Source organism: Camelus ferus, chromosome 25 (genome assembly GCF_009834535.1).
Source record: "Camelus ferus isolate YT-003-E chromosome 25, BCGSAC_Cfer_1.0, whole genome shotgun sequence".
NCBI lineage: Eukaryota > Metazoa > Chordata > Mammalia > Artiodactyla > Camelidae > Camelus > Camelus ferus.
Window position 1 is genome coordinate 2,245,770 of NC_045720.1, and position 137,202 is coordinate 2,382,971.

Sequence of the window (137,202 nt, forward strand, 5' to 3'; positions counted from 1 at the left end):
GTCAGAGGACTGGGGCCCATTCTGGGGGCTCCCCCCGTCACAGGTGCCGTGAGGCTCCAGGCCAAGACCTCAATGGCCAAAGAGACCATCAGGCCTGGGTCCTGAAGCAGGACACACGGCCTCCCCTTCTACTAGGACAACTCTTAACCCCACAGGTGATCAGGCACCCATCACTTCAGTCCACAGATGACGAGGCTGGAACTCAGGGAGCTTGTCCCCACCCAGGAAAATCACTGGGAACATGGACATTGGAACCAGGAACCTGATGGGTCACTCTGCCCAGCCAGGGTGTGAGTCTCCCCAGCTGGAAAATGCAGAATGATGGGACAGCCTGGTCTGGGGCTGGGACTCTCGGCAGTGTGCCCTGTCCCCCACTGTCACACCTCTCTTCTGGGAACCACATGAGCCCAGGAGATGCTTCAACATCAGAATACCCCGTAACCCTCCAACCCCTACCCTCCTGGGCAGAAGGTGTCCCAAGCCACTGTTGCGGAAAAATGTATTACGGCTCGGTGTTACAGCTCAGCTATAACAGCAACCTGGAACCGAACGCAAAACCAAGCAACACTCCGAGAACTGGAGAACACAAGTTTACTACGCCAATGAACCTAGAGCAATTAACACCTCAACTTCGATACAGGGTTACACAGGCCTTTTATAGGCTGCCACTTTTACACTTGGCAACAGCATATGCAAATAAAGTACAACAGAAGTAGACCAACCAGGAACAAGCTTTGTAGAAATAGGCCAATCAGGAGTGAGCTCCATGCAAATGAAGTACTACAAATGGACCAATCAGAAGTTAGGGGAGTGGACCAATCAGAAGTGAGACTAATAACCAATCAGAAATGAGAGCAATAACCAATCAGAAGTGAGAGTAACAACCAATCAGGAGTGAAGGAAAGTGAGCTCAGGGAACCAATAGAATTCTAGGTGTGAGTTAGCCTCTTTAAAGGCAAAAAGTGAGCTAGAGCCTCTGGGCCAGGGAATTGGCCGGTGCTAAAAGGAGAGCAGCGGCCCTGCCTAGAGGTCGTGCCGGTCTTTTTATGGGGCTTCCCACCTCACCACCCCTTCAGGGCCCCACCTACCCCCAAGGTTCCCGTCGTCTCTCCCGTGGTGGGGAGGGAGGGGGTGCCTGGGCCGCCAGCTCCTCTTAACTGAATTTCAGGGCTTGTTGGTGCTCCATAGCTAAAGGCCACGGGAGCACTTCCCACCCCAGCAACAGCCCGGCACTGGGGCCTCAAGTGGGCCTCAGCAGCTCCTGCTGGCGACAGTCCCCTCCCCACAGAGGAGAATCAGCCTTGGGGCCAAGCGTCAGCGTGCCCATTTCACAGATAAGCCCGAGGGCCTGGTGAGCAAGGGGCTCCAAGTGCACCTCTCCTGGGCCATTCGTGCATCTCGGCCACCACAGACAAGTCCTCCTTCCTCACTGAGCCTGTGTCCCCAACACGCCCACCTGTCTGCAGGCCTCCACTGGGCTGAGCCTGCCCCTGCCCCAACCCTGGGGTTCTCCTGCTCCCCCGACTGCCTCCTCCGCAGCCTCCCCATGGTGGGGGATGGAAACCCCGTTCCTCCCGCAGCTCTAACGCCAGCCTCGAGCCTCCCTGAGTCCTCGCCTCTCTGTTCACGCTGACCTTCAGGAAACCACACCGGCCCCGCCCGCTTCCGCTCCGTCTCCAGCGCGCCTCACCTGGATTATCACAACGGCCTGTCTGGGGCCCCACCTCCACTCGATCCTGCCCCCGAATCTATTTTCAACCCACGGCAGGAAAGCGTTCCTTCTAGGCCAGTGTTCCTCAGTTTTCTTGCAGTATCTCCCCCTCAACACCTAAGGAGCCTTTTTAGGCATGTTTTCCTGATTTGCCCTCCGCGAAATTTTAAGACCACAGATGAACTGTCATCTGTGTGCGCTGTGTGTGTATCTGCGCTTCAGACAGAAGGACTAAGGTTTCCTCACCCCCCCACCAAGAGCCAGGTCCTTCCCTTGGGGTGAAATTGCCCTGGCTCGTGGATGCGTGTTTTACAGCATTAATGAGATCATGTCATTTCTCTGCTCCAAACCTACACATAGGACAAGCCAAAGTTCCATTAATCAGGCCCTGATCCTACGTGAGAAGCCAGCATCCTCCACTTCCGCCCACCTGGGCCCCAGTCCTACAGGCCCCAGGAATGACACCGCCATTCCATCCACCTGGGCCCCCCCCCCGGGGCCCGCCTCCCACCCCCAATTCCCCGAGGGCTCTGCTCAAATCGCCCCTCTCTGGTGGCCTCCCTCTTCCTGTTTGTCTGAGGGCAGGGGTTCCTGGCCTCCCGCCCTGTCGGGTCCCAGAGCAGAGAGCCCCTCTGAAATGCAGCAAGTGCTCAGTGACTCCTATGAAAGAAGGAGAAGGTGGGACGGGGGAAGGCAAGCCCTGTAGAAGGAAGGGGAAGGGGACCCCCCTGAACCTGCTTCCACGACACTGGCTCACAGCCTCCTCCATTTCATGATACAGATAAGGAAACTGAGGCCCAGAGAAAGGAAGCAACTCAACCAAAGGTACACTTCCCCGTCTGCAGAACTAGGAAGAAACCCAGGACTGTGGCAGGGCCGGCCGCTCCAGTGGGTGGCCTGGGCAGTCACACAGGGGCCCCCAAGCTGGTTTAACACTCTGCTGACACCATCCTGCAGTTCTTACTAGTTTTGAACATGGGCTCCTAGCATCATTTTGCACTGGGCCTGTGCACTCTGCAGCTGGTTCTGCCTGCAGGAGCCTGTATCACTCAGGAGAGGCTAGATTATGCTGCAGGAGGAACCAGCCCAAAATCTCAAGGGCTTGCCCTGGCAGTAAGTGCTCTGGTCCAGAAGCAACAGATGTTGTGATGACCACGACTCACTGGCCAGCACTAATCACCAACCCCACCCAACCACAAGGGGCCGGGAGAGCAGCCCTCCACCCGGGGAGGTGCAAGAGGCAGAAACAGGGCACATTTGGTGAACTACACTAGTGACTGCACAGAGCCGCTCTGGCCGCTCTGGCCATCCAGCGGCCCCAGTCCTGAGCCAGAGCCAGGGTGGAGGCCCTGAACTTGGCCTTGAGCTCTTCATCCAGGCAGCTGCCACCAGCCTCACCCGGCCCCACCCTCATTGTCATTCCAAGCTGAACCTGGGCTGCATCTTAGGGGGAGGAACGCAAAGTGGTCCTCGCAGCAACTCAATTAATCCTCCATCAGAAATTCTAACACAATCAATTTGGGGAACCGGTCAACATCATAACACAGTAATTAGGAACAACTTTCAACTCTCGGTTTCCTTTGAAGATTGTAATTGCAATTAATTAAACATCCTCGCTGCTCCTCAGAGTCTGTTCCCGAGGAACCTGGAGCAGAGCGAGGAGGGTGGGGGACCCTGACCCCTGTTCCCAGCAGCCCAAGGATCAAACAGGAGCCTTCTCCTTTGAATATGGAAGGGCATGAAGTCTCCGTCTCCTGGGAACGTTGTGTTGGCTGGGAGGTAGAGGGAAACCAGCCTGGGGTTCTGAGCCAACACCCTGACTTCTGCCCTCCCCCCGGGGATCCCCAAACCCCTCTGCTCAGCAAGACTATATCCTCTGGTTACATTTGCATATTCAGGGCCGCCACTGCTGCCGAGCAGGGTTCCAGGGGCAGGGGTCCCCAGTGAATGCTGACAGGTCACAGCCCTGCCCCACGTGCTGCTGTCCCGTGATGTCAGTCACCTGGCAGGCTGCTCATGCCCCGAGCACAGGGCGTGGAGAAAGGTGTGCTTGGGGCCAAGCAGCAAGCAGCCCAGGCTCCAGGCAGAGAAGCAGGAGCCAGGACAGAGGAGGGTGGACGCGCACTAGCTGCCGGGAGAGTGGGCGGTCCTGCGGAAACAGCTGCCTCTCTACCGGGCTCCCACCGGGAGCCAGGCCGGCCCAAGGGCTGGAGCAGCAGACCCCACACCTTCCCCCGGAGGCCCGCACGGAGGCGTTGTGGCAGCTTCCACCTACGGCTGAGGGCCCAAGCCTCTGGAAGCAGCCAGGCCAGTGGATGGAGGACCCCATGTTCTACCAGAAATTCGCTGTACCCCAGAGCCTGGGCTGTAGCCACTGCCCACCCCAGCCAGTACCGGGCCTGACGTCGAGCGCTTGGCCCCTGACACAACGGCCACAACATTTCAGTGCAGACCACCGGGCTTGGCTCTGAGAAGATGGCCGAATCTTCAGCAAGTCAGTGGGAGGAAGGCGGGGATGAAAGCTTGCTGCTTTTGTGACTTCTAAAAGAAGGTGCTTCCCTCCAATTTCCAAAAATAATTGGAAGCATCGTTCTTAAAATTCTAACCCCTGAGCAGCCCCAGAGAAGTTAACAAAGTCAGACGGGAGAGGCACGCTGCCCCAGAAAGGTCAGGCCTGAAGAATATTAGAGCAGTGGGGCACAGTGTATTCTAAGCATCCCAGCAGCCAGAGCGAAAAGGGCAAGAAGAGGCCCCTGGCTCTCTCCGTGATGGAGGGCAGGTGAGGGCCCTGGCTCTCCCCATGATGGAGGGCAGGAGAGGGCCCTGGCTCTCCCCACGATGGAGGGCAGGTGAGGGCCCTGGCTCTCTCCGTGATGGAGGGCAGGTGAGGGCCCTGGCTCTCCCCACGATGGAGGGCAGGTGAGGGCCCTGGCTCTCCCCACGATGGAGGGCAGCAGGGGAGCCTGAGTGCCAGGAGGGCCTGCCCAGACACTCATCCAAGGGGTAGCGAGCAGATGTCCTGATATCGCCAACCCCCAACCCGTGGGCTGCTTGATGCAGGAAGTCTCGCCTCCCTGGGCTCTCAACCCCAGCACTGGCCCCGGCCCTGAGTGGGGATCAGGAGACAAGTTAGATGATGACTCTGCTTCACACGAAAGGGCACAAGCCTCGCTGTGGCCACTTCTGATGGAGCTTCTCCCAGGGAGCAGCCTAACTATCTGGAGGAGAAAAATATGTGATTTGGCAGAAAAAGTCAGCCCCAGGGCCAAACCCCAGTGCTCACACCTCCTGGCTTCGATGGACATGGCAGTCATCTCCCCGCCATCCCCTCCATCCTCCCCAGCCTGGGTCACTGCAGTGTTCCTGGCCTTATCCGTACAGTCCAGTCAAGGCAAAGCCACCCTCTGACCACATGCCTGGGCCAATCCATACAGAGTCCTCGCTGGTTCAGGAGCGGGCACATGACCCTGCCAGACCAATGGGCCATCAGGGAGACTTCTCAGGGCTTGAGATGGGTTCATTCTTCCATGAGAGCTCCAGGAAGCCAGCAGCCTCTCTTTTTCAGTGGCCAGGGAGACTGAAAAGGCAGGAGATGCATAAGCCATGCCACCACCATTGAGAAACTAGTCTGAGGACAGACTGGATCAAACCTTACCTGAAGCTCAGTTTCTTTCTGCACTTTTCAGTCACATAAACCATTTTTGGACTTTTTGTGGTTTAAGCCTGTTGGAGGCAGGCCTCCTATGGCTGTAACATGGAGTTCTAATAACACACTGGCTTATACCGTTGGACAAGTCCCTTCCCCTCTCTTGGCCTCAGTGTCCTCATCCGTCCACTGATCTCGCGGGACTGGAGGGAGGCTGAGACGATGTGGTGGATGTAAAAGGGCTCTGGGACTCTAGAGCATTCCACGCCCATCAGGGGAGTGGCTGTTCATTGGACAGTGCGTCTCCCTTCTTGCTCACCGTGCTGTGGCCTCGTAGTCCCTGCATCCGGCCCTCTGACCCATGAGGCTTTTTTGTACTGTGCATCCTTTGCCTAGAACGCCCCCTCTGCCTGGACCACCCTCCCCCAGTGCTTACATGACTGGCTCCTCACTCTTCCAATCTGAAACACTACCTCCTCCAGGAGGCCCTCGTGACCACCCTGTTTGAAATGAGGTCTGCCCCTACTCATCTTCTTCATAGCACTCACTACTATTTTACTTTTGTTTAATCGTATCTGTCTGTTTCTTTAATAGCTTACTCATCTGGGGCCTTCCTCCCCTGGGCCAGCACCTCCCAGACGAGCGGTGGTGAAGGGCCACTTTCCCTTGCCCACCAGTCACGGACCAACACTCTCATAAACCACGTTAAAAATGTGTTTCTAGAAAAATTTTGACTTAAAAGAACATACTAAATATGAACCCCAAATTCTTATGATTACACTTTATAGTCATAAAACTACTCTGTCAACTTGTTGTAAAATGTCATACACAGTTACTCCCATTGCTGCTATTCTTCTGCGAGGCGCAAGCTTGGGCCCCCACAGGGCAAGGGGAGAAGCGACGAAGCGCCGGCTTCCCCACCCCTGGGGCGCGACGGCTTGCTGCGTGCCCCAGGCCGTCTCCCGGGGTCGCAGAGGGAACTCAGGTCGCCCACGGGGCTAACTTGCTGTGCATCACGCCCCTCACTGACTTCCTTCCCTCTCCGTCTCACTTCCTCAGCCCCCTACCTGTGTCTCCAAGTGTCTCCTCCCACATAAACTGCCTGCGCTCACATCCGCACTTAGGGACTGTTTCTGCGGAAACGCAAGCAATTGATACGCAGCATAAGCTGCGTAATCCCAGTGTCATTACTGCCGTTACCCTGTCGGGAGCCCGCCGCAGACACTGGGCATCTCTGCAAACCTGGAGAGACAAGTCCGCAGGTGGAAGGGAGCCTGGAGCAAGGCTGGGGTCTTATGGGACTTCTGGCGGGGGGGGGGGTGGCGTTGGGGAGCCCTTGTCCAGAGTCTGAGCCCCTCTCCTCTGGAGCTGAGCATTTCCTGCCACTGGTTCTCCAGAAAACCAAGCAAGACTCTGGAGAAACCATTTCTGCCCACAATCAGGAAGCTATAAATAAATCATGGATTAGAAGAAAGGGGAAAAAAGCTCTAATTCCATCTGCACTCAAATGAGAATGCACCCTCCCAGCCGGCCTGTCTCCCTGCACACCTGGGATCCAAACCCCCAACAAGAGGAAACCTGGGCCTTTGGCCTGTAGGTCAGAGAAGGAAGCCGCCGGGGCCATGCCTGCAGTGGCGCTGTGGCTGCCAGTCACCCACAGCGGACAGGCCTCTGCCAGGGCTTGACACCTGCAGGGGGAGGCACACTCAGGATGCAGGCCAGGCCACCAATGGCCGTTCTGCCTCATCCCCATATGGGTGGGGCCGAGGGGGCCAGAGTCACCTCCTCAGCAAAGCCAGCTCAGCAGGGCAGCAGGGGAGCAGGCGGTCTGGGGACTGCGCTGTGTGGTGTCCCTGCCCTGGCATCCCTTCCCCTGTCACCCCTTCCCCTGTCACATCCTCTCCCCCACGCACCCTGTACTCGCGACTCCTGCTGTCCCTTCCCCTCTGCTCTGCTACCAGCTGCCCTTCCCTGTGCCTCTCCTTTTGCCCCCTACCTGGATCCTAATTCCCCCCCTGTCCTGGAAAATGGGAACTTGGAGTCAAACACACCAGAACCAAATCCCAGCTGCTCCCGGAGGAGCTGGGACCCCGGGTCCTGACCTGCCTTCCAGATGGGGACACTATGCCCACCACAGGGCTGTGGCCGGCCCTGGCGGGCAGGCGCTGTGATGGAAGGCCAGTGCCCAGGGTGGCTATCCCCGGTCCTCTCCCTCCCGCGGCTGCTCGGCCTGGCCAGTCCGCGCCGGCTCCCATTCAGACCTCACTCCTTTCTCTATCCGCCTGCATCTAGGCAGATGTCCCGCACCACCGCTGACCAGGCCTAGCCTCCAGTGTGGCGCCAGGGGTCCGGCTGGCACCAGATGCCCTTCCAGGTGTGTCCGGCAAAGAGCCTCGGGGCAGGAGAAGCAGAAGCACTCTTTATTCACTTTGTCGAGTATCGAGGATCGGGCTAGCCCAGCCTGGGGGCGCCCCCGCCTGGGGACGCGGCCTCGGAGCCCCCGGGTCCCTGGAAGGCCTTGCTGGGGGCGGGGGCGGGCCCGAGCAGCACCAGGCTGGGCCGGGGCCCGGCGCCCGCGTGCGCGTAGCTCAGCGCCAGCTGCTCCAGGCGCCGCTTGCGCCCTGCTGCCTGCGCGGTGTCGTGCAGCGGCCGCAGCAGCGCGGGGGGCGGCGCGCCCGGGCCCCACAGCAGGAAGTCGAAGCCCGCGCGGTCGTGCGGGTCGTAGAAGAGCGGCCCGCGGGCAGGGTCGGGCCCCGGCGGCCAGGCGAACGGGAAGGGCAGCGTGAAGTCCTCGGTGAGCACGCGGATGGCGAAGTCGTCCTCCTTTCCCAGCGCGCGGTAGGCGCGCCCGATGCCACGGAAGTGCGCCTCCCAGAGCTGCGCATCCCCGCCATAGATGTCCGGGAACGGGGGCTCCGGGGGCGCGGCGGGACCTGCGGGAACTGGTCCCAAAACAGCGGGGGATCAGCGACCACCTGCAACCGGCGGGGCAGCCAGGAGAGGGACCCGAGAACCTGCCAGCCGGCTGAGCCATGAAAGCAGGCGAAGGAGGCCATGTGGAGGCTGAGAGGGAAGGAGGCTCACCCCTGAGGGGACAGCACCAACTGGGAGGTGTAGAAAGGCCCTGAAGGCTGTGGAAGAGTGTAGCCGATTAACACTATTGGGGCAGAAAGTTCCAGATGGGGAGGACTCAGGATAGCTTGGCAGGACCATGCAGGGCCTGCAGTGGATCTGGCCTCATCCCTTCAGTGGACTGGGGCAGGGGTGACGTGCTGGCTCTCAGCTGAAAGTTGCTCCTGGGTCATGCAGAGAACAGACTGTGGGGGCCCAACCCGGAGGTCAGGTCAGATCCAGGTAAGGATGATGTAAGAATGAAGGAAGGACGAGGACAGGAGGAGCTCTCAGCAGGGTGGACACTGAGGGGCCAGATGCCAGGCCTTGGAGATGGAGCTGGGGATGAGCCAAGGGGGAGGAGCCTAGCCAGGGCACAGTGACTCTGGGAACAGGGGGCAGAGCAGCTCCACGGGAAGGGGAGGGGGATGTCAGGCTGGAAGCTGGGCTGGTTCTGTGTCTATCGGATACCCTTCCCCCACCCACTACCCTACCCCCTTGGAGTACATCCCAGGAGAAATGGGGATCACTCTAGATCTCTGTGGCTCACCTGTGGATTCCCAGGAGGCAGGGCGTCTGGTGGAATTCAGGGGCCTGCTCTCAGAGTATCATGTGTCTGTGGACACAGCACTGTGCCCCTAGTTTGGGGTCCCTGTGCCCTTGAAGCCCATCCATGGCCCCAGGCAGTGGCTCAAGCCACTGCTCCATGCCCACACCCTGTCTGGGCTGCCAAGTCCAGCTCTGGGCCCCTCATTCAGGAGAGACCCTTTCTTTCCTTCCTTCCTTTCTTTCTTCCTTCCTTCCTTCCTTCCACAAACGTGCTTAGGTCTGGGGGCACTAAAGTGAGCACAGCCCAGGAAGGCATGTAGACAAGCCTCAGGGGACACAGGACAGACTGGGCAGCTCCCTAGGGACAGGAAGGATGGGGGGCCATGCTGGGATACAAGGACAGACTGGGCAGCCCCCTGGGGACAGGCAGGATGGGGGGCCATGCTGGGACACAAGGCTCTGACCGTGAATTCCCCTCCTCCCAACACTCCCACACGGGGGTGAAACACTCAGGCCATTTTAATGGTGAGGAGACAGACGCAGAGAAGCCACACACTGAAGCTGACTCAGGCTCCACTGTGCCACACCCTCCTGGTTCAGGAGCCTCTGGACAATGATTCTCCTCCTTTCACACAGGTACCCGTGGGGCATCTACTCAGGTTCCACCAGAGCTGTGAACAACACACACTCAGCTTCTCCTGTGGGCCAGGGCCAGGAGCCAGCAGACCTGGGCTGAGGATCCTACCTTCCACGTGGGAGAGCCTGGGCCAGTCTTTTAACTTCCCAGCACCTCAGTTTTCCCTTTTCAAAAAAAATGGGAACAATCAACCCTGTTCTGCCGTCCTCTCAGATGAGAAGGCAGTGACGAAATTCTTTGTCACTGGAAAAAGTTCTCCTAGCTCAGCCTGACAGACAACACCAAAGCAGCTGCTTCCAGAGCCACTGACACAGGCGGGAGAGGCTGTGGACCAGCTCTGAGTGGGGTGTGAGGCCAGAGGGACCGGCTTGGGGCCTGCTGCACTCAGCACCATGGACAGGTCCAAGGCAGCCCTGTAGGAGCCTCAGATTCTGGTGGGGAGAAGGGCAGTGCCTCCAACCTAGACAGACCATCCACCCCATCTAGCAGGACACCTCCTCCCTGAAGGCCTCCAGGGTCAGTGGCTGGAGGTACAGTCTACCTGGTGTCCAAGCCACTGGCCTGGTCTCATACTCAGTACCAGCAAGTGGACAGGCAGTTGGGATGGGCTGTGGGGTGCTGCTGTGAGTCGGGGGGGGGGGGTGAGAGAAAGCTGTGAAGAGGGGGGCTGTAAATGGGACCCCAGGGGAGGAGAGGGCCCCAGGGCACAGGAGGAGTGACACCCTCTGACTTGCATTTAACCAAGTGAGTCTAGTGGTTGAGTTGCAGACAGGTGAGAGGGGTAAGGGCAGCATTATGGAGATCATGAAGCAGCCAGGGTAGCGATCCAGGGGAGAGGGACTGGGGCTCGGCCAGGGTGACGGTGAGAAGTACTCAGTTTCTGAATGTATCTTGAGGGTAGAACCCACAGGATCTACATGTTGGAGGGGCTGGTAGGGGTGGGAGGTGGAGAAAAGGAAAGATACCGAGGTTTTGGCCACAGCGACTGGAGGAAAGGAGTTCCCATTTACTGAGAGAGGACCATTGGGGTGGGGAGTCAAGAGTCTAATTTTGGATAGGTGATGCCTTCAGATAGGCAGGGGAAGAGGTGCAGAGGACAGTTGGCTAGGAGTCTGGAGTTGGGTCGGGGGCTCCAGGCTGGAGATAGACCCCTGGGAGATGGTATTTAAAGCCACAGAACCAGAGAAGATCACCAAGGGCATAAGGATAGAAAGAACAGAGGCTTGAGAAGCCAGCCTGGGGCCCTCGACCCTCACCAGGCCAGAGGGAGGAGAGGGAGCCAGCAGTGGTGCAGGAGGAGACCCTGGGGTGTGAGGGTTCTGGGAGCCAAGTGAGGAGGAGGGGAGATCCTGAGCCCTGAGCTGTCAACAGATCCCGTCAAATGAGGCCTGAGAACTGACCACAGGTTTAGCAGCATGGAGGGCATCGGCGACTCCAACCAGAGCTGCCATAACGAAGTTCTGGAAACGAGGGGCCGTGTCCAGTGGGCTCAAGGGCACATGGAAGGGAAGGGTTGGGAGGCGGCAAGCGGCAACCGCCTTTTCTAGGGGTTCTGCTGTAAGCAGGGAGCAGAGAAATAGGGCGGTGGTGAAAGAGGAGTGGGGTCAGGAGACAGAAGAAATAACTGCATGCTTTGTGCTGATGGGAAAGATCTCATAAAGAAAGAAGATGTCAGGATACAGGAGAGGAGGGTGGAGAGGTGCTGGGTGATGGCCAAGCAGGAGGCCAGGATGGGACAAGCAGAGACCTGGCCTTGTCTGGGAGCAGAGGTTGTGCACAGGAGCTGGCAGGGGAGCACAGAGCCCGTCGCACAGGTGCAGGTGGCCCATGGTACCCAGCAGCTGTGGGAGTCTTCTGTCTCCAGGAAAGAGGGAGCAAGGCCAGCAGCTGAGTGTGAGGAGGGGGAGGAGGAGAGGGGGCTTGGGGAGGGAAGGTGCAAGGCTGTTGCTAGGAGAGAGGCGTGACTGCACGGGAGGAAGGATGCAGGGGACCCGCATCATGTCACAGAGTCCCCCTGCAGCTCGCAGTCAGGAATTTAAAGAGCATTAGTGTGGCTGAGTTTATCCCCAGCTCCACTCAGCTGTATGGGTGCTGGTGAGGAGTAGGTGGGGAGCGGAGGGGTTGCCAGGCTGGTACAATCAAACAAGAGGTGCCCAGGGAAGGGGGTGTGAGGGTGTGAGGATCAGGGCACAGCTGGATGAGCAGGGAAGGCAGGAGGGAAACTGGACAGGCGGGAGGAGGTGGGGAATATGCTAGAAACAGTGGACCTCAGTTCTGCCCACGGAGTACTGGAGTCACTCCAGATGGGGGTCAGAAGGGTGCAGTCTCGGTGCTGAGAGGGTCAAGGGCAGGACCAGGGTGTGGGTGGCTGGATGGGGGACATGTTTCTTGGAGAAGAGTCTGGGGGACTGCGGGGCGAGGGAGAGGGAAGAAAGCACCGATGTGATGACAGCAGAGATGGAGGGGGGTCAGTGGCCACAGCACAAAATTTAAGAAGTAAGGAAGAGAGACCTCCAGTGGGGGTGGATGATTGCCCCTCCCCAGTATGGGCAGTGGGTGTTTCCTTCTGAGGACCTAGGATCCAGCGCTGGGGTTTTAGGGAGGTGGTGGGGGAGGGGGTCCAGAGAATGATCTGGAAGGGGCCCTGAGGAGTGAGGAGGACCCTGGCCAACCTCCAGGCTCAGGGGTCCAAAGGCTGCAGGACAGCAGGAAGAAGAACTGTAGGGGCAGAGGTCGACGCCCCACCCCCAGCATGGCTGTCTGCTCTCCCGCATCCTCAGAGCCGCAGATGCCTCGGGCACCCTTCTCCCCCATCCCTTACCCCACCATGTGCCTCACCTGGCGTGGTTACCGGACCAGGGGGCAGACCTGCCGGGCTGGGGTCCTTGGAACAGGGGGAAGCCATGTCAGCAGGCTGGGGTCAGGCTTGTTTACCCAGCTGCCCTGGAAACTGAGGGTGGGGGGCCTTCTAGGGAGGAGAGAACCTTGCATTTAAAGGGGCCCCACCCGGAAGTGGGTTAGGGCTGGGTGGGGGAAGGTCAGCAGGCACAGGGACCCCTCTGCGTTCCTCAAGCTGTCAGGAGTGGGGACCACACCATCCCATCCCATTCACCTCCCTGGGTGGGCCCGCAGCACAGGCTCTCCTGCCCTCAAGAAGGCGGAGGTGCTCCCAGGCACGAGCCCCAGCCCCTAGCACCTGGGGAACCGCCTCCAGCCAAGAAGTCAGGGTCCTGAGTGCCACTGGGGTCTTGAGAAGCAGCACCCACACAGGGCTGATGCCCTGCCCCGCGCTCGCTGCCTCCCACCCGCCAGCACTTCTGGAGCCCCTGCCCCGGCAAGCCCTGAGCTGGGAGCATGGCCAGCCCTCGGGCCTCAGAAGCAGCCTTGGGCGCGTGGTGCCTATATCTCACATGACCTGATGTGCTTTCCATGGTCCCGTGCCCCAGCCACATGGGCCACCAGCTCTCGGGGCAGACGTCAGAGCCAGCTTAGCTCAGCCTGGCGAGCCCCGGGTGGCAGCTCGTTATCCGTGCGGCGGGGCTGAACCCTGTTACTGACGCGCTCCTTCTACAGGCCGTCACAGCACTGTGGACGGGCCGGGCCCACTAGTGCTCGCTCAGCCACGTGCAGTAGGCGGCATCTCAGCTGTGGTAGCAGAGCCCTCAGTACAGCAGCTTCAGCAAGGTGGAGCCTTGGTCTCCCTCCTGCAGCCGGCCAGCTCCCCAGGCTGGTCCAGGGCCCAGGCTCCTTTTGGCTGTAGCTCCGCCCCCAAGGGTGTGGTGTCACCCGCTGAAGCCCCCACCGCATCCCTTCCCAGGAGGAGAGGGGTGGGGGCAGCCACGGCCAGCAGTTTCCTTTACGAACAGGAGGGGAAGCTGTACACTTCACTTCTCAAATGCCAGGGTGGGTATTAAGTCAAGTGGTCACTCTTGGCTGCAAGGGAGGCTGGGGAATGCAGTCCACACCTGGGTGGCCAGGTGCTCACCACTTAGAGGGACAGCTTCCAGCCGCCACCATAATGAAGACAGATCCAGTTTGCGTCAGTTTGGGCCCCCCCCCGAAGCACCTTGCACTGTTTTCTAGGGCTGCTCTGCTGTAAGGAATCACCACACACTTGGTGGTTTAAAACAGCATCACTGGGATGCAGTCAGGATGCCAGTGGGAGCTGTGCTCCCCCAAAGGCTCCTGGGAGAATCTGTTCCTCCGTCTCCCTGCTTCTGGTGGCTGCCGGCATCCCTTGGCATCCCCGCCTCTGTGGTCACATGGCCTTCTCCTCTTCTGTCTGTGTCCTCATCCCTCTGCCGCCCTCCGGAAGGATGCGTGGGACTGCACTTGGGGAGCACCCAGATAATCCGGGGTAATCGCCCATCTGAAGATCCTTACCTTAATCACAGCCATAAAGCTCTTTTTTGCCGTGTAAAGTAGCAACAACAGGTCCCGGGACTGGAGCATGTGCACCTTTGGGAGGCTGCTGTTCAGCCTGGCCCCAGGCCCTCAGGCAATGATACGAGGACCAGAGGCCATGTGGGAACTGACCCCAGGGCACACCGCAGGGACGGAAGGAGACCGGTGATCAAGTGTGTTACTGAGTAAGTGGTTCCCTCTGGGAGCTACTGGGGCTCAGTCCCACTGGGCCATCCTGCCTGAGAGGTGAGGGGCCAAGCTAGTCACCCACCCACCCCACCAGTCATGGGTTAAGGAGAGTTGATCCCCTGGCACCTCTGGCCAGTGGCCAGAGAGCCCCTCAAAGAAACACAGGGGCCGGCACTGAACTAGAGAAATAGAAAGAGCCCAGGTGATGTGAGGTGAGGGGCTCGGGCACCTATGTTGTCTGCTCCCCAGCCCCCCTCCACGGCAAGGCACTTGCAGCCTAGCTGGAAAAATAGATAAAAGACAGGTTAATACAGTTAAAATACAGAAAAATAGATAAAAGACAGCTTAAACAGTTGATAAAAGAAACACCAATTGTGCTGAGGATGTGGGAGTGGCAGTGATGGGGAGACACCAAACCCCATTCCGTGGTCAAGGGCAGCCTCCAGGAAATGGCACTGCAGCTGAGGGCAAAGACAGGATGTCACAGGAAGGGAGGACGAGGGTCTGAGAACATGCATGTGCCAAGGCCCTGCGGCAGCCACAAGCACAGTACCCCGAGGAAAAAGAGACAGCTCAGGAGGCCAGATGGCCACTGAGCAGTGAGCAGAGGGAGTGAGGGCACCAAACCACAGTGGGGAGACGAGTGGGGGCCCTTCTCCAGCCGAGAGTCATGACCTAAACACTCCTTCCTCCTCCACCGCGTCACCTCCTTTCTGCATGCTCCCCTCCTGCCTCCCCCATCAGGAGAGGGAGACGCTTGTCTGCTCGAGGGGTGGGAGGGGGTTCCAGAAGGATAGCAGCAGTGTGGGCACAGGCTGGGGGCGGGCACCGAGGAGGAGGGGGTGGCAGGCCTGCGCAGCCCGCACTCCCCACATAATCCCCTGTTGGCGCCGCCACCGCCTCCTGGTTATTTTTAAAATCTCATTTTCAGAAAGTGGAGGAGAAAACTTCTTTCTCTGGCCTTTTTCCCCCTCTTTTTTCTGTGAAAGATTAGGAGAGGGGTATGGAGGGAGGAGGGAACCTGGAAGAGGAGGAGACGTCCCTGGGCAGTGCGTCTGCGTGGGGACCCGGGGAACTTTGCTGACTCAGCGCCTCCGTCCCATGGGCCCCAGAGACATGAGATGGGACCCCTCTTCAAAGAACCCCTTAGCTGCTGCTTCCCCCCCGCAGGTGGTTTGTGGGTACCCACTCCACGCTGGACGGCTCTGGGAGGGAGGGGCCATGGGTCTCCACCTTCATGGGGCACAAGGTGTAGCTGGGGAACAGGGGGAGCCCCAGGGCTGGGAGGTTGGGGGAGGGGCCAGGTGCAGGGCAGGGAGGGTTCCAGCAGATAGAGGACTACAAGCACGGGCTGAGCCACATGCATGAGCCTAGGTGGGTTGGCAGGACCGGGACTGGCCCCAGGGGCTAAAGACAGCGTGACCTGTCAGGCAGGTGCTCTCACTGCCACCCCACAGGAGGCTCAGAGATGGGAGTAACTCCCTGAGCCAGGGAGAGCGAGACCCATGGCCCAGAGGAAGAGAGCCAGCCGTGAAGTCCTGGAGCCCATGACTGGAATCCCAGCTCTGTTACTCAAGGCTGGGCGGGGTGTGCTCGGTGGTTTTCAGCATCGTGGGAGGGAGGATGTCAGGTGGCCCAATGGGCCACTGGGATCCTGGGGAAGATCCTCAGGAGGGAGCACTTGCTGCCTGGTGGTACCTCCTTTCAGTACCCCAGCCGCCCCACTCTGCCTCCCAGAGCTCAGAGAGTTCATGTTGAACCAACCTCAGCAGCAACAATAAATGCTATGGGAGCCCAGAGAAATCAGAGGCGCCATCACAGAGGAGGTGACCTTGGCTGGGGGTCTCCAAGGGTGAATAGGAGAGTGCAAGGAGTTTCTGCTTTCCTAGCAGGGATGTGTGGGGAGGGGCTGGCACTGGTTAAAGACAGTAGGGCAGACGTATTCAAGAGGGGTTATCGCTACAGGTGCAGGCACCACAGTGACGGGGTCGAGCAGGGGGAGAGACTGGCTCAGCTCTGAGTACAGTGAGGGCAGTGAGGATATACCACCAAGGAGCAGGATGGGGTGGGGCATGGGGGTCAATGGATGGAAAATTACGAAGAGGAAATATCAGGGGTAGGGGATTCTAGCTAAATCAACCCACCAGGATTCTCCCTGAAAGCAGACCAGGTGCTCACACCTGCCCCGGGGAGGATAGAGGATGAATCTGATTGCATGCAGGGGGTGGGGGTTCTTGGTGAAACTAATCTTTACAAGAAGGTGCACATTTGGGCCCCAGGAGAAATTTCTGGAGCCAGACTCAAGTTTGGTCAAGCAAGGAATCTTTGTCAACCGCACTCCAGGAGTAAGGCACTGCACAAAACTTCAGCGGCTGACCAGCTGTATCTGGGAAGAGGGGCGTGGAGACCGGGTCTGGGCAGTGCTCAGGGGCCGGGCGGCCGGGCCCTAGGTCAGGCAGGCGCCCTCTCCTCTGGGGGCAGTAACAGCAGCCCCTGTATGGCCCCCCGCAGGAGCTGGAGATGGAGGGAGCCCAGGACCGAGACCGGCCTGTGCAAAGGCGCTCTCCCATAGCTGCTGCCTTCCAGTGGGTAGCAGCGTCGCGCCCCCAGGTCTGCCGGGTGCCTGGGCGGTGGTATGCCAGGGCCCTTTCCCCTGGACCTGCTGTCCGGGGCGCGGGGCTCCGGAGGGCTGCGGGGTGGGGAGAGCGCATCACTGCAGGAACTCCGCGCCGCCCTCCACTCCGGTCCCTCCACCTCGGGTCCTGCCTGGGCCCGCAGCGCCATCTGCCGGCAGCTCTGGGAGGCGCCGGCGGGCGCGGCCTCGAGGCCCTCGCCGGCTCTGCTCTGAGGAGGGACTGGAATCCCCGGGAGGCGGGTGTGAGATGGTCCAGCCTCTTTCTCACCCTGGACTGAGGTTTGAGAACCCGAGTTTGAACTTGGCTCCACCACTGACTGCTGTGTGACCTCCAGCCAGTTCCTGACCCTCTCTGAGCGTCATCCCAATCCCAGAGTGGCTCCCAGGTTGCTGTGAAAAGCGGCCACCAGGCTGGGAGCCCACATCCAGCGGAGGCTGTGCCCCGGTGCTGACGATGCTCCCCAATTCCTGAGAGGTTCATAGTGGAAACAGGTGTGCGGCATGACCCAGCCAGGGGCCAACAACCCGGACATATCCCCATTTTCAAACGTGAGGAGGAGGGGGAGATGGATAAAGGACAGACCCCAGGTCTCAACAGGTGTCCCTCCCTGTGTCCCTGGGGTTTTGCCGTCAGTCCACAGAGGAGGCTCATCCACTCCCATCCTCACCCCCACCCCCATGTGATGCTCGAGTCCCCCCGACATCTAGCCTCCCTGGAGCCCTGCAGAGACAGGGGTATACTCCCTCTAAAGCAGCTCATTCACTGCCCAGCCAGGACTTGCTGGAAAGTTCTCCCATGGAAGCCAGGTTGCAGAAAACGAGCCTCACTGTCATTCCAATACGAAGTAGTCTAGGACATTCCAGGAGCCAGAAGGCCCTAAGGGACCCACAAAGCCCCCAGAGCTCGTCCCCCTTGGGGCCCAGACTCTGTGTCCCACTCTCTCTTCCCTTCTGCCTGGAACCCTAAAGAGGGGATGTTCAGCCCTAGGGCGCTTCACCCCCAACCCCAACACCTCACTCTTGGCCCCAGTTCCAAATTCCCAAGGTGGGGCGGGGCACTGATTGGCCCACCTTGCCAGTCAGCCTGGTAGATGTCTAACAATGATTCACAAAATTAAAAAAATTTTAAAAGGCCCTGACTTGCAGCGTTGCCCATCTCCCTCGTGTAAATACCCCTGCCGTGGCTGATCTCCCACCACCGCTGCGACGCCCGGCGCGCCGAGCCCTGCGGAGAGGCGCGGGACCCGCCCGTGTAAGGAGGGACACGCGGGTTATGAATAATCTCTAGGATGTAGGGGACAGTAACATAAAGTCAGGGGAGCAGGGAGTGACGAGTGTGGGGTACTTATTATCTCTGTCTTTAATATAGTCCTTGTAACTGCAAGCTTCTATGACTGTATTTAAACACCAGCTCTCCAAATGGCTGAGAATTTAAGCACCAGTCCCACAAGCCTGCTGGGCACCTCCGGAGCACCGCTGGCCGAGGCCACAGGCAAAGTGGCTGCAGCGGCATGGCCTTCGGAGGAGGGGCACCGCAAACGCCTGCTCTGGCAGCTTTGTGGAGTCCGGTCTCCCAGGGACCCTCCCTCAGGAATGGATGTATGACCCAGTTTTCAACAGTCCCCTTCATGGTGCTGGGAGGATGAGAGAGTGCAACCTGGGCTACGTGCAGACCACCCCCCATCTCAGAGAGACCCCAGCAAACAGCTTCCCTCTGTGGCTTGGAGAAAACCCCAGCACCCGCCCCTGCGCCTGGGGGGAGGTTGAAGGCACAAGGGGCCCCAGTGAGGCGTCATCAACATGCCGTCCTGCCTACTCCCACCTCGTGCCCAGCCTCGTTTCCTCCCCATCACAGGGTGGGAACCGTGCCGCCCACCTCCCTGGGATGTGGTGAAGTCAATCGCGTTCAGACCGGGAGAGGCCACCCATGAGCCAAGCAGTAGCGCTGCACTCGGCATCGGCTCAGCCCAGGCCCCTCTCAGGGAAGAGCGATTAAGTCTCGCAACAAGCTGGGGAGGGGGGCAGTGTCAGCCCCTGTTTGTAAGGGGGACACAGCCTTGGAAAGGTCATCTGGACAGCAGAACCAGAGCTGGGGTGTGAACTGGGGGTCAGCTCTACAGCCCTCGAAGCCTCGGCGGTAGGTGGTGGTCAGGGACCGCCCACCGTCTCTGGGGCTTCCCCTGCCGTGACCCTGGCCCCGCACCGTCCTGGCCGTGTCCAGGACGCAGGGGTGGCCTGAACACTGTGGCTGCAAGGACTCCGGGAGCCCAGGCCAGAGCTGGCCAGCCCAGCAGCAGGTCCAGGCCCCGACAGTCCATGGTCCCTGGAGCCTCCTCTCTCATAGCCCTTCCAGACACGAGCCCACCCCTAGGGCCTCCAGCAGCCAAGGATGATGACAAGGGTCCTATGCTGGCAGTCCCAGTCTGCCTTCTGGATCCGGCTGCACCTGCAGCCATGCAACTGGACCATGGCCCAGCGTGCTGGGAGGGCGTCCAGAATCCTCGCTCTCCACGTCTTCCCTGGCACAGAGCATGTGTTAGTTATCTATTGCTTTGTAACAAACTCCGGACTTAGTGACTTAAGACCACACACTTTCACTGCCTCACAGCTGCTTGGGTCGGGCAGCCAAGCATGGGTCAACTGGGTCCTGTGCCTCAGGGGGTCTCATAAGGTGCAGTCAAGGGGTCGGTTGGGGCCAGCTGCCCTCTGCAGGTGTCCGGTGGGAGACAACTGGGAACCAGAGTTAAGGGGCTGGGCCCAAGGCCACACTGTGGACATAAGTACACACGCACACACGTGCTGTGCCCAGAGCACGGTGTCTGCTTCTACAGCACTGTCCCTGGAAAGCTGGCTTGGGTGCTGGAACCATTGTGACCTCAGGGGTGAGGTCAGGGCTGGCTGGAGTGGGGGAGGGGTGACCAGCGATAGGGCTGACCCTCCAGGCATGAGGACAGAGCTGGCTGCATCTCCAAACCACACCCCAGCATGGATGGGCAGCATTCAGAAAAGCCACACAGCCATGCCATGGCTGACAGGACTTCCTCAGCCAGGTACCAGGACCCCAGGCCAGCCCAGGGCCAGGCAGAGGCCCATGGGAGCCCAGGAGGGGACCCCCCGATGCTGTCTCCCAGGAGAGCGCCTCCCTGCAGGGCAGCCAGGGCCTGACCCCCCAGGCCCTGAGCCAAGGAGGGAGGGGTCCTGGAGCCCGTAGCCACTTGGGGGGGGGGGCGGGATTGGGGTTGGGCTCCCACCCCCAGGCAGCCCTTGACTTGGTGGAAAGGAGGCGGGGGGACAGGGGGGGAAGGAGGGACCCGAATTCCAACGCCGCCTTTGCCATTGCACTACCATGTGGCTGTTGAGTGCTGGAGGGGACCAGAGGCATGTGAATGAGTGGACAGATGGACGGACGATGGACAGACTGCCCACCTGCTTCCCTGAACCTCTGCTTCTTTGTCTGCAAAGTGGAGAGGACACAGCAGCTGTGTCCTTGCAGATGCAAGGAACATGCACAAAGGAAGGTTCCTCTTGGCCTTCTGTCCTGTGTCCCCAGTGTCCCAGGTAGACGCAAGGGCAGCTCCCTCTCCTGTGTCCAGTGGCAGGTCAGGTCGGAGGCTGAACGGTGGGCTCCCCCCACTGCCTCCTCAGCCCCCTAGCCTTGGGTGCGCTCCACGGGGACTCGGGCTGGCCAGCTCTCAGGGCTGTCCCTGGGGTGTTCCAAGTCGGGTTCTGGCTTATGGGCCCATCGCTGTGCTGCTCCAGAGGGAGTGGTGCGCGCCTGCCTCTGAGCACAATTACTCCGTCTGCACTGGTTTCTGCCTGCCTGCCAGGCCTGTCTCCCCCTCTGGCGCACCTTGGATCACTTCTAAGGCAAGAAAACGCTCCCCTGCAGCTGTTTGCTAACTGTGTTCCTATCGTTTTTCTGTCTTTAAAAATACATTCAGTTTCGGTCGCCATGGGGCCAGGATGCAGACTCGGGGTGGGACACCGATCTCGGTTGAGGCTGTGACCAACACTGCCCAGCCCGAGTTCCCTCCTGGGCACAGAGGGAGGCCAGGCTCTCCAGGAGCAGCAGGGAAGTGGCTGGCTTTCTGAGAGGCCGTGGGAAGAGGGGGCCTTCCAGGAGGGGTCGAGTGTGCACTGAGCCCCAGCAGAGACCATCCCTGGGATGCAGGCTTTGGAGTCAGACGGATCTGAATGGGAGCTGTCCTGCAGAGGCTGTGTGTCCTGGGACAGGTCACTGAACCTCTCTGTGTCCCAATATCTCATGAGGTTGGCATGAGGACAGCGTGTCCAGGATCAACCTGCGAAGGGCTCAGGAAGCTGGGTCCTGGTGTGGAGGCTGCAGGGGGCAGACCACCAGGATCCTAGTGAGCTGGGAGGGCTGGCCCAGGGCTATATGCAGAAGATCAGGGTGGGGCTGAGGCCTGCTTTGGACACATAGCTCTGCCTTTCATTCCACACACACTTGTCGAGCACCTGCTAAGTGCACCAGGCACTGTTCCAGGCGTCAGGGACACAGCTGGAAATGAGATGAAGAGCCCTGCCTCCTAGCTAACATTCCAGTGGGGGAGACAGCCAATATACAACAGACATCGCAAAGTAAATTATATGTTACAAGGTGAAAAAAAGGATTTAAAAAGTGGACAGGTTTAGGGGGGTGGAGAGTGCAGGGAGAGGGTCAGGTTGTGATTTTTAAAGAAGTTCATCAAGAAAGAAACAATTGAGCAAAGACTGGAAGGAAGCAAAGGACTAAGCCAAGCAGCTCACTGGAGGAAGGATGTTCCCCAGACCAAAGGAACAGCCTGTGCAAAGGTCCTGAGGTAGAGTGCGCCTGGTGCCCTGAGGAGCAGCAGGAGCTTGCTACAGCTAGGGTGGTGTAAGAAAGTGCAGAAGGAAGTGAGACTGAGTTGGGGAGGCTCATTTTTGTTCATATTTCTTTTGGTCTTATTTTTTAGTTACAGTATTTCTTTTTTATTTACCTACAGTAACATTCACTCTGTTTAGCAAGTTTTGACAAACTTATACAGTCATGTATCCACTACCATAAACAAGATACGGAACAACTCCATCTCCCGCCAAATGCCCCATGCCCTTTTTGTAGGCAACCCTCCAGCCACCCCCAACCCCAGAAAGCACTGATCTGTTTGCTGTCTGTAGAGTTTCACCTTTTCAGAGTGTCGTAAAACTGGGGCAATACAGGACGTGGCTTTGGGGGGCTGGTTTCTTTTGGGGCACATAATACAGTTAAGAACCCTCCACCCGCTCAGTTGATCAGTCATTCATTTCCTGTTGCTACTGAGTACTAGCTCTGTGGCTGTAACACAGCTTGTTTCTGCATTCCCCAGTCAGACATTCGGACTTCTTTCTGTTTGGGGCTATTCTAAAGCCACTGTAAACATACGTGTACAGATTTTTGTGTGAAGTAAGTTGTCAGTAAACGCCCAGGAGTACAATAGCTGAGTCGGAAGGAGGAGGTGGGCTTAACTTTCTAAGAAAGTGACAGACTCCTCTCCACGCTGGCTGCACCAAGTACAATAGCTGAGTCGGAAGGAGGAGGTGGGCTTAACTTTCTAAGAAAGTGTCAGACTCCTCTCCACGCTGGCTGCACCATTCCCATCAGCAGTGACTGCAACGCAGCCACTCTGCAGTCTCCCCAGCGCTGCGCGTTTTCTGCTGCCTCTGATTGTACCCACCCTGGCAGACGTGTGCTGACATCCCACTGTGGTTTTAATTTGTTTCCCTCCTGGGAAACGATGTCGAGCCGTTTTTATGGGCTTGTTTGCCATCTGCTTTCCTCTTTTAGTGGAATGTCTGCTTGAATCCTTCGCCTGTATTTTGTTAGGTTGTTTGTGTTCTGTTTTGTTTTGTTTTGTTTTCTGCGTTATTTGTATATTACAGGAACCGTCCTTTAGCAGATGTGTGATATGCAAATTCTTCCTCCAAGTCCAGGGCTGATCTTTACATTTTTCATAGATGCCTTTCAAAAAGCAGAAGTTCTTAATTCTGATGAATTTATGCATCAAGTTTTTACTTTATAGATAGCGCTTTTGGTGTCACATCCAAGAAATCTTTGTCCAGCTCAACGTCGTGAAGATTCTCTCCTGTATTTTCTTCTACAAGTTTTAGAATTTTAAGTTTTACTTTAAGGCCCATGATCTATTTTGAGTTAATTTGTGTATATAGTGAGGTGTAACCTGGGGTTTATCTTTCCCATGTGTATCATTGCAGCACTGTTTGTTGAACAGACTATCCTTTCTTAATTGAATTGCTTTTGCACCTTTATCAAAAATCAATTGCCTTATATATGTGGGTCTTTTTCAGAACTCTGTTTTGTTCCATTTATTTGTATTTCTGTGCCTTCATCAGTATCACACGGTCTTTATTGCTATAGCTTTATGGGAAATCTTCATATCAATTGTGTCAGTCCCCCAATTTTGTTCTTCTTCAGAATTGTTTGGCTATCTTCATTTCTTTATTTTTCCATATAAATTTTAGAAATGACTTATTGGTTACTATTTTTTTAAAATCCCGCTGGGATTTTGATTGGAATTACGTTGAATATTTACATAAATCTAGAGAAAACAGACATCTTAACAATATCGAGTCTTCCAGTCTGTGAACGTGGTATGTCGCTCTGCTTATTGAAGTCCTGACTTCTTTCATCAATATTTTCTACTTCACATTATATGGGCCTTGCAATTATTTGATAGACTTATACCTAAATATCTCATGACCTTTCATGCTCTTATATATGTCAGCGTTTGTGTTTTAATTCTCAGTTGTTCATTGCTAGTATATAGAAACATGACTGATATTTGTATACTGACTTTAAATTTGCAAATTAGCTGAATTCACTTTTTTAGTTCTAGCAGGTTTTTTTTTTTTTTTTTTTTTTTTAGATTCTTTGGAATTTTCTATTTAGGTAATACTGCCCTCTACAAACATGATACTCCTTTCCAGTCTGTATGCTTTTAATTTATGTCCTTAGCTTTTTCTGTGGACTAAGCAAGCCCTCAGTACAATATCGCATAGGAGTGGTGAGAGCGGACATCTTTGCCTCATTCCCAGGCATGTGGAAGACATTGTCTTTCACCATTAAGTGTGATATTAGCTGCAAGATTTTTCTGCATGCTCTCTGTCAGATTAAGGAAGTTCCCTTAATTCCTGCTTTTATTGTCAATGGATGTTGAATTTTGTCAAATGCTTCTCTGCATCTATTGGGATGGTTGTATGATTTCCTTCTTTCATCTACCAACATGGTGGATTACATTTGCTGATTGATTTTCAAATGTTCAACCAGCCTCGTATTCCTCAGATAAGCCCCACTTGGTCATGATGGATGAACACCTCTGCATCTCTTGGGTTCTTATGTTAAGAAACTTTGTAATGTCTTTGAATGGTTCGGCTGTCAGCGTAATGTTCACCTTGCTGAATAAGCCTTCAGCTTTCTGGAAGATTTCTGTAGTATATATTTTCCTCCTTAAATGCTCTGTAGAGGCCAAGAGTGAAGCCTTCTGGGTCTAAAGTTTTCTTTGTGGGTAGATTTTCAACTACAAATTTGATTTTTATCATAAATGTAAGGCTAATCTGGTTATTTTTTCCTTCTAGTTTTTGAAAGATATAATTGACACACAGCACTGCATGAGTTGAAGATGAACAGCACAACGATTTGATAGACATATGTCTTGAAATGATTATAATAAGTTTAGTGAACATCCCTCACCTCATGTAGATACAAAATTAAAGAAATAGAAATCAATGTTTTTTTCCTTGTGATGAGAACTCTTAGAATTTACTCTTTAAACAAACTTTCATCTATGAAGGGCTATTCTGGTTATTTAATTCTTCTTGAGTGAATTTTGGTATTTTATGACTTTGAGAAATTAGAGGGGAGGGTATAGCTCAAATGGTAGAGCACTTGCCTGGCACGTATGAGGTCCTGGGTTCAATCCCCAGTACTTCCTCTAAACCTAATTACCTCCCCACTAAACAAATAAAACAAAACCAAAAAAAGAGAAGAAATTTGTTCATTCCCTCTAAGTTGTCAAATTTATTGCCATAAAGCTGTTCATACTAGTTCCTTATTATTCTTTTATTTTATTGAAGTATAGTCAGTTTATAAGTTGTGTCAATTTCTGGTGGACAGCATACTAGCTCAGTCATACATATACATACATATATTCATTTTCATATTCTTTTCCGTTACAGGTCACAAGATACTGAATATAGTTCCCTGTGCTCTGCAGTAAAAACTTGCTGCTCATCTATGTTATATACAGTAGTTAGTATCTGCACATCTCGAACTTCTTTTAACACCTGCAGGGCCTTTAGTGATGTACCTCCTCTTATTCCTGAGATTGTATCTTCTCTTTTTTCACCCAAATAAGTACTGCTAGAACTTAATCCAGTGTATTCACCTTTTCAAAGAACCAGCGTTTGGTTCCATTGATTTTTCTCTGTCATTTTTCTATTTTCTATTTCATTGACTTCTGTTTTACTTTTTATTATTTCCTTTCATTGGGTTTAATATGCTCTTCTTTTCCTAGCTTTTAAGGTGGAAGCTTAGGTCATTGATTTCAAACCTTTATTCTTTTCTAACACTATAAATTCTAATGTTATGAATTTCCCTCAAAGTACTGCTTTAGCTGCACTTTGATATGTTGTGTTTCCATTTTCCTTCAGTTCAAAATACTTTTTACTTTCTCTTTTGATTTCTTCTTGATCTAAGCATTATTTTAAAATGCGTTTCTTAAACTTCCACGTGCTTGGGGATTTCCACCTTTCTGTTGATTTCTAACTTAATTTCACTGTGTTCAGAGGGATACTTTGTTTTATCTGAATCCTTTTAAACTTACTGAGACTTTTTATGGCTCAGAATATGGTCATTCTTGGTAAATATTCCACGTGCACTTGAAAAGAATGTGTGCTCTTTTGTTGTTAGCTGGAGAGTTCCAAAAACGCCAGTTAGATTACATTGGTTAAGAGTGTTGATCAGGTCTTCTACAGCCTTACTAATTATCTGTCTACTTTATCAAATTTTGAGAGACAGATGTTGAAATCAAGTATGATTGTTGATGTCAGATATTTCTCCTTTTGGTTCTATCTCTTTTGCTTCATGTATTTTGAAGTTCTGTTACAAGGTTCATGAATATTAACAGTCATTTACTCATCTTGATGAATGACCCCTTTATCATTATGAACTGATTTTCTTTATCCCCAAGTTATATTATTTGCCCTAAGACACATTTTGTCTGATATTAATATAGCCATTCTGGGTTCCTTTACATTAATGTTAGCATGCTATATCTTTTCCCATTCTTTTTTTTTTTAATTTATGTCTATTATATTTCTAGTGTGTTTCTTATAGGCAGCATACAATTTGATCTTGCTTATTATTCAGTGTAACACTCTCTGCTATTTGATTGCAGTATTTAAATCATTTACATTTAATGTGATTATTGACATGACTTGGTTTTAATTTACCAACTTGTAATATGTTTTCTCTGCCTCTTCTTTGTTCTGTTTTTCCTTTGTTTTCATTTTCTGTTTTAAAATGTCGCTCCACTGTCACTTGGTTTGCATGGTTTCCGACAAGAACTAATTCTTATTCTTATAACTCTGTTTCTTATCTTTATACCTTTGTATAAAATGTGTCTTTTCTTCTCTGGCTGTTTTTAAGGTTTTCTCTTATCACTGGTTTTAAGCAAATTTATTTCAATGTGACTTTGTGTAGTTTTCTTCATTTTCTTTGGCTTGCGACTCACTGAGTTTCCAGAATCTGTGGATTTATAGTTTTCACTAACTTGGAAACTTCAGATATTATTTCTTCAAATATTTCTCCTGTGAGAACTCAAATTAAACATGCACTATGCCCTGTGAAGTTGTCCCACAGCTCGCTGACGCTCTGTTCCATTTTTTTTTCAGTCTTCCTTCTACTAGTGTTACATGTTTGTACAGTTCCTGTTGTGGCTTCAAGTTCACTTCTTTCTGCTTCCATGATGTCTACTCTGCTGTTAAACTCACCCTGTGTATTCTTATCTTAAACCCAGTATCTTGGGGGGAGCCAAGCTGGCAGAGTAGAGAGACCCACAGCTTGCTCTGTCCCACAGATACACCAGGGATTACATCTACAGCCTCACTGACTCACACAGAACACCTACGGAACTCTGGCAGAGGGCCTCATTTTGAAGTACAGGAGGGTTCTCACAAAGTCCAATAAACAACAAGTTTGTACTGTAGAGCACAGGGAACTATACTCAATATCTTGCAGCAACTCATGGTTAAAAAGAATATGAAAATGAATATATGTATGTTCCTATATGACTGAAGTCTTGTACTGTACACCAGACGTTGACACAACATTGTGAACTGACTATACTTCAGTAAAAATATATTATAAAAAACATTGTATTTTTTTCACCTTTTCTATATTTTACATGTCTTTCCTCAGTGTGCTTATGTTTTAATCTGCCATGTTGAACATACGGAATATGATTATAATACCTTCTCATGTCCTTGCCTACTGATTCTGTCATTTGTGTCATTTGCGTGTTGATTCTGACCCACTGATTTTTCTCCTCAAGGTGAGTCAGACTCTCTTGCTTCCTTTGCATGCCTGGTAAGTTTTGATGCAATGCTAGGCATCGCAAATCTTACCTTTTTGGGTTCTGGATATTGCCATACTTTTTAAATATTTTTGAGCTTTGTTCTGAGATGCAATTAAATTATTTAAAATCAGTTTGGGCCTCTTGAGGTGCGCCTTGGGCCTTTCCAGGGCAGGCCAAAGCACTCTTGCCTAGGGCTGAGTTACTTTTCCCCACTGCTGAGAGAATACCAGTCACAGTGCTCTGACCAATATCCTGTGGATTACGAGGTTTTCCGCTCTGACTGATGAAAACTGAACAATCGTCAGCCTGTGTGAGCTCCAAGGACTGTTCCCTCCTCTCCCTTTGGGCAGTTTCTTTTTGCACGTGCACTGATCAGCATGCAGATATAGGCTTGGGGGGCGGGGGCTCTGAAAAGCCTCCAGAACTTGCATTCCCTCCTGATGCAGCCCTCTCTTATCACTCTTCTGCAAACTCTGGCCATTTTGGCATCCCCAAACTTCCACCTCCATTTCCTTGACTCAAAGAGACCACTGGGTTTTCTTGGGTTCCCTCCTGCTGTGCTGCAAATTAGAAACTTTCCAGGCAGCAGGCGGCGGCAGTGGGAGCTGGCCTTGTTGGTTTCCATCTCTCAGGAGTCACTGTTTGCCCTGCTTGCCATCTAATGTCTGATATTCATGGTTTTGATGGGGGGGGGGGGGTGTTTGTTTCAATTTTCCAGTTATTTAAGGCAGGAGGGTGAATCTGGTCCTTGATACTCCATCTTGGATGGAAACACCAGCGTCATCTTCATCGTATTCAGGATTTGGGGTTCTTCTCTGAGTGCAGCAGGGAACCACAGGAGGATTCCATGTGGCATGATCTGACACACATCTCATATTCCAATGTTAAGAGAGCTCAGCTATTCCTGCTAAGACACCACCTTCTGCTGCACCACATAGTGCACCACGAAATTTGTTGACTCTTTGTTGTTTGTCTTACTCACTGTCACATCGCTAGCACCTAGAAAGAGCGTGCCTCCCCCATGAAAAGCGGGAACTGAGAGCAGACAAGCAAACGAAGTCATGAAGCAGGCAGAGCAAGAGCCCGCCCGCCACAGGGGCTGCGCTGGAGGGGGGTGTGGGAAGGCAGCACCCACATTTACCCCAAATAAAGGACGCCTCCTCTGGGGGCCCTTTATGGCAGTGCACACCATCTGAAGGAATCCTTTCCCCCAAACTAGCAGGAGAGGAGGAGGGAAAGAGGGCATAGGGAGGAAGGAGATGGAAACCAGTTTTAAGGGATCCTACATCCTTCCTTCCTGCCACACATTCCTTCTCAGTGTCTCTCTCACACGAGCATCTGAAGTACCAGGATAGTGGGGCCTGGGGCACAGATGGGGCGTGGTTCTGCACACCCAGCTTCATGGCTCCTGCTCCTGCAGCTCCCCGACCTCCCTTGAGGACCCCCAGCATGATATCTGGGTAGCCAGGGCAGTCTCATGTGTGTTCCTGAAAAGATTGGCTCCTCCAAGTCAATGTGAGAGCTGGAGCAGGGGATGGAACACCCTGAGCCCTCCACATCCCTCCAGCCACGTCTGTCCCACCAACACTTGATGGGAAACCAGGCCCATGGGTGATGCTGCCCACTAAGCAGGGCCCTGGGGCCTCCAGACCCCTGCCCCCTTCTGAGGATTCAGCCAGTCCCTTGAACAGAAGGGTGGGTGTATGGAAAGATGTTGCCAAGTCTCATCCAGACCAGGGTGACTGTCAGCGTCTACTACACCTGCATCAATGAACATACCCAAGGGCACCCAGGTGCATGCACTCAGAACCCCTTTTCCATTTCAGAATCTGCTCCCACGTCTCTGAATCCACGAAGAAGCAGTTTTTCATGAAGGTGCCTCAGGATTCTGCCCGCAAGGACAGAAAGACGCACCCCACCACTATCCTGCTCTGCAAGTCACAGAGCAGCCAGGCTGCCCTGGTGCCCCAGGAGCACAAGACATTCTTGGAGGAAGCATACAATGCAGGTGACCCCTGGCCCCAGGACTTAGGTGGGGCAGGGGCAGGTGGTCCAATTCCAGCCGATCCCATCATGTCCCTCCACCTGAAGGCGTCCTGGGGGTGGGGCCAGAGGAAGTCTACCCTCCGGGGCCTGGGGGGCGTCACCAGAGACTCCTGCCCATCTTCCTTGGCCTCTTCATGCCTCCTGAGGCAAAACCCAGAGCCAAACAGTTCTCTGCCGCAGCTCGCCCTCCGCGCTCCTCCAACATCTTTTCACACCTGAGAACCGCAGTTAAGGCCTGGCGCCCTCATCGGGATGCTTTTTCTTTCATTCAAAGGATGCCTTGCCCTCATAATTCCAGGAAAGGTTAAATTGCCACCTCCTCTGAGAAGCCAGTCCTGACTGTCCCTCCATCTTATTCAGGGTATATAGCCCCTCCCCTCTCTGTGTGCCCAGGGCCTTTTATGCAACCTTCTCACAGAACTAAAACCCACTGATACAGGCTGGAGGCTCCTTCAGAACAGAGCTGGGCCCTGACTCCCCTTTGAGCCTCCCACACAGCCCTGTGACCACACAGTGAATGGACATCATTAAGTGCTGGGTGGCTGGATGGAGGATGAAGGAATGAATAGACAGAGGGATAGAGTGATGGTTGATTAATTTACGAACAGATAGGTGGATGGATGGATGAATTTTAAAACAGATGAATAAGCAGCACTATTTACAATAGGCAAGACACGGAAGCAACCTAAATGCCCATCGATAGATAAATGGATAAAGAAGATGTGGTGTATATAGAATGGAATAGTATTCAGCCATTAAAGTGAATGAAATATTGCCATTTGCACAAACATGGATGGACCTAGAAATTATCATACTAAGTCAGAAAGAGAAAGAAATATATGATATCACTAATATGTGGAATCTAAAAAGTAATGAACTTATTTATAAGGCAGAAACAGGCTCACAGACATAGAAAACAAACTTATGGTTACCAAAGAGGTGGGGGGGGAATAAATTAAGAGTATGAGATAAACAGACACACACTACTATATACATAACAGATAAACATCAAGGATTTGCTGTACAGCACAGGGAACTATATTCAATATCTTGTAATAGCCTGTAACAGAAAAGAATCTGAAAAATATATGTGTATGACTGAATCACTTTGCTATATACCTGAAACTAACACAACTTTGTAATCAACTATAGTTCAGTTTCTTTAAATGGCTGAATAGTGGGTAGATGGATGGGTGGCTGGATGGATAAATTTATTACTGGATGGATTGATGGATGAGCCTAAGGATGGGCAGGCAGTTACATAGACAGATGGACTGATGGACAGACGGACATACGGGTGAACGTGTGGGTGGATGGACAAAGGAGCGATGGATAGGTGGATGACAGATGAATGGATAAACGTTCAGATGAAAAGGAGATTGAGTCAATGAGCGAGTGGAAACATGCACGAGTGAGCATGGATGTATTCCCTGCACGCATTCCCGCTTCTCATCCTCTCTGGAGCCCCACAAGGACCACCTGAGCAGCCAGGAGGCCCAGGATTTCTTAATGTGTTCAGGTCCGCAGTCCTCATTTTCAGATCACTCTTTCCCTTCCCAGCCCCACCCGTTCCTTGCCCACCCAGCCCGGCTGGCACAATGTGACCTTCCCACAGCACACCTACCTCACACTTCCTTGCCATCCGCTTTAGCCATCTGCTTCAAGATGCTCCGGGACCTGAACGGCTCAGACCCCCTCCGCCGGAAGTCCATCATCAAGAAAATCACGCACATGGCTCACGAGGCCCCCAGCCTGGTGCTGGGGACCATCCACGACTACTTTGTAGACAACCCGGAGGTGGGAGCTGCTTGGGCCATCGGGGCAGGCACGGGGGTTGGCGGGCTGGATTCCAAAGTGGGCTCCAATCTTGTTCCTCCAGGCAGCAGCTCTGTGCTTCGGGGCCAGTCAGTCTCCTCATAGGTCCAGTGAGCCAAGGGGGAGGGAGAAAAGTGGGCCAACACGTGTTGACCGTCCTCTGATGGCCTCATGATAAGATGTGACCCCAGAGATGAGGAAACCAAGGCTTAGGGAAGGGAAGTGATTGCTTCAAGTCACAGAGGGGTGGATGGTTGGGGGGATGACTGGGGGAAAGTGCTGTCTGGTTTTTTAATGAATGAGTGAGTGAATGAATGAATGAATGAACGAATGAACAGGTGGAATGCTTTTAAAATCCCATAGCAGTTCCCTGAAGATAGGGACAAAGTTTTATCCATCCATCTCTGCAAAACCTAGCTCAGGGCCTGCACATCGTAGGCGCTCACTACGTGGGCCTGCACATCGTAGGCGCTCACTACGTGGGCCTGCACGTCGTAGGTGCTCACTACGTGGGCCTGCACATTGTAGGTGTTCACTACATGGCTGTTGGGTGATGGCCAAATGCATCCACACTCCCCGCTGGCCCCCTCACTGTCCCCCACCGATGCTTCCCCTGGCAACTCCCCTTGTGGTTAGACGTGACAGATCCCTGAGCCTCTGTCCTCTGCCACCCACAGATCTCCACACGGCACAAGCTCCGGCTGCTCCACGTCCTGGAGAGCGTCATTGAAGCCAGCGACTTCATGGAGGAGACCTGGGAGACCACCTTCATGCAGCTGGCCCTGGAGAACATGACCAAGTCTACGGTGGGCCCCCCCGACCCCTACCCCCACCCCCTGCCCCAGCAAAGAGGCCGCTCCCCCAAGGGCTTCCGAGGACGCAGGCAGCCGCCCCACGGGACACAAATAACGCCAGGAGTGCCCAGCCTTCTGGTGGACCTAGCAATTCTGACCCTCTTCTCATTGTGTTATCATGAGCCCCTTCAGAGGGACAACCCCATGCACCCACTTTACAGATGAGAAAGGGGACGCTCAGAGAGCACATTGCTGGTCTAAGGCCGCAGAGCCTGTAGGTGGAAGAGGCAGCGTCGGCTGCATTCAGAGCCCTTTCCCACGCAAGTCCCTGCCTGGATGTGGGCTCTGGGTTCCCCCACCACCACCTTCCGCACCGTTCCCATGGCTGCATCCACACCCCGTGTGCGTCCCACCCCTCCCCTGACTGTCACTCAACCCCGGGCTGCCTGTCTCTGGGTCTCCACCTGATGGAGACCACAGGTTTGCCACTGAACCATATGTCCCCTGCCGCCCCTGCCCCTACAGCGGTCAAGGCTGCCAGGGGCCCAGCAACCGTCTAGGCTGACTTCTCCTCCAGGGACTCGAGGGCCAGCAGCCTTTATTTAGACAGAGTACCCAGGGATGCCCCTGGTGGACTCGGTAATAAACACGGGGCAAGTTGTGGTCGGAGAGCGGTGACTGTCACCAAGGTTATCACTGTGGAAGGAGCCCCAGCCACCACCCCCACAAAGCGGGAACAGGCATATTTAGCCCTCCCACCGGAGGTTCGTGACCCCCTTTTGAAGCTGGAGGGACCGAGGCTCCAGGACTTTAGGACACTTCCCTGCAGTAACTGCCCAGCTGGCCACCAGCAGCGGTGGCGAGCCCCCACGCTCCCCTCAAAGACATCGTGGGCCACTGCAGTGCGGGTAGCAGGGAAAAGCAGGGAACAAGGTCCATACGTGCCCTGCGTGTGTTCCTCCTAACGTTCTTTTTTTTTTTTTTAATTTTAAAAAGCTTTTCACTCACGGTTGTGAAACATAATCAGGCATACTTTAAAAGTACAAGGCATCTTCGTGGAGTTCACAGCCTACTAACCACACGGAGCTGTGGGCCAGGGACGGAAGGGACCCGAGCTGCCGGGGGCCACAGGTCAAGCAAAGGCCGCCAGTGTCTGGGTGACTTGGAGCCCCTCCGGGACAGCCTGCGGCAGGGCCGGGGCACACGGGGCACCGAGGCCAGGCTGCTCTGCACTCTCTGCTCCTAAACACACCACAGCGCACACCGGCTCTCCAGTGAGGGGCGGCAGGTCTTCTGTGGGTCGGTCCGGGCCTCACAGGAGAGAGCGGGTGCATCACCACCCAGATCAAGGCCGGCAAAGCACATCCTCCGGCATCTCAGGATCTGGAGGCCAGGCTGGGACCGCCATTGTCTCTTCCCTCCAGGGACCCCACCTCCTGCACCCAAGCCTTCCCCCTTCCTGATTTACTCTCTTGTGTTGAGACGCTGCCTCCAGTAGGTCCCTGGGAAAGCTTGCTTGGGAAGTACAGTCCTGAGACCGTGCCTTTCTGCAAATTCCTCCGTTCCGTTTCCCAGGGACTACGTGCCATTGATCGCTGTCATCTTGTCCTCCTTCCCCTGGTGACACCGCAGGGACTCCAGAGCAGCTCTGAATGCCGCTCCTTTACCCGCACCTGCCTTTGTGCCGGCGGCTCGCGGCACCGGCGTCCTGCGCTCTGTGATCCCCAGCGCCTGCCTGGCTCAGGGCTGCTTTAACCGCTGTGCGGGGTGGCGGTCCTGCAGCCTTGCAGTCCGGCTGCTTCGGTCCTTTCCTTCTGGGAAACGCTGACTTAACTCGCTGATAACATTGTCCCTGTGTTTCTCTGTCTTGGGCTCCGGGAAAGCCTGACACTCAGGTGAGGGACTTTCAACGGTTTCTAACATCATCTCGCCTCTCTCTCCTGTCTCTCCGCCCTTTGTTCACTCTCTGAAGATCTGTGATCTTCCAAACCTTCTACTGAGCTTTCCGTGCATGCCTGCGAGCCTTTTACTTTCAAGAGATCTTGATTTCTGTTCTTGGAACGTTCCCGTTTCATCCTGTTTGCAGCTTCACGGACGCAGTGCCTTATCTCTCAGGACGTTGAAAAGACTGTTTTCTTCAAGTTTCATCTCTCTGATGGGCCTCTTTCTTCCAAGTGCCTTTCTCTGGGTTTCACCAGGTTTGCGGCTTGGGGTGTGGTTTTAGCCCCTCCCAAGTCCGCGGCCTTCTCTGCGTGGCCGTGTGCCTGCGGTTAGGGTGAGTAAGGCGGTCTGAGCACACAGCCGGGTGATGGGTTGGGCGCCCGCTCTAGAGCTGTGGTCCCCACGCCGCCTCCCCCGTGTCTTTCCTCCTGGACCGTCCACATCTCCCAGAGAAGACCCTGATCCTGGGCCGGCCACAGGCAGCACCACGGAGGCCCTGGCCCCGGAAGTGTCTGCCCCCGTGCGTGCAAGCCTGGCCTCTCCAGGTGTGCAGAGTGGGGACACGTCCGAGCACCTGACTGCCTCCTAAGCCGCCTTCCCCTCAGCCCGCCTCCCCAGCTGCACACACCTGGGAGACGCGGCCCTCAGGGTCTCCAGCAAACAAAGGGAGAGTGTGCCGTGCAGGCGGACTGGTTCTCAGCTCGCCCCACTGCCCGCTTAGAGTTCTCCCCCTCCTGCTTTCCGGCTTCAGAACATGGTCGCTATTGTCCTTTTTAAAAATCTCCTAAAGATAGTGTAGTTGAGGTCTTTTTTTTTTTTTTTTTTTTTTTTTGGAAGAGCAAAATCAGATTCAATCCACCATCTTGATAAGAAGCCATCACATTCACCCTTTCAATACATTATAAATGATGTAAGGATTTCATTCGATGATTCAAACAGCATCCCAGGGCGCTTAGGGAGGGACCAGAGACCCCCTCACTTTTAGATGCCACCAAATGCAGGGCAGACGCCCAGCCTCAGCCCAGGCGCCTCCCTCACACCAACAGTTATAGAACTCACCTGTTGGCTCCCACTGAGAAACGGAGAACGGGGACTCAGAACCGCAGCAAGAGCAAAAGAAATTCCAGCACACCGGTTGAGGAAAGCGCTGCCTGTGGCAACACAGAGCCAGGCCCCCGAGGGCACCCTTCTCATAGCCGGCGGTGGCCTGGCCAGGGTCCAGGGAGGGTCGGGGGACTGGCCAGCTGGGCCTCTGCCCCCAAGCAGCTGACACTCTGACCCCTTAGGCCAGAGAACCTGGGACAGAAGCGTAGACTCTGGTTCTGAGTCTCTGCTGATTGAGACTCAAAGGACATGGCAGTGTCCTGAGCCACCAAGGGCTGAGGAAGAGCTGCCACCGGCTAGAGCCCTCAGGCCGCACCTCCTGAGTGCGGGCCTTGCAGTGAGCGTGGAAAGCGGGCTGGGATCTGGATAGACGGGTGAGAGAGACCCGTGTCAAGGCTCAGAAGCAGGAGGAATGACGGTGGGTTTCTGGAGCGGTCAGGGGACCAGGAATGCTGACAGTCAAGTGCAGTCCTGAGTCCTGAGGCTGAACCTGAGCTTCACCGGCCAGCTCTGTGTACCGGGCTTCCTCAGCCTCAGCTTTCTATCCAAAAACTGAGCTGACAGGAGCTGTCCTGCCCACCCAACTGGACCGCGTGTGAGACGCCAAGGCCCGGTGTGAACACCCACTCTTCCTTTCTGCCCCCTCCCAGGAGCTGGAGGAGGCGTACCAGGACGCGGCCAGCAACGTGCTGCTGGCCGTCTGCAAGCACTCGTGGCGGGTGGTGGCCCAGCACCTGGAGTCCGAGGTCCTGACGGGCATCTTCCCGCACCGCAGCCTCCTCTACGTGATGGGCATCCTGACCTCTAACGGTATGTCCTGCCCTTGGGGCTGGGTTTGGCCACCCTCTGGCCCCAGGCCAGCAGGGCAGGGTGGGGCCAGTCATAGAGAAAGACTTAGGGAGGGGCTCAGCAGGGCTGCTGCCCCGCAGGACACACACAGGACCGAGCATCGGCTGCATAGCAGCGAAGCATCTTCATGCCAGAGGCAATGGGCTGTGGCCCGAGCGTGCCCACAGCCCACCTCCCCTCGGCCGGCCTGGGCCATGTCGGGACCCCCAGGATAGGACACCAGCGGCCAGCTGTGCTGCAAGTCCCAGCTAGCCCATGCCCCTGCTGCCAGCACTTCAACGACAGGCCTGGACAGACCCAGGACAGAGCGAGAGGGTCCAGGAGGCAGTCCAGCACTGCCGCGTGGTCCTCCCCCTGGATCACCGGCAGACAGGGAGACCAAGCTCACAGAGGCCGTGTGACAGGCCCAGGTCACCTGGCAGCACATCACAGGCGTGCGGGGTCCTGGTCTCAGTGGCTCCTCAGTGGCTGCTGCCTCTGAGTCACTGAGAGGTCTGGACACCTGGGGTCTCTGAGGACCCTGAGGAAGGACTGATGGGGAGGGGTCCTGCCAGGAGGAGGGCTCACCTAATGCAAGACAATAAACACTAAGTGTTCAAAACATGCCTGGCCCTGCCATCCGGAGCCCACAGACTCGCCAGGGAGCCAAGGGCCAATTTGTGTTAGTTGCTCATTCATTCATTCATTCATTCACAAGCATGAGCTGAGCTCACTGCTGCCCAGCTGGGGAGGTACTGGGCTGCCCTGGTGGCCATCAAGGAGGGCTTCCTGGAGGAGGCAGCCAAGTCTGAGCCATGCCTTGACGGATAATAGGAGTTTGAGGAGGGAATGGTGGGTCTACACCTCGGGGCCTTGAGGAGGAGTTGGTAAGCAGCCCCTCCCTCTGAGACTGGGTTTCCAAAGTTCCATAAAAGCTTTCCAGCCTCCCCATGTTCCCCTCTCTGAGCCTCATTTTCCCACCCCTGAGGAGACCCCAGCACATCCCAAGTGACCATGACTAGAGGGAACCCTCCATTCACCATTGGTGAGCCTGAGGCCCAGATAGGGAACGTGGCCAGTCTGAAGTCACACACAGCAAAGGTGGCAGGCCACAAACTCCAGCCCAGCTCTCTGTACCCCAAGCCAAGTCCAGCCCACCATCCTCCAAGCCCACGTCCCCCATGGACCCAGGATGGGTAGAGGCAGGACAGCTTCACCCTGACTCAGTCCTGTCCCAGGGGTGGGGGAGACGGAGCCCAAGGCCCAGCCCTGGCCGTGGACATTGGGTCCGGCCTCCAGTGAGCCCCTGCCTCCCTTCCACAGAGGAACTATTCAAGGAGGGAGAGAAGGCATGCTGGGAAGAGCAGTTGGCCCGGGTAAGGAGAGAGCCTGGCCACCAGGGCCCTCTGCGGGGACCATGGGGGGCGACAGGGCAGCAGGCAGCAAGCCAACGTGGGAGGGCACCTGCGCAGCCCTGGGAGGTGGGAGGAGGGAGGAGGAGAGGGAGGGGGGAGGGAAGGGAGGGAGAGGCCCACTGTTACAGATAAGCAGACAGGCTTGGAGGGGAGACACTTGACCACAGTCATGAGACTGGTCCCTGCGGAGAGGTCTCTAGACACCTGGCACAGAACAACTGTCCAGCACACACAAGGCCCTTCCCCTCGCACTGAAGGCCCAGAGAGGTTGCAGAGGCCAGGTCTGAGAGCAGGGAAAGAAGAAGGACGCTGGCCTGCACTGAAGCCCCACGTGAAGGGCTTTCACGGCTGGGAGCAGGGACATGGGGCCCTGGCATGCCTGGGTTCAAGTCCAGGTTCAGCCAGTCACAGCTGTGTGACCTGGGTGACCTACTTTGCCTCTCTGTGCCTTAGTTTCCTCTTATGTCAGTGGGGATATAAGTCCCCAGCTCAAATGTTTGCTGTGAGATGACAGGAAACAACCCGTGTAAAGCGTTTGTCACCGCGGGACAGGCAGGAGCCCTCGCTACGTGTTAGTTATTGTCGCCGCATGGTAGCAGCAGGCAGTAGTAATTCCATGGCATTTAGGAGAAATAGTGCCGCCGCCACCAGCAGCAGCCACACAAGTAATTAACAGAAACATGAGACAGAAAATCACTAAGGATACAGAAGACTTGAACAATGTAATTAACCCGATTGATCTAATTGACATTCCTTTCAAATGTAAACAGAGCATTCACCAAGACAGATCATTTGCTGGGCCGTATATCAAGTTTCAATAAATTTAAAAGGATTGAAATCAACCAGAGCACATTCTGGGACCAGAACATAAATTAGAGGTCAACAGCAGAAGGACACTCCGGAAAATCCCGCGTTTCTGGCAGTCAGACAACACGCTTCCAGGCAGCCGACGGAGCAAAGGCGAGATCACGAGGGAAATGAGGAAAGGTTCTGAATTGAGTGATAAAGAAAGTACGCCCTGTGGAAATCTGTGGGGCTCAACAAAAGCAACACTTAGAAAGAAATCTATATTTTAATGCCCATGTTAGAAAGAAGAAAAGTATAAAAACTGTTACCTATACTTCCACTTTAAGAAGCCACCCAAAAAAGAGCAACAAAGCCCAAAGTAAATAGAAGGAAGGACATAATGAAACTAGAGTAGAAATCAAAGAAATTTTTTAAACAGACAAAAAATAGAGAGATTTTTGAAAAGCAGAGAATAAAGCCAAAAGTCGGGTATTCAAAAACTGATAAAATGGTAACCTCCTTGATAGGCTGATCAAGAAAATAAAAAAATATTAAATATCAGAAAAGATATTTGGACATGGAGTGATAATAAAATGATTCCTACAAATTAGGCAGTCTAATTCCCTGGAAATCCACAAATCCCCTAGAAAGCACAAACAAAACTGACCCAAGAAGACACAGAAAGTCTGAGTAGTCCTGCAGCAAAGAAATTGGAATCATAGTTAAAAACCTTCCCACAAAGAAAGCTCTGTGCCCGGATGCTTCACTGGTTAATTCTGTCACAAGCTGAGGAAGAAATAATACCGATTCTATACAGATTCTCTCAGAAAATAGAAGGAACACTTCCTAAATCATTTTATGCAGCCAGCACAACTCTGACACCAAAGTCAGAAAAAGACATTACAAGAAAACTATAGACCGTGTTCTTCATGAGGATGGACTCAAAAATCTTTAACAAAATGTTAGCAAAATAAATCCAGCAATATACCAAAAAATTTGCACATGTTCACCGACCTGGAAACTCTCAGAACCCAGTCCTTTGGGGTTTTTTGGAGGCTTCATTAATAGATATGATTAATGAAATCATTGGCCATTTATACAATGGAATACTATTCATCCACAAAAACTGACAACATAACGCCATTTGCAGCAACATGGATGCTCCTGGAGAATGTCATTCTAAGTGAAGTAAGCCAGAAAGAGAAAGAAAAATACCATATGAGATTGCTCATATGTGGAATCTAAAAAAAAAACAAAAACAAAAACAAAACATAAATACAAAACAGAAATAGACTCATAGACATAGAATACAAACTTGTGGTTGCCAAGGGGGCAAGGGGTGGGAAGGGATAGATTGGGATTTCAAAATGCAGAATAGATAAACAAGATTATACTGTATAGCACAGGGAAATATATACAAGATCTTGTGGTAGCTCACAGTGGAAAAAAAATGTGACAATGAATGTATGTATGTTCATGTATAACTGAAAAATTGTGCTCTACACTGGAGTTTGACACAACATTGTAAAATGACTATAACTCAATAAAAAATGTTTAAAAAAATAAAAAGAGAAAAATAAAACGCTACAACTAACATAGTGATGAACCTGCCCACCAAGACTAGAATAAGGCAAAGATGTCCATCTCTCCACTTCTGGTCAACATTGCACTGAAGTCCTAACCACTGCAGTAAGGTAAGAGGAAGGGGGAAAAAAACATACAGATTGCAATGGAAAATGTAAACCCAGCTTCCTTTGCAGACAACATAACTGCATACACAGGAAATCTCGCAAAAGTTTTCTTTAATGCTAGAAATATTAATCACTAATAATTGACTTTAGCAAGATCTCAGGATACAAAATCAATATGCAAATGTCAATTGAATTTCTAGATACTAATACAAACAGCCGGAAAACAAAGTTCAAAAAAAAAAACAATGACACATCCGCATTAAAAACATAAAAGACTCCAAGATAAATTTACCAAAATATATGCAAGATCTTTACAAAACTTTGCAAAAAGAGATTAAAGAAAACCTAAATAAATGGAGATATATGATCATGGGTAAAATGAGTCAATAATGTTAAGATGTCATTTCCCCCAAAATTGGTTTATAGATTCAGTGCAATGCCAATGAAATCCCAATAGACTTTATTATAAAGTTAAATATAATCTACATATTAAAATTTTATATGGAAATTTCAAGGGACCTAGAACAGCTAAAACAGTCTTGAAAACGAACAAAGTTGTGAGAATTATTCTACCTGATTTTAAGATTTACTATATAGCTACAGCCAACCAGACGGCGAGGAGTTGAGAGAGACTAAACCAATACATCAGTGGACAGAATAGAAACTCCAATATAAAACCACACATATGTAGTCAGTTTGTTTGTTTGTTTGTTAGTTAGTTAGTTAGTTAGTTTGAATAAAGGTACCAATGCAATTAGGAAAGTCTTTTGAACAAATGGTTCTGGAACAATTGCATATCTAGGAGGAAAAAAAAGAACTTTGATGCCTACCTTGAACCATTCACAAAAATTAATTTCAGATGGAATCAAGGCCTAAATATAAAAATGAAAACAAAAAAAGTTTCTAGAAGAAAACACAGAGGAAAGTCTTGCCAACCTTGGGTTAGGTAAATATTTCTTAGGACCCAGAAAGCAGTCATCATAAAAAGGAAAAGATGGATAAATTTAATTTCATCTAAAGTAAAGCATCTGCTCATCAAACAACACAGTGAGGAAAGAAAAAAAAAAAAAAAAAAAGGAAAGCCAACAGACATGGAGGAAATGGCCACGGCCACAGTAAGCATATCTGCCAAGGGAGTGTGTCGTCAGTAAATGGAGAACGTCCTACACCTCGGTGAGGAAGCGACAACGGCCCGGCTGCAAAAGTGAACAAAAGGGTTAAACAGGCACGTCGCAGAGCAAGACATGAATGACCAATCAGCCAAAGAAACAGTGGTCAGCAGCTTGAATCCTCAGGGAAATGCCAACTTAAAACGCGGTGAGCTGCCCCCACCGTCCCACAGACGGAACTCAGAGGAGGGAGGACGACCCACCAAGCTGGCAGGGAGGCGCGCCGCTCGCGGGCGGGTGAGACCGCCTTGGAAAACTGGCATTTTCTCATAAAGGGAAACACATGACTCAGCAATTCCACTCTTAGGTACTGACCCCAGAGGCATGAACCATTTGTACACAAAATTACACATACAAGCATGTTCCTGGCAGCCTTGTTCATAAGAGCCTCCAACTGGAAACAGCCTGTACCAGGTAGACCAATTCCCTCCCCAGATACCGAAAGTCAATGACTGGCTCGTCCACCTGAGGAAACTAGCGAAGGAACAGCCTGTCCGACTGAAACCAGGCAGAAGAAATGAAATAATAAAAACCGTAGCAGAAAAAGAGGAGCGAACTTGCTGGAACATGCAACAGCACTGTATGTTTAGAGATGTTTCCTTCATGTATTTGATTCACTCCTTTATTAACAGAGTGTCAGCTACTTGCCAGGCGCTGTCCTAGGTGCTGGAGAGACAGCTGTGGGCAAACCGGACAAGCCCCCACCAGCATCCACACCCTAGGGGGGCCACCCTCAGCGGACACTCACTGAGCATCTTTGATGGCTGAGCCCTGGCTTGGTGCTGGGGACATGGTCAGGCTCCCAGTTTCCAGGTTTCCCCCTTGGACACCTCCAGGGAGGTGAATCTTGAAAAATGAATTTCTTGTACCTGAAGGCTAGCAAACAAATCAGAGAGCGGGCTCTGGAGCCTCAGAAGAGGGGAAGGGGCAAGAGGACAGTGGAGTCAGGGCTCTGAGTGGCCAGGGCTGCGCCAGGGCTGGTGGAGGCCGGGTTCCCAGCTCACCGGATGGAGGGAGAGGCCGCTCAGCCCTGCCCACGCCCATCTGCTCACAGATAGCCATCAAGTCGGTCCAGTTTCTGAACACAGATGCGTGGTCCAAGGAGCTGCTGGGGGCACTGACCAAGCCCAACCAGATACACCAGGAGCAGCCCCCAGAGAAGGTGGGCCACAAGCACCCCTGCTGCCCACAGCACAGGCCCGGGGCTCTGTCCACAGGACGTATGCCTAGAGCAAGATCAGGCCCCAGAAGGAAACTGAGGGACCCCAAAGAAACAGGGGCAGGGCCTGGGCAGCAGGACTTGAAGCCGCACCCTTGAAGCTTCACGACCAAGCAGGGAGCTGATGGTCCCAGAGCAGGGCGGGCAGGGTGGCTGCCGGAGCCCAGGGAGGGCGAGGGAACCTGGACAGGGGAAGTGGCAGACCATCTGGGGTGGACAGGGGTGGACAGGGGTGGACGCGAGGAGGGGTCAGGCTCAGGACAAGAAGTTGAACCCTCCCCTAGGCCTTCCTGTTCCTCTACTATGGGCTGATCCTTCAAGCTGAGGACAATAGCACCACAGTTAGGACACACCTGAGGACCCTCCTGGAAACGTCCCACCAGTGGCCCAAGCAAAGGGAGGTGAGGACCTAGCCCCCACCCCATCCCCCAACCACCTGACCCCGACCATAGGATTAGCCTGATCCTGGTCACACCCTGAGCCCCGACTCTGGTCACACTCTGAGTCCACCACAGCTATGTCCTCTTCCTTGTCTCACATCTATTTCCTGGACTCTCATTCCCACCTCTGGCACAGGTCTGCCCAGAGCTGGGTGGGGGTGGTGGCAGTGGTAACAGACCTCTAAGGAGTCACCTCTCCCTCCTGCCCCACCCCCACTGCCAGCCCCTATAAAGAGATGCCCACGAGGGTGGGCTCAGAGATGCATGTCCTCAAGAGGGTAGGGGTGGGAAGCAGATGCCCTGTGACCTCAGACAAGTCCCCTCCCTTTCTGGGCCTCAGTTTCCACACCCCCAGGTGAGGGGCAGGCCTGGTTCAGCCACCCAGCTTCCGTGACCCTGGCCCCCGCCCCCGCAGGGCATCGCTTTCACGGTGGGGCTGGCTGCAGCCCGCCACCTGGACCATGTCTGGGCCGTCCTGGAGCAGTTTGGCCGGAGCACGCCTGTCAAATGGAGCTTGCACAGCTTCTCCCCTAAGGTACTGGCTCCCTGGGGGTCGGGGGCCTTGGCCAGGGACTGGGACAATGGGACCCAACCCTCCATGAAGGTCTAGGCCTCTGAGGAGGGGGATTCTGGGGCGAATTAGGGGAAGGGGCTTTGGACCATGCGTCCTGAGCTTTGTTCCCGCCTCTGTGCCCACCTGTGTGTGACCCCTGTGCCTCAGTTTCCTCCTCTTGAATAGTAACTCCTCCTCACAGCTGCTGGGATGGAAGGGAGCCTGGCTGGGAGGCCAACTTAGCGGGTGCTCGGGTGACAGCTCCCGGCACGGCTGTGGCACCTGCTGTGTGTTCCTTAGTGGCTGTTTGATCCTGGGCCTCATCCAGAGCACAAGACAAGGGCCAGCGGTCAGCCCTGGGCCCCCGCTGATGAGCGGAGCGGCTCCCGCCCTCACGGCCCCCGGATGACGCCCACGGGCAGAAGCAGCGCCTGGGACTGTGGAAAGGGAGCCTGGGCAGGACAGCGGGGGAAGAGCCCTAAGGAAAGCTGGCGGCCTAGGGGTGGCCGGCCAGCCGCCTCCCGGGTGTCCTGCCGCCAGCAGGCGGCAGAGCGGGGTCTGCGACCCGCCTCTCAGACCCTCAGAGGGGGTCTCATCACTGATGGCAGTGGTGTCCTCGGGTGACACCGGGCATGTCCCACGTGTCCTTCCCAGCTCTCTGGGTCTTGCCTGGAGCCAAAGCTCCAGGTGTCCCATCGCCATGTCTCTGGGTCTGGGTCCAGGAACAACCCTCCCAGGCCCCCAGCAGCCTGAGGCAGGGTGAAAAAGGGGACAGGCCCTGGGCTCCTGGGGAAGGGGCGATGATGAGGCCGGGAGGGTGAGGGGCTTGGACTCCAGCCTGTTCTGGCAGAGCCAAGCATCCCCGCATACAGCCCTAGGTCACCCCATAAGGCCCCTCCCAACCCCCAGGGGGGGAAATTCCATTTTCCCTACCTTCCTAGTGAGGCAGACTGAGGCCCACCAGCCCTCAGAACACCCTGCCTCCAGGACCCCACGAGGGCCTGGGGCACCTTCGGTCACTGCTCCCCCGGCGGAGGGCTCAGCAGGGCCCTGGTGCTCCTGACCTGCCCCACCCCACCCGCCTGTGCGCAGAACTCGGAGGACCTGCGGTGGAAGTGGGCCAGCAGCACCATCCTCCTGGCCTACGGGCAGATGGCGGCCAAGGCCAAGGCCCACATCCTCCCGTGGGTGGACAACATCTTGTCGCGCATGATCTTCTACTTCCACTGCAGCTCCTGGGTAGGACCCCTTCTGCCCCGGAGCCCAGCCTCATCACAGCCCGGGGCCCTGCCAGAGTCTGAGTCTGAGTTCCAGGCCTTCCAGGGCCTTGAAGCCCACCCCCCACCTCCCACCCACCCTGGAATCATGCAGAGCTGAGCCGAGCCTCCCCATTGCCCTCCCTCCTCATCCGTCCTTCCCACCTGAAGCTTTGGGGGCCTTTGTGATGACCCACCTTAACCCCACTTCTCCCCTTAAAGCAAACCCTGGGTTTTTACTCAGGGGTTTGGAAGTTCAGAGGAACTCCCATCACTCCCTGTGACAACAGTCCCCTGACACACCCTGTGCCGGGGCCTCACCCCAAAACTGAGGGGCCAGGCAGCCCCATGGGGCCACTGCAGAGCTGAGGCCTTTGGACCTGGGGTAGCCACGCATCACACGAAGCTGGACACCGGGCTCCCTACAGGCACCTCCTGATGCTTAAGTGTCATCAGTGTATTCACATTCTCAAAAAATATCACAGGGGTCCCCCACAAAAACAAAGCCCATGTGTGCGACCCCACCTGAAGGTCTCTACTCACCCCCTTGGCCATGGCCCTGCTGCCACGTGTGACCACGACTCTTGTGCCCTCCTGCCCCCCCGGCCCCACCCCCTTGCCCCGCCGCCTGACCGCATGCCAGGACGAGACCCTGAAGCAGAGCTTCCTCGCGGGCGTCCTCATGCTGGTGGGGGCCATCAGCCGCAGCGAAGGGGCGCAAAGCTACGAGTTCTCCCAGACCTCCGAGCTCCTCGAGTGTCTGATGGTGAGCGCAAGGTCCTGGGGTGGAGGGGGGGCTTCCCCGGGGCGGAGGGGCACCTCCCTCAGAGCGGTGGCCTCCGGGGGAGGCGTCCACTGGGAGAGGGGTGGCAGACTGGACTCCTAGAGCATGTACCAGCCCCTCACGGGCTTTCCCACCTGGACACACGTCCACATCGCCCACACCGCTTGGTTCTTACCATGATCCTGAGCTGGCCAGGTACCTCCACCTCACAGCTGATGAGGCTGAGACCCAGAAAGACCAGCACCACCCCTTCTGCTAATACTGGCCTAGCTCAGGCCACTGGTTACTAGAGACCTGGGGCCCCCAGGACGCCTGGGGTAGGGGAGGACGTGCACGAGTGATAGAGAGTTATCATAGTGATAGTATGACAGTAAGAACAGTTCTCACTGGGCTCCTGCTGGGACTCACTGCTTTGCATGCCTTGCTTCACATGTAACACACGGGCAACGTGGTAGCTGTGGGTCAACAAAGCTCAGTGCAGTTTGGAGATTTGCCCAAGGTCATGCAGCTAGCATGTGGGCAGCCAGGATTCAGACATGACCCATCTGATTCCAAAGTCTGTGCTCGAGTTCTCTGAGTGGGAGCCACGGCCCCCGGTAGGTGGGGAGCTAGAGCACAGTCCAGTGGGTTACAGAGGGGCTGGCCACCAAGGCCTTTAGACAGGGGTGAGACTTGGTCAGAAGTGGGACAGGCCCAGGCGTGAGTGACTCAGCCTTCACCTGGGCATTTGCAGCTTTTGATGGAGAAGGAACCCCAAGACACCCTGTGCACGTCGACCCGCCAGCAGACCATCCACATCATCTCCAGGCTCTGGTAGGCCCCCCAGCCCCACACAGGGTCCTCAGCGTCAAACGCAGCTTCCCCACTCAGGCTTGGTACCAGCAGGACAGTGAAGTAGGAGAGATCAGACATCAAGGCCCTGCTGGACAGGGGTCGGGCCTGAGCCAGCGCAGGCCACAGTGTGGGGGCAAGTGGCAGCTTATGGCGGCCAGAGCATTGGGTGACCCCAGAGTCAGCTGACCTCCCCAGACACTCAAGGTCAGAGCGTCATTCATGGTAAGACCCCAGCCACAGGCAGAGTCTAGAGCAAACTCCAGAAGTTGGGGAAGGAAGTACAAAGGGAAACTGGACTCCATCCAGCATCCCAGGGACGGGAGGGAGGCCAGAGCCCAGAGGGTGAAGGGATTCCTGGGTGAAGGGTGGGTCCTGATTTAGCTGTGCGGCTGCGGGTGGGGCAAGGCTGTACCAGCCTCCCTACACTGGCGGCGACAAGGGGACCCTGAAGAGGAAGTGGAGGGCAGGGACTTCAGGGCTGCCTGCTCTCAGACTGCAGAGGGAGTGCAGGCCACCGTCATGCACCCCCCGGGCCCAGTACTGCCCTGGGCAGGGTGGCAAGTGGAGCTGGGTGGGCCTTCCCCAGAGCAGGGAGGCCAGGTTCAAATCCCAACTCCACCCAGGTACTTCACCTCTGCAAGCCTCAGATTCCTGGTTCGCTCATTCCATAAGTAACTGCTGAGCACCTATGGTGCTCTAGGCACTGTTCTGAGTTCTGGGACCAGCTGTGAACCAGCAGGGACGGTCCTTGTTCTCTAAAAGCTGACATCTGGGGATGGGGACAGAATGAGCAAGCCACACATATCAGGGACTGATGAAGGTAATGAAGAAAAATGAGGCGGGGGTAACAAGACAGGGAGGGAATACAAACCCTCACAGAGCTGAGGACTAAGTGAGACTTAGTGCTGAGTCAAGGAGAATCTGTTGACTGAGGATTGAGTGACTGAGCACCTCTGGTGTGCCCAGCACCCTAAGGCTTCCGTTAAGAGACTGAACAAAGACCCAAAGGTAAGAGAATGAGCCCTGGGGTACCCAGCCAAGGGGAAGGCAAGTGCAAAGGCCCTGAGGCTGGAGGACCAGCAAAGGGCCAGAGTGGCTGGAGTGGCGTGAGTGAGAAATGGGGTTCCAGATGAGGCCCCAGGGTCACAGGGAAGGTCATACAGGAGGGGCCTTTGTGGAAATCATATTTGAGAGAGATGTCTGGCTTCTCCATGGTGAGTTCATGGGACCACTCAGTGGGCAGTGAGTCTGGAGTTGAGGTGAGGCCCAGACTGCAGACCCAAGGTCAAGATCATCAGCATTCAGATGGCATTTTAGGCCAGGGATGGGAAGGAGAAGAGGACTAAGGCCTGGGCTGGGGCACCCAGTGCGGAGAGGGTGAGGAAAGGGGCGGAGCCAGTGGCGGAGGCGGAGCAGGAGCGCTGGGGAGGCAGGGAGTGGCGGTGAGCCGGGGGCGGGGAAGGAGCATTCCAAGGAGCAGGTGATCAGTTCCTCAAAGCTACTGGCGGCCGCCAGGCCTCGGAACTGCCAGGCGGAGACCACCCGTGACAGGCCGGGAGCAGGGGATGTTCAGGGTGAAAGTCTGGTTGGGAGGATTTGAAGGGGGCAGGGAGAGCTGGGGGGGTCAGTGCAGACCATCCTTCTAGGGGTTCGAGGATAAGGGGAGGAGAGAGATGGGGTGCCACCCAGAAGGGAAGCGGATTCAGGGCAGGGTCATATAAAACAGGAAAAACCGCCAGCTCATGGGATGGCCCAGCAGCCCTACCCCAGGTGAAGTGCTTGGCGACACTGGCACATAGGAGGCACCCAATACACGGTATTATTATTCATTCCCACCTCAAAGATAGAAAGTTAGCATCATTGGCCAGCACAGAGCTGCTAAGTTCCCAAAGGTGTAACCAGGGCTGGGGCAAGACCAGCCCGCCCTGCAAAGGGAGCCGGGCTCAGGGCTTCTCAAGTCCTGCTCCCAGCCAGGCCCGGGCCCTTACAAATCCTGCCCAGAAGCCCTCACAGCCCTGGGGGGGAAAGGCCGGGAGGCAGAAGTGTGCCTGTGAGCCTCTGGGCAAAAGCAGAAGTGTTCCGAGAGGCTCCACTTCTCGAGGCTCCACTTCTCCAGGCTCGCCAACTTCTGTCCTGGCAGGTGGCCCCTTCCCAGTCACTGCCCATCCCGCCCCTGCCCCTCCCTCACCACCTTTGCCCTCCATCCGCACAGTAAGCTGAGGCCACCCCTGGACTTGGAAAAGAAATCTCGGCTTCTGACCATCAGCCTCCGCAGTGTGTTGTCCCTGCCACTACTGGAAGTCCTAGAGAAGCACACCTGCCTCTATCTGGAGCCGCCCAACATACAGGTGCGAGCCTGGCACTTGCACCCCTTCGAGAGGGGCTCCTCGGACAGGCTGTCCAGCTCTGTCTGCTGCTCTCAGCTTTGGAAGGGGCAGGCTGGACGGGCAGCGCCGCTGGTCACCCCCAGGCCAGGGCCGGAGGACCCTGGGCATGTTTCTTAAGTGCTCTGAGCCTCCATCTGCCCACCTGTAAAGTGGGAGTGATCATCCTAGTGCTAAAGGTGCCCAGCACTCAGGGTGAGAGGAGACACGGGGTTTCAGCGTCTGGTGAAGAGCGATGCTCTATAAATAGGAGTGTAAATGGCCTCCCTTCTTCCCTGCAGGCACTGGGAGCATGCAGCCTCAGTGTCAGCCACGCAGCCACCTCTGCTGCCCTAGTGGCTGGAGGAAGGAGCTCTGATGCACTCTCCACTCCCCAGGCCGGACACCCATCCCCTCCTGGGTTAAAGGGACTCCGCACGGCAGGGAGAAGCTGCCATTGTGGGCAGCCGCCACCAGGGGGCGAGTGCCCGCCGTCCCCAGGCCCGCCAGCGCCTGGCGCCCTGTGTCAGCGCAAAGGGCGGGAGTCGATGTTAACCGAGCACCTGCTGTGTGCCAGGCCCAGTATAATAAGCATTAGCTCACCTTCCCAGCAGCAAGCCACCCAGAGAGTGAGGAAAGCAGCTCAGAGAAATGGATGTGTCAAGGGAGAGTCAGGGTTGAACCCCACCCCTGCCCCTGGGGCGCTGGTCTTCACGCCACACGTCCAGGCTGGGTCCAGGCCGGAACCTCACAGATAAGCACCTTGGGTATGGGGTGAGAATGAGGGACCCTCTGGACCCGGGGCAATGCCACTGCAGCAGCCCTCCAGAAGGGGCCCAGGGTGCCCCATTACTAGATGACGACCTCACGGCTGACTCCCCTCAGGAGTGCGACTCCACGGAGCCAGGCGCTGGGCTGGGGGTCCTGTTCATTCGTATCCCGTGTCCACCTCTACCCTGGCTCCAGCCCAGTTCTCAGGTGACAAAGATGGGCTCAGAGAGCTGAAGTGAGCCCCCCAGGGAGTTGATGGCCAGCACCCAGGGCTCTGCTCCAATGGGTACACCTTGTGGCCCCTCCCTCCCTGACAAGCCAAGCAGCAAAGATTGGGGGTCTCTTGTGGGACACCTGGGAATCAGGACCAGGGCAAAACAAAAATGTGGGGCCTCTGTTCATAAGTTTTTGAGAATCTCCGGATGGCGACAACAGAGCGTTGAATGGAGCACACAGAGCTCCCCGAGCCAGGTCTTGTGCAGCCGCACGCCTGCGAACTTGGACATGAACCTGCCTCGGCCACCGAGAAATCTGTGTCCTGGGGCAGATCCCAGACTGCCCCCACCCACTCTCCCCAGCTGCCCAGTGGGGACGGTGGGGGTCTTCCTGGGCCTGGTGGGAGCTCGCTGGTGTGCAACCTGGCCCAGGGACGTCAGATTTCTCCAGGGCGGGAAGCGGGCATCATGGGCATGGAGAGGCCGGGGACTCGGGCCCCTCAGCAGGCCACAGACCTCCATCCCCCTGGGGCTTGGCGGCCACCTGACCTGCCCCGCATCCCTGCGCAGACCCTCTACAACAAGACCTTGGAGGCACTGGGCCAGATGCTGCAGAGCTTCATCACGCAGAACCCCACGCCCGACGAGCTGCATTTCCTGCTGTCGGTGAGGGCGGGGCGGGGCAGGGCAGGGGCGGCACAGGGGGCAGAGGGTGGACGGAGGAGGGTGCCCCACAGGAGGCGGGGAGGGCCTGAACCGAGGGTGGGCCATCCTCCAGGAACACAGAGGCTCGAGGGCTGGTCATTGTTAGGGATCACAGTGGTTGGGGACAAGTAGGGGAGGCTAGTACAGCCTGGTGGCAAGGGGACCATGAATGCTACACCACAGGGCACTGGTGAGGAAACAGGCTGTGGCCTGGCAGGACCTGCCCTCCTTCCCACTGAGAGAACCTCCTTTGTAGCCACCTGTAACGGGGTCTCACAAGTTCCCCACCCCTACTCTGTCACTGCCCTCTGTGGAGGGAGCCCCTCCCGATAGGAGGGAGACCAGTCGACAGAAAGGGACAGTCCAGGGATGAGGGCGGGCCCAGACAGGGGAGGCTGCCTCTGCTGGGGGCATCGGAGGTCAGGGATGGGGGGCCTTCACCTGAGTGAGGACTGAGAAGGTCGCAGGGTGGGAAGGGAAGGACCCCGCAGGCAGAGGGCACGTCGGGGGCAAAGGTGAGCCGAAACAGTGAGCACAGTGGGCCAGAATGGAGAGAGGCTGCATGTGGCCAGAGCATGGGGAAGGCACCGAGGCCAGGGCCGTGGGCTAGGGTGAGTTTTGGTCAGCAGGGGCCAGGCCACCTGAGGCTTAGAGGCCCCGAGGAGGTGAGGGGAGCCCCGAAGCATCCGACCGGGGGTGCACAGATGGAAGTCGGGGTGAGTGAGCACGGCCAGGAGGAAGTGCGTCTGCCTCTTCCCTCAGCTCGAGCTGCAGAGTAGCATCCCCACCCCAGCCCACGCCCGAATGTTGCCCACTAACCACAGCAGCGCCAGCAGGGCTGTGTCTGCCACCGGTGGAAGTCACAGTTGCTGCCCCAGGACGTGACCAAGTCACAGAACCTCCCAACACTGTTTATCCTCTTCCAGCCTCAAAATTACTAACTGTTCATCAATCCCCTTAACAAAGAGGCTCAAAGGTGGCGGAACAGTGTTTGGCGTAACTGTTTCAATGTGCCTTTGTATTCCTTTGTAATTCTGTGCAGTTGTGGTGTGCCCTGAAAAGCATTGTTCTGGAAAGAAGTACATTGGGAGAAACAGGTTAAGGCCCAGGCGTCTCAAAGGGCTTTGAGCAGGAGGGGCGCGCCAGCTACAAGAGGAAGAAATGACTCCTCCTCTGGGGCAGGGCTGCCTGGAGCAGAGGGATTAGCCCAGGCTGTGCAAAGGGACAGGGAAGGCTAGACAGGGCCAGTGGCGGATGTCAAGGGGCCTGGGCCTTGGCTGGGAGTGAAGGGCCTGGGGCGAGGGTGTGGGCGGTGGGCGTGGCTTGGGCCAGTGGGCGGGGCCTGAGCCAAAGTGGGAGGGTCCTGGACCCAGGGGTGTGGTCTGGGAAGATGACAGGCATGACCTGGACCAGGAGGGTAGAGTCTGGGCCCAGGGCAGGCCAGAGCTTGCTCAGAGCTGGGGTCCCAGGCTGCAGCACCCCTCCCTGCCCCCACCCACCTGCAGCACATGTACAGATGGCTGGCGTCAGAGAAGGCGCACGAGCGGCAGCGGGCGGTACACAGCTGCATGTCCCTCCTCAAGTTCCTGAGCCACAACCTCTACCTGGACGTGAGTACCCGCTCTGCTACCCGAGCCAAGCTGCCTTTCTCCTGGAGCCCACCAAGGATCGTGGGGTTCAAGGCCCGAGGGGTCCCTGCCACCAGGACAGGGTGGATCTCAGTCTCCTGCGGCCTGGCAGGTGATCCTCCTTTTTACACAGGAGGAAACAGGCTGGGCTGGGCGTTGGGTACCCCTGCTCAATGCCTCCGAGCTGGGCGCTGAACCCAGGTGCCCTGCCAATACACCTTGAAGCCTTGGGCAGGTTCTCCACCATGAGGCTGTGTCTCAGGGACATGGGAGGAAATGAGTCTGCCTCAGAGGGATACAATGGGAATCAGATGGGTGGCGGCCCTGCCCCAGACTAGCGTTGGCAGCTCTGCGTGGAGCAGTCACCATCCCTCTGCCTCGTCCATCACCATCCCATGTTTCATGGGTCATGGCTTAACCACCATCTGTCACTAATGCCCTTGGGTTGAATGAACATCGGCACATGTCCAGGGAGTGAGCGGTTCTGCGTTTATCAGCCAAAATCAGCATCAGTTCCTCAGGGAGACTGGCGGGGAGAGGAGGAAATCAGTTCCCTGGCCGATGCCTGGCAGGCGGGCTTCCTAATGAAGGCGGAGAGGCTGAGAGCTGTTGAGAAGCAGGGATGGTTCTGCCAAAGGCGAGCTCGCTGCGCAGACTCCTCCAGCATCCCTTTGATGCAGAGAACCCCTCTAGAGGGGTTCAAAGTGTCTTCAGTTTACTCAAAATCAATTTCCACAACATAGGACTGGGACTGGGAGAGGTACTTGCCTCAGGACACAAAATTTATGGGGGTGCTGAAACGGTCTGCCAGCAAGATAAATATTTTAATGTCATGCTTTAAATAAGCATGTAGGCAAACTGCAGCCCGTGGGCTGGCCACCTGTTGTTGTGAATAAAGTTTTACTGGAACTAGGGCCGGGATTAGGGTGAGGTGAGTGAGGCCAGGCCAGAAGTGCAGGGTCATATCTTGTCTTTATTTACAATTTTGAAACTTTGTGCATCATGGATTTTTTGCATCCTTTTTTATTTTTATAAATATTACATGAAAATATTGTTTCTCTTGATCTCTGAGTTTTTCGGCCACCCACTCTTCACATTTTGCCCAGACCCAAATCCCAGCCCAGGTGCACCATTTGTGGGGATCTAATCTGATGCTGGCCACGCCAGGGGTAGGTGCGTGGCAGGGTGGGGATCTGATCTCAGCAATTCCCCTGCACTCTCACCGCAGCCAAAAGAGGACTTCAAACGGATTGGACAGCTGATGGGCATGCTGGGGATTCTGTGCCAAGACCCAGACAAGGCCACCCAGTGCTCCAGCCTGGAAGGGATGGGCCACCTCTACCAGCTCCTGATGCGCCAGAGAGGTGAGCCTCTGCAGACCACCACAGTGGACCCACTCCCACCCCAGCGTTCCCAGAGTTCCCCCAGACCCACCTCTAACCTCAGCCATAGCCTTGCCCTGATCACCAGATCCACTGACTCCCATCCCCAAATTTGGACACAGGCATGATCTTGTTTACAAATGACCCCACCCTACCTCCTGCCAGTCCCAACCTAAACCGCAAGACTGCCTTTGCCCACCCTCACCTCTGCCCACTCCTGCCCTGGGCCAGCAGGGGAAGCTTCGCAGGCGCGAGCCTCAGCCCCCAAGCCGCTCTCCCAGGCCGGCGTGGATGAGATCCCCGTCTGGAGCGGCAGGGACCAGAGGGCCGCTCTCCCCATCACCCAGGAGGTGGCACTTCCGAAGGACCACACCTCCCAGCCCGGCAGCTCCCAAGTCATCAAGGTCAAAGCCCTTAGAATCCTGGGCAGGTCTGGGAGGGAGGGCGTGGCCATGCTCTGCTCCGACCCCGACTGCCACCCCAGTAATGGGGCTCCTGCAGGGCCAGGGCATAAATATTAAAACCGAGGCTGGGACCTCATCTGCATCTCTGGTGACTAACTGACAGCTTTGGGGAACCCCTGCCCACCCCCACCCCACCCCCGCACTGGCCTGGGGAAGGGGGGTGTGGGCTTGGAGGGAGGGGGAGGGGACCAACTCTGGGGCCAGCAGCCAGGCTTGAGTTCCAGCTCTATGGGACCTTGGACAAGCCCCTTCTCTCTGAGCCTCAGTCTTCCTCTGCGAAATGGGCCCAGTGTTACCAATGACGTCCAGCCACCGGGAGCTCCTGATATACGGTGCTGGCAGGGCAGCTCCCGTGGTCGGTTTTCTTGGAGGCGCCGTATGACGTCTTTCCCTTTGAGTCTGATTTTGCGGGATGACCACTCTGCAGAAACAGTCCCGCCTTCCTCATTTTCCCAGGGGCCTCTCTTAATTCAATGAAAGCCAAACCCTCCTCCTCTGAAGGCATGCCGCGTCTCCCCTCTTCCGCTGCCATCTCATCTCCTGCAGCCAGATGCTCCTCCGTCCGTGGCTCGGGGTGCCCAGCAGTTCCCACACGTCCCTTTCATTCTGTCCCTAGTGACACCCTGTGTCTGTGTGCCATTTTGTTCTTTTCTGAAGATGAGCGAGGCTGAGGCGCAGGGTGTGGGCTGGACAGGCCGTGTTTCCTGGAGCCTCGTGTTTCGGGGTTGTCAGCTCATGCCTCTGCTGTGGTGACTTCAACTCACCCTTTCTTGCTGTTGACCCCGTGACTAATGAGACCCCTGTGCTTGGTGTGCTGTTCAGTCTCCCCATTAAACCTCCAGGCCAGAAGCGGGGTCGCACCAGGGCCCAGCACAGGGCCTGGTACGGGTAGAGCCAGGCTTCAGTAACACCGACTATGTTGAACCAAGTTGAACCAAATGATGAAGCGACAGCACTGGGCTAGCAGGTCCCCTGTCTGTCTTCAGAGCCCACATGTTCTCTGCAGCTGCAGTGGGCTGTCAGCCTGCCGAGGGCAATCAGAAGTTTAGAAGGGCTTTAAATCTAAAGCCTGGGGACGATGCATCCGTTGTCCAGGCCCAGAATGGGGAAACCCAGCATGGCTTTAGTTTATGCCAAAGAACCTGGGCTGGGGGCAGAGGCAGGGCCAGGGGGAAGGCTCCCCAGGGGCTCAGTGGAGACAAGCAGTTAAGGGGCCCTGGACCACTTGGGCCCTCAGGTGGCCTGAATGACTAGGAACATAGGGTCAAAGGCGTGGGAAGGGCAGTATGCCCAGCTCTGCATGGCTCCTGCACACAGGGAGTGAGCATTCAGGTCTGGCTCCCCTTGGACAAGAGGCAATGCCAGACCGAGTACAGAAAGGGGAGAGGATGGGAGGGTCTGCTAATCAAGGGATGGTAGTTCTGGGAAAGAATGGGATGGAGAACAGACCTGGCTGCTGGTCCCAAATCTGGCCTGGAGTCCCCACATGCTCTTGTATACACTGCACCTTCATCACCACCACTGTCGTCATCACATCATCCTACACCGCCTCCACCATAACCGTCATCATCACCACCATCACCACCATGATTATCACTACCACTACCACTGTAACCACCATCACCACCACCACATCATCACCACCACCACCACGTCCTCCACCACCACCACCATTATGTCCTCCACCACCACCATGTCCTCCACCACCAACACCACTACGTCCACCACCACCACCACTATGTCCACCACCACCAGCACCACCATGTCCTCCACCACCACCATGTCCAGCACCACCACCACATCCTCCACCACTGTCACCTCCGTCTTACTCTCATTCACGCTGTGGGCTGAAGTAAGATACCAATCCTGAGATGATAGTGTTCTGGGATTCTGAGGGCCTAACCACCATTCCAAGTTGAATTCCTTGAAAGACATTCTAAATACTAAAACCTTAACAAATTTAACATTTTAGCAAATAATTTTAAATGTAATCTTACAACAAATGTTGTAACCAGATTTATAATACCTTAATATTCTAACACAAAGTTATTTTAGCTATAAATATTCCATTAAAATTATTTTAACATTCTAACCAGCAACTAATAACCTAATATTCTCACAAATATTTTACCAAAATTTTATTAGATTCTAATAAATACTCTAACATCCATTACTTAACATTTATTTTTATATCTAATTTACATATAGACATCCTAACAGACTTTCAAACATCTCAACATATACCCTAACATGCAGAGAAACATTTCACCATCCTGACAACCTTGGAAGCATCATAACTTTCTATCAGGCTGCCCAGCAATCACTCCATCACCAGCATTCTGTCTTCCTTTGATTATCAGACACTCAGAGGCAGAGCTTTCCAGTAGGACTTTTTGGAACGATACAGGTAGGTGTATCTGCACTGTTCAAGGTGGCCACTGTCCGTGTGTGGCTATTGAGCCCTTGAAATGTGGCCAGTGCACCTGAGGAACTGAATTTTAAATTTTTTTAATTAAATTAAATTTAAATAGCTTTGTGTGGCTGGTGGCTACCGTACTGGGCAGCATTGCTCTGAGACTTCCCAGAAGGTTCTGCCTCTAGGAGACTGTGGTCTGAGGCTGTGGAGCAGGGATCCCACCCCGCACCTTGCATTTCCTGAGAGCCCCTTCATCCCCCAGAATGGCACATGGTTGGGTGCTGGAGGTGACACCCGCCTCCCTGGACTTTTGGAAAGCCACTCCAGGGAGAACGTGGGCAGGCAGCAGAGGCAGGCTCCCGGGCAGGCCCTGCGGAGGGCAGCCCACACGCCTGTCCAGGCCTGGCAGTTGGCCAAGGTGACCCTAAATTTCCTTCAAAGCCCTGAAGTTCAGCTGCTCTTGATTACAGCGCTGTAAGGACAAGGACAGGGGCCTGGCGGGGGGGGGGGGGCTCCCAGCTGGGCTGAGGCTAGTAGATGAGGAAGCCCATGGGGTGAGGACGGGGCGGACGAGGCTGGCCCAGCCACGTATGTCCTGGGACAAGCAGAGGAATCTGATGAGAAAAGGAGCCATTCCCCTGCCCTCCGAAGGGCACCATGCCCTCTTTTCCTGCCCCTGGTCTGGGATCAGCTGAGAAAAATGTGCAGGAGGTCAGGTTGCGAAATGCGCGCACCCACTGGGGGATGCAGGCAAGTGAGGCTCAGGCCTCTGGAAGGGCTCAGAGTCTTGGGAGTGAGAAAAGGGGTAAGAGTGGAGGCGGGGAAGCGGCACCCAGCACAGGTGACTGCAGTGACGGCTGCCTCCACTCCTGCTGCTACAGGAGGCCATGAAGTATCTCACGATGGCAGAGCTGACCGACCTCGTCTGGACGGCCATCGACGGCCTGGGCTCCACCAGCCCCTTCCGCGTGCAGGCGGCCGCCAACATGCTGCTCACTGTCATCCAGGAGCACGGGGCCAAGCTGGAGACCGTGAGGGGTTGGGGTACCCGCTGAGGGTCCGCCAGGACAGGGCAGGGGCAGAGGGACAGGCCCAGCAGTCAGCACCCTGGGGACCCAGCCTCTGCACCAAGGCGATGTCCTTGAGCTGGGGCCTGATGGGGCAGACACAGACCCTCCCCTCCGCATGGCAGCAACCATGCTGATAGGTTCCAATGAGTGAACACATGAATGAATGAATGAATGAATAAGGGAATGGCCCAAGCAGGTGTCCTGGAGCGCTGAGTGGTGGTGTTTGCAGGGTCTGGTGCAGATATGAATTGATTGACCAGCTGTCCCATGCCCTAGGATGGGAAAGGGAGGTCAGTGGGAGAAGGCTCAGCCAGGACCCTCTGGGAGCTGGGCATTAATGGGTGAGTAATGAGACCCAAGAGTGGAAGTGGGAGGGGCCTTCCAGACACACAGAAGAGCAGGCGCCAAAGTGGTGTTTAGGAGATGAGGAGGTGGCTGCGTGTGAACCTTCCACCAACTGGGCAACATTTGGACAGAGTTGGATGCCCCCAGATGCCATGCAAAAGGTAGTGGGCTTGTCTCTGCATCAGCCTGGGACCCCACTTCTGACCAGGTGTCCAGGGCAGGGAAGTGCCTCCTCCTTCAAACTTCCCTCTTGGGTCTGTGTCTTCCTGCTCAGAACCACCCCCCGCCAACACACACACACAGGACAGGGCTGTGCGATCCCATCAGAAGAGCACCATATCTGAAGGGGCTCCAAGCCCATCAGGGCAGGCCCTCCCTCCCGATTCAGGCTCACCAGGCCCTCTCCCTCTACTCTTCCTCCCTGCACAGGTTGCCAGCCTGAGCCGGGCCATCCACCTGCGGCTGTGCTCCGTCCGCATCCCCCAAGCCAAGGAAAACGCCCTGCAGGCCATCACGCTGCTGGCCCGGAGCCACACCCCCGAGATGGTGGCCGCCTTCCTGGACTTCTCCATACCCCTGGACAGGTGCCCAGCCCCCTTCCTCCCTCCCCTCCTGCCCACCCTCCATCCTCCCCTCAGCAGGGGGCAGGGCCTCCTCCCCTAGCTCTGCCCTCCCGCCTGCACCCTCACAGCCCACAGCGGACCCCACAGGGCGGGGGGCTGGGAGGGAGCCATGCATTTACTCATTTACTGTGCACCTCCCGCAGTTGGCTCTGGGGAGGCACCGCTCGCCATTCATTCTCTCAGGGGCCCCGTAACACAACCCCTGCCCTAGCCTCGACCACCCATCACCTGATGGAGAGGGTCCCAGGACCCAGGGTGCTCCTGGCAAGACCCCAGGCCAACACCAAAGCCTTGCCCTTTCCTGCTCCTCCAAGGAACCCCCTTCTGGCTCCCCAGGGGCCACCACAGCCCCGAGACCCCTTAGCTTGAGGGGGTGCTTTCTCCCTAAAATCTCAGCTCTGAACCCCAGGTCTTCAGTCTATATCACCTGCTGCCCCTCCACCACGTGCTTGCCCTGGTCACTCCTTGGACCTTGAGGATGTAACGCCTGGTCGCAGACACCCTCTAGCCCACTGTCCCTGCCCTGAGCTTGGGGATTTCCCCATCTCTCCTTTACCCTGACTTCTCAGTGCCTGGATCCCTTCTCTCCCAGAAAGCCTGTCTTCCATCCTCCCTCAGCTCCGCAGTCTTACCCTTGGCTCAGTCATCTCCAGTTTCAAGCATCTCTCCCCTGCCTCTGACCACCTCCCACCTCACACCCTCTGCACCCCAGTGAGTCTCTGCCCTCTGGGACCTCCACGTTCACTGCTTTGCCCACCTTCACACAGTCCCTCACCTGTGCTCGCCACCCTCGTTGCCAGCATGGATTCCATCTTCCAGTGTTAAAGTAACTCCCTGAACACACCCCAAACCCCTTGTCCCCTCTGTCACACTCAGCTGGCAAAACCCAACTCCCATTCAACCTGGCTTCACCTACTCCACACCTGCACCTGTGCAGCCAAACGCCGGGAGGACGCACACCCCGCCCTTCAAATTCCCAGCCACACACCTGCACGGGCCCTGCCCTCAGTGCTTCCTGGAAGCCAGCTGCCTTTCCCCACCCCTCCCCTCTGCTCAGCCCCCAACACCTCTCCCCTCTGTTCACACTCAGCTGCCAACCTTGCTTCTGTCCCACTGAAAAACCCTGAAGCCACCAGAAGAGAAATCCCACAAGTTCTCAGCACCTAAGCCTTGCTGTCAGCAAGCTTTCTCATCTCCACGGGGAAGGGCCTCTTTGTTTTTGTCAGTAATGCCTAGTTTCACTGCACTGCGATCAGAGAGTGTAGGCTAACGTTTCCGCTCTATGGAGCTTGCTGACCTTTGGAGCAATTTCCGTGCACACTCCGCAGGCACTTGAGAAGGTGCTTTTCCCTATTATCGGGTGTAGAACTTGCTGTATATCCACAAGAGTTACCCTGTTGATTGTGGTGTCCAGGTCACCTGCCTCCTTACCTAAACTGGGTCCATTTGCCCTGTCTTGTGCTGAGAGTGGGGTGTTAGAGTCTCTCATTATCAATGTGCTCCTGTCTGTGCGTCCTCCCCTCTCCTGCAGCTTTCACTTCCTAAGGTCGCCGCGTTGTTCGGTGCGTACATGCTCATGTTACGTCTTCTTTATGAACTGGGGCTTCCAGCATTAAGGCGCGCGCTGCCTCGTCCCGGTTGGCGCTTTGGACGCTGCCTCTGCTTCCCTACTTCTTCCCGCTTGCCCAGTAGGCCCTTGTCCGTGGTTTTACTTTAACCTTTCAGAATCCATTTGTTTTAGGCATCACCTTATATACAGCGTATAATTTGGTCTTGATCTGTGATCCAACTTGGAAATCTTTTTATTTTAATAGGTGAGTTAAGTCCACTCACATGTATTGCTATGACTAATGTGCTGAACCTCAACTCTGTCACTATGCTTTGTGACTGTGTGTGGGTTTGGGGTCTCTGTTTTGCTGCTTTTTTTCTATGAGACGTGTATTCTTTGGTCTTTAGTTGTTCTTTTTCAGTTAGGAAGGGTTGTGTTTTTGCGCTAGGTGTTACCTTTGTACTCCTAGCCCATTCTGATGCCCTTAGTCTCTCGTTTTCTTATTTGCCCTTTTAATATCTGATTTGTCCATCTTTACTGACGTCCTTAAACCCCCGCCCACTGCCCACATAACAACCAGTGAGATCATCTGTCTTCCTCCTATCATCGTCTTTATCCGTCTGTGTTTTCAGCTGTACATTTCTTCTTTGTCAAAATGTGCACTGTAGTCACCCATCCCCCTCCCCACGTGTGTTTGTATTCAGTACGTACTCACTCTCAGTCCCTTTGCCAAAGATTTCCAGTCCTCTCGTAGCCTGACGAAGCTCATCCTCTGACAGACCCCTCAGGAAGACCCCTGGATTGAGAAAACCCTAGGTTCTTTTATGTTGGAAGCTGTTTACTTGAAGGGCAGCTTGACTGGATATAAAATCCTTGGTTCACATGTTCTTTTATTAATCATCTGTTTTAGTGCTGCTCAGTCACTGCCTTGGTTTGTTCGGGGGAGGTCTGACAGTGTGTTTTTACTTCTGCCCTTGTAAGCTATTCGATCTCTTTGCCTGGAGACCTTGGAGATTTTATTCTTTATCTTTGAAATTTAACATTCTTACTAAGAAATGTCTCAGAGCTGACCATTCTGTGTTAATTTTCCCAGGTACATGGTGGGTCCTTTGAACATACAGATTTAAGTCTTTTGTTGTTGCTGTTTCTGAGATGTTCTCTTGGTTGTAATTGTTTGTCTTCCGGTTTTATTGAGACACACTTGACACGCAGTGCGGTATGAGTTTAAGGTGTGCAGCGTAATGAGTTAATTTACATACATCATGAAGCGACCACAGTAAGTTTAGTGACAACCGTTGCCTCATACAGACACAAAAGAAAAGGAAAGGAGAATTTTTTCCTTGTGGTGAGAACTCTTAGGATTTACTCTATTAACAACTTTCATCTGTAACATACATTATATGCTATTATATTTATACATAATATTAATATTATTAATATAGATTGCACCCTAATTAATTAATTGATGTAGATTATATTATCATACTGCACATTATGTCCCTAGTACTTATCTTGTAACTGGAAGTCTGTGCATTTTGACCACCTTCGTCCAATTCCCCCTCCCCCCACCTTACCTCTACCACAAATCTGGTCTCTTTCTATGGGTTTGCTTGTTTTTAAATGTTTTGTTTTGTTTTGTTTTTTAATTTTAGGTGCTAAGTCTTTGAAAGCTCGTGTGCATTTCACACTTCAGCACATCTCGCTGCAGACCAGCCAATTTTTTTTAAAGGTTTTGTTGCTGTTGTCGAGGGGGGGTGTAACTTATCTGCTTCTTGATTGGAGATTCTGAGGATTGAACCCAGGACCTCGTGCCTGCTAAGCACTCACCCTACCACTGAGCTGTCCCTGCCTTGTTTGTTTGTTTTGACGTATAACTGACCTACAACACTACGTTAGTTCCTGGTACACAGCATAGTGTTTTGATATTTCTGTACATTTCAAAACAATCACCAGGTCACCAGGGTAAGTCTCATTACCATCTGTCACCACACAAAGATGTTACATTGACTGTGTTCCCCACGCTGTTCATTTCGTCCCCGTAACTTATTTATTTTCTGACTGAAAGGTTTCCCTCTCACATCCCTCACCTATTCCTCTCCTGTCACAGTTTGAAGTACGAGTCCTGTTCTGTTGTTTTCCGTCCTCTGAGACTCCCGCGGTTCAAATGCTGTTCCTCCCCACCGCTCTTCCGTTCCCACCACTTTCTCTGTGGTCCTTTTCACTCCTCTCTTAAATGCATCGTTATCCTCTTGGTAGCCGTTTTACTTTTCCCCAGTGCCCCTTACTAAATTTTCAATTCAATCTCTTGCGCACCTTGATTTTTTTTTTTTCACTTCTGAATTCAATCAACTCTCTTTTCCTTTCTTATTAGAGGCTTTTGGGGGGCATCCTTTTTGAATTTATAATTCAAGGTGGTTTTTCTTGCCTTCAGAGGCTTGCTTGAGTATATCTGCCTGCTTCCGGGTGTTGTCTTACAGGTTTTACTGCATCATAGTGGTGGTTCGGGGTAGGAATTTTCTCATTTGATGTGTGTTTGTTTATTGTTGTGGTGGTTCTCTGGGGGTAGGGTTGCAATAACTCTACGGATCTATTAATTTTTCTCCTGTTCATGTAAAACTCTGTTGGAGTGTTCTGCAGGATTTCAAGTTCCATGGCACCCTCTTCTGTCGGCACAGCAAAGTCCAGACCACAGGCTGTTGCTTCTGGTGGCAGGTGAGAGCGTGATGCAGCCTCCAGTTTTTTTGGGGGGGTGCTCTTTTCTTCTTGCAGGGCCTTAATTTTTTTCCTCTTTTGCTGCTTTACCTTCACCAACCCACTTTCAAAGGATACTTGTTTCTTTTATGCTCCTTTTTTCTTCCCAAAGCTGTGCGTCTTGATGGCTGCCCCTCACATACCTCTCAGCCCCTCTCCTGTGGTCAGTGCTCTGGTTTGCCTGGTCCTTCTCTTTTTTGTTGGTCTGTATTTTCAGACTTAAGATCAACCGCGTCTTCCTGAAGGTGAAGTCTGGGTGTTTGAAGTCGCAGTGTGGTGGAGTTCTACTTTTCCCTTTAATACAATCTGCATAATATATAATATATTCTTTTTTCTGATTCTCTCCCACTGTAGGCTATTACAAGACATGGGTCCTAGACATTTTTCAGTTTGGGTTGTCCCTCTTTTGCTTATCTATTTCTAGGAATTTTTTTTTTAATTTTAGGGGGATAATTAGGGTTATTTATTTATTTAATTAATTGTTTATTTTTAAAGGAGGCACTGGGGACTGAACCCAGGACCTCGCGCGTGCTAAGCATGCACTTCACCACTGAGCTGTACCCGCCCACTAGGAATTCTTTACGTCGTCTGGATGTGAGTCCTCTGCTGATTGCCATGTTAAGTATTTTCTTCCACTTCCGCGGCTTTCCTCTTCTCTCCCTTCCTAGGTCCTCTGATGGAAAAGGAGCTCTGGGCTCCGTCCTTCTCAGACGTTATCTTATAAAAAAAAGTCCCAGTGTTTGCCTTCCTCATCTGGGCCTCCAGCCACCGAGGAGGGCTGTTTGTGTAGATGTGAGCCGGGCTCCAGCTCCATCTATCTGACCAGCATCATTTACTGAACACCCTACGCCGACCCCTGCGTTCCTGCAGCTCCTGGTGCCTCCTTCCTGCAGCCGAGGGCCGCGAGCTGGGGACTCCTCTGCTCGGCGTCCTCTGCTCGGCGCCCTCTGCTGGGTCTGTCCCGGCGCCAGCACCCAGGGCTGGAATGCCTATGACTGTACACTAACTAACTCTCCTCCCCTGACACAGAAGGGCCTCCCCTCCTCCCTCTGCCGGGCTGTCATGGCCCTCCGTGGCCCTTCGCATTTCTGCACAATCCTTACAGAGAATCTACGTAATCATGTCGCCGAGCTTTCCCGTTTTCACCTTTTCCTCTTTCACTCTTGGACGACTGCTTTTATTGGACTGGCCCTCAAAGCTGGACAAGGAGTGATCCTTGGGTTGCCCCCCACGTCCATCATCGCCCTGTGCGTGGTCTGCTTTCATTTAGCTCTTTCCTGAGAGCAGGGATTCTCTTCAGTAACCCAACACACCCCAGCGAGGCCATCACTCGTCCGAAAGCGAGGGCTCGGTTATGAGCTATGTCTAAGGACAGGGTTACCCACCATCACTGGTTTCCATGCCCCTGGCTCACCCCCCCGAGGGTCACCTTTTGTTTTCTTTTTATGTAGTGTGATCACATCTAAACACATTCCTCAGAAATGTTACTGTAGATTTTATAATTGTACATGAAGAGCATCACGTGGCTTGTAATCTTCGGATCCTTTCTCCACTGGCCTGATACTAACACAGATTTTTGGATCTGGACCGTCTGCTCTAATATAAACCTAGCGAGGCCAGTTTCCCTTCTTCAGTGCTTACTGCGTGGTGTATCTGTTCCCATTTTTTTAATAGACTTTTTTTTTGGGAGGTGTGTTTGGTTTGCAGAAAAAGTAAACAGAAATTGCAAAGTTCCCGCCCACTTCCCTCGCCTGCCAGTCTCCCCTCTTGTTAACACCCTGCCTTAGTGTGGTGCGTGTGTTACAGTCGATGGGCCAGTATTCGTATAATGTCCCCAGCTCACATTACAATTCAGTCTTGACATTGTACATCCTATGGGTTTGGACAAACGTACAATGGCAAGCATTCACTGTTACGGTGCCACGCAGAATAGCGTCCCCCACTAAAACCCGCTGTCCTCTGCCAACACACCCTCCCTCCCCCTAAGCCCCTGGCAACCACGGGTCTTTTGACTGTCTCCATGGTTTTGCCTTTTCCAGAAAGTCATAGAGTCGGACTCATACAGGATGTAGCCTTTTCAGGCTGGCCTCTGTCACTTTGTGATACGCGTTTCAGTCTCCTCTGACCACTTTCACTGCTAGGAGTTCTTTTTTCTTTTTCTTTTTCTTTGAAATGATCACCACGGTAAGTCTAGTTAACATTCATCGTCATACTTACTTACAGATTTTTCTTCTCGTGATGAGAACTTTCCAGGTCTGCTCCCTTGGCAACTTTCAGATACATGCTACACTGTGCTCACCGTGCCACGCGTTCCCTCCCCGTGACATTTATTGTCTCCCCGTGACATTTATTGTATGACCGCAAGTTTGTTTTTCCTTTTGGCTCTCAGCACCCATGTCGCTTACCTCTGACCCCTCACCTGTGGCAACCACCAGCCTGTTCTCTGTGTCTCTGAGCTGGTTTCTGTTTGTTTGGTTTTGATGGTTTGATGTTTTCATTTTAGATTCCACATATCAGCAAGATCACGAGGTATGTGTCTTTCTCTGACTTATTTCACTTAGCGTAATGCCCTCAAGGTCCACCCGTGTTGTCTCAAATGGCAAGATTTCCTCCTTTTTATGGCACAATAATGTTTCATTTTATATATATATAGCATCTTCTTCATCCATTCATCTGTCGGTGGGCAATTAGGCTGTTTCCGTATCGGCTGTTGTAAGCAACGCTTCTCTCAGCAAGAGTGTGTGTATCTTTTCAAGTCAGTGTTTTCGTGTTCTTCAGGTATATACCCTGAAGGGGGATTGCTGGACCATATGGTGGTTCAACTTTTAGTATTTTGATGAATCTTGATACTGTTTTTCATAGCGGCTGCACCAATTTACATTCCCACCATCAGTGCACAAGGGTTCCCTTTTCTCCGCACCCTTGCCAACACTTTTTATTTCTTGTCTTTTTTATAACAGACGTCCTAACAGGTGTGAGGTGATACCTCACTGTGGTTTTGGTTTGCATTTCCCTGATGGTTAGTGATGCTGAGCATCTTTTCGTGTGTCTGTTGGCCATCTGTGTGTCTTCTTTGGAAAAATGTCTATTCAGACCCTCTGCCCATTTTTCAGTCGGATTGTTGTGGGGAGGGTTGTTTGCCGTCTGCCCGTTCACTACTGAGTTGTGTACGTTTTCATCTATTTTGGATAGCACCCCCTTTTCACGTCCATGCTCTGCACATACCTTCTCCCACTCCGTAGGCAGCCTTTCCATTTTTTTTGATGGTCTCCTTTGCTGTACAGTTTTTAGTTTGACATGATCCCACTTGTTCAGTTTTGCTTTTGGTATCAGATCCCAGAAAACTGATCGCCACGGCTGGCATCAAGGAGCTTACTCACTTACGTTCTCTTCTAGAAGTTGTGTGGTTTCAGGACTTCTGTGCAAGTTCTTGCCCCATCTTGAGTTAACTTGTGGGTCCAGTTTCATTCTCTAGCGTGTGGCCGTCCAGTGTTCCCAGCACCACGTGCGGAAGAGCCTGTCCTTTCCGCACTGCACATCCTAGCGCCTTTGCCGAACGTTAACTGCCCACGTATTCGTGGGCCTCTTCCCGGGCTGGGAACGCCTTCCTGACTCGGCTCCCGTAAGCCCACACCAGCCAGGCTCTCCTCCCCAGCTCCTGCTCAGCCTCCTCACTGGCCCCTCCTGTCCCCCTGACTCCTTAGCATGAGGGCCACAGGGCTCACCTTCAGCTACATTCCCTTCCCTGGTGGCCACTTCCATTCCCGGGGCTTTAAACAGCACCTAAATCTGGGCATCTCCTGAATGTTCACCCCGGCCAGTGGCGGCACTGGGATGCCCAGGCATCACACACTTGACACATCCAGACCCCCCGGCCCCCCCCCCCGGCCCTGCTCCCGGGGCCAGACGAGGTGACCCCTTCCCTCCGGCTTCAGGCCAAAGCTCTGCTGTAACCTTGACTCTCTTCTCTACCCCTATAACCCGCCAGCTGGGAAATCCTGCAGCTCCCCCAGCCCCACGCCGCCGCTGCCTCAGTCAGGGCATGCGTGCTGCCGCTGGGTGCCCTGGCCTGCTTCCAGCCCTCCCGCCCAGCAGCCAGAGTTAAAAATGAGTCGGAGCATGTCTCTTCTTTGCGCCAAATCTTCCGGTGGCCCCTACCTCATTCAAAGTCAAAGCCAAAACCTTTACTGCAGCCAACAAGTCATGCCGCTGTCTCATGACCTCACTGTCCTCCCGTCCTCCCCCTGCTCCCTCCGCCCCGGCCATGCTGGCGCTTGAACACACGAGAATGCTGCTGCCTCAGAGCCAGAAGGCTCTCCCCTCGCCCTCAGAGCTGCACGCCTCTCCCCTCGCACCCTCAGCTCTCTGCTGGCGTCCCCTTCTGCATGACACCTTCCTGACAGCGCGACCTGAAACTGATGCCACCGCAGATGTGTCCCGCTGCCACCCCTTTCCCTCCCCTGCTCTATGCGTGTGGTGCAGTGTCTGACGTACCCTTGCTTGCAGCTTGTCAGACCCCAGGGGGTCACTCCCAGGCCATCGCTGCTTGGTCCCTTGGGACGTTGCCTGACGGTGACAGTGCTGGTCACGCAGGTGCCGACCAAGTGATGGATGCCCACAGGGAGCAAAACAGAAGTCTTGGCTCTCTGTGCACCCTCACCCCTGGAGGGTCATCTCACTTAAGCCTCTCCAGGCAGGCTGCCCCCCTCCCTAAGAGGTGAAGTGACTTGCCCAAGGTCACCTAGCCAGCACGGGGCAGAGCGGGGATCTGAGCCCAGGCCCTTCTGACTCCAAAGGACCCTCTCCTTCCAAATGGCTGGTGACTTTCTCTGGAGTCTCCCAGAGTCCTCTGAGCCCACCCAGCCCAGGGTCAGATGGGACTGAGGTGGCTTCAAGGGCAGGGCCACCTTTGGGTCTGTCTTAAACCTGGAGGTGGCAGCTCATCCAGCCCCAACTGTGCCCTCCCAGCCCCCACCCCATCATTCCAGTGTCCCTCCTGCTCCCCAAGCCCTTCCACACAGACTCAGGCCCAAAGACACCTAGCACAGGAAACAAGGTGGCCGCTGACATCTTAGAGAGCTCCAGTGCCCACCGTGTCCCCCAGGTCTCACAGAGCCAGGACCTCGGACCAGGTGGAGAGACCATGGGACTAGGCAGGCCTGGCCTCCAATACCAGCTCTCTGTTATGAGGCAGGGCCCTAATCAGGGTCCATCCTGTCTCTAGTCCTCTGTTTCCTTATCTACAAAATGGGCACAAGGACACTGCAAAGCTCTGCACACACCAGTGATGGCCCCTAACTTGACCCAGGTTGGGCCCAGGGGAGCTGGACCCCAGCAAACCCAGGCCTAGGAAGAAGCAGCCACGGCAGGCTTCCAGGAGGAAGCAACTTTAGGCTGAGTAGGAATAGGTCAGGTGAGGAGGAGTTCTCCAAGCACATGTGGAGGTCCGGGGACAGGAGAGGAAGGAAAGCAGGCAGGCACTAGAGGTCAGAGGGCAGAGGTCAGAGAGTGACAGCTCTAGGCACCAGCAAGACTTGTTCTGGCGGTATTTGGGAGTCACTGAGGTGACAGACCGAGTCAGAGTCTGCAGCCGGGGTGAGAAGGGCCTGGAGGAGAGACCTGGAAGGTGGAGAGACCCAGGAACATGAACCAGGGCAGCAGGCCCAGTCTCTGCTGAGTCCCCCAGGCGGCGCACACTCCTGTCCCACCCCCACTCTTCGGGCCCCTCCCCCCCACCTCCAGGTGCTCTTATCCACCCCTCCCCAACCTGCCCTGTCCGGCAGCCTCCTCCCCGGACCCTGGTCACGGTGGCCGGCGGGGGACCCAGCCTGGTCAGGCCAGGGTTTCAGTGCTGCCCTCTCGGCCCCTCTCTGCCCACAGTCACGCCTTCCAGTTGTGGAGGGCCCTGGGGGCCGAGCAGCCTGTGAGCCGCCTGGTGCTGGCCATGCTGCTGGCCTGGCTGCAGGAGCGGCCCCTGCCCACCAGGGCCGGCGACAGCAGCCCCCAGCCCAAGGAGAAGGCCTACCTGCGCTCCCTGGCCGTGAGTCTCTACCACCCAGCCCCCCGCCCCTGCAGCTGGGCCCGGCTGCCTCCACTGTGCATTCAGCCAGACACCGGGCTGGGGCGCTCACTGAGCTCCAGGCCTCAGGGAGGAGGGGCCCCATACCCAGGCTGCAGAGCCCAGTCTGGGGGTGACCACACAGGCGCTGGGTCCAAGCCCAGTGCCCCACTTCTGGGCCAAGGGCTCTGGACCACTCCAGCAGGGATCAGGCAGAGAGGAAGGGCGTGGGGAGGTACGTGAGCTTGGGTTCTGGGGGGACCTTAGAGGCTGCTCCAGTGGCTCCCACACTCCTGTAGGAATCACCCACCCTCATCCCCCAGTTTTCCCTCTTTGCACATCCCCAGGAACAGGGGGCTCACTCCCTAACACACCACACCTGCCCCCTTGCCTGGACTCCGACAGGGCAGCAGCTGTTCCCCAGCTGTTTTATTCCAGGCTAAGCACCCCCACCCTGGAGCCCCAGAGCCGCGGCCTGGAGCACAGAGCTGCCCCTCCCACCCGAGCCCCCCAGACAAGCTGCTGCCTGCAGCAGAGGGGGTGACGTCTGAACCCTGCCTCCTGGCCCGCCCTCCGTCAGCCCTGCTCCTTGACACCCCTAGCCCCCGGACCCTCCCTCTAGGAGACCACATTCAGCCTGGGGTCAGCCAAATGGCTTTCCCTGGGTCCCGCCGTGCCCCAAGCCCTTGCCCTCCCCCATCATGGCTCCTCAGTGCTGGCCCCCCACCCTGAGAATAGTCTGGACCAAATTCCTCTCCAGGTAGCTCTGCCTTCCAAAGCCACTTGTCCCCCATCAGTCACTCACTGGGCACTGCTGTGTGCCAGGCTCTGTGCTGGGGGAGCACTGGCTGTCAGGGTGATGGAGCAGAGGGGCCAGGCAGGAGGCAGTGACTGAGCGCAGAGGGCAGGGTGGTGGGGGAGAGGGAGGACCCGGGCCTGCCGGGAGGGGTGCAGGCGTGGATGGTCCAAAGGGAGAGCCACGCCCTGAGGGAGGGTCCTGGAGGCTGTGGGCAGGGACAGGGAGGCGCGGTTGGGCGTGGGTTTGGTGGGAAGGCTGATCCGCGGGCCTGGTCCCTTCAGCATCCCCTCCGCCCCGACAGGCCATGAACACGCTGCATGAGCTGCAGTTCGCCCGAGAGTTCAAGAAGGCCGTGCAGGAGGCCTACCCCAAGCTGCTCCTGGCCCTCCTCACCCAGGTGCACTACGTCTTGGAGCTGAACCTGCCCCAGGAGCCCCCGCCCGGCCAGGAGGCCCAGGAGGCCCCGGAGGCCCCGGGGGCGGCCACACCCAGCCCCCGGAGGTAAGGCCTCGGCCCCGCCCCGGGCAGAGGGGCGCACCGGCTTCCCGGGGATGAGCGACGCAGTGCCACAACCGGGCAGCTTAAAGCAAAGACGTTTTCCCCCACAGTTCTGGAGGCTAGTGGCCTGGAATCCAGGGCTGGGGGGGCCGTGCTCTCTGAAACCCGTAGGGGCGGCTCCTCCTGCCCCCTCAGGCTTCTGGCATCTCCCGCCGTTCGCCGTGCTCCTTGTGTGCTAGAAATATCCCTCTCACTTCTGCCTTCGTCTCCACTGGGTGTTTCTGCGCCTAAATTTCCCTCTTCTTATAAGAACACCAGTCGTGATGAATTAGGGTCACCCTAATGATCTGATCTTAACTCGATTCCATCTGGAAAGACCCTCCTTCCAAACGAGATCACATTCACAGATACCCGGGGTTAGGACCTCGACAGAAGTGCTGGGGACACAACTGAATCCCCGACAGGCATGAGTCCAAACAGCCGCTGTGGCCGGTGCAGTGGTGAGCGCGGGGCGAGGTGGGGCAGCGTGCACCCTGCCTCCTCGTTACCACGGGTGCCTGGCAGCAGAGAAAGCCCATGACTGTTGGCGTCCAGGGACTCCAGGTGCCCACAACAGCACACCATGTGTTACCCAAATGTGGTCCCTGCAGGGATTCTGCAAAACGAATGTTGTCTTCCCCTTTTATCGATGAGGAAACTGAGACTCAGAGAGGGTCAGAGGCTTCCCCTGAGCCTCACAGAATGTCCATGCATTGCTGAGCTGGGGCCTGTAGAACAACAAGGGTGTTGGCCCCGCCACCACTCTGCCCCTGGAGGCAGATGCCCTCTAGGTCCCCTTGCACGTGGCCCTGGACCTTGACACATTTTTGCTCTGACGTCATGGGTGTTTGCTGGCCTCTTCTGCCCCCCATGAGGGACCAGCATGGACAGGACTCGTGTGGGAGGGTCATTGTCTCTCAGCCTGGGCTGGCGGCCTTGCCTTCCCTCTGCACGAGGTTGCATTCTGAGAAATCCAACAAGCAAGTCTTTAAGAACCGCTGGGGCCCGACTCTTTTCATCTGTTTGTCTTATGATGTGCTTCACACAATTTGTCAGTTTGAAGAGCTCTCCCCAAGGCACGTCACTGAAAAATAATGTCACTTCTTCTCATATTGCTTCTGAATCCAAATGTGCATAAAGTTCCTTTTTTTATTCAAATCAACCATGCAAAATGCATGAATCTTCCCTAATAAGCTAATAAAACATTCTCCCAGAAATCGAAGGGTTAGGAGAAAGCCATGATGAATGGCCTCGATCCATCAGCCTCCCTCCCTGCCCCCAAGGGGTCCAGCCTCCCTTGCTCTCCCTGAGCCCACCTCGCCCCCTCCACACCTAGGTCAGACCAGGGTGTGCCTGCACTCAGAACCCTTCCTATCTCTCCCCTCTAACTCAAAGAAGGACCCATCATTATGGTGACTCACTGGCCCTCCCTCTGGCTCCCTGTCACCTCCAGGACCTCACTTCCTGCCACACACATCCCACTCACACCCTCTGCTCTAGCCTCAGCATCTTTCTGCTGTTCTTCAAACCCAGTGCCCTCCTGCCTCAGGGCCTTTGCTCTTGCTGCTCCCTCTTCCTGGTATGCTCTTCCCCCAAATAGCCTCACCTGTCGTGGTCTCCCAACCACCTTCTCTAAAATAGCGGCCCTACTCCCCCCCTGCTGTAGTCTCCCACAGCGCCGTGTCTACTGCTGTTCTCTGTGCCCCATACAGTGGAGGCCCCTGGCCTTCCTCTGAGCCGGTCCTCCCCACAGAGGAGGGTGGGGCTCCAGCAGCCTGGGCATAGTTCATGGGCTCTGAGCGGCCCAGCTTAGCTTACATGCCTACCCCTGAACCAGCTGCCTTGGCCACAGGGAAGTGTGACTCTGACTGAGCAGGTCTAGCCCCAACACCCTCCCTGGAGCTGGGATGGACCTTGGCCCCCCTTCCCCCGAGGAAAACCGTGATGCTGCTGCCCCCCAAGGGGCCACGAGCAAGGCCGGCCAGTCAGCTGTGATGCCGGGGAGCCGCCAGCAGCCACTCCCAGGGCCTCAGAGAGCAGCACTGCCCAAGTGGATTGCTGTGGTCTGGAGTCAGAGGCCAGGCAGATGTGGTGGTACCAGCAAGGGTGGACAGGGACCAAGGAGGGATCTGGGCACTCACTGCTGAGGGGCCCACTGTCTTGTGGGTGCCTAGCAGCATGGGGGTGGCACAGGACACCTGTGGCAGCCATTCCAGACTTGAGGCCGAGTCAGGTTAGTTCTGGGCCTCTGAGGTTCCTGATGTCCTGTGAGCTGGGCTGGCCCCTGGGACCAACAAGTGAGGGTTGGGCTCCACCTCTGCCAGGGCAGAGCAAGCACTGCCAGCCCTGCCTGTGGGACCCTCCTTTCCTTTGCCTCTCTGATGAACAAAGCCCCTTTCTTTTAGAGACATCACCTGCTTTGGTCAGTTCTCAGCCAGATCCTCCTCAAGCCAATGTCCATCCTGTCCTATGAAGGACTTCTCATTCCTCTTGTTTCATCCATTATGGCTGAGTCTCTTTAACTCTAATGGGGCATCTCATTTCTCTTTATTTCAAAGACACTCCCTTTGACCACTTATAGATATAATCCAACATATTTCCCTTTTTGCCCTGGCTGCCAGGAAGCTCATATATAAAGTTAATGTTCATTAATCCCTCACTGTGGTTCCAGGAGGCCTCCTTTTGTTTCTCACTTCCTGATTAGTTCTCTTTTAAACTTAAAGCTTTAAGTTTAATTTAAATCTTCTTTTATTTAAAACACTATTCACAGCCCTGGGTTTGGCAGCTGACAGGCAACAAATAAGCAATTGATAATGATGTGCTGTTTGGGGCCTGAACCTGAGCTAAGATTTCATCCTCACCTCACTGTGAGCATTCAAGGGGTCTCTCCATCTCATGGTCTTGGTTTCCTTATCTGTACAATGGGGTTGGTCCCTCCGCAGGTGTTGTGCGGGTCAGGTGCAGTGAAGGACTGGACAGCCTCTGATCTAGGGTGAGCCTGGACACACAGCTGATGCTCTGGGCCTCAGTTAAGGTGTTCGAGTCCATGACCCTAGACCAAGTGTCTTGTCTTCAACTTGCCCTGTTCGGAGCACTGCAGCCTCAGGCCCAAGGGGTCCCTGGTTCCTTGGATCTGCAGGGGCTGTGACTTCCCAGAGCTGAGCAGGGGTTCCTGAGCAGGGAGGGTTGACGGGGGGTGTGCTGCTCTGTCCCAGCCTGTCATCTCATTACCACCCAAGAGTCCCCTGCAGCCCTGCTCGGACCTGCCTCCTCCCCTAGCCCCTAGCCTCAGCCTCAGCCTTAGCCTCAGCCTCAGACTCAGCCTCCCTTCCACTCCGGGCTCCCACAGCTCTTGGTCGAAAAGAGTAAGAAAACACGAACTATTATTGGTGATTCGGTCAGTACTTGCTGTGTGCACTGTGTGCTCCAGTCTTACTATTTAATGAACACAGACAGCGCCACACTCATCACCAGAGTCAGTCCTGCTCACCGGAGCTCACAGCCCCGTGGACATGCAGGCGGGGTCAAGTAGTAGCCCGGTGACATGGAGAGTGCCGTGACGCAAAGGGACAGCCTCTGCAGAGGATGAGCTAGGGCACCACCTACGTGTGGTTCCCTAAGGACCCCGCCCCTGAACACAGACCTGTGTGATGGTTGGAGGTCACCAGGTACCACAGGGAGGGCAGAGAGCCTTCCAGGCCTGGGGATCCCAGAAGGGAAGGAACAGCAAGGAGGTGACTCCAAGCCTCACACCGAGAGCAGTGGGGAGCCACAGAGGGCTCTGGGCAGAGGGAATGACAGGACCCAGTTGGTGCTGGGGAGAGACAGAGGGGGCGACACAGGGGTTCCTACAGCTCACATCTGATGGGGGAACTCCTGGGGTTTCGGCTTCAGGTGGAAAGGAAAGAACTGTGCCCCATTTCCTCATCGCTTAGGGGACAACGGCTGTACATGCCTGTAGCACAGATGCACAGGAAGCCCCAGCTCTGCGCAGACCCACAGGCTCCCCACGCATCTGCATCCTGCCCTCCTGCCCTTGTCTCATCTTCCTCCTCGCTCTGCCCTAGGCATCTCTGGGGTGAGGCTGCAGAAGGAGGGGTAGAGAGTCCTGCACAAAAACAACCAGGGTCAGACCCGAGGGGCTCCATCTTCTGTCAGTCGCAGGGCTGTGTGGATTTCATTGCATTGCGGAGGGTCCTGGGATGAGGGTGGTCTTGGGTTTTAGGGCCCCACAGTGTTATTCACCCCGAGAGTCGGCAAAGGAGTCCCAAGAACACCCAAATCAGCCAAACGACATGGTCCCAGAAGCCCCAGTGTGGCTGCAGGGACACAGCGACCGTGAAAGATGATGCCCGAGGTGCCCCAGGACCAGAAGTTCCTTAGAGTCGCCACAGGGCACACAAAATGCCACTGCGCCCGGAGTCCCCTTCTCTGGAAACTGTCGTCACTCTGGCTGAGATCAGTGACCTGAAAAACGCAGCCTATTTTCAATGGCACAGCCGAGGGCAAGGTGACAGCCCAACTGACATTTGAGTCAGCGCCACCGGGGACTTTCCCGGAGTGGCATTTCATTCGAGACTTTTGCAGGTCTGATCAGAGTCGTGCCCGGCTCAAGCTGACAGCGTTGATCCAGGAGCACGCACACACAGCTGGGCGATGTCACCAGATGTGGGGCAGCCGGGCAGGGAGACAGGCCACCCGAGCTTTCTCCGGGCCCCCTACCTGTGTGCTGCCTGCAGGGCCAGGGGCAGCCCCGAGCCTGAGGTTCGACACTGCTGTGCAAGCTTGGAGCTGGGAGCCTGGCTGGACTCCGCTTCTGCTGCCCTGGCCAGGCTGTGTGACCGGGACAGGGTGCTGGCAGCACGCAGCCTTGCCGTGCTCCAAGTCTGGTGTTCTGTCTCAAGTACATGCGAGCATGAGGCTGGTGGAACCTGGTTTCCCGTGTCCTCAGGAGTTGCAAATGGACCCTCCTCCGGGCTCCCAGGATGTCCCACCCCCAGCCGTCCTCCCCCGCTCCATTCTTAACCCCACAACCCCACATTTAAACGGCACCATCCATCCCGGCTCAGCCAGGACCCTCTCCGCCCTGTGACGGGAAACCGCCAGTCTCTCTCCAGCCCTGTGCCCTCAGCTCCGGCCCTGGGAAGCCAGCTCTGAGCACAACTGTGTCCTCTAAGATGCTCCAGAGGCACCTCATGCTGACCACACGCCAGACCTGTCTCGAGCCTCCCCCCAGGACCACCCCCTCAGAAGGCACCCCACCCCAGTCTCTCACCCCAGCAGCTGACCCAGGGGCGCCGGCCTGGGTCTGGTGGGCTCATGCAGCCCCGGCACTCAGCACGGGCCCTGCCCATCCTCCACGCCAGGGAGGCCTCGGTGCTGCAGGGCGCTGAGCCAAGACAGGAGCCTCAAGGCACCTTTTCACCCTGGGTAGCTGGGCACCCTCCCTAGGGGCGGGGCTGGCTGATGACCCCTCTGCTCTGACACAGCACGTCGCTGGAGGTGCTGAAGAGCCTGCTGTCCACCACCGGGCACTGGCAGGACTTCGCCCACCTGGAACTGCAGGGCGCCTGGGCGCTCTTCACCACCATGCACACCTACCCACAGGGCGTGGGCCTCCTGGCCAGGTAGGGGCGGGGCCGGGCTGGGCTGGGGGATGCAGGGACCCCACGGCCTGCCTGTGATCACAGCCCCATGGATTCACACGGGGACACACGGGGCTCCAGGGCACTGAAGTGCGCCCCGCCCCCTGTCTCACACACACGTGGAGCCTGTGGATGCAGGCATCCTCCCCCAGGCCCCCTCCTCCTAGGGGACAAGGGCCAACTCTGCTTCTCTGTCTATCCCACGTTCAGCCCAGGCCTGGCACCTAGGGGGCAGCCCGTGGGTGCTGAGGGAGCAGGAACACGGTCAAAGAGGCATGCTCGCCCGAGCTCAGGGACACCTCTGGCCGCCCCCCGCTGGGCTGGGTGGTAGCGGGAGGGTGGACACGGGTCTGTACCCCCACGCCCAGACCCTGCCACGCCTTTGCCCTGTGCCCCAGGGCCATGGTGCAGAGCCGCTGCAGGCAAATCAAGGCAGTGACCGTCCAACTGCTGCCCAACCTGCAGAGCCAGGAGGAGCGGGAGCGGAAGGCAGCCATCCTCATCCTCACCGAGGTGGGGGCCCAGGTGGGGAGGGGGAGCCCCTCAGAGACAGCCTCAACACCTCGTCCAGCTGCCGCGGTCCCTATCGGGACCCATACCCAGACCTCACCCGCCCAGACAGGTCCCTGCTGCCCCTCCTTCCCACTCCTAGCCCCTCAGGGCTCCTGGCTGGGTCCCCCCTCTCAAGTCCCCCTCAGCCTGCAGCCTGCGGAGGGGGGAGGGGGCCTGCCTTTCTACCCCTCCTACCCTGACGACTCAGGGTCCCATCCCTGGAGCTGTGACGCTGAAATGGCAGTGGCCAGCATCAGTCAGGCGTTGGGTGTGCCAGGCCTTGCAGCGGTGAGCTGGGGTCGGGGCGGGCCAGAGTTGGGGCATGGTCGTTTCCACACCAGACACCAGTAGAAAGAAACCCAGATCAAAGCCTGGTGCCGCCCCCCTCCCCACCCCACCCCACCCCACCCCACCGTAGGAATGTCTGGCCCCCTCTATGGGGCATCGCCCCCAGGTGCCCCATGAGCCAGGCTGCTGATGTGTGTTGTTCCCAGCCTTGCTGTGTGACCTCAGGCCAGACCCTTTCCCCCTCTCAGCCTCAGTTTCTGCAGCTGTACACTGAAGGATCAAACTAGCTTGGAGTTGGGTTTGAAATACTTGTTAACCAAGATACCCAGAGGGTGCAGGTCAGCAACCCTCCCCAAAACACCCACCAGGCCCTGGGCCGAGACGCAGCTCCCAGACATAGCTGTAGGCTCCCTACAGAGGGTGCCAGGGCCTGACCCGCCGGCTCGGGGGCGCCCAGTTCCTCTACAGCCCCGCCCTGCTGGAGGTGCTCCCTAAGCAGGCCGCCCTGACCGTGCTGGCCCGAAGCCTCAGAGACCCCAGCCCCGAGGTCCGCGTGCTGAGCCTGCAGGGCCTGGGAAACATCCTCTTCCACCCAGAGAAGGTAAGAGTGTGAGGGAGGCTGTGGCAGGTGCAGCCCACACCACCACCAGACCAGCCAGATACAGGGTGTAGACAAGGCCTGCTGGATTGGGATCCTGGCTCTGTCCCCTCCGGCAGTGGGGCTGGGGACACATGACTTCACCTCTCTGGGGCTCAGTTTCCTCACCTGTAGAATGGAGCTGGGATGGCCCACTGGGTGGGGCTGTGGGAGGGGTGCGGTGTCTATTCCAGGAGGACAATGCTCCTCCACACCCAGGGGAGAGACGAACGCTCCTGCAGACCCACAGGCGCCTGGGAGGAGCCCACCGGTTGGCACCCCAAAGCTGGCCCTCAGAGGGGAGCCTCTGCTGGGAATCTTATGGATGAGTCCCACTCCCTCCCAGTTCTAGCCATCATGGTGGCAACCTGCATCCCGTAATGAATTGCTAGAGCCCTCCCAAACAGCTAGAGGGGAGCCTGCAATGCTGCCACTGGGGGACCCAGCCGTCCCATCTGCAGCCCCCCAGGCCAGGTCCCAGAAACCCCCCCCCCACTGCGGCCACTGGGGAGCCAGGCAACGTGCAGAAGCCCAGGAGCTGCGGCAGGTGCATGCCAGCCTCCCTGCAGGTGCGTGCCAGCCTCCCTGCCACGCTCTCAGCTGTCCTTTCTTCAGCTCTCTGGGCGTCAGGGCTCATTTCTGTAAAACAGGAGTGATGACGATGCCTGCCTCATCTTGCAGGCAACTCCTGCGTGCTGTGCTGTGTGCCCGGGGCAGGGGCCCTCCCTAGCCACCCGCTGGCCCGTGCGGCAGCCTTTCACCTCTGGCGCCCCTGTGGGCCCTGCCAGCGGTGGATGCCATACAGTAAACACGCCAAGTGGGAGAGAGCTATTTTCCAGCCGTGCACAGCCTTGACCTCCCCCACTCACCCCAGGCCCATGTTGACACCTCAAGGAGAGGGTGAGATGCCCAGACCCTGTCTCAACTAATGGGAGGGAGGGGCTGCTGTGAACACAAGGGTGTTCAGGGCTTGTGAAAGAGGGGGTCTGACTGTAGGAAGGCCGCAGAAGGGGCAGGTTCCACAGAGACTCCAAAGCCTTTCGCCTGTCATCCCACTTCAGTCGGTCCGCGTCCCCTTGTAGGTCTCCACGTGGCTACGAGGAAAGCCCTGGGGGGGTCAGGCCTGCGAAGCCCTTCACACATAGTAGGTACCTAATAGGGGAAACTGGACAGCACTTCTGCATTGACCTGTCCATCCACCTGTCCTCCCACCCATCTGTCCGTCCTTCCACGTCCTACACGTGACTGGGTGACCTCTCCACCCACTGGGCCCCACTTGATTTTCCTCCCACGTGGAGGTTGGTGCCTTATCACCTTCACTGGTTTTCCCTTCTGTTCTTGGACCCCTTCCCCCTTTCTCTTCTTGGTCCACACTTGCTCCCTTGGTGGTCTCCTCCAATCTTTAAGAACATCTATTGGCCATTTGCTCCCAAACCTCTCCCAAACATGGACCTGAACTCCAGCCTCAACTCTGACTGCCTGGATTCTAGCAGCATCTCAAACTCCACATGTGCACAACAGACCCCTCCCTCAAACAGGCTCCTCCTGCAGACCCCATCTCAGTTGATGTGGGCTCCACCCATCTAGTTGCTCCAGTCCCAAACCTTAAGGTCATTCAACAGATCAACAAATCCCACGGGTACCCAGGCATGCTCCTGCCTCAGGGCCTTTGCACTTGCTGTTCCCTCTGCTGGAATGCTCTTCCAGCACCACTTTCTAAGAATTTGCTCAGCTATTACCTTCTCAGTGACGCACACTCTGATCCAACTTACTTAAAATTAAAGCTTTATAACCACCACTTCTGCTGCCACCTCCAGCAGGCCTGTCCCACCCCCACCCTTCTCTATCATATCACTCATCACCTACTGACACACGCCGTGTCATGTGTGTCTAACTTTGGGTCATGCCCAGCACACTGCCGGACCTGGCTCCTAGTGGTGCTCAGAGAATGCTTGTTGCTGTCACGTCACTTACCAAAAATGAATTTAATACTGTGAAACCAAACAGAGTTCAGGAAGCCAACAAAGTTGCCTAAAGTCACCCTGGTTTGCACCCAAGTCACTGATAAGGGGCCTGATGGCAGGGGACATCCATTTGTTGACATGTCACTTTCTGACAGTTTATCCAGACAACTCACAAGCGCATGGCACACAACGGGAGCAGAAAAAATGGGCTGAAAATGAACTTAGCTTTGTTCTTTGTAAAGTAATATAAAAATGGGAAATGGTCATTGCAACAAAGATGATTTGGAGCCACTACTGGTGCACCCAGCTCCCCACAGTGTGAGAAATCAATGACTTCAGTGTGTGCACACCTGACCAACCTTGTCCGGTCCAGCCCCCCAGGCCCCCTCTGACCCGTAAAGAGGCCAGGAATGGGGGCAAAGGCAGAGTGGGGCAGAGGAAGGGAAGGGTTGCCCCCAGGACTTGATGAGGGGCCCTTGGCCAGCATGCAGACAGGAAAGGGAAGGACCTGGGAGCCCACTAGCAAGGGGTCCATGCTCCCTTAACCCCAGGAGAACCCCAGGTGGCTCAGAGAGGGAGAGCCCGTCCATGGCCTGCAGCTCCTGGGGGACAGACCAGGGCCAGGAGCACAGTCCCCCTGGCAGAGCCAGGGCGGGCTCCCAGCAGAGTGTGTGGGGCAGTGCAGGTGCCCTGGCTGGGACGGGGGTCTGGGAAGGGGCAGAGCCCGAGTTTGCTCTGGGTCCACCTGGCAGGGCTGGGGGTGTGGAGGGCATAGGGACAGCCGTTCCTGGCCCCTGTTCTCATGGGCCCCCACGTCCCCCAGGGAAGCCTGCTCCGCGGACAGCTGCCGCCCTTCCTCGACGGCTTCTTCCAGAGCAGCGAGCCGGTGGTGGTGCGCGTCATGGGCACCGTGTCAGACGTGCTGCATCGCTTGGGTGCCCAGGGCACAAGGGTGCAGAGCCTGGGCATCGCCATCAACGCCCGCTCCTTCTTTGATGACGTGAGCACGGGGGCGGGGAGGCCAGGGGCCCCCTACTCGTGCCCCTCCTGTGCCTCCCTTGCTCCCTTCCTCGAAGGTGGGGAGGCCCCCAGGCTGCTGTCCAACTAGTGCAGCCGGGAGATGGAGGCCCCACCTGGTTATGTACCCGGGGCAGGTGGGCTGGCCTGGTGGTCACTAGGTGGCGCTAGCCCTTCCTCGTGTTGCTGAACTAGAGCCAACTGTCAGCCTCTCCAACCCCACCTTAGCTTCCTGACTGTCAGCTCGTTTGCAATGACAGATTTTCCTTCACTGGGAGATTAGAGGGATAAGTCCCGCGCCCCAGCTGTATTCATAACTGCAACTTGCTTGTCAGGATGTGATTGTGAGCATGAGGCAGATGATTTTAGGTCCTTGAGGACGGCTTGTAACCCTCTCGTGCGAGCCCTGTCTGGCGGGAGGCACAGCCCTGTCCTGGGAGCCCTAAGCCCAGGTGAAAGGGTCCTGCTGAGAGGGCCAAGTCCCACCCCCACCAAGGAGTGGAGGGTCCCAAGCTGGGTGGGACCGGGACCCCCAGGCATGTTTGTCTGTGGCTCTGAGCCCCTGCCTTGCAGGAGCGGGAGGGAATCCGGGCGGCAGCTATGGCACTGTTCGGGGACCTGGTGGCGACAATGACAGGCCAAGAGCTAAGTGGGCTTCGAACCCAGGTGCACCAGAGCATGGTGCCACTGCTTCTGCACCTGAAGGACAGCTGTCCAGCCGTCGTCACGGTCAGTGCCTACCGACGGACCCAAAGGCGGCCAGGAGGCTGGGGATCTGCTGGCAGCAGCAGGGCTGCCTGAGAGCAAGGGGGTGCTCCCTGGGGTGGTGTGTTTGGCCCCTTGCTGGTTTCCTTGCCCCTGCCCATGTGCGCGCACACACACGCACACACGTACTCGCATGCACATGTGTGGCTGTGCCGTCTGTGCGGGCAGGACCCAGTCTGTCCTGCTCACTGCTGCATCCCCAGTGCCTGGCATATGATGGGGGCTCAGGTTGTTCGTTGAAATTGTTGAAATGTGGCCTGAGCCCTATTGTGTGCCAGCCGGTGCTGTGTCTAGGCCATTAAGACACAGCTTGGCCTTCCCTGGGCTCCTGGCTGTCAGGAAGACAGACAGTTAAGTGGCCAGTTCCCACACAAGTGGGGACCCAGAGCTGCCTTCAGTCCAGCCGGCCGGGGTGCAGCAGCCAGGGAGGCGGGGATGGGTTAAGGGTGCAGACAGAGAGGAAAAGGCCAGCAGGAGGGCCAGGGACCCAGGAGGGGCCGCCCCAGCGCTGCGCGCTTCCTCAGCTCAGAGCCCCCGGTGGTGGGTGACCCCGCCCCTGCTGACCCCGCCCCTGCTGACCCCGCCCCTGCTGACCCCGCCCCTGCTGACCCCGCCCCTGCTGACCCCGCCCCTGCTGACCCCGCCCCTGCTGACCCCGCCCCTGCTGACCCCGCCCCTGCTGACCCCGCAGCAGGCCAAGTTCGCCTTCTACCGCTGCTCCGTGCTGCTCCGCTGGCGGCTGCGCCACACCCTCTTCTGCACGCTGGCTTGGGAGCGGGGACTCAGCGCGCGCCACTTCCTCTGGACCTGCCTGGTGAGGGGCGCGGCGGGGGAGGGGAGGCAGGACTAGGGGGGCAGGGCGGGGCGGGGGCTCTGGTCTGTGGTCTGCGCGGAGCCACCCTCCGGCCCCAGTGAGTGACAGGCGTGCTCCCCAGATGAGCCACAGCCAGGAGGGATTCAGCATCCACTTGGCACAGGCCCTCAGTTACCTGCACAGCCGCCACCACCACCTCAAGACCTGGGCAGCCCTCTTCATAGGTGAGCAGGCCGGCCAGGCTCAGGGACCTCCAGGCCCGCCTGGGAGAACCCTGACCCTCTCCCGCCCTCGCCCGCCGCGCCACTCCAGCCGGAGCTTGGGGTCCACTGGCAAGAGAGAAAAGGTGGCGGGTGAGGGGGCCTCCGGGTTGGGGTGGCAGGAGTGGGTCTAAGCCCCCACCCCCCTTCCCCTGGCCTCCTCCATCTGTCACGCAGGTTATACCATCTGCTACCACCTCCAGGCCGTGTCCCAGATGGTCAACGACGTGGACACAAAACTGCTGTTCTGCAGTAAGTCCGCCCCGTCCACACCTCCATCCGCACCTGCAGTGGGTGGGTACCTGAGGCTAGAATATAGCAAGGCTGTGATGGGCTCCCCAAAGCCCAGGAATGGGCGGAGCTGGGGAGGGAAGCTCCCAGGCCTGGAAAGCCGAGAACACCGACCTGCCTCCCCCACCCCAGGTGGGAGTGAGGGCAGGGCTTGGGCAGACAGGACCTGAGTGGGGTGCACCTCTGACTTGTCCCTCTCCTGGAGCTTTTGAGGATCTCAAAAATGACCCAGATCCCGGCATCCGCGAATTCGCCACCAGGCAGGCCTCCTTCCTCCAGGAGGTGGCGGCCAGACCACGGTGACCTCCAGCGGTACCTCCTCACCGTCCCCTCCCCTGTGCCCACCGCCATCTGCCAGCCCTGCCCTGTCCACACAGAGCTTGGTTGCATAACATTTTCCCCCTTGAAAGAAAGATCTAGATTCAAAATAGAAGCATCATACCAGTCTGCTCCCTGCCGCCATCCTGTGGGCCAGCTCAGGAGACACTGGCAGGACTGGGAGCCAGGGCCAGGCCTGGGGTGGGGCGGCAGGGCTGTGTCCCCTAGAGACAGATCGTGAAGTCTGTGCAGAACCCTGCAAACGACAGCCCCTCCTCTCATGGAGATCAGGGGGACTCTGCTTAACCAGAGCCCAAGCCACAGCCTGCCTGCCCATGTCCTGGGTGCCGAGAGGACGCGCCTACAGGACTCGCAGCTGAGTAGGGCCATTTACCAAGGCGCCCCCAGTCTTCAGTGTATCTCCAGCTTGGAGCTGGTAGTCGCTGAGGGGCTGACAATTGGGAAGGGATCCTTCAGCTGGTCGCCCTCAGCCCAGAGGATTCAGCGTCCCCATCTCTAACTTCCTGAGTCCAGTCAAGGCTGGCCCCCAGGATTGGCATCAGAACCAGCCTGGGCCCAGAGTCAGAACTTCCTGGTGGGCCTGGCCCACCCTGGATGAGTGTACAGCCTGAGGTGAGGGTCTCGGCTGAGTCTCAGTTGTCCCATCTGTAAAATGGGCAGCAAGACCTTCCTCCCAATCCCCCTAGGACAGTTGAGTCCAGAAAAAGTCTGCCCACCCCCAGAGAGCCCCTGGAGACCCACCTGGCTTTCAGCCAGGTCCTTCCTCCTCCCAGCCTTGGTTTTCCCACTTGTGAAATGGGCAGGTGGGCCCTTCCCTTGCCTGGGGGTCCAGGGAGTGCCTTGAGACCCTCCCTGCCTGAGTCCTCCCTAGGGCCTCACCCTAGGCCATCTCTCTGGACAGACCAGCCGGCCACCCTCCAACAGATGGTCCAGGCAAGCCAGTCCCCCGCCTTCCTCTCACATGCCCACACTGACCCTCCCCACCCTGCTCAGGCAGAGCCCCTCCCCCATGCCACCTCCTCGGCCCCTCTACACCTCCATCCCTCCAGGGCCTGTGAACCAGGCCCCCCACTCCTCCTCAGCTCCTCCTGAGGCCTGGCACCCACCTTGCCTGTCTCACCTTGCTGTAGACTGTGAGCCCCGTGGGGCAGGGATGGGGGTCCCCAGGGCTGGCACCCAAGAGGACCCAAAACTTGGATGGCAGCTTGAAAAAAATACAGCAACTTCCTGGACACACTCCAGATTCATTTGCATCCTTGGATGTGTTTGGGGAAAGGAAATAACCCACGGGGGAGATGGCGGCCCCTCTCCACCTGTCCGCCATCTCTGAATACAGCCACCCGAGGAGGGGTTTTGGTTGGGTTTGCCTTTTCATGACTCCCCATCTTGTCCATGAGGGTGCCCAATGATCGCTCCTCTCCCTCAACCCCCTGGCCAGAGGGGATGGGGGGTGCACTCCTTCAGGACCAAAGGACCCAGGGAGAGGGTCCTCTCCATCCAGCCTGGTGGGTATGGCCCCTCGGTGGGGGTGCCAGGTCCCCTAAGAGGGGGCTTCTCTGGATTCACCCAGCGGTTGCCCTCTGGCTGCCTCCTTCACATTCCCCCGGGCTTCATTCTCCCTCCAGAAAGTCTGGTTTAGTAAATGCTAGGAGCTGGCCGGGCCTGGACCCAGTGGGTTCCTGGACAAGCCCCCAGGGGAAACTGAGGCTCAGGCTGTCTGGAAGTGGGGGAAGGCCCAGTTCCCACCAGCAGGCACGGGCACATGGAAGGTGCCCCATTAACAGCACCAGTGGTAACAGTTCACTGCCAGGCCAGCCAGCAGGCCAGGGCGGAGAGATGGGGCCTGAGTCCCGGTGGGTCACCCTCCCACCCAACCCAGGGAGGGGTGGGCCCCCAGCTCTGCAAGATCTGCACATCGGAACACCGGGCCGGGCAATCCATGCCCTCAGGCAGGTCCAGCGCCCCCACACATGCAGACTCATCACGCCAGGCGCCCTGGGGTCACCCTCCACCCCTCCTGCCCCCCCTGCCTGCCCTGGGCTGATGGGATGGTGGGTCCCTCCACCCCAAGCCCAGCTGGCCATCACCCACCACTTTCTCTGGGCTTCTAAGGCTGAAATGAGGACATCTGGTGGGGGCAGCACGGGGCAGCCTCCCCGCTGGACACAAGGCCCAGAGAATTACCAAGTGAACCCCAGCCCGTCCTGCACAAGGGCAGAGCTGGTGACCCAGCCTTGCCTGCCACTGCCCAGCCCCCAAAGCAGCAACACAGCAACAGGCGGAGCCCACTCAGCCTGCGTTCTGGTCCCTCAGTGTTGTCCACTGTCCCTGAGCCAGGGGGCGCAGGGACGCGGCATGGACACCAGGGGGAGCCCCAGGCCAGACACCGGGGGTGGGGGCGGTGGGGGGATCACAGCCCGCAGGCGGGGCTGCGGGATCCCATCCTGGACAGCATTCTCCCTGGGACCCGCCTGTCGTCCCAAGGCTGCCTGGCCCCATACCCTACTCTCCAAGCACACACAGCCACAGGGTCCCGTTTTATTGCCTTCGAGTGTCCAGAACATCTGACCGCCCCAGACTCAATAATTTAAGGTGCCACGAACAGGTCAGGGGGAGGGGCTGCAGAGGAAAGGCGAGGCCCAGTGGTTAAAAAATACACTTGCCCCCAAACAAACGGGCCAGAGAGGAGAGCTGCCCAGGGGCAGTGCAGGGAGGCCACGGCAGGAGAGCAAGGGGTGCGGCGGGGAGGGGGACGTTCAGCCTCAGAGAGAGAGACGGAGCGAGGGCACAGCACAGAGACGGAGACGCAGGGCATGAGGACAAAGGGAAGGGTGGACCAGGACAGATGCAGACGTGCACGCATGTGCACGCACAGACACGGGGGAACAGACAGAAGGAGATGGCACGGAACGGGGGCAAGCAGGACCCGTCAATGGCGGGTGTGCCGAGGTGGCGGGAGAGAAGGCGAGCTGGAGGCTCGGGAGCGCTGCTGAGCCCCCAGGGCGAGGCATCCGGGTCCTGAGCTACATGACGCAGCACCGGGTCTTGTGCGCGTGTGGGTCCTTGAACCGCAGCCTCTGCTTCGGCCGGTACTTTTCCAGGTAGGTGAGCTGTTTGCTGTTGATGGCTCCTCGCCGCTTCCTGAGCAGACAGGACAGGGGTGGGGATGAGGTGGTACCTGGGCTTGGCCACCTGCCCTGCCCTGGGGCCCCAGAATCCAGTGGGGCTGCAGTGGGTCTCCATGGCCAGCTGAGCCCGTCCTCCCTCTGAGCTGTTCCCGCTGCCAGAATCACCCTTCCAGTCACCTGCAGTCACCGCTGCTGGCCTTCAACTCACCTGGCCATCGCCTCCTCCAGGCTGACTCCCTGACCTCCCCACCCACAAGGTCCCGACCTTCCAAGTCTCCCGTGTTTACCTGGGCACCACCCCAACCCCAGGCCTTGGGACCCCAGAGGCCACAGGGATGGAACCTGGGGATCCCCACTCTCTGGGAGGAGTGAGGTGGACCTCAGATGCCCAGGTTTGGGGGCACCTAGGGCCACCCACCTGACACTTCTGGAGCTCATCCACCCCAACTGCACATGACCTCAGACGTGGCCATGGACTTGCTCTGGCCAGTGAGTTGTGAGCAGAAGAGGAACGAGCTTGTGTTGTTCTGAATCACCGGGTTGGGCCCACCCAGCCCCGATCACGGGCCTCGGGCCTCAAGCCGGGGGACCACAAGGTCACCAAGGTAGGGGGAGGAGAGGCTATGGTGAAGGCCCGGCCCTCCTGCTGGGTGCCCCCTCGGACCTGTGCCAAGATGCAGAGCTGCACTTAGGCTCACAGAGAGAAATAGTGTGTTCATGTAAGTGCACGTGTGCATGCGTGCAGGAGGCCTGAGCACCTGCAGGCACACGCAGCACCTGCCGCTTGGCTGGTAAACAAGCCTGCCTCCGGGAGAAGGAGATGGCTGTGCCCTGGGAGCCACCGTTGGGGGAGCAGAGCAAGAACACACCCAGGCACAGAGCACGTGTGTGTGCCCCCCCTACACACACACACACACACTCTCTCAGTGGGCCGGGCTGGGGGTGGACTCGGGCCCAGTGCAGCCCTAGGTCCTCTGCAGTCAGTCCCACCTTCCCTGCTGATGCCCCAGGACCCTGCCCCACCAGCACGCTTTTCCCAGGAGCAGTGGCAGATGGGAGGCCCTCCTAAGGAGGAGGAGGCTGGGAGACCTCCATGGGGGCCAAGAAGTAGGAAGGGTCCCCAGCCAGAGAGCACACTAGGAGTGGAGCCCAGGGGCCAGGGCGGCATGAGGGTTGCTCTGAACGACACTAGTGTGTCAGTCGTCCCTGGGCTGTTAGGGCAGGGAGTCGAGGTGCCATGGAAGGTTTTCAGGTTCCCTTCACTGAGGGGCAGGATTGGATGGGGTCTGGGTGTCCTTCCCCTTCCGAGAAGTGAGGGGAGTGACACCCCATATCACGACTGCTGGGGGCTTAAAAAGTTGTTTGCCATGACTCCCTATGTCAGAGATGGGTTTGGGCCTGCTTGTTACTCAGCATGTCCCAGCCTGTGCTGACTGATATGCCCCAGGCTGAGGGAGCCACAAGCCATGGAGATGGTACCAGCCTGGCCCTCCCTGTGGCCTTTCCTCACCCACACCTCACAGCACCAGGGAGCAGGCCACACACAGGGACCAGTTCTCAGCTGGGGCCAGGAGGCCTGGCTGTGGGGGTCTCATGGCCTGGGAGATGCATTGGTACCACAATATGAGGCTGCATTGGGCTCAGGGACACCTCAGAGGACACCCTGGGCCCAGAGGTCAGGAGTGCCTGCTGGCAGGGCACTGGGCCCTCTCCACCTGGGGCCCCCACACTTGCCACCTCCCCCCACCGGCCACTCACTGTCGGATGAACTGGATGGCATCCTCATACTTCATCCCGCTCTCGATGAGGGCCAGCGCCACGAGGACCGGAGCCCTAGGGCAGACAGCAGGAGCCGGTCATCCAAGCCTCCACACCCACCCCTCCCCTGAGAGACGCAGAGTGAACACCGTCACCCTCAAGGCCTGAGGGCTGCCTGCACTTTCCCAGTGCCCTTCCCTCCCCTGGGGAGCGCATGGGATCCCAAATCCTGGCTCTTCCAGTCCCTGCTGTGTGACCTCTGGGGGGCCAGGCAACCTCTCTGTGCCTCAGGCTCCTTGTGTGTAAGTGTGATGTTGGGAGAGTTCAAAGAGGGAGGACGAAGCGCTGGGCCTGTGTATGGCCATGGACAAGAGCCTGATACTTCACTATCAACCCCAGCCGGTCCCTATACAAGTAGGATTCCACTGCCCAGGTCAAACCGGCTATGGGTGGGGGTGGAGTCTTTGTGTCTGGGGAGGGATGGGGCTGAGCTCCTTCCTGCTCAAGGACTTCCTCCCTGCCTGCTTCTGGGGACCCCCTAAGAGGGAGGTCACATGTGATGGAGGCTCCACACCCACACCCAAAAGCGAGCCAGGCCCCAGGGTCCCCAGGTTCAGGCAAGCCGCCCTGCCCTGCAGCTCACCGTCCCAGGCCGGCCACACAGTGCACGGCCACGCAGCTGCCAGGGTCATCACAGAACTTGGTCTTCAGCAAGCTCAGCCAGTCCTCCACCACCTTGCCAGGCGGGGGTGCCCCATCGTCAAACGGCCAGTCCTGCAGAAAGCAGCAGACCCCCACACCCAAAGATGGGGTGAGACCCAGGATAGGTCGGGGCACTGGGAGAAGCATGGAGGATGTCAGGAGCCTGTGAGCCCACGAGGGTCAGGGTCAGGGCACAGGCCCCAAAGGGCTCCAACTGCAAGGCTCCTCCTCATCCCTTCCCTTCCCTTCAGCTGTTCCCTCCTCCAGGAAGCTTCCCAGAACACCCTACTCTTTCCTTTTGGAAGCCCTGCTCTTCTCCACGTCAGCCACACTGCGATTCTGGGGTCATAGCCTGATCCTCACCGAGCCAAGAGATTCGGGGTCAGCAGGCCCAAGGGGGTCTGTCCATGAACATGGCTGACATGCCTCTCTGCGTCCCCAGCCCCCAGCTTGGCTGCACAGAGCAGGCCCAGCCCCATGAGGAAGGAGATACTTGAGTGAAGCAGACTCATGTGGGGCAGAGTGAGCGGCCCCAGAATTAGCACCGTTTGGCACCAGGGGTGAATCTACATGGGCCCAGCAAGGTGAAGCCCCTGGGGCATCTAATCCAGTACGTGGCCTCCAGATTTGGCAACCCCTGGAGGAAACTGGTTTGCCTGGCTGCCGTAAGTCTAACCGGAACCCTTACTGCTGCAGTGGGAGGGGAGGGGAAGGCCACAGGCTCCTTTACACGTGCTCATCTGGAGCCTTTCAAGCACCCTTGCCCTACAGGCGAGGGACCTGGGGCGACACAGCCAGGAAGGGGCAGGGGAGGACTTCAGGCAGGCCTGCCCGGCCACTTCCACCACCGTCTCCTGGCTCGGGGCCCACCCTCAGTGCTGGCCCCGGGGCTCTGGCTGCAGCAGCTGAGGCACAGGGAAGCCCGTGGCCCGGCCCACGGAGATGTGACAGTAGAGCTACCCTGCCTTCCACCTGGACACCGGTCCCCACAACCGGGGACCAAGGAAACAGCCCCAAGGACCCCTGCCAACAGCCTCGGCAGAGAGCCTCCCCAGTGACCCGACAGGCACACGCAACGCCCCCTCCCAGAGGCACCCCACTGCCCGGCGACAGGGCCCCAGACACCAGACAGCAAGACAGAGGTGAGGCCCCTGAGAGAGCCCAGACGTGGAGGTGCCAGCTCAGAGCCGCGGGGGTCCCGGCTCTGCCCTGTGCTCCCTCGGGGACCTGGGGCGGCCTGCCCAGTGGAGCCGAGCTCCCCGCCAGCAGGGCTGTTGGGGTCAGAGCCCCCGCCAAGTGCTGAGGGGTGGGGATGTTACTATGAACGAGCCACTACCCGGGCATTCCCAGCTCTGACACTGTCTAGCTGTGGCCTGACAGAGGCTGACCAGAGCCTGATTCCCCACGACAGAGCCCCACGTGGAGCCGCCGTGAGGCTGAGGAGCACTGGTGTCTGCCGGGCCTGCCAGCCCCGTGGCACACGGGGGCCCAGGGGCGGGAGCCCTGGCTGTGGCCGCGCACAAGTGTGGGCCCACCTCCCGAGCCAGGCTGGCCAGGGACAGCACGTCCAACCTAGAGATGTGCCCAGACAGCATGTGGCCTGGGCACGCACACGGCTGGGGGTGGCAGGTGGCACGCAGCAAGGCCACGTGTGCCTGCCTCACAACGGAGGGGCTTCCAAACCACTGCCCAGGCCGAGGGGAGCCCCAGCAACCCCAACCGTACACCCCGAGACAGCAGCAACACCCCCTGCACCCCGTGACCCTCACCACGACGGTGATGCCATCCCTCTCCAGCGGGGCCTTGTCGTAGGTCACTTCGCACACACGCACCACAGTGGTGGCCCCGTACCTCTTCAGGTCCTGGCAGGGAGGGAGGAAGGCAGGTCTGGGCTGGGGTTACAGGGCTCAGGGGTGGGGACCCCCTGATTGAGGCCCCTGGGGCAAGGGCATGCCCCCCTCAACAAGGCAGGAAGGCTGATGCCCGGCGTGAGTTACCCGTGGTTCACAGACTTTCAGGCTCAGTGACTTGCCGGGGGTTGGGTCTTTCCTGATGCTCCTGGGGCACCTGTCCCTAGGCCCACCCAGCAGCAGGGAGGGTGCCCCCACCTACCCGCACTGCCATCTCGGCTACACAGCTGTGAGCCAGTTCCCCAGCATGTCACCTCCCTCCTCTTGGGTGCTCAGGATCCCAGATGCACCAGCATTTTCCAGACAAAGCCCCTGGGTCCTCAGGCAGGGACAGGACACCACCAGCCCACAAGTGGGCTCCTGTGTGGTCCCTGCTCTGAGCAGCCCTCTCAGCCGGGGTTGCAAGACAGGTCTAGTCAAGGGTCACAGCCAGACCCCACACAGGGGCCTTCAGAGTCTCAGAGGGGCAGGCCTCAGTGGGCAGGGGTGCCTCAGAGCAGGGAGGGCAGGCACCTGCTCAGATGGTGGCCAGAAGGGAACCAGGCCCTGCACACCAGGGGGAAGCCCCAAGCTACCAGGGAAAAGGTCAAGGCAGTTGACAGCCAGGCACAACAATATTTATACGCTGGGGGTTGGGGGCAGGCTCCACTCCATGGGGTCCACGTGCAGGGGCTGCTCCCACCCCGACCTGCTCCCAGCAGCTATTTTCAGAGTGGTGAGGAATCATGCGACGGGGACACCAAACACAGTGAGGACAGCATGGAGCTATTCTGAGAATGCAGGCAGCAGGAGGGGCTGCAGGGCTCTGAGGCCACAGGACACCTCAGACCCCTCTGTGCCTGCAGCAGAGTGCTGCCACCCGCCCAGGGCTGAGCCTTGACCCTGGTCACTTTCTGAACCCTGACCCTGGTCACACACTGAGCCCTGACGCTCATCACAGACTGAGCCCTGACCCTGGTCCCACACTGAGCCCCGACCCTCGTCCCAGACTGAGCCCTGATTCTGGTCCCACACTGAGCCCTGACCCTCGTCCTAGACTGAGCCCTGATCCTGGCCCCAGACTGAGCCCTGAACCCAATCACAACCTGAGTGATGTGCTCAGTCTTCCCCAAGATCCTGCTATTATCTCAAAGGTCTCAGCTATGCAGGGGGACAGCCCTCCTCTATAGGGCCCCCAGCTCAGTGTCTGAGGTCCAGGTGCCCCGAGGGAAGGTGTTTAAGTCCTCTCATGCCCTGGCCCCTGTTTAACTATGACAAGTATTCAAGGGGCCTTATCTCATGTTGCAGAGGGAACAGCTGGAGGTCTGAGCCCACGAATGCTGCCCCCCCATAGCCACAGGCCCTGCAAACAGCAAGGCTCACTGCAGAGGCCAGGCTCTTGCAGGGCCATGCGGAGAACGGCAGGCCCTGCAAACGCATCTGGCCACGTCTTACGGGGCTGCGAGCAGCGCACAGCTCTGCCTGCTGGCTCTCCAGGGTGCAGTGGCCAGCTCGGACTCTTGCCCAGCCTCTCCTCACACAGGTATCTGTGCCCTGAAGCTCCCCGCCGTCTGTTCTAACCCAAGGATTCCCCCAGAGCCTGTGGGCCGGAGGTGGCGCTGGCTTTCACACCCCATCCCCCCTCCGCCTGACCCCTGGCTGTTTAAGCAGCCCCTGCTCACCTGGGGGCCCCTCCCTCCTCCTTCCTGCTCAGCCCCTGCCTGGAGGACAAAGGGCCAGCAAAGTGCTCAGGAGAGCCCAGCCACAGGTGATGTCCTGAGGAGGCGATGTCCATCTCTCCTCCTGCCTCTGCACCTGGCTGTGTCCATGCAGCGTGGCCTCCCACTGTCCATGCACCGGCCCAGCCTGCAGGCCCCAGGGGGCCCAGCAAGTCCCCCACAAGTCCTCACACCCCAGCTCCACAGGACACTCTCGTGTGCCCTGGGGACCCTGGAACCTGGGTGGCAGTTCTGCTCCCAAGCACGTCTCACACTGGGGGCTCTCGGGAGGCCAGGGCGGCACAGCTGGGCTTGCTGGGCACTCACCTGGATGAAGGTGCTGAGGGTGGCGTTGGTGGGGTTGTGAGTGATGAGGAAACGCATGTGCTTGTAGCTCACCTCCACAGGGGCGGGCCGGTTCATCCGCGCCATGGCTCCTCCCGAAGCCGGGCGGTGCCCAGGAAGGGGCTGCGGGCAGGGCCGGGGACACGGAGGAGAGGCCTCACTAGCCCCCCAAAACCCAAGGAGAACAAGATCCCTGTGCTTGTCCAAGAGAGAGGAAATGCTTTTTTAAAAACCTGCCCCCCAAAACCCCGCACAAATATTGTGCAAATACTTGGAGGGGGGAGGATGCCGCCCGGAATGCGGGTAATTAAAAAGGAAAACCCAAGGCTTTAAAAAACAAAAGAAACAAAATCGCCCCCCAAAAGTAAGACCAGTCCAAGCTCCCGCCTCTCAGAGCCGGACAATTATAAGGGGGCAAAAGGGAAAAACAACGACAACCCAGCAAAGAAAACTTAAAAAGCCCGAAGTGAATCCGGCCGCTGTGGCCGTGTCCAGCGCTGAGCCTGTCGCCAGGGACGCCGTCTCTGCATCGGAGGACGGGGAAACAGCCGCCTTCACTCAAAGGCAGGCCCCAAATTGCCAAGGACCAAAAGAAAAACGAACTTGAACTGAACCAACAGGGCAGCCTTGGGGTGGTGGGGTCACAGGCGGCGGTGGCCGTGGTGGGCAGGTGGGCGGCTCTGAGCGGGGCCTTTGTCACGTTACCCCATCGGGGTACAGCGAGTCCTGGAGTGGGGCGGGGGGCTCAGGAGGCAGAGCCGGCCCCGGGCCGGGCGGCGGCACCCATGGGCCGGGGAGGGCAATGGTGGGGGCCAGAGGCGCGGGGGCCCCGTCAGCAGCAGGTGCGGCGGCGATGCTGGGCGCGGCGGTATTGAGAGCTGCCCCCCGAGGCCCTCTCCATAAATCCCAGGCTGGTCAGCAGCAGGCAGCGTCTGGGGGAGGAGGGGAGAAGGAAGCGAACAGAAAAGGGGTCACTGGGAGCCCTGGCCCATCCCCTCCGTCACGGCCAGTGCTCTCCCCAGCCCTGCTGCAACTCCATGCTGAAGGAGCGACCCTCCTTGGGCCTCAGCTCCCCCAACCACACCCCAGGAGCCCCAGGAAGGACAGCTCCAGCCAGGGCTGACCCACAGCCCTGAGGTGACAGAACAGCCACCAGGACAGGGCAGAGAGGGACACACACATGCCCTGGGGATGTGCTGAACCCCAACACAAACGTCAAAGTGGTCTGCGGTAACAGAAGCCTAGCCCCCCTGAAGCCCAGCCCCTCCACGGCCCGCAATCAGCAGAAACCCCATCCCCACCCAGGACAGTCGCCCTCTCCTCTGCGGAATTCTGGCCTCTGGGATTTCCAAGCCCAGGTTATTCCGGGATGGCCAGCCCTCAGGGAAAGAAGCTCAGGAACGGAGGTCAGGGCACCCGAGCGCAGCAGGGTGAGGGTCACCACAGCCATGTCCCATCTTAAACATCTCCCAAGAGCTTCCCCGTGGAAACCTCGGGCTCTGGTCTGCCTCTGCCCCCGGACCACTGGCCACCACTCCCCCACAGGGCTGGCCAGGCGCTGGGCGCAAACAAGGCGGCTCTGCCCTCCAGGAGTTCAGAGAAGTAGGGACAGATCACAGGGGCCAAAGGGCCAGGGCCAGCCACCAGGTGCAGGCCGAGGTGGTAACAATGCAGGGGGCCAGGCATAGGGTCCCACTGTGACAGGGTCCCAGGGAGAGAGGCTGCTCAGCCACAAAGAGAGCATCAACCACTCGCACACCTGTCTCTCCCACTCTGGGCCCCAAAGGGCCAGGGCCAGGACCCCAGCAAGAGCATCCAACCCCACTTCCGCCCCACAGACACGTGGAGACCTGGGGCACATCACTAGCCTCAGTTTCTCCATCTGCACAGTGAGGAGCCAAAGGGGACCCCTCTGGCACAACCCAGGGGTTAGCAAACCCCTCCAGCCACTGGTCTCAGCCCAAGCCCCAGGGCCAGTAGTCCCACTTGCTCACCAGGCAGGTCCTCCATCCTCCAACCCAACACTTCTTACCTCTGCCCCAGCCAGCACCCTCTTATCCAGCTGCCCACCAGGCAGGCTGGGCCCAGGCACAATTGGGGCGCAGAGCTGGGACACTGGACATGCAGGGCCAGCTCCACCGCTGCTCCCAGGCTCAGGGCAGGTGCCACGGCTCACATTCTGCCCCTTGCTTTGTCCAGAAGGGGTACATGGGGGTCCCCAGGGAGGGGTAAAACGCCAAGGAGAAGGGATGCTGTCCTGGTTCAGCCAGCCCAGACCCACACCGTCTCAGAGCAAACCAGCTCGGAGCACAGGAGAGGAAAGAGCCCGCGGCCGGCGCCCTGAGCAGCACACAAACACTTGCCCCTCCTGGGGCTGTGGGGTGTTCCCATGTGGTAGTGTGTTTACTAGAAAGAAAGGACAAAGACCCAAGGAAGCCACAAGACTACAGGCCTCTCCTGAGGGAATGAGCCACCACCTCACCACTCACAGTTGCTGGGCACCTGGGGAGACCCCGGGAGCAGGAGCAGAAGGCCAGGCTCTGCTGCCAGTGTCCCTGGACGGCCCTCCAGGCTGAGGACCCAGAGCCACCCCACACAACCAACCAAGTGAGCCTCAAGTGTCCCCTGCTGGCAAGGGTCAGGGGCCAAACTGGCAGGGCCCTAGCTAGGATAGGGTCAGGGTCTGGGCCAAGGTTTAGACCAAGATCACTACCCAAGCTGGGCTGGGGTCTTGCCACACACCCCACTTGTCTCCACAGTGTCCGGGGTCCCCCCTCCCCACGAGTGAGCAAAGCAGTGATACCCCGACTTCTGGCCCCTGGCAGCCTCACAGGGCTCAACCAGACCTTCTGGCCTCCCTCCAGGGAGGCACCCTTCCTACTGACCACACCCCCTCAGTGAGGTCACTGAGTCATGTCCCCAGGCAGGGCCGACCCAAGACCACCAGTCACCACTCCTCAGGTCTCCTCCACCCCCCATGAAGCAGGAGCCTTCTGGAAGCCCAACGCCCCTCCCTCTGGCCTTCCTGCCACTGGCCCCACATTGCTATGTAGGGACCTCAGCCGGCCTCCTCTCCAGGGCAGGCTCTGAGCCCTCTGCTATGCCCAGAACAGCCATCCTTTTCAGATCTGCTAGTGGAGGCCCCATCCTTGTCCCTGTACATCAGGAAACAGGCCAGGGAGAGATGGAGGACCTTCTCTGGGCCCTGCCCGTGCCCGGTGCCTGGTACATGCTCCCTGTGGGTTTTCTCAGCCTCGAGTCCAGGCAGCTTATTGCTGGTGGCACAGATGGTTAAGGAGCTGGCCGAGAGCAACTCCAGAGGGCTTCAGAGAGTGCCATCCTCTCTGGACCGGGGAGCTTGGATGATTTGGAAGAAGCCTGCAGAACTAGGGCCCAGCTGGGCCCCAGGAGAGCTAAGGCACGGGCGTGGGAGCACCGTGGGCAGGGCTGGGATCCGGTGGGCTGGCCTGGGCTGGGCTGGGCTGGGCTGGGCTGGGTTGGGGCAGTGGGTGGGGCACCCATCCCGCACGGTGCGTTTGCCACGGGTTGTGTGGGGGCTGGTTCTGAGGGCTGCGGGCCCCCTCCCCGGGGGCGGGGCTGGGGTCCCCCCGGCCCGCCCCGCGCCCGCCCCGCCCAGGCTCACCAGCGCGCAGGCGTCCCGCTGCCGCCTCCATCCGCGCGGGGCCGCGCGGGGCCTGGCCGAGAGCCGCCGAGACCCAGTGCGAGGGGCGCGGCGGCCTCCCGTGGGTGCTCCGCGGCCTGGCGGCCGGGGGCTATTTATAGCGCCCGGGCGTCACGTGGGCGGTGTGGCCGGTGACCGGCGGGCGACCCAGCTTGTTGTGGCTCCCACACCTGCTGCCTAAATATAACCACGGGCTGGCCCACGCGCCCGGCAAACAAAGGGACGGTGGAGGGCCGAGCCGGGAGAGGAAGCGCTTCGGAGGAAGGGGAAATGCAAGGGCGGGGGCGCTGTCCAAGCACCCCGCCTGCCTCCCGCCGGGCTCTGGTGCCCCTCACCCGTGCGCGCCCCCCCCCCAGAACTGTCCGGGGCTCCCCGTGGCCCCATCTTGAAGGAAGGATTCACACATCAGAGTTGGGGCAGCACCGGGCCAGGAGGACCTCGGCGAGGAACTAGGCTCCTGGCGGGGGCCTCGGCAGGAAATGAAAATGGAAAGAAGGGTGCCCCGGCCCAAGTGGCTTCATGAGGCTGACACCCACAGGATGAGGGCCGGCCACCTGGTCTGGTCCCAAAGTCCTCCTGCTTAGAGCCCTGCCCAGAGGAACCAGCTTTGCGCCAGAGGAACCCCTCCACTTCCTGAGTACCTTCTGTGTGCTCTGAACCTGCACGCCCCACCCCCAGCGTGCAGGTGAGAAAGCTAGTGGGACACACAGACAGGCAGAATTCACCCAGGGTGTGGTGTCCACATCCCACTCATTCTCCAGTGCTCAGTGCAGATGCCTCCTCCCCATGAGACCCTCTGTGATTGAAACCCTCCCAGGTCCGGGCCTGCCCGCATGGGCAGGGTCCTGGCTTCACCGTGTCAGCAACACACGTGCTCCCCAAACTGCAGATCCCAAGAGTGCAGCCTGGGATCGCGATCAACTCTACCTGCCCTGGCCAGCCGTGAGGCCTTTGGAAGGGGGTGGAGCAGGGTGGGCAGAGCCCCCAGCACACAGGGTCCCTAGGGGCCTTGCCTTGCTGGGAACCCGGCTCTGAGCCCAGCTCCCAGACAGCCAGCCTGGCCCCTGCAATCATCGGTCAGCGCCACAGGGGCGGGGTGGGAGGAACTGGCTGGGGGCCCAGCCCAGAGCACAGCCCCCTCCCAGGCTGTCCCCACACATGTACCCAGGGAGTATCAGCCATGCCTGTGACCCCCCCTCCTCCCACCCCAGCTGGGCAAGCAGGCAAGGAAGGCAAGGACAGTACAACCGTGGACAGGGCAGAAAGGCCCACTGGAGCCCCGCCCAAGCCAGGCTGGGTGGCCTGCCCACCAGCTCAGGGAGCCCAATGGCGTGAGCTCCCCAGCAAGGGCTCCTCCACCTAGAAGCAAGGTCGGCTCAGGCTAGGACTCCCACTCCAGTGCTCTTAGGTCCCCACTCCCAGCAGCATCTTCCTAAAGGCCAGCTCTGGGCACTCAGCCACACCAGTCTCCCGCCTTGACCGATTTCTGAGGGTCTGTCCCCTCAGACACCGTGCTGGACACTGCATCCCCTGAACAAGACACGTTGGCCACACTATTCATAAAACAGCAGCTCAGAGGGGTCAAGGGACTTGCCCAAGTCACAAAGCCAGGACGCAGAACCACAGTTGGGGCCGAGTTTTGATGACCCCCTGGAGACCCTGCTCATCCCAACCCCGGCTCCCTGGGAGAGAGGAGCCCTGGGCAAGTGACTTCCACCATCCGACGCTGCATCGTCATCTGGACGCAGTGCGAGCTCCCATCAGGCTCCATGATACTACACCCAGCACCCAGAGCCCACCAGGCTGCTCAGGCTGCAGACCTGGGCCCCAGCACCCCTGTTCCCCCTTGCCTGGGGCGCCCACTCCAGCCAGGCCCGGGGGGCACCTGCTGCAGCTGGCACGGTCCCAAGCCCTTCGGGGAAGTCTATTTTTATCAGGGCAGGAGCCGTTCCTGGAAACCTCCCAGAGCAAGCCCAAGTCTGCACACTGCTCGGGGCCCAGAAGGGGAGACCCGACAGGCCAAGCCCACGCCAAGCCCTCGAGAAACCTTCCCAGAGCACTCCCGTCCCTGCACCCTTTGCACTGAGGATCCAGCCCCCATCACCGGCGAAGCTCCACCGCCTCCTCTCCCAGCACCCCTGTCCAACCTCCTCCCTTCAGCCACATGCCCTCAGAGCAGAGAGTGTCCCGGCCTCAGGGAAGGCATGTCTGGAAGGAGGGACCCAGAGGCTGTCGACTCCACCCACCTCCCACATGGGGCCTGGCACCAGGAGGGCTCCCAACTTGTTGCGGAAGGAACAAATGACCCAGCGTTCTGGGCGGAGGTCCAGATCTGGGGAGTATCCAGAACCCATCACGGGATCTCAGCCCCTGAAGTCCAGAGGAACCTGAGATCACCCAGGCCATCTAATCCCCAGCTTGCACACCTGCGGTGGCAGGGAGCTCACTGCTCCTTGGCGGCACCTTCCATCTTCGGGCACCTCCCTGAGTTATGAATTCCTCCCTCTGCTGCCTCCTGAATGCCTACTGCTGGGCTGGGGGCCCGCAGGGGGAAGGCTGCAGAGCAGATGGGCCAGCACAGCAGGGGTCGTGGGAGGCAGAACTGGAAGGCCAGGTGGCCGGGGAAGGCCTCCAGGAGGAGCTGGCCAGTAAAGGGAGCCGGCACACTCCTGCTATCTGGAAGCTTGTCATCGGGGCTCGACCGGCCACCCTTGTCCTCTGTGGGGCCTGTGGCCTCCTCTGTAAGTGGTGACAGTGCCAGGGAGGAACCCACCTTCCGCAGGGATGCCAGCTCTAAGCTGGTCATGGAGCTGTGACCTGGAAGCAGAGCTGTTTGGGAACAGGCTTGCGTTTCCGCCCTCCCCCGGGACAGGGCACCAGGATGGCAGCACGGACACTGCCCCTCAGGCGCTGCAAAGGGCCACCCTCGCCACAGAGTGGTTTTAATGGTGCCTTGTGGGGCATAGTACCCACTTGCCAAACCAAGTGGCCCACCTCTCCCCAAGGTGACCCTCATATGCCATCAGGCCCCAGCACTGCCCAGGCAGGCCACAGCTCCACCGCAGACCTGGGAGCTGTAACTGCCACCTCCTCGGGCGAGCACCGGTCAAAGCGTGGACGAGGCTTCTGGATTCCACCCTAGCTGTCATCAGGGGCGGACACAAAGCAGCCAGGCCGGCAACCAGGTGAGCCGGACCAGGAGTCTTGGGTCTTCTGAACCCTGTGGCCACCAGGAACCTGCCAGGCCCACGTGGAGCCTCCAGGCAGGCAGCAGGTGCAGGCGCTGACTGCCACTCTGAGGGCTGCTGTTGCCTCAGCCCCAGCTAGGACGCGGGCCCTCCCCACCTCAGCCTCAGCCAGCCTGGCCTCACCTTGATGGGCCTGGACACTCCCCTGATGGGACCCGCACGAGAGGAGAGAAGCAGGGCGGGAGGGGAGCTCGCAAGCCTGTGGTCCAGCTGGGACTGGGCTCTCAGGCCTGGGGGCTAACCCAGTGCTGCCTGGACCACCTCCCCTTGGAGCCCTGGCTCCTCACCTGAAAAAGATACGACAAGCCCTGCCTTGCTGGGGTGCCAAGGGGACAAGGGGCAGGAGGCACTGACAGCTGGAAAACAGAGCCTCCAGGCAGCAGCTCAGATGAGGAAACTGAGATGCAACCAGGGAAGCAGGGCCGCCAAGTGCCCCGCTGGTGCCTCTCCTGCCACCCCCGAGACCCCTGCAGCTGAGGGGTAGGGCACCTCCCCTGCCTCTCCCCACCCCCTCCCTCACGCCCCCACCCCTGGAGCAGCCTTTCCTGCCGGGAGCTCACAGCTGGGGACACAGCGGCTTGGAAGGTGTGGCTACTGCTAGCCATACCGCCTGTGACATCACATATGACACACTGGCCACAGCTCATCCAGGTGTCCAGCACGTGAGGGGACTGCACCCCTGAGGCTGCCTGCCTCTGCGCAAAGGCCCCCCAGTCCTGTTTACCCATCCCTGACCAGGGTGCCTCACCCCCCCCCAGTGACCCCTCCCTCCCTGAGGCTCTGAGCCAGTTCATCCACTTGTGTCCTCCCTGTGGCCTCCCCGGCTCCCATCCCAGAACTCAGGATCCTTTCCAAGAGGGGAAGGGGGGCAGCATTTGTCCATTCATTCATTCATTCATCCATCCAATTTAGATGTTCACTGAGTACCTCCCAGTGCCAGGTGCTGGGCTAAGCCTGGGGGACACACGGGAAGAAGTCACCAGAAAAGGCAAAAAAGCCTGCCTGACCCTCCCCGCCCGCCCAGACAGGGTTGCTGGCCTCCCCTCCACTCCCTGCCCTGAGAAGCCACCTCCCAGACTGCCCAGCTCAGGTGGGCCAGGTAATTACAATATTGTAGCTGCCCCAGGAGCAGGTGGGAGTGCCCCTCATGCAGGCAGCACTGCTGAGTCAGGGATCACCTCACCCCTGGAGCCAAACCTCTTGGGCTCCGCGCAGAGCCCTCCCACCGTCCTGTGCCTCAGTTTCCCTGGGCTGTCACATGCAGTTAGAATGTGGCATTTCCCCAAGGCCTCCTGTCACTGGGCTACCCAGGTCACACCTGGGCCACCCTTCCCCACCCAGCCCGGCCTCCCCTCCCCTGGCTCAGGGAGCATCACCCCTGTGGAACTCCCACTTGGCCTGCGGCTCCCCTGTGAGCTGTCCTGGCCTTCAGGCCCTTGACCTGGGGGACTGCCTCGTGTTCCCCCTGCAGCCCACATCCCGACCTCTGGACCGAACACCATCCCCTCCTCCCATCTTTACTGACCAGGCAACCTCGGCCGTCACTGTGTGCCTCAGTTTCCTCACCTGCAAAGAGAAATGACAGCTGCCCGGAGCACGCCCACAGCCTGGCCATCACACTGCCTGGGGGACCTCACCTTGGAGCACAGAAAGGAGCCCCCTCCTCCAGTCTCAGTGGGTCCTTTGAGGCCGGAGCTAATGCCTCGACCCCTGTCCCCCGTCCCCAGTGTCAAGGCCTTGCCTCCCTGGGCCCCTCCCCATGCAGCTCTGCCCCTTCCACCAGGCAGCTCAGGACCCCACCAGAGACCCAAACTCAGGGACACGGAGGTGCCCTCGAAGGAGGTCCACCCACCCTGCCCCTCATCGGGGGGGGGGAAGCTCAAGGGTCTGCAGCCCCCAACCCCCTTTCTCTCTCTGCCACCCCCTCCCCACCAGAGTGGGAGTCAAGAGACCCCATATTCTCATCTCAAAGGGAGGCTCAGTACAGGTTTGCTGGGCGCACATCCTGCCTCCAGCCCGAGACTAGCCCTCTGCCCGCCTACACAGTGAGTGGCTGCCAGGCAAGGCCTGGCCCGGGGCTGGAGACAGAATGGTGGCGCCCAACCTGCTGCTGCTCAAATGCTATCCATGGCTCCCTATGGCCTACAAAACTGAGGGGAGGTCTCACTTTTCAGCCCGGCCCACTGGCCCCTGCCCCTCCACCCTCAGTAGGGGGAGGTGGGGAGGGGGCTGTAGGATTCATGGCTCACCTGCCCAGAGCCCAGGCCCAGGGGAACGTCAGGACGAGGCCTTCAGAGCAGCCGAAGCCGATGCCAGGAGGCCAGCCACCCATATCAGCCACCAAGGTGATGTGCCCCCAGGTCCTCAACTCAGAGCCCAGCAGCTCTTGCTCTGCACACCGTTATGGCCAACCAAGAAAGTTCCAGACAACCCCAACCCCCTCAGGGGTTATTAAAACCCAAGATAACAGCATACGACAATCTAAGCCACCACTTACTAACAATAAATGGTAATAACGCAGTTACCGCTTGAGTGCCTGCTTTTTGACCGAGCCTGAAGATTGTCGGGGTCAAACAGATCATAAGCTCTGTTTATTAGCCGGGGGTCCTGCACTCCTGAAGCTCCACTGGTTCATTTTGGACAAGGGGGTTTAACATAGCCCAGCTGGTCGCTGGAGGGTTCAGACTCGGCATCTGGACTAATGGCCACACCAACCACAGACCGCACACATGTTCCGGCCATTTCCAGCCTCACAGCACCTCCAAGGGCACCTGCTGACTGGTGACAGCCCCCTTCACCCTGGCTGTCCTGGAGTGATACTTCATGGCACCTGGTTCCCCCACGCCGCCCCCGTGACGATACACAGTCATGCAGTCACTGTGACGTGACCCTCATTTCACAAGAGAGGACAGGGCACAGAGGGGGCTCAGTCACTCCGCAAGGGGGAGAAGAAACCAGGCTGGACCCCTCCGCCAGCTCCGAGACCCCCCTCTGCACTGTGACCCTGTCCCTCCTATTGACTGTGCGACCAGTGTTCCCAGTCACCCTCCCTCCTGTGCCACTGAGGCGGGGGGACCGCAACCAGAGGCTTGGGGCAGTCTGCAATATCAGAGTGCCTGGAAGGAGAGTCCATTCCAACATGGTCCAGTTTGGGTCTGGAAGGAAAAGGACCCCTCGCCCCATTTGATGGAGGAAACCACTGAGTCTCCCAGCTGAGCTGCGAGCATGAGCAGGAAGGCCTGGGGACCCCACACCCTGGTCCTCACCCCACACAAGCCTGCCAGGAGCCCCCAGACACTCACCCTCCTTCCAAGTCCTGGAGTCCTGTGGCCACGCCCCCAGCCCAGCTTTATCCCCGGCCTGGCCTCCCGGCCTCCCGCCCTCCCGCGTCAAAGGCCCTGGAATGCCGCCAGATGCCGGGGAGGCGGGGGCTAGGACAGGGGCAGCCCCAGAAGGATCCTGCCTTGCTCCCGCCTCCCAGGGCAGCCCTGGCAGCAGAGGAAGGGGGCTGGGACATGAGTCTTAGATCATGGCGCGCACCCTGGTCCCGGGGAGAAGGCAGGAGAGCCCCCCTCCCTTGCCATGCAGGCTCTGGGTCCCATAGAGGACAGGACAGTCCCCAGGGTCTTGTAACTGCTGGCAGCCAGAGATGAAGAGGGCAAGAGGGACAGGAGGGGGCAGGCTCAGAGCCAGCGGGGAGGGGGTCTGAGGCATCAAAGCCCAGGCCCTGCAGCTGGCAGGGTTGGGGGACAGAGGGACAGCCTAGGGGCTTCCCTGGTCTCTACCCTGTCTCCCTACTGCCTACTGTGAGCTAGGAAAGGGGTCCCAGGGCCCTTCCCTCACTGTGGGGAGCTCACTGCACCCCCACCTCCCCCAACCACCTTCACAGACACAGCCCAGCCTTCTGCAGCCTGACCCCAACCTAAGCAGCCCCCTGGTGCCCTCCCTGGCCCACTCATGGGAACCCAGGGCTCTCCCTTCCAGGCTGCAGCAGGTTTGCCCAGAGTTCTGCTGAGCTGGGCACTCAGTTCATCCATCCTGTTGTCCGATTTTCTCCATGAGGAAGGGAGGGAGAAGGCCAGCTAATACGCAAGTTAGTCCAGCCTCCCCAGGCCTGAGATCCAGGGCCCCACAAAAGCATGAAGGAAGTAGGAACCCCCACCAGTAGGGGAGGGGCTGTTCCTGCTTCCCAGGGCCTGGGTCACTTGTCCCTCCCCCACCAGGATACTCCCCATCACCACGACATCAGGAGGGGTGGAGCCCTCTCCCCTGACACTGGCTGGGGCACTGGGGGAGGGGGTATCTCAGGCTCGCCCAGCCCCCCACGACTGTACTTCCTGGAGGCAGAGGAAGGCCACCAAGAAGCCCAAACTGTGCCTGCCCCCCGACAGGTGAGGCACTGCGGGCAATTTCCAGCTGCAGGACGCCCTCCACTCCTGTCACCCGGACAGCTGCCCCACCCCCATGGCCCCACTGCTTCCCAGCTGCCGCCCGGGCTCAGTGCTGTCGTGGCTACCCAGTGCCCCAGCCGGTCCCCAAAGCCCTGTGGACAGAATGGCTCCGAGACAGCCAGCCAAGGCAGTGGCTCTGACAGGACTGCCCCTCCTCCGGCATGACTGGGAACCCAGTGTAGACACAGCCTGAGGGGAACGCTGGCAATGTGTGAACACTCACTTATGCCACAAACAGGGACGTCCAGACCAGATACCTCTGCCAGGCAGGGTGGGGGCCCATCGCCTGCTGCTCCGCCATGCCCTCCAGTAGCCTTCCACATCCCCTGTGCCCTCTGGTCCAGGCCCCGTCTTCTGCCTGACCCAAGAGGCCTCTGCCCAGTCTGGAGGTCGAGCTGGGAAGGCTGGGCTCCCCAGCCTCACAGTGCCGGGGACCTCCATACAGAGAGGGGTGTCCACCTTTCTGAGGCCCAGGCCTCAGCATCCTCTTCAGGGCCCCAGCGCCTGCATTCTCACACCCAGCTGGGCTGACCTTGAGCAGCTGGGAGCAGGGCTCTGCAGGCCCTGCTGCGCCCCCAGCCCCCTGCCCGCAGAGCCCCTAGTCCCGGAAGTCCAGTTGTCTGAGATGCTGGCGGCACCTCCAGCCCAGAGCCCTGTCTCTGGAGCACGGGGTGTTGAGCTGGGAACTCGCAGCCCCACATTCTGGACACAAGCAGCAGAGCTTCAAAGCCAGCCCGCCCTCGGGGTTAGAGCTGTACCCGCAGTCCCCGGTGCACTCCTCCTGGGCCCCGCGGGGCTGGCACCGACTCCTGCACCATGCCACCGCGTCTCCAAGGCCCTAGAGGCTGGTGCCCGGAACGGGCGTGGCGCCCCAGCAGGGCATCACGGCCTCTAGGGAGGCCTCTGAGAGGCCCCCACACCCCCCGGGCTCCCCACCTCATCCTCTGCCAGGAATGTGGTGGTCCCCAGGAGGCCCTTGATCCCAGCCTCCGGAGAGCCAAGCGCTCCCCAGGAAAAGCCCCAACCCCTCCTATTCCACGAGCGTGTAGACGGGACCCTCAACAGGCACAGGGGATCCCGGCATAAACTGGGCCTCCAGGCTGGGGCCTCAGAGAACAGGGTGGGTGCTGGGTGCCAGGGCCCTCAGCGAGGGTCCGTGTGGCCTAACAAGCCCTCTCACTGGCTGGGAGGAGGCTGCCCACCGAGTCCCCACCCACTAGGATCAGCTAGAGGCCCCACAGGGGTCCTCAGCTGGCATGGCACAAGGCCGGTGGAACGCCCATGGCAGGTGAGAAAGCCCGCCCCAGGCCGCTGTGTGCCCTGCGCCCATCTCCTCACCTCTCTAGGCCCTCCGAGTCACCAGCACAAAGTGGGAATCAGGGGCCCGTTGCAAGGTGAGCGAACAGAATTGCACCCACGGGTGCCCACGGAGTCGTCACGTGGCCCAAAGGGGGAGTACGCACATGATAGGTGGTTCTAGTCAAGCCCACTCTGCAGAATGGATCCCACATGGAGCTGGGCCCTCCACAGGCCCCCTCCCTTGGGGAGTAGCTATGACTAACTCCTCAGGAACCCTGGACAGCGCAAGGACAGGGGCCCTGAGGGCGGTGGGAAGTAGACCGGAGCGTGCAGCCCACACCCGGCAGGTGACGCAGCCCCTCCCTGCCGCTCCTGAACAGCCTGATCCCAACAGGGCAGCAGGGTTGGAGCCCACCCCAGCGCCACTGTGGGGAGATTCCGCCCTCAGACAGGGCAGCCACTCCCCTGTGCCCACCCAAACCCTCTGTCCCCACTAGGGAGGTGGGGAGCAAAGCTGGCCTGGCATCCGCAACAGAACCCTGTCAGCAGGGAGCCCAGGGAGCTTGCAGACCCCAGGGGTGACTGGACCTCAAAGCATCACGGTGCGGTGGCCACTTCTGCTCACCACCATGCCCAGCAGCCCAGCCAGGACAGGAGTGCTACACACCCTGCCCGTGTCACAACAGAGGAGACTGCAGCCCAGCTGTGAACTGGGTCCACAGGCCACCCACGACCCTCAGTCCACATTCAGCCTCTGCCCAGCTCCCTGCTTCTCAGACATCCATGGCTGTCCTGCCCCTGGGCCATGGCCAGTCCTGAAGGCCCAAGGACCCTCCATGTAATGGCTCCGCAGAGTGCCCTCGTCACAGGCCCCTGCCCACATCCATCCTCAACACAGTGTTGAAAGGCACCTGTCACCCCATTTTATGGGCGAGGAAACTGAGGCCCAGGCCATGCAGTCAATCACTTGCTGATGCCATGCAGCCCTGAGGGGCTGAGCCAGGATGCAGAGCCAGCGTGGGGTGGGCACTTGCTAGATGTTTTCTCCTTAAAACAGCCCCTGAAGGGGAAACTGAGGCCCAGCCCTCTGAGAGATGTCAAGGCTCCCGCAGGCCCCATCACCCAGCACCAGTCTCAGTCCCTGGGACCCCTCCCCTCAGCGCCCAGAGTGCAGGGCTGCTAGGGATCAGGCGGGCAGGAATGGGGTGTAAGATCACAGAGGTAGCCAGGGCCGCTGGCCAAGGCCCTGGTGGACACACGTCAAAGGGGCCCGCAGGAGCCGCGGGAAAGAGCTCTGACCTGGCCTCGGGAGGCCACATCGAAAATAACCAGCCCCACCGCCCTGCAAGGACTCAGCCGGGTGCACGTAGGCTTCTCGGCCTGGGCGCTGCCAAGCTGGGTGCGGAAGGTCATGGCTATTTCTGGCCCAGCCTGGCAGCGAGACGCAGCCCCCCAGTGCCCCCAGGAGCCAAGCATGAGGGGGTGGCCGAGGCCCAGCAAGGTGCCAGGTCCTGATAGGGCCCCCCTGCTGCAGCCATTTCTCTCTGAGCCGGCTCCCTTTCCAAAAGCCTGTCAGCGGCGATATTAGCCGGTCAGTGTCCCATCAGCCTTCTCGGCCCACCGAACCCTGTGCAGCCTCCAGCCTGGGCTCCATCTGCCCCAGACGGGTCACCACCACCCCCGTGACTTTGTAGGCACAGATGACAGTCTGATCGATGGGAACCTAAGGCCCAGAGAGGGTGTAAAAACCTGAGGTGCAGCCTCCACTCAAACCTCCAGGCTAGGCAAGTTCTCCAGGGGCCGAGGGGGAGAGGAAAGTTCCCTCTCATCACCCCAGGCCCAAGTGTCTGCCCCATTACTCTTGTTCAAGCTTCCACTGCCCACAGATGGCCTGGTGGATGGCCAGCGTGGGAGCCTGGCCTGGTTCCCATCCTGACTCCCTCAACATAAGCTGTGTGACACTGGGTATATCCCTCAACCTCTCTGTGCCTCAGTTTTCTCATCTGTAAAATGGGTTCACTGGAAGCACATCCTTCACGGAGCTGCCATTGGCTGTTCCCCAGGCTCTAGAAGGACACTCCCCTTCCAAGCAGCCTTGCCTGAGTCCCTCAAATGCTTCTGCTGTGCCAGTCACCTGGGGAGGCGCTGGCTCTGGGGACTCTGGGATCTCCAGGACACCCGAGAAGGCGTCTTTCCTACAGGCTATCTCAGAGCCTTTATTCCTCTACAGAAGCGGGAGCTGAGGCGGGCAGCCAGGGGCGCGTTCCCAGCATGTTTCTGAAGCTAGGCACTAGCGGTGAGGCCCCTCACAGAACCCCACCTCGGCAGTGCCAGGCTAGCCCCACCTAGTGCCCCAGCCCCCCAGCCATGAGCAGCAGAGCGCCTGCCCTGACTCCTGCGCATCTGTACGTCTGGGACCACCTCTCTGAGCATGGGCCCCATCTGTGAAGTGGAGCCGTGAAGATCCCCGGTCATGGCTATTAGCAGCGTTGCAGGAGCCATGCTGGTGGTCACTGTGTGGCCGTCACAACATGGGTAGGGGCAGAGTCCAGGGATGGCCACCCACATACCCTGACACCCTCCCCAGGGGTCCCCACCTTGGCCCCCCAGGGGCAATGATGACCTGAGGGTGGCAGGATTGGCTCTTGCAGGCAGGCGCCACCTGCCATGAGAACAACCAAGGCTGGACGCCCAGGCCAGGTGGGCAGCAGGAGGGCCCAGCCACAGGGAGCCCAGGGCCCGCCAGGCACCCAGCCACACCACCCTCACTGCTGCCCTGGCCACCCCCTCGGCAGCCCCGCCAAGGCGAGCAGAGCTTCCTTCCCAACAGAAGGTGGCAGGGCGCCCAGCACAGTGCGTCCTGGGGAGGGGCATCAGACCCCAGGCTGCCTACGCTGCCCGCTCTAAGCACCTGCCCAGCTCCCAGGGAGGAAGCGGGGACCAGCAGAACTGCTGACCCTCGGGAAACCCCCCCCCTCCCAGGCTCCTGAGGATCCCCCATGGGGACCGGAAACCCCTCAGCCTTTATGAGGGGCCGAGGCGCCTTCCAGCCTGGGGTCTGCGCTGGGCCCTGGCTCCCGGGGGAGACTCCAGACACGGCTGCAGGCCAGCGGGCAGACCTGCGCGGGCAGCGCTGGCAGCCCCAGCGGCTCCACCCACTCCCTGCGCAGGAGCCGACTTCAGCCCCTTTCCCTGCACAGCGCGACAGCCACTGAGCATGGCCCCAGGGCCCAGGAACTTCAACCCACCTGGCAGTGTCATGTGGGTCATTCCCGTGGCCAGAAGGACACAGTGGCTCACGGTCCTCCTCCAGCAGAGCCAGGCCAGGACTCAGAAGGGCGGCCATGGGCAGCACCCGTGGGGCCAGGAGGCCCTGGGCAGCACCCCTGGGGCCAGGAGGCCCTGGGCTACACCTTCTCCATGGCAGGCAAAAGCTCCCAGAGCCAAGTGGGCGCGTGGGCCTGGCAGGCCCTCCTCCCCCGGCCCAGCAAGGCCAATGAGGAAAGAAATGTGTGCACGGACAGAACAGGGTGGGGGGACACTTCAGAGGCCACTGAGCATGTGCCCTCTGTTCCAGCTGCCCCCTCGGCGACTCTGTGAGCCCCGCACAGGGCAGGGACCCGGGGTGCAGAGCAAGGCGGAAGCTGCCCAGCTGTCCCGCTCAGACGTGCCTTGGCTGTGACTCGTGGTCCTGCACTCGGTGCACCCTGCTGCCCAGGCTCTGGGATCCACACACAGTGAGGCAAACACCCCAGCGGGGGACAGATCCGTTGACAGACCCCCTGACAAGGAAGAAGACAAGCCACACGCATGAGGGTGAGGAGGGTCACCACGCAGGAAAGTGCGGGGACTTTGCACACAGACGTCAGCCTGTCCCTAAGCCTCACTCCTTCATTCACTCAACAAAACTCGGCCAAGGGAGGGGGACTACGAACCTGACCCCTCGCACTCGCCGGTCCCTCTGCGTCCCAAGCTGCAAGCAAGTGTTGGCTTCACTTTCTCTGCAAGAGCTAATCAAGTCCCCGCCTGCAGGAGCCCTGGGACAGAGCTGGGTTAATCCTATTTTGCGGACTTTAACCGTGAGCCTGCTCAAGGCAGCCTGCGTGGGACAGGGCAGCTGGTTGAAATTTTTTACTTGAGATAAAATTCACCTAACAGGTTCACCATTTTAACTCATTTGAAGTGCACACTTGGGTGTCTTGTTTCAGTGCATTCACAGTGTTATGTAACCACCACCACCACCATCTACTTCCAGAACATTCCCTTCGCCCCCAGAAGAAGCCCCACGCCTACGAACGGTCACCCCTCCCCTCCCCCAACCCCAGCCCCTGGCAACCGTGAATCTGCTTTCTGTCTCTACGGATTTGCCATTTCTGGACATTTTACACCACAGGGACCAGACACTGTGTGGTCCTTTGCGTTGGGCTCCCGTCGCTCAGCACTCACACTTTCACGGCTCATCCTTTCCGTGGCTGAGTGATCGCCCATTGTGTGCAGAGGCCGCTTTTTGCGTATCTGCCCTTCAGTTGATGGACATTTGGGTCATTTCCAAGTCTGTTTTCCTTTCACCTGCAGGGACTGAGCAGCAGCACGTAGCAGGGGTGATGCTGGACATGCGGGGGTCCAGGCGACATGGGGGATGGACAGGCCTGTGGGATCGGGGTCCACACCTGGGGGCGCCTGGTCAGCCCCTCCTGGGCCATCAGGGCTGCAGCATGCTGCAGGGTACAGGGCAGGTCCAGGAGGGACCAGGGCCCCAGCAGCTGGACAGGTGAGGAGGGACCCTCCAGGATCCCAGGAGGGACAGGGCTGGTCTTCAAGGATGGGAGGACTTGCCCAAGCATTTTTAGAGGTTAATACCATCACACATACAGGGAGCACGGGTCTAAGAGCTATTCGATCCATCGTGTTTGAGGGAGCTGGTGGGAAGCTGGCTCAGATGGGGATTCAGGGCACTGTGTGCTTTCAGCCCATGGAGAGCAGGTGTTAGAACCAGAGGAGACAGTAGAGATGAGTGGTTTCCCACAGGGCAATGCCACCAACACCACAAAACTGCACGTTCCCGCGACTCCCCTGGGTCCAGGCTCCACTCAATCATAAGCAGGTACGGACATCCCTAGAGAGCCAGACTGCCGCGGACGGCCTGCTGGACAACACCTAAAAGGGCCCGGAAGGACTCACTGTCCCCCTTTTGCCGTAAGAGATCCAACTGGGTGAAAAGGGATGGGTGTCCGGGCAGAGGGTCCAGCCTGAGCAAAGGCCACAAGGCAGGAAAGGGCAGGGAGCAAAAAGGTGACCCCACCTTCAGGGTAAACACAAGGAGCTGCTCCCCAGGAAAGGTGGGATCAGGGTGGGCCTCCGTTCTCAGAACGCCGCGGGGGATAGGCGGGTCTCTGCAACCCAAATCCAGGCCTGTCACAGAATCGAGTGCAAGGCGAGGAAATGGAAACACCCAGAATCCCCAGCCGGGGGAGAAGCGCCACCATGGGTCCCGAGGTGGCAACACCTGGGCTCTGGTGCGGGGAGCCACCTGGGGTGACTGAGGATCTGGGGAGCATCTCCCCGACCCTGGCATCCCAGGTACTCCCACCCCTCTCCCCACTCCCTCCGTGGTGACACCTGAGTCAGTCCTGTCCTTGGCTGAAACCCTCCGACGGCACCCACCTGACTCAGAAGGAAAGCCTACATCTTACCACCAGAAGGCAGGCTCCACCCAGCTGACCTCCCTGCTCCCTTCCTCACGCACTCCAGCCCCAGCTGCCCTCCTGCTCTTCACCCAACTTGCCACCAAGTCCTGCTTCTGGCCCTTTGCACTTGCTGTGGCCTCTGCCAGGAGCTCTCCATCCCTGCACTGTCCCGTGCAGCCACCAGGCCTTTGCCTATGGGTGCCACTCCCCAACCCTCCTGTGCCCATCCAAACCCCACCTCTTGGAAGCCCACTCACCAGCTCACAAACTCTTACTGAGCACCTACTGGGTGCCATGGCTGTGCTCTGGGTTCCAGGGAGCTCTCGAGGAGAAAAGCTCAGTTCCTGACATGACAGCAAATTTGGCCACAGCAACCAGGGGGTGACCTTGGAGGCAGACACCCTCAGACCACTGCCCTAGCAACAGCAAGGGAAGAAGGGAGGCCCTCGACTGCCCTGGAGCCCCTGCCCCAACTAGACCCCCGACACACTGAGACGCTCTTTCCACTCAGACCCCTGGCAGCAGGGGAGGGGCGTGCAGAGCCCCATCTTGTCCCACACCATCGACAAGCTCCAGGCACCTGGCCTCGGCCTCCGCCGCCCTTGCATTCCTGGTCACACATGCAGGCAACGTCTCTTAAAGAGGGCGTCCTCCCGTGTCCCGCTGGACTTAGTCTCTCATTCATTACAAGGCGGCGGAGTGAGGCCAATACTGCTCAGACCTGCGGTCACCTGTACCCTGCCTCAGGGAGGTAGCCAGTCCTCTACAAATGGGTACCCACAGCCCCAGGACAGCTATGAGGCTGGGCCACAGACTAGCAGGCCTGGCACACAGTAGGCACTTGGGAACGGTCAGTGACCATCCTGGGACCAGCCCACAGCTGCTTGTCCCCAGCCCATGGATGTCCCTGGACCAGCCAGTCTCGACCAGACCGGCCAGTGGACACGCCTCCCGGCAGTGTGCTCCTGGACCCCGGATCCGCCTGGAGCCCTGGTTCTCACGCTCACTTCCTTGGGGTGGGGAGTAGGGGGTGGGGTACAATATACTCACCCTGACCCTGAAACCCCAGCGCACTCGCTGGGAGGGCTTTGCCCATGAGGACCCCACGCCAGAGCCTTCCAAGAGGAGGGGGGAGGCAAGAGGGGAGGAGAACAGGGAGAGACATGAGACGGAGAGAAGCAAAAGGAGGGGTGCTCCGTGGCCTCCCCTGGCTGGCCAGGCAGGGCTGCCTGGCCCCTGAGCCCACCCGGCTTCCTCTGAAGGCAGGAGGCCTGGGCAGGCGTGAGGGAGCCAAGAACACAGGACGCGAGGCCCCGAGGGGTCAGCACCCTTCCTAGGGCTGGGCAGGCCCAGCTGGCAGGGTCCGTGGGAACAGTCCCCAGGCCCCACCGGCCACACTCAGGCCAGTCAGTGGGCATCAGGGCTGCCGCAAATGCCAGGGCAGCTGGGCACGTCCCAAGGGGCGGAAACCCAGGCCCCGATCCTGCTCCAACCACAGCCAGGCCTTCAGGCTGATCTGGGGGTCTTGCGGGGGTTCTGAGGGAGGGGCTGGAGGGGTGGGGGATGGGAGGAGACAAGTGTTTGCAGGGCACAACCTCCCCTACTGTCACCATCCATGCCAGCAGACCAGACCCTGCCCACCTCACTACCTCACTTCCTGCCACCCCCACCCCCTCAGCCCCTCAGGACCTCAGCCCCACCACCCCCGGTGGCCTCAGACCCTCCATCCCAGAGGCTGCCCCCTCTGCCTGCAGCCGGCTTCCCCACCCCCTTCCCCTAGACACCTCCTCCTTGATGACCCTCAGCTGGTCTCTTCCTCTGCCCCTACCCCCTGCCCCATGGGTTAGGGGCCGCTCCTCCGACTCCCTGGACCCCCGCCTCCCCTAACGTCACACAGACCACCCAGAGCTGGGACTACCGTGCCCTCATCCGTGTCTGGAGACTGTGACTTCGTGGGCCATGGCCACACTGGCCCTCATCTGGGACCTGTCGGGGGCAGGGGATGGACAGATGGACACGCTTGACGAATGGTTCAACCTACACTCCAGCCCTCATGCCCAGCAGGCTCTGGCCGGCTCTGTCCTCTGCACTCCCTGCCCCCGACGTCCACCCGGGGACCCCCAGCCACTGGCTGTCCTCACAGGCCTGGGGGCCCCTGGGGACGGCCCTTCCGGTGACTTCCTGCCAGGGAAGCTGGGGGGATGGGTAAACAGGCCTCCAGATGGCTTCCTGCGGCTGCCCAGCGGCCGTGGGAACAGCCCAGCCCCCGAGGCCACGGAGGAGAGGGTGGGAGCGGGGAGGGCTGCGTCGCCAGCAGAGGAACACCTCTGCTCGCGCCGGGATGCCCCTTTAAGTCTCCCAACATCCCCACAAAAGGGGTCACACTTCCGTCTGCAGAGCGGGAAACTGGCACTGACAGGCGGCCTACACCACAGGCCCCACGCCAGACCTCCCTCCGCTCACCACGTCCCTGCCCTTGCCAGCCTCTCACTGCCGGTGGAGGCAGGTCCTTCCAGCCCATTTCTGAGGTGGGGAAAACTGAGGCCAGAGAGGGGAGGGTCTCCTGGGGCAGGACAAGCCTGTGGCTGTGCTGGGGTCCACTCCCCTCTCCCACACACACCCAGAGGCCCCGCTTCTGTAAACAAGGGGACAACAGTCTGACCCCAGGCCACCCCACAAGGACTGCGCTGCCCCAGCTGAAGGGGCACCAGGCACAGCGCGCCTGCCTTCGGTCCGAGCCCCAACCTGCCCCCTGAGCGGGTCCTCGGTCTGGGAGCTGCCACACAGCTGATCGAGAGGACAGAGGAGGCGCCCTGACCACCTCTACTCCGGCCCAGAGCGGGCTCACGACAGTGCCACTGAAGGAATGATCGTAATTCAGGCCGAGCCCCCGGGGAGCTGCCTTCGCCCAGCGCCCCCTTCCTGGAGCCTCTCCCTTCAGCTACTGTGACGCCCACATTCTTCAGGCGCAGTCCAGACACCACCTCCTCCCAACAGGCCATCCTGACCTCCTGCCCGGACACAACCTCAGAGTCTTGGGGACACAAGCTACAGGAAGGTGACAGCTATCTCCTGAAGGTCCTGTTCACCAGTGGGTCCCTCCCAGGGTCAGGACCACCTCTCTCTGCCTTCTTCCATCCCCCACAGGGGCCAGTGCAGGCCTGACAGCCCCTCAAGAGACAAAGGAAGGCAGGAACAAGGCCAAGCCAGGAGCCTGCATGCGCCACCGCACTACACAGCGGCCAAGACGGCAGTGATGGGGGCAAGAGGGAGGCAGGGCCATCTCAAGGGTGCCAGTTTATAAACAGGGTCCATCTAGACCCGGGACCTGCGCCCACTGGTGCCATCAGGAGAGAGGCCCACAGCTAACACAGAGGGAAGTTTCAAGTAAGATGCCTGTAGCACAGGTGGGCAGTCTGCTCCGGGAAATCAGCAAACGCCCAGAAGCCCGGAGCCTCGGCGGCTGTGGACTTCCTGAGCGATCTGAGTTTTCACGAGGAGCATGCTGACTCTGTACTTAAAACAGTAAGGACAGGAAGCACTGTTTGCATGTTGCCCGCCCCCAGTGGGAGCTCCTGGGGCCTGGCGGTGCTGTCACTGCAGGACCCCAGGCCTTCTCTGCCCACCCTCTGCACAGGGCCAGGTCCAAGAGCACAACTCAGGGAAACCAAGGCGCCCACGGACGGCCCTTCCCGAGGTCCAGGCCTGAGAGGCTGTAAATGGCAAGTCGGCAGTGCCGGTCGCATGGGGCAGACGTAGGGTTGGAGGCCAACAGCCTGGCTCAGGTGACTTGGGCCACCAGCTTCGTCCTGACTCCCCATCCAGTCTGCTGGGATCCAGGGTCTACTCCAAGCTCTCCTTTATCTAGACAAGAAAACTGAGGTCCAGGAAGAGCAGCGGCCAGCCCAGTGTCATCCAGGGAGTCCTGGCAGAGCTGGGGCCGTGGCTAGGCTCCCTAGGGCTGTGTGGAGGGGACGGCGAGGTCATTGCGGGGAGCCCCAGGCACCCTCGGGCACCCCCTGCGCTCCACATGGCAATTCCCAGCAGACGGGCACTGGGCAGCCGGCCAGAGAGAAGCAAAGGCCAGGAGGAACCCGGCAGCCGCCCCCGAGGGGAGGGGAAAGGGGGGGAGAACGTCTGGTTTGGCAGAGCCTGGTCCAGGCGAGGGAGGGAGGAGGGGCTGCTGTCCCAGCACCAGCAGACAACACCCCACAGGTGCCAGCAGGAAGCAGCAGGAAAGGGCACCCTCGGGGTGGGGGGACACAGAGCAGACAGCAAGCAAAGCCCACGGTGTGCAGCCTTGGGGCAGTGATGGGACATGCGGGTGGCAGCGGGAACTCTGGGTGGGGTGGCGGGGAATCCTCCGCGCCCTCCTGCGCCTCTTCCAGGAAGCCTGAGTCACAATAGGGGCCCCGGGGCCAGGAGAGTGGCTGGGAGCACCAGTCCCATGGGAAGGGGACGGGGCAGGGCCACCCGCCCGCCTCCTCCAGCTGGGCCAGCCCTGGCTTCGGGGTCTCTGTGGCAAGTAAGGCCGTGGGAACAGACTCCTGCAGCTCCCAGGAGGGGATGCGGGGACAGAGGAGCTGATGAAAGCAGGTCAGAGCCCCCCTTCTGCAGAAGGGGAAACTGAGACCCCAGAGGAGCAGAGTTGGCCCAAAGCCAGATGGCTAATGACCTGTCATTGATTAAATGTGTTCTGGACACTGGGTAGTTCCCCCACTGATGTCACAGCTGAGTCCTGTTCCAGCACAGCAGCCTCCAGCCATGCACCAGAAACCATCCCACCACCCTGCTCTGGAACAGTCCATGGCTCCTACCACTCCATCTCCCAGAATCTGAGTTGGGAAACGGAACCACAGCATAATGCAGTCTGGGGGTTCCCAACCTCCAGCTGCCCACATCAGCAATGGTGCTTCCTGCTTGGGAGCATCAGGCTCTCCTGGAGGACATGCGGGTGCACCTCAAAATGCACCAAGCATCTGGGGGCACTTCCCCAACTGACAGCTGCTGATCTGATCCAGCCCCTCATTTGCTAGTGTAGAATGGAGACCCAGGGAAGTGACACGTACCCTGGACTCACCCAGGATTCAGCCAAGCTCAGGCCAGGCACACAGTGGATGCACAATAAAGGTGGCAGCCCAGAAGATCAAGGACAGAGAGGCAGGTTCGTGGCACAGAGGCCTGAGAACCGAACCTGGGGCAGTCGGAGGAGCCGCACTGGGCTCAGGTCTGACTGCTGGATGAGTTTCTCCTGAACCCCCTTCCGGCTGTGATGGCGAGGACAGGAGAATCCCTCTCCAGCCATCCTGATGGACCGTCACCCTCTGGAGATGAGAACACTGGTCTCCACGAGGCTCGAGCTGCCGCCATGCCCGCTGAGGCCCCTAGCACTGAGGCTTGTGTCCTAGCATCCAAACATACACACCACCTGCCTTGTGAGGGCTCGCAGAGGACTCCCAACTGAGGCCCAGGCAGCAGGGGGGACCCCAGGCCAGGCGCAGAACAGCCGTTGTGGTAGAAACTGGGCCTGGACAAGGCTTCCACCTACCCCTGACGTAGGCGGCCTTCCAGATTCCCACTAGAACACTTCCCAGCCCTCTGGGGGCACAGGACCAAAGGTGGGGTTGGCAGAAGGGCCTCCTTCCCCAGTCATCACCGCCCAGAGCCCGTGAGACAGCGGGAGGTGAGCAGCTTTGCTGAACTTTGGGTCCTTACTGCAGGATGGGTGGACAATGACTCTAGTTTGGGGGGGACAGGCCGGGATGGGGGTAAGGGGCCTGGCACACAGCTGGCACCTGACACACCCTGGCAAATTGCTTCTCTGTGCCTCGGCTTCCCCACCTGTGAAAGGGGCGACCAGCCCTGCCTCCAGGGTCACAGCGGCAGAAGACACTCTGGCCCCTGGGGACATGGACAGAGCCTTGTTCCACACAAATGGACCTGCCCTCATTCCTTCCAGCTATCAAGGTCCTTCCAGGCCTGGCTTCCTGGCCAGGAAAACAGCAGGGTGGAGAGGCCTAGCCCTGACCCTCCAGCCCATCTGGCAGCCCACCCGCCCCCTGTGCCCGCCAAGCACCCAGCACTGAAGACAGAGTCCACAAGAGCAGGGCCTCATGTCCTGTTCCCTGGTCCTCACTGTCTGGGCCCCACCTGGCACAGTGGACCCTCGACAGGTGCGTCAGTCGGCATACATGACCCCATCAGTCACATAGCATCACTGTCCCAAGTGAGAAGGGTCCCGTGCAGCTCAGTGGGGACACACCCAAGATGGCAGCCATGCCAGCCCTTCTGAGGGCCTCCTTCCCCTACACCCCACCAGTCCCAACCCTACTCCATTTCTTCCTGGTACGTTCGTCACCTGCGTGGGTGGGACCCTCCACTTGTCTGCCAGTTCCATGGGGGCAGGGCCCAGGTTGGTCCTGATAAAAGCTCAGCAGTGCCCAGCACACACCACCTTGTTGGCCCCACTGAGGACCACCACCCAGACAACGAGACCCTCCCTGCTCCCCACGGGGAGGCAGAGCACCACAGCCCGAGGCTGACCTCACCATCACCCACCCCTCAGTCCAGCACGAGGCCTGGCACAGAGTGCATGGCAAACACCGTGGCGGGTGTTGGGGGATAGCCAGCTCGCCCAGGGGACATTTGGGGGGCAGCCTCCCCTCCCAATACCTGAGGCGAGGGAGGCCTGGGCGGCCATGTGGACACCCTCATGCCCGCTTCAGGTTCCATTTACTTCTCAGAGCAGCCTGCCAGGGAGGCCAACTAGCACCCACTTCACAGATGGGAAAACCAGGGCTCTGGTGAGGTCTGCAGGCGGAGCGGCTGGATATGACTCCACCTCTCCAGGCCTCAGTCTCCTCATCTGAGAAATGGGGTTAAGAATCTCATGAGAGGATCTGAGGAGGTCAGTGAAGCCCCGCCTGCACAGAGCTGCAAAAGGGCCTTCACTTGGGCAAGGCCACAGACACCCTTTGTCCACTGAACTCCTCCGTCCACAGCCCCGCACTGCTCCAGCCTAGGAACAGGACCTCCTTGAGTCCATGCACTGATGCCTGGCACCCACCATCATGTGCAGGGCTGACCACAGAGCCCATCCGCCAGGAAGGAGACGCACAGCATGCCCACCTGCCAGGCTGCGGTGCCCAGGCACACTGTGACCTGCTGGCCTGGACCCCCACCCCCACCCTCAGACCCACTGTCAGGCTCCAGCATGTGGGGTCCCCACGCTCCAGCCAGGAAGCCCAGACCAGAGAGAGGGCTGCTCTGCCCACTTGGAGCTGACATGCCACCCACCCCAACTTGACTAGCCACCCAATAGCTGCCCAGAAGAATACAGGGGCATGTCAAAGGCCATCTGGGGCAAGGCTGCTAACCTGCTCTGGGGCTGAGGTTCTGTTTGGACACGTGAGGTGTCACCAGGCTACCAGCTCTAGCACAGGTCTTAGAGCCAGGGCTCAGAGCGATCCCGGGACCTGGAGCTCAACCTAGGCGACATCTGCTGGCACCCTCATCTCATCTGTAAGGCAGGGAAGCCAGAGGGGTTGTGGCGGGCAGGAGCACTAGAAACCAAGTCTCCCCAAACCGTGCAGATGAGGAAACTGAGAAGGGAACGGGGGACAGCGCCAGATCCCCGCCTGGCTCTTGGGGAAGATGCACTCGGGTGGGAGGTCTTCCGCCCCAGAATCGAGAGCTGGGGTCACGCCTCCCATCCCGGGAGTCCCGTCGCCGCGGGAAGAAGCCGCGGGCGGCGTCCCGAGCCGGCCTCTGAGCTGAGACTTGCACGTGGCAGCCGCCGGGCCCGCGTTCACGCCGGAGCCGCCGCCAGGCGCGGGGTCCGGGGACGCTGGGAGGCGGCCCGCCCTCGGCCCGCGCGCCCCGCCACGCGCCCGCACCACGCGCGCGCCCCCGCCCGAGCGGGCGCGAGGAGACTGACCTGGCGGTCCGGGCGCCGGCTCCACGGGCGGAGGGCTCGGGGCGCGCGCACGCGCACGAGGGCCCGGCGCGCGCAGGCGCGGCCCCGCTCCGGGCGCGCGGGCAGGGCCTGGCGGATCACATGGGCGGCGCGGCCCAATGGGAGCGCTCCCCACGCCGGGGCCACGCGGACACAAGTGCGCGCCCCGGGCCCCGCCCAGGTGGGGAGGAGAGTGGTCGTGGGGGCCTGGCTTTGATCCCGGGTCGCCCGCAAGCACGCGGGAGCAAGTCGTCGGGGCGGTCGTGGAGCGGCTTGACCCCGAGTGAGAGTGAGGAGGGCGGGGTCCGCTGGGTCTGAGGGATAGAGTCCGGTCCAGGGTTTCACGAAACTTCTGGAGTCCTCGATTTCCCCTCGTGTCAGTTGGGGCTGAGCCCCACGCACACGGGCGGGTTGCCGCGAGGATGGGGCGTGTGGAAAGCAGTCACCTGCCCCGGGCTTAGGGTCAGAACGGGGCTCGAGGCCCCAGGGCCGCCCCTGATACATGGGGTGGGAGGTGGCTTTCGGAGGACTGGGTTAGGCGCACCGATAGAGGTGCGCAGAAAGTGGCAGCTGCCCCTCTAAGAGCCTGCGTTGACACTGGTGGAAGCGAGCCGCCACACCCCTCCGATCCTCCACGCCAGGATAGCCCACCCAGGTGCCCTGCCACTTCAGCCGCCAGCCAGCCCCTGGGGGGATCTTTAGGTGCCCCTTTGGGGACTTGTGAGGAGGTCCTCTTCTGGATAAGCCCTTCCTAGGGATCTCGTGATTTGGCCAGTGGTGACATGTAGAGGCTCAGGACAGAGAGGGGACAGAGAGGTGGACATGGAAACTGGCCAGGGTCTAGGGGTTGCTCACCCACCCAGCCCTGTCCCCTACACCAGTCAGTCCATGGACCACCTCCCCAGCCCAGCCAAATGCCAGCCTCTCCCCAAGGCTCTGATCCTGCCTCCACTTCCTAGAGAGGATTCCCTCTGAGCGTCCAGCTGCAACAGCTGACCCCTGGACCCCTGGAAGGCAAGAGTGAGAGCCCGCCCTCCTTTGTGCAGAATCCCACAAAGCTGCTGGGAGTGGAGTGGGCAGAGAGAAAGGGGGAGAGCTGAATGGTGATTCCATAGCGGGAGGGGTGGTCTCAGAACTGACCTGGCACGGGAAGTGGTGCCACGGAGCTGGTGGCTGAGTGAGGAAGAGGCAGAGTCAGAATCCAGGCCTGAATTCCAGGTGCCCAAATCCTCCCTGGGATTGAGGTTCCAACCCGCCATGTAACCCCTGTCACTGGACCTGCCCACCCCCCACCCCCCCACCCCCCACCCATCGTGGCCGAGAGGAGGCCCCCGGCTGGGGAGGAGGGCCTGCAGGGGAAGGTGGGCTAGGAGGATGGGACCGGGGAGGGGCCGCTGGGCGGGCAGGATTAGCAGATTAGCTTCAAGGAGGACAAAGATGAGGTCAGTGCTAAGTGGATTTCCAGAAAGCAGCCTCCATCCCAGCATACCTGACCCCAGATGCAGCAAGGCTACAAAGAAGGGGCTGGGAGCCAGCCTTGGGGCAGCAGGCAGCGGCTTTTGAGCCCCCACCCCGGGGCTGCACGCATTAACCTCGTCTTCCCTCAGTTTCCTCATCCCTATGGGGTCAGAGTGGCAGCTCCAGCCTTAGAGGATGAGATTTGTCAGCACTGGCTTGGTTCCACCTGGCATTGGCAGGTGCTCAGTAGACATGGTTAGGACTGTCCTTCCAGAATCGTCCTCAAGCCCCAGCGTCAAACGTGAGCAAAGAAAAAGAGCTTCTGATTTAATGTTAGGTCAGGAAAACACAAGCGCTGGGTGTGAGGTATAGGACAGGAAAAGACCTCAGGGCCTGATCCCTGGTGGCCACGTCACACCCATTTCAGCCACAGAGGCAACAGCTGGCCCGCAGTGTGATGGGATCCTCCTGCCCCTGACAGTGTCCCACCTGCTGTGTGCACCGCGCCCCCAAGGTGTTAACAGCCAGGACAACCCTCACCTGTGGTGTTCACCGCCTCTCTCCCGCGGACAGACTATCCTAGGCGTGTCCAGAACACCTCCAGAGGTCCAGGATGCATGGAGAGAGCCCACAGCATGCCCAAGTGCTGGCTGTCCTGCCCGTGCCCTCACCTGGGATCACAGGAGTAGACCGCACCCAAGTCCCTGCCTCAGGCTCTGCTATCAAGGAAGTCAGAGGAGCACCTGTGTTCCAAACATGAAGAGGAAGCTGACTTGGAGAGCAGGACTCGGGGGAAGGGGCTGTGAGGGCGATGGTCCATCTCTCTCATTCCCAAATTTCTAATAACACAGCCAAGTTGCTTAAACGATGAGACACGTGACTTTGCGCCAGCTATTCATTGGCTGTATATGCTGTGAGACAGCCACCCCAAACTCAGTGGCCTGAAAGAACAGTAATCATCCATCCTTGCTGGGGTCTGTGGGCCAGGACGGCTGGGCAGCTTTGGCTCAGGCTCCCTTGGGAGGTGTGTTCGTGGCCAGGCTGCCTCATCTGAAGGCCTGCCTGGGGCGGGAAGACTGGCTTTCAAGCTGGCTCACTGTCGCAGTTGGCCAGCTGTGCAGGCCGTTGGCCACGGCTCCATCCCTTCCCTCGTGAGCAGGTGTTCAAGGGGCTGCTTCGGTGTCCTCGCCGCACAGCGGCTGGCTTCCCCAGGTCAGGGTCTCCGAGAGCAGGGGGGCAGCAGCCAGGTGTTCGTAACCGAGCCTTGGGAGCGGCACTCCTCCTCCATGCTGGTTTCCCTTGGTCACACAGGCCAGCCCTGAGTCCGTGTGGGAAGGGCAGGACCCCTTCATGGGCCCGCAACCTAGTCAGGAGGCAAGGCCAGCCGCAGGATGAGCTCAGGTCCCTGAAGGGGAGGCGGGGGTCCTCCCTCCCAGTGCCAGGGTGAAGGAGGGGCAGTTCTTATGCCCAGACTTGTGAGACTTGCCGATGGAGTGCCGCGTAGGGACTCTGGGGGGCGTCTGAGCCCAAGTGCCTGTGCAGGGGAGGGTCCCCAGCTAAGCCTGGATGCTCCGGCCATTCCAATGCTTGTTGGCTGAAAACCCTGGTTCTGACAAACTGACAGTGTGAGTGGGGGAACCCAGCCAGACAGCTCCCCAATTACAGTAGTCAGGAGCCCCCAGAGAGGCCGTGGGCTCTGGGAATCAGAGAGGGTGCGTCCCAAGCATCAGCGTGTGAGGGTGGGCCTGCAGGCAGGCAAGCCAGGAAGCCTGCTCCCGGGTATGAACAGACCTCCCTGAGGACTACCACGCCATGTGTGTCCCCTCCCCGACCCTGCAGACCCCTGAGTCCATCCGCACCCACTGCTGCACTTGGCGACCTCCAGCTCTGTACCTAGATCCCCCAGTGCACCAGGTCAAGCCCATATCCTGGCGTTTGCACAGCTGAGCCCTCCGCCAGGGTGCTGCAGCGCAGAGCCAGCAGCCAGGACCCAGCGCGCTAGGGCCCCCGCCCCCCACCAGTGAGAAGGCCCGAATGCCCACGTTGCCTGCGTTCCCGACGCTTCCCACTGGGGGCCGGGAGGCTTGGGGTGAGCGCCTCCAGGCGCCCGCCCACAACAGGCATCAGGCATGCCTCGCGGGCGCCCCCTCGTGGTTCCTGTGGGAAGGGCCGGCGGCACGGGCTTGAGACTTGGGCGGTCACAGGCCTGAGCTCAGCCCCTCACAGAAGTCTGCACACAGGAAATGGGGGTACAATGCTTGTGGAAGGCGGGAGAGCAGCCTCTGCTGGGAAAAGGCCAGGAGGCTTCCCGGAGGAAGAAACATCCCCACTAGGCCCTGAAGGGGACATGGGGTTAGGATTTGTCCAGGTCGGGGTAGGGGAACCTGAGGCCCAGGGGAAGGAGGGACAGCCAGGACCACCAGCAAGCCAGGAGTGACAGGTGGGGTCCTGTGGGAAGACCACCAGCTGTGTCTCAGCAAGCTCACCCCCAATGTAGAAGCCCCCAGTGTAGACTGTCCCCAGTATAGACTGTCCCCAGTGTAGAAGATCTAAGCCTGCTGAGGCCCCACTGGAGGTCACATTGTGCTGATGACTGGGGTGGGGGCACCCCTTGTCAGGAAGGGAGGACTGAGGGCTTGCCTTCCACCTGGGGCCCCCTACCTCGCCCACACAGGTTCACGAGTGCCCCTCAACCCTGCACCCCTCAGCCCTTGGGGGCCTGGGGCTGGGGTGGGCACCTGGTTCACCGCTGCCTGCCCTCCTCGCCCCCCTGCAGCACTCATGTGTCTCTGGGCTGGGGGTTCACCCCCGCCTCCTCGTTTCCTGAGGACTGTTAGATCCTGGCGAGACCCACAGGGCTCAGAGGTGGCTCCATGCTCAAGCCAGGAAACCAACCCTTTTTACTGATATTGAAGCTCCCAGATTGTATGAAGCTCCCTAAATTGGAGAGGAGGAAGGGGAAGGAATGGGGGGGATAGGGGAGAGGAGGAAGGCAGTGGGGGCGGGGAGGGACAAGACAACTGGGCCTGGAGATGGGCCCTTCCCGTCCCCACAACCCCATCTCCTCCTCCTGGCACGGGCACGCAGGTGGGGGCTCCTGACAGTCTAGGGAGCATCAGGGCTGGCTGCCTGGGGCCAGGAGGGGGGATGGTGCAGAGGAGTCCAAGGAGACCCATGGATGGCAGGGGCAGCTAGCCGGCCATCTGGGAGTCCAGGATTGGGTAAGAGCTGTGTGGTGGCCCCAGGGCAGTGGGGACTATCCAGCCAGGTCTCCCCAAGACTGGCATGTTCTGACCCTGCATAGTGAGTCCCCCATTGGAGAGCCTGTGGGGGACAGGGGGCAGCCTCAGAACAGTAACCCCGTCTCAAAGTCATGGGTCCCCCGACACTGACACTTCCCACAAGACAGCAGGTCCCAGCCAAGGAAACCTGATGGGTCTGGGGGTCCCTGACCCTCCCAGGCGTCTGAGCCCAAGTGCCTGTACACGGGATAGGGCCCACATGCATCCAGGGCTATGGAAGCCACTGTCAGGACTCCCTGAGCCTGAAGACGCCCCATCCTCCACATATGTGTGTGTGTCTGTCTTCTGCAAGGGCCCAGGATCCACTCACTGCTCTTGTCCCCTGTATCCTCAGTGGCAGGCACTCAGGGACAGGAGCCCTGTGGCCAGGAGAGTTTCAGCGCCTGTGGGCCATGGCCACCAGGGGGCAGCACGACTCTCTGCAGCCCCCAGTTTCCTGCAGGCACTCTGGAGAGCCCCAGGAGGTGAAGGGGGAGAGGGACCCCACAACCCATCACCCACCATCTCACACCACCTCGGGCTGCTGACCCCTGCACGGAAGACTGTGGGGAGGCTGAGCCCTCATTCCCAAGAAGCTGCCAGGGCTGAAAATTCGGCCTGACAATGTCGTGAGCTCCCTGTCACAGGAGGGTCCAAATATACACCACGTGCTGAACCTCTGTGGTGCCCTGAGCCAGATGGTGCAAAATGCAGAGCCCTCACTGCTGTTGGGACTGCCCACGGTTCAAGAGTTTGCACCCTGCACCACCGCTCACCAGGAGAGCCCCATGGAGATGGGCTACAGCCCCCTGGTCTGGGAGAGTGGCCACCCTCAGCTGGGATCCCTGTCTCCTTGTCACCATCTGCAGGCTTGGTGGGGGGGTTGCCACGGGCCCTACTCTCCAGGGGTGGCTGATGCTCAGGATCTGGGTGACATTGGGAGGATGCCACGGGCCCCCACGGCGGGCAGGGCAGCACAGGCTGGGGAATGATGGCATGTACAGAGGTGCAGAGGGGCAGAAGCACGTGGCGTGTTGGGAACACAAAGGCAGCTGCAGCACTAGGGCTGGGGCGTGGTCAGGCATGCCCTGACGGCAGAAGGCCTCGGACGCTCTGCTCTGCGGGGCAAGGTGTCCTTTCAGGCATGGTTATGGGCCACAGCTGGCACCTGCTGAGCGCTCGGCGTGTGCCAGGCCCCGGCCAAGCACGTTTCCTGCTACATCTCCTCATCCCCACTTAACAGAGGAGAAAACCGAGCCTCAGAGAGCAGGAGGAAGGTGCCCAGCAACAGAGGAGCCAAGGCAAACCCAGCCCCCGATGCCGATGCTCACGGCCACCCACACCCGGGGCTGCAGGGGGCAGAGCTAGGGCAATGGCCCAAGGCATGAGGAACCGAGTGAGTTTGGGACAAGATTGTGGGGTGGGGAGACACACGTTCCTCTAGGATGTGGAGAAGAACAGTCAAAAGTGGACCCCACTCTTGGTGAGGGGGTAAGCACCCAATTCTTGGAGGTAACCAAGCCCCACTGGGGGCTCCTCTGGCAGCAGATGGGGGAGGAAACACCTCTACAGGAGGAGAGACCAGCCTGCTGTCCCAGGCACAGCAGCATCTGAAACTCCTTTTGAGGAATTTTCTTCACAGAGGTTTGGGAGGGCCCAGGCACCGCCCCGCCCCACCTCGCCTGTGCCCGAACACGGAATTTGGCAGTGGGCGCCCTCACCTCGCTCCCAGCCCCCTGGGCACCTGGCAGACGAGCCCCCTACCTGGGCGCTGACGGAGTAAACAGCGTGGTGGTCACCCCTTCAGCAGCAGACTTATTTTCGCAAACAAAACTCCCAGGAAGCCCAAGCTATCACTCTGAATTTATTCCTGATTCAGCGAGCTTCAGTAGAACACCTGCTGCATGCCAGGCCTGGGCCACAAGGGGACAGTGACAGGAAGACACAAGGCAGTTCTGCGGGCACGAGCCAAGGGTGGCAGTGTCCGGTCCCTCCATGAGAAAAGCAAAACGCATCTCATACTCCAACATGCCCTCAGGAGCCAGGAGTTGTTAACATCCCCAGGTCTCTGGGTTGGGGGAAACAGAGGCACAATTGGAACAGTGACTACAGAAAAGAATCAGTGCAACGAAGGAACTCTGGGGTGACGCCCAGGTATGCGCCCCAAAGGCCAAGTGCAAGGACTCAGACCAAACCTTGCTCACGAATACACCGCAGCTCCTCTCAGGAAGCCAAAGATGGAAGCAGCCCTGATGATCATCAGCTGGTCCAAGGACAAGCAAAGCACAGTCCATCCTGCAGTGGAATACTCTTCAGCCGTAGGAAAGAGTGAAGCCTGACCCAGGCGACCATACCAACACTAAACAGACTGCCCTGGGAAGGGAAGTTATCTCACATACCAGGAAGAACACAGGGAATGTGAGCTCCAGGCACAGGTCCATCAAAGCTCCAGCTGTACTTCTCTGAGATTCTTCCCCACCCTCATTCTGGTGTGGGCTTCCCTCATGGTCACAAAAAGGCTGCCTGTTCCTCCAGGGACAGGAGAAAGAACAGAACCCACAAGGCCACCTCTGGTCACCTTTCACTGGCCTAAATCAGCCACCCCTGAACCAGCGTTACTAGATTATTTCATCCTTACGATGACCCTGAAAAGTCAGTACACCTATTCCCCTCACTCTAGAGATGAGGAAACTGAGGCACAGAGAGGTTAGGTTGCATGCCCAAGGCCACACAGCAGGGAAATGGTGGAGCCAGGATTCACATCCAAACAGCTGGCCCAGAACTTCCCTCCCTTCCCACACTGCCTGCATTCTGGCCACTCCTTCCTTGGGCTGCCACCGCCCAGCCTCCTCTCCCTGCTAGTAATGCCTTTCCCTCCGCCACCCACCAGCTCGCTCCCCCTCAGTCTTCACAGACAACCAATTCAAATGCTACCTCCTCTGAGAAGCCTTCCTAGGCTCCTTCTCTGGAGAAGCAGGGACCTGGAAGCCTGGGGCCAAGACTCAGGTCTGTCCCTGGCTTGCTGGGTGACCTCTAAGCCTCTGAGGACTCACCTGTGAAATGGGGTTGGTGACAGGGCTGGGAACACCATGTGGAGGGTTCCCTGAAGCCCCCTGCATCCCCCGCCCTCTCTCTGGCCAGAACAAGCTCAAGGCCTTGCTCCTGCATCTGGAGTTTCCGCTGACAGCCCCAGTGTAAACAGATGGAGGAGGCGCGGGAGAAGTGTCAGCCGGCCTTAAACAAACCTGCTCTGCCGGAGACACGGAGCAGGCCAGCAGACGCCGGGGGCTCTGGCTGGAAGGATTGAAGTGAGATTTAAACAGGATTTGATTCACAAAAAGGAAAAAATAATTATCCACAAGGCCCTGGACACGGAAATGTCTTTCCTCGAATGGATGGAGGGATGCAGGGACGGAGGGAGGGAGGGATGGATTGATGGATGCATGGATGGATGGATGGTTGGATGGAAAGAGATGGTGCCCAACTGAGTCTAAGGTCTGGCAGTAGCGAATTGTCAGCCAGGGTCTAGGTTGGAAACTGGAAGCTAAGAAGGCTGATAGACCAATGTCTGCTCCGACCAGCATCTCCGTGTACTGGTAGGAACCAAGGCTGACCCAGAGAGAGTTACCCCTAGCTGGACATCAGAATCGCTGGGGAGCTCTTTGAAACGCTGGTGCCCAGGCTCCTACCTAGACCACTGAAGTCAGTCTCTCCAGGCCCAGCCTGGGCACCTGTATTTGATCAAAGCTCCCAGGCTGACACACCCTCTGATATACTCTCACACTTAGCCCCACGCAGCCGCGCGCTGGGCCCCAAGACACATCTGTTTTCTCACTTGCTCCTCACCGCAGCACCAAACACTGCTGTCCTCACTGTGCAGATGGGGACACTGGGCACGTGGTGACTAGTGACGTGCCTCAGGTAGGAGAGGGCAGGGCTAGGATTAGAAGCCAAATCTGTCATCCCCAAATGTCCCCATCACCTCATTCTGAGTCTCCATCCCAGTTTCTCCAACCCCCTGGGGAACCAGGCTCAGGACAGAAATCGGCCTGAGAAAGAGGGTCCAGAGCGTGGGGGCAGACAGGAACCCCCACCCCCAGCTAACTCAGCCTGTCCTGGCTCTGACCCTCCAACTCCCTGTGTGACTTCGGGGGCCGGACCACACCCCAGCTCTAACCTGCAGGGGGCTTCAGATCCCTGAAGGCTCAGGCCGACCCTCATGACGAGAACACTTTCCCACACAAATCCGGGGGTTTGTAGATCCACTGAGACCACCCAGGACCCCAGGTCCAGAGCCCTGAGTCAGAGGATGTCAGGCAGGCCTCCTGGCTAAAAGAACGGAAGTTTCAAAGAATCTCCTCTCTTGGAGCATGTTTTTGAATTACCGGACTGCCTACCTGCCCACACGGACAGGTGCCTGGTGGAGGCGGGAGCGAGGCCAGTGGCCCCCACCCAGGGGTCCCTTCTGTGGATGGAGGGAGCCACCCCCACTTCCCCACCCATGCCACGCACAGCCTGCCCCCTCCCCAGACGCCTGCAGGTGGGACACAGAGTAGCCACTGGCTTCCAGACATAGGGCCCCTTGCAGCGCAGCCCCACCTTGCTGCTGCCCTGATGACAAGAGGTCCCACCCAGAACTGACCATTAGCGATGCCTCCCAGCCTGGGCCCTGCTCCTCCAGCTCCCACCCCCCTCCTATCCAGGAGACCCCACCACCATCCCACCTGCCGCCCAGGGCCCACTGGCATTCAGGGCTGGGAAGCGGCTCTCAGGGGCTGCCTGGGGTCCACGGAGCCCCGGGCTCTGCCCATCCCTAGACTACAGCCTGAGGCAAAGGTGGAAGTGGGGTTCTGGACCCCTCTCCCATGGCTTCCAGGGCAGCCCCCCTTCTCCGTTTCATGTCATGGGGTCTCCGTGTAAATTCTTCAGACAAAACATTCTGCTGCTTAAAGCTTTGGAGGATGGTGGGTTTGGATCAGCTCCCAGCTCCCTTCCCACCAGGGGTGGGGGTGATGTGGACTGATCTGTCACCAAAGGGTCCTGATGCCGCAGGTCCCTGAGACCCCACCTTCCCAGCGGCCCTCCTGTCCCCAGGCAGCAGAGGAGACCCTGGCGGTTGTGAGATGCTCCTGAGTCAGGCCGGCTCCCCCTGCAGCCTTGCCCCATGCTTGGTTCAGCCACTGCGGGGTTGGGGAGCGGGTGTGGTATGGGAGGAGGCTCTCCTTTATTTGCAGCAAATGCATTCCTAACTGCTCCTCCAAGTTCCGGGTCCTGGTGCGGAGCCGCTGGATGGGCTCCGCCTGTGCACGGCGAACCCCAGCTGCTGCTGCTGCCGTGGTCACCGCCTTAACCGTCACTCCACCACCAGCAGCACTGCCATTATCACGTCCAGTTGCATCTGCGGCTTTGTTGGCCCATTTCCCTGCCAGATCCAAGGCTCTCGCACCCGCCACAGAGCAGGGCCCAAAGTGCAGGGTCTGGGACAAGCACCCAGTGTGGACACTCGGCTCATGTCCTGAGAGCTGGCAGGGGCGGGGCCAGGGTCCTGAGTCCCCCTCATCAGAAGCATAGCAGACCAACCTTCATTCCTTCCACTGACCTGCCCAGGGCCACCCTGGCGGGGCGGCGAAGCTGCCATCCTGACAGCCTGAAACAGGCCTTGGCCGGCACCCCGGCTCTCCTGCCCTCCCACAAGCTTCAACCCACGCCCAACCCCTCCTACCCATCTAAACACCTTCTAGGTCTGGCCTCTGTCCTCCTGACGGGCCTTGTAAGCAGGAAGTAGCCAGCAGGCCTGCCCAGGCCGGTCCCAGACACCACCAGCTCCATGGGAGAAAGAGGAGGGCTTGGAAGGGCCATGGTTGGAATCCACACCTCCCCATTTTTCATCGGAAAGAGAAACCTCCCACGGGCAGGGACAGGGCAGGGCACAGAGCCCACAGGGCTGTCTGTGATGTGTGAAGACCTTTCTTAAGAGGTGCCAGAGTCAGATGGTGGCAGCACATGTACCCAAGCTGGGTGGCCAGCCAGTGACTGAGACCTGGTCACACTCTGAGCCCACATCCTAGTCACAGGCTGAACTCCGACCTTGCTCATGGACTAAGGTTGGCCCTTGTCACAGACTGAGCCCTGACCCTGGTCATTACTGAGCCTTGGCCCTGGTCCCACTCTAAGCCTGACCCATATGGCCCCACAAACTGTCAGGCAGAACACTCACTGTCCCTTCCTCGAGGTAAGAAAGCCGAGGTCCAGAGCCATGATGCCCCAGCCCTGCCCCCCGCAGCCGGTCAGCCGCCGAGCTGGGACCTGAGCCAGGTCCGGGGCCCTGAGTCTGGCACTTTCTCCCTTTCACCAAAGCTTCTGAGGACCTGGCAAGGGCCCTGGAGGCGCCACATGAGGGAGAGGGCAGCCTTGCCAGGGCAAGTGCCCTGGGGCTGGGGGAAGAGCGGGTCCACCTCCAGCACTGACGGAGGACAGCGCTTGGCAGGGCCGGGGCGCTGAGCTCCCCTGGAGGCCTCTGAGAAGACAGCTCAGGACAGAACAGACCTACCTGGGGGCAGGTACTTCCTTAGTGGGGGCTGACCTCACGCTGCCCTCCGTCAGCAAGGCCAGGGATTCCAGGCTGACAAAAAGCAGACGTCCCACCACCAGGGCAGACCCCACGCGCCCGGGTCAGTTCTCTGTAAGATGCAGGAGACAGTCGGATCCACAGCTGCTCCTGTGAACCTTCTGGGGCCGATTTTCCAACACCAGTAAATGCATATGCCGTCTATTACGTGACACCCTCATGGGGTCAGGGGCAGCCCCACGCCACCAAACACAAAGGGAAGCATCAGGCTCACGCTGAGCAGGACACGTGAAGACCCCACTAGCCTCCGGTAGTTCCGGCCACTTGATACAGCTGAGGGGGTTTGAGTCAAGCTCACCTGCGTGCTTTCCCATCTCAGAGCAGTTTGGTCTCCAAGATTCTGGGCAGGGAGAGGGGCTCTGGGGACACGTGGAGTCTGACCTGCCCCTCCGCCCAGCTGCCCGTTGGCTGGAGCCCGCCTTCTCCTACTGCCCTCCCCGCCCACGAAACCAGAGGACTGGCACCAGCGTTCCAGAAAGCCACCATCCTGGCCAACAGAAACAGCATCCCTCCTCCCGTTCCCACCAGCTGCCCGCTCCTCGGGGCAGTGGGCAGTGAGGGGGAGGCGGGCCTTCGCGGACTGGGACCCTGACATCCTCCCATCACCCTCGGCAGGGCTTCATCCCCACTGTCCAGATGGACAGACCACAGTCAGGAAGGAGTCCGGCTGGGTCATGTCCAGGACTCCCTTGGGAGGCAGGGGCCGACCCAGGCTCCCGCTGCCCCCTGTGCTTCATCAGCCGCAGGAGAGACTCAGTGCAGAGAAGTCTGGGGGTCACATCCCCTAGTGCCTGGTTCAAATCCTGGCTCCCCCTCCCAGTAGCTGGGTGGCCTCAGGTCCCTGCACTCTCTGAGCCTATTTCCCTGCCTAGAAGAGGGAAGATGGTGCTAATGGTGCTCCCACCCCACCCCATCCCCTTCGCCAGCAGGAGAGGCAGGGTGAGCGGCCCTAAAACCCAGCAAGAATCAGGTGAAGCTGCAGCGGGAGAGAATGAGGTCAGCCACTAGGAAGAGCGTCCTGTTTGTCAGAGGGACAGAGCACACCCTGGACGGCTCTGGGCAAGTCTGCAGAGGCAGGAAAGGGGCCCAGGTGCCTGCAACAGGGCCACACCAGCCTGGGGCCCTGCCTTGCCTGCCCACTTTTAAAATTAGTGGCATTTATTGGCATTTATTGAGCTCCTACTGTGTACCCTCATATACCCTGAGCATCAAGACAGAGAAACAAGTAAGATTCTGGCCCCGTCAGAGAGGCGCTAAACATCCAGTTAGAGACAGATGTGGCCTAGGAAAGTCGAGACAAGTGACCCAGGTCCAGGCTGCCCTCAGAATTCAGGACTGAGAGAAACCATTCAAGACAGGCTTCATGGAAGAGGTGGCCTTGAAGCTAGGGTAGATCTGGATCTAGAGAGAAGTGCGAGAGCATTCAAGGTGGGGAGGACAGTCGGGGCGGAAGTGTGGAGGTGGCAAGGAGCTTGGCTTCCCCCAGAGAGTGGGGAGAGGCCTCAGGAAGCATCTTCTGTCACAGGAAAGTGGGTGGAGCCTGGGCAGGGCCCATCCCAGAAACTTTAACCCTGACTCTTAGAAGTAATAACGTCTTAGAAATTTGGAACCACAGAATCTTAGAATCAGCGATGTTTAGAGTCTGGGGTCTCTGTGTCCCCTTCCTCAGAGGTCATCGGTCTTCCTGCCCACCCAAGGCTGACCCCCACAGCAGCTCTGGAATGTGTTCATCCAGGCTCTGTTTCAGTCACTTACGGGGACAGGGAGCTCACTGCCTTCTGTGCGGGGCGGTGGACGGAGTTGTGCAGAGACCAGCAGCTCTGCAGCAGTGTCCCCACATGGGCCCTACCCCTCGCCATCCCTGCTCCCACTGCAGGGTCAGGGAGGCAGCCCCAGCGTCCAGGGCCACCCCCCTGAGGCCTGCTGAGCAGACAGAGACAGACAAGGCTATTCTGGTCCCACGGGCCGTGCAGAGGCCGGGAAGGGCTGAAATAGAAAGCAGGTCCCAAGCCCTGCAGGGTATGTGGCCAGCTCTTGACCTGAGTGGGCCGGCCTAGCTCTGCCGAGGGAGCCACCGCCCAGCCCAGGCCAGGGCAGCTGCCAGTGGCTGGCCTGCGTCTCCGGGCTTAGGCTGTCAGCTGCCTGAGGACAGGGTCCTAGACCGGGGAGAGACCTGGAACCAGCATCCCCACACCCTGGGTGTGCAGTACTCGCCACTGTGCCTGGGGCATGGGTTCCCGATGCTTCTGCAGAGGAAGCAGATCCAGCTCCTCAGGGCAACTTCGGGGATCTGCAGGCCCGGCTGGCTGCCTGGGCTCAGACCCCAGCTCCACCCCTTCCCAGCTGCATGACCTCGGGCCTCTGGCTCCTCTCCATCACACAAGGACGGTAACAAGGGTGCCTCCGTGGAGGGTTGTTTGGGAAAGTGCTCCACCCCGAGCCTGGCACGTCGCACCTGCTCAATAAATGCAGCTTTTACTCCTGTGCGTCGTCACCGGTGCTTGACTGGCCGACCCCCTAGACGTACGTTTTCAAGCCACAGGCCATGACCCAGCAGTGGGTCAGTTTAGTGGGGTCACAACTGGCCTGTTCTGTATATCAGCGCCCAGGCCTTAAGGAGAAATAAGCAGGCCCACACCCCACATCCCCACGCTGCAATGCCAGTGGGGACAGCGCTCACACAGGCAGCCCGCCAGAGCCCTCCCAGCCCGGGCCAAGCGTCCAGAGGAGGCCACGTGGGAGGGGGTGCAGCTCAGGCCCCAGAGAGCCCGCCTTTCGCCCTCTCCCTCGTGACCAAGTCATCCCAGCAGCCCCCGCACTGGACAGACCCAGAGGCTCTGCCCGCTCCTCGGCCCCGGGTGCAGACAGTCCCGAGGTGGTGGGAGCAGCCACGGCCCCGCCCCGGAGCCCCCTGGTCCCTGTCCTGGCTCCTCGGGGGCAGCCGTGTGAGCCCAGGGGAGGCAAGGGCTCCCCTGTCCTCTCTGCCCCCGGGGAACCCACCATTCCCCTCTGTCTCCCAAGGGGGCACTCAGTGTGCATCCCTGCCCCACCTGGCCAGTCACAGGTGAGTGGCAAGGGGCGCACCTACCCAGACTCTGGGGAGGCTCCGAAGGGCTGAAGCAGCAGCTGAGTTTGGAGTGCCAAGCCCCACTCCTGCCCTCAGTGCACTTACCTGTAAGAGGCAGGGCTACCTCAGTGGGCTCCACAGCCAAGCCAGGCAAAGCAGGTGCGAGTCGCAGGATGGCCAGGGGGTCGGTGACAGGCTCCTGCTCCTCAGCCGGGAGGACCTAATGCCACCCAGGCGAGCTCTTCCTGTTTGGAAAGGCTTCCTCCTCCCGCTGTCACGGCCCAGCCTGGACACGTGCAAGCAAGTGGCACGCACACCTCCCAAAGGGACTTGATGCTAACCAGGAGGCTGGGGAGGGGCATGTCCATGAATCTGCGTGTGCACATCCATATGTCATGTGTGTGCGCCAGTGTGTGCGTGTACGTGTGTGCAGGAGTGTACATCAGTGTGAGTGTGCACCATGTGTGCCTGTGTGTATACACGCCCATGTATGCATCGACATATGTGTGCAGGGTGTGTGTGTTCACCTGTGCGCACGCACCTGTGTATGTTATGCGCGTGATATATGTGTGTGCATGTGTGTGCATACACGCCAATGCGTGTATAAGCCAGTAGGGGCCAGAGCAGGGCTGACGTGGTGTCTGTGCGCATAGGGATGGGAGGAAAGTGGACACGTACTTCAGGGCTGAGATGTGGAGGAAATGTGCTGTGGGCTTGAGAGGTCAGCCTGGTCCCGACTTCAGCCAGCTGCTCTCTGGCTGCAGGACTTGCTCAGTGGCCTCGTCCTGGCCCCAGTTTCCACGTCTGTAAAGTGGGATCATACTTGCACTTGCCTTTCAGGGCTGTTGTGAAAATGAGGTGATGCATGTGGAACCCCTGAAACAGCGTTTTGGGTAGAGCTCGGGGTGTAACCCTTCTGGGGTGTGAATGATGCTCTGACTTTCTTTCCCTGAGACCTGCTCCCTGGAACCATGGCTCCTCGAGTCCTGCAAGGTCTGCTGACAAGGCCTCCTCCTCCAGCACTCCCTCCTGGGTTTTATCCACCCTTGGAAGACCTGGGGCTTCCCCTTGGCCTCCTCATGGGTGCGAAGCACCCCGTACCTCCCTGCCATTCCTGTTGCTCCGCGGGGACTCTGCCAGGTCCACAGCAGCACCAGAAGTCTACCTTGCTTCCCACGCTAAGCTTGCCAAGGACCAGGGCCACAGTCTCAAGGACCCATGAGGAAGGCCATTCTCATAGTCTGACGCTGAGTTGAACAGGAGGTTAAACAGCCCTTTCCCGGTCACTCAGGCGGCCCAAGTGTGTGTTGCCACATGGAAGCCCAGGCCTTGCTCCCGCCAGCATCTGCAGTGATCCGGTCACTGTGTGGCTTTAAGCAAGACTCTGTCCCTCTCTGGGCCTCAATTTCTCCACCTGTGAAAGTTGAAGGTGGCATAAGATGAGCTCTGAGGAGCTCCTAAGTGACAAATGGGGCCCAGAAGAGTGGCCCAGGGAACTGCGGGGACAAAGCTCACGGTCAGTGGTCCCAGCAGTCACCCCTAGGTGCGTCCCCAGAGCTTCAGAGCGAGTTCCCACCATAACTATGCCCAAGGCCCGTGCTAGGTGCCCTGGACGTTTCCACACAAGCAGCTTGTAGCCCGGTTCTGGTTGTCTGGCCCAAACTGGTCCTGTTCCTTTTAGGACACAGAGGTGGGGGGAAGGTGGGCATCTTTGAGCCCAGCCCCTGCTCACTCATGCCTCGAAAATTCTGCCCCAGCTGAGCCTCATTCATCCTCCAGGAAGCCCACCCTGGTTTCTCCGGCTCCCCCAGTGGCTGCTGTGGGCCCAGGGTGAGTCCCCCGCTGCAGTCTGCCTCCACACACCCGCTGGGGATGAGTGTTCCTGTGAAACAGCCTGCCTGATGAGGCAGGACTGGGTGCTTCCTGAGAGGAGGGGGCTTTCACAGGCCACGCTGTCCACACTTTGGAGGGAGATGCTGAGGGTCAGAGCACATAAGTGAGTGGTCCAGCCAGCCTCGAACCCAGGGCTGCCCAAAGGCCCCTCCAACCCAGACACACAGGGTCACTTCTCCCCAGGGCAGGGAAAAGTTCTGCCCACCTGGGCCTCCCTGTGGGTGCCGGGCCCTGCCAGTGAGTCCAAAGCACAGGAGGGGGCACGTGGCCACTGACCCCTTAGGAAGGGCCACCTGCCCAGCCCCAGCTGCTGTCTTTCCTCTCGGGATCACCCCTCAGGAGCAGAGTCCTCCCCCAGAGCGGGCGTGCATCCGGCCCCTGCAGGCCCCTCCGCCCAGCCGCACCCGGAGCGGACGGCGCACGTGTAGCCAGAGTCCCAGCGTGTTTACGTCCTCGACTGGTGCTGTGATGAGGGAGGACGGGTGAGGTCTAGAGCTGCAGCACCAGGACGGGGACAGGACCCACCTGGCTGTCACCTAGGGTCCCCTGATGCCCCTCGGTCCCCCTCAGCTGCTCTACTGCTTTTGTGGTTCAGCCCCTCAGAATGGCAGTCCCCACCATGGTCTGTGCATCCTGGAAACACCACTGTGGAATTTCACCATGCAGCCACGAGGGTCAGGGGGCTTCTGTGGGCTCAGCGAGGGCTCTCCTCCAGGCTGGGCTCCAGGAGGGCAGCCCCACCCTAAACTGCTCCAGTCAGACCCGCTGGAAGGGGTCTTGACCCCTGACCAAGCCAACATCTGACCTCTGACCCCTGACCCCAGACACAGGCAGCCTGGCCTGACCCAGCCTGTGGAGGAGACAGGGTAAAATTGTCCATGTACCCTTGTCTCCACCGAGGGCCACAGAGGGTCACCCCAAGCCTCACAGGCTCCAGCACCCCCCAGCCCAGGACCCCTGGGTCCTACAGAGAAAAGCCCCCTGGGGGAGGGGTGCTCCTCGGAAGTCCACGGTGCCCGCGGTGTTCTGGAGAATCCCTGAGATTTCTTAGGGAACCAGCCTTCCTGTGCCAGACTAGAGCCCCGTGGCCCTCAGTGGGCACGAGGCCTGGCCAGGCCTACCAGTGACTCAGCGGTCGTCAGATCATAAAATTTGAGCCTCAGATGCCTCGGCCCTCCACCCCCACATCCTGGCTGCCTCCAGGCCACCCCCACACAGAAACAACATGGAATCCACATTCCCCCCAGCTAGACCCTGGCTGCTCCTGCCTTGCTGGCTGGGGCAAGGATATGGATGGGCCAGAGGCTCCTGTGCCTCTCTGGGTCTCAGTGTCCCCTTCTGGGACAGATATGACAGTGTTCTAAGGAGATGATGGCAGTCTGTGGGCTCAGTCCTGCATCGCTGGGCAGCCTGGTTGCAGGGAACAGGGAGGCTTTTCCAAGTAGTACCCTCCCCCAGAATCTTCAATGGCTCCCCACTGCCCTTAGGATCAAGTCCCCAATCTGGTCTGCACAGGGACAGCTATGAGCCAGTGTGGAAGTCCCCTGCTCACTCTCAGCTTCATGGCTCATTCCTGCCCTCCACTCACGAGGACCCTGCTGTGCAGTTCCCAGTGCCAGATGGCCTCCCTCCCTCTGTCCATCCAGGCTGCCTACTTCCTGTTACCCCTGCCTCTGCCTGAGCTGTGCGGCCCCTCCAATGGCCTTCCCGACCACGCCACCCCAGCAGGCTGCCCAGGGCCCTGCAGCACCCCTGCTCCCTCCTGTTGGTGCATTGCCACCATGTCCCTCACCAGACTCAGAGCTCGGAAGCCCGGGGCCTGTCTTGGGCAGTCGTCTGTGTGTCCTCAGTGGCCAGCCCGGGGCCAGCTCAGCAGGTGCTGAGTCAAGGGGCACCGGGTGATTCAGCCGCATGCGTGGGAAGGGGCACAGGGCCAGGAGACCAGAGGTGGCACTTGGGCAGGGAGCAGCACATCACAGACCTGGCCCTGAGCCCTCCCTGACCTTGACCCCAAAGCCTCAACAAGCCTCCACCCCGGGCAGGGCGTCTGCAGAGGGATGTCCCTCACAGCCGCCACCTGGAGCCGGCCTTGGCCAGGGAGGTTTATGGCTCGATGCCCCACGCCCGGCCCTTGTCTTTCCCATACCGCCCCCTCCAACCCATGTGTCCCTACAGAGCCGCCAGCACTCAGAGGTTATGTACGATCACACGTAGCCCCAGGTTGGTGCCGGCCCCACAAACACACTCAGGCGCACATGTGCCCCTGTGAAGCCACATCCGCCCCCAGGGACCTGCACGGATGGGCACAAACGGAGGCCCAGACACCGCGTGCACGTGCGCAGGTGCTCGGTCAAGGCACACACGGGCACCCCAGGGCCAGAACAGGCAAACGGAACTGGAGAGCAGTGCGGGGGACCGGGACCTGTATGGGGCCGCCAGGGTGGCCAGAGGCAGTTTACCACGCCTGTGTCCCCTCCTGGGCAGAAAACCGGGTCTGCGTGTGCCCCCACCGCCCACAGCACACACGTGGCACATGAGTGCCAGCCCAGGCAGTCTCCCCAGACAGGGCACTGCGGGGACAGAGAGCCAGGGCTGGGGCCAC

The 137,202-nt window shown here is 58.5% G+C and overlaps 2 protein-coding genes across 4 annotated transcripts; one reads left to right on the plus strand and one right to left on the minus strand.

The window, feature by feature from the left end:
- The first annotated feature begins 19,867 nt into the window (after nucleotides 1–19,867).
- LOC102517316 (maestro heat-like repeat family member 5) lies at nucleotides 19,868–82,376 on the plus strand. The gene is made up of 30 exons (XM_032467548.1): nucleotides 19,868–19,932; nucleotides 29,316–29,497; nucleotides 31,187–31,332; nucleotides 32,028–32,156; nucleotides 35,840–35,999; nucleotides 37,341–37,393; nucleotides 42,133–42,240; nucleotides 42,582–42,698; nucleotides 43,153–43,272; nucleotides 44,383–44,529; nucleotides 45,190–45,312; nucleotides 46,064–46,143; nucleotides 48,377–48,512; nucleotides 49,877–50,179; nucleotides 51,724–51,828; nucleotides 53,075–53,210; nucleotides 53,460–53,632; nucleotides 56,990–57,139; nucleotides 57,953–58,107; nucleotides 68,327–68,486; nucleotides 69,605–69,804; nucleotides 75,330–75,467; nucleotides 75,884–75,998; nucleotides 76,783–76,926; nucleotides 79,750–79,926; nucleotides 80,517–80,672; nucleotides 81,400–81,522; nucleotides 81,644–81,746; nucleotides 81,960–82,034; nucleotides 82,279–82,376. The coding sequence occupies exons 1-30, from the start codon at nucleotides 19,868–19,870 to the stop codon at nucleotides 82,374–82,376; spliced, it is 4,077 nt and encodes a 1,358-aa protein (XP_032323439.1).
- A 2,558-nt stretch (nucleotides 82,377–84,934) lies between these two features.
- PTP4A3 (protein tyrosine phosphatase 4A3) lies at nucleotides 84,935–118,326 on the minus strand. 3 transcript variants are annotated; one of them, XM_032467636.1, is made up of 6 exons: nucleotides 118,256–118,326; nucleotides 91,935–92,884; nucleotides 89,770–89,862; nucleotides 87,942–88,072; nucleotides 87,299–87,373; nucleotides 84,935–85,553 (listed from the first exon to the last, which is right to left on the minus strand). In XM_032467636.1, the coding sequence occupies exons 2-6, from the start codon at nucleotides 92,037–92,039 to the stop codon at nucleotides 85,436–85,438; spliced, it is 522 nt and encodes a 173-aa protein (XP_032323527.1). In that variant the 5' UTR covers nucleotides 92,040–92,884; nucleotides 118,256–118,326; the 3' UTR covers nucleotides 84,935–85,435. The 3 variants fall into 3 exon arrangements, with proteins under 3 accessions (XP_032323527.1, XP_032323526.1, XP_032323528.1); XM_032467635.1 differs by lacking the exon at nucleotides 118,256–118,326 and adding an exon at nucleotides 95,596–95,742; XM_032467637.1 differs by lacking the exons at nucleotides 89,770–89,862; nucleotides 118,256–118,326 and adding an exon at nucleotides 95,596–95,743.
- Nucleotides 118,327–137,202: the final 18,876 nt, after the last annotated feature.

What these genes read in the sequence shown, in the direction of transcription:
- LOC102517316 (XM_032467548.1), top strand. Translation starts at nt 19,868, where the DNA reads ATGGATGGGCAGCATTCAGAAAAGCCACACAGCCATGCCATGGCTGAC. An exon ending in TGGAGCCGCCCAACATACAG is followed by an intron (nt 48,513 to 49,876) that starts GTGCGAGCCTGG and finishes CACTCTCCCCAG; the next exon opens with CTGCCCAGTGGGGACGGTGG. An exon ending in GCAGCTCCCAAGTCATCAAG is followed by an intron (nt 53,633 to 56,989) that starts GTCAAAGCCCTT and finishes CTGCTGCTACAG; the next exon opens with GAGGCCATGAAGTATCTCAC.
- PTP4A3 (XM_032467636.1), bottom strand. Translation starts at nt 92,039, where the DNA reads ATGGCGCGGATGAACCGGCCCGCCCCTGTGGAGGTGAGCTACAAGCAC. An exon ending in GGGATGGCATCACCGTCGTG is followed by an intron (nt 88,073 to 89,769) that starts GTGAGGGTCACG and finishes TGCTTTCTGCAG; the next exon opens with GACTGGCCGTTTGACGATGG. An exon ending in GCCATCCAGTTCATCCGACA is followed by an intron (nt 85,554 to 87,298) that starts GTGAGTGGCCGG and finishes CTGTCTGCTCAG; the next exon opens with GAAGCGGCGAGGAGCCATCA.